The following is a 144,179-nucleotide window of genomic DNA, read 5'->3' as shown; positions in this document are numbered from 1 at the left end:
AACCTTCTCCGTTGTCCAGTACACCTCCAATTTTGGTGTCATCTGCAAACTTACTAACTGTACCTCTTATGCTCACATCCAAATCATTTATATAAATAATGAAAAATAGTGGACCCAGCACCGATCCTTGTGGCACTCTACTGGTCACAGGCCTCCAGTCTGAAAAACAACCCTCCACCACCACCCTCTGTCTTCTACCTTTGAGCCAGTTCTGTATCCAAATGGCTAATTCTTCCTGTATTCCATGAGATCTAACCTTGCTAATCAGTCTCCCATGGGGAACCTTGCTGAATGCCTTACTGAAGTCCATATAGATCACATCTACTGCTCTGTCCTCATCAATCCTTTTTGTTACTTCTTCAAAAAACTCAATCAAGTTTGTGAGACATGATTTCCCATGCACAAAGCCATGTTGACTATCTCGAATCAGTCCTTCCCTTTCCAACTACGTGTACATCCTGTCCCTCAGGATTCCCTCCAACAATTTGCCCACCACCAAGGTTAGGCTCACTGGTCTATAGTTTCCTGGCTTGTCCTTACCACCCTTCTTAAACAATGGCATCACGTTGCCAACCTCCAGTCTTCTGGCACCTCACCTGTGACTATTGATGATACAAATATCTCAGCAAGAGGCCCAGCAATCACTTCTCTAGCTTCCCACAAAGTTCTCGGGTACACCTGATCAGGTCCTGGGGATTTATCCACCTTTACCTGTTTCAAGACATCCAACTCTTCCTCCTCTGTAATCTGGACATTTTGCAACATGTCACCATCTATTTCCCTACAGTCTATATTTTCCAAATCCTTTTCCACAGTAAATACTGATGCAAAATACTCATTTAGTATCTCCCCCATTTTCTGTGGCTCCACACAAAGGCCGCCTTGCTGATCTTTGAGGGACCCTATTCTCTCCCTAGTTACCCTTTTGCCCTTAATGTATTTATAAAAACCCTTTGGATTCTCCTAAATTCTATTTGTCAAAGCTATCTCATGTCCCCTTGTTGCCCTCCTGATTTCCCTCTTAAGTATACTCCTACTTCCTTTATACTCTTCTGAGGATTCAAGCGATCTATCCTGTCTATACCTTACATATGCTTCCTTCTTTTTCTTAACCAAATCCTCAATTCCTTTGGTCATCCAGCATTTCCTATACCTATCAGCCTTTCCTTTCAACCTGACAGGAATATACTTTCTCTGGATTCTCGTTATCTCATTTCTGAAGGCTTCCCATTTTCCAGCCATTCCTTTACCTGCGAACATCTGCCCCCCAATCAGCTTTCGAAAGTTCTTGCCTAATACCATCAAAATTGGCCTTTCTCCAATTTAGAACTTCAACTTTTAGATCTGGTCTATCCTTTTCCATCACTATTTTAAATCTAATTGAATTATGGTCACTGGCCCCTAAGTGCTCCCTCACTGACACCTCAGTCACCTGCCCTGCCTTATTTCCCAAGAGTAGGTCAAGTTTTTCATCTTCTCTAGTAGGTAGATCCATATACTGAATCAGGAAATTGTCTTGTACGCACTTAAGAAATTCCTCTCGATGTAAAACTTTAACACTATGGCAGTCCCAGTCTATGTTTAGAAAGTTAAAATCCCCTACCATAACCACCCAATTATTCTTCCAGATAGCTGAGATCTCCTTATAAGTTTGTTTCTCAATTTCCCTATGACTATTAGGGGGTCTATGATACAATCCCAATAAGGTGATCATCCCTTTCTTATTTCTCAGTTCCACCCAAATAACTTTCCTGGATATATTTCCGGGAATATCCTCCCTCAGCACAGCTGTAATAGTATCCCTTATCAAAAATGCCATTTCCCCCTCCTCTCTTGCCTCCCTTTCTATCCTCCCCGTAGCATTTGTATCCTCAAACATTAAGCTGCCAGTTCTGCCCATCCCTGAGCCATGTTTCTGTAATTGCTATGATATTCCAGTTTTATGTTCCTAACCATGCCCTGAGTTCATCTGCCTTCCCTGTTAGGCCCCTAGCATTGAAATAAATGCTGTTTAATTTATTATCATACCTTGTCTCTGCCTGCCCTGACCATTTGACTCACTTCTGTTCTCAACTGTACCAATCTCAGATTGATCTCTTTCCTCACTATCTCCCTGGATCCCACCCCCACCCAACCTTACTAGTTTAAATCCTCCTGAGCAGAGGGTGGAGAGGATAGGTGGGAAGGAAGATGGACAGGTAAGACAGGTCATGAGGAAGGTGCTGAGTTGGAAGTTTGGAACTGAGATAAGGTGGAGGAGGGGAAAGAAGAAAACCAGTGAAATCCACCTTGATGCCATGGGGTTGAAGGGACACGAGGTGGAAGATGAGGTGCTCTTCCTCCAGGCGTCAGGTGATTCAGGAGTGGCGATGGAGGAGGCCCAGGACCTGCATGTCCTTGGTGGAGTGGGGGGGGAGTTGAAGTGTTTGGCCACAGGGCGATGGGATTGGTTGGTGCAGGTGACCCAAAGATGTTCTCTGAAGCGGGTGGGTTGTTGGGGGATGCGGACCTGATGAGACAGCCATGGAGGGAACAGTCTTTATGGAAAGTGGATAGGGGTGAGGAGGGAAATATATCTCTGGCAGTGGGGTCACTTTTTAGGTGGCGGAAATGGCGGAGGATGATGCAATGTATACGGAGGTTGGTGGGGTGGATGGTGAGGACTGGGGGGGTTCAGTCCTTATTGTGGTTGGAGGGGTGGGTTTGAGGGCGGAGGTGCAGGAAGTGGATGAGATGTGCTGGAGGGCATCATCAACCACATGGGAGGGGAAATTGCGGTCTTTAAAGAAGGAGGTCATCTGGTGTGATCTGTGGTGGAACTGGTCCTCCTAGGAGCAGATGCGGCAGAGGCAGAGGAATTGGGAATAAGAGATAGCATTTTTACAGGAGGCAGCATGGGGACAGGTGTAATCCAGGTAGCTGTGGAAGTCGGTGGGTTTATAGAAGATATCAATGTTGAGTCGGTCACAATTGATGGAGATGGAGACGTCCAGGAAGGGGAGGGAGATTGTTAGATTAGATTAGATTTACAGTGTGGAAACAGGCCCTTCGGCCCAACAAGTCCACACCGACCCGCCGAAGCGAAACCCACCCATACCCCTACATTTACCCCTTACCTAACACTACGGGCAATTTAGCATGGCCAATTCACCTGACCCGCACATCTTTGTGACTGTGGGAGGAAACCGGAGCACCCGGAGGAAACCCACGCTGACACGGGGAGAACGTGCAAACTCCACACAGTCAGTCGCCTGAGTCGGGAATTGAACCCGGGTCTTCAAGCGCTGTGAGGCAGCAGTGCTAACCACTGTGCCACCGTGCCGCCCACCAATGCCACCGTGCCGCCCACCAAAGATGTCTGAGATGGACTAGGTGAAGTCTGTGCTAGGTATAACTCCAACCAGTAGACTTTTCTCCCTGATTCCCCATTGTCTCCAGTGTTTTGAACATGAACTTGATCGACATGATGTCCTCTTGACAAAGCCATGCTGACTATCCTTGATTAATCCTGATCTCTCCAAGCAGAGATAAATCTGTCCTTCAGATTTTGTCCCAAAAGTTTCCTTACCGCTGATGTTAGACACAATACCCTATAGTACTTTGATTTATCACTAACACCCTTCTTAAATAATGAAACCATATTAGCTGTCTTCCAATACTTTGATACTTCTCTTATGCTCAGAAATGATTTGAAAGTTAATGTCAAGCCCTCTACAATCTCCTCCCTTGCATCCCACACTAAACTAGCATACATCTCATCTGGGCCTAGTGCTTTATTCAATCCTAAACCTGCTAAAGTTGCTAAAACCTCCTTCCTCTCAATGCTGATTTGTTTAAGTTTACCACATAGTCAACCTTTCTGATTTCTGTACCTATATCATTTTTCTCGATAGTACAGATACAGAGCAATAAGGTTTTTTAAAATTTCATTGAAATCTTAAATTGATTGTTACTTTGATCCCTATAGGTTAATTCCTTCCCTTGTTATCTTCTTGTCTCTAATGTACTCATAAAAAAGACTTTGTAGTATCTTTTATTTTATCCATTAGAATTTTCTCATGTTGCCTCTTTGTTCTTCTGTCTTTGCTTCCATACTTTCTGTATATCTGAGAGCAACTCCCATTATTAGTAGTGTGGCAAACTGCAACTTAAAAGTCCCAAAAATCCAAAGCTGCTTTTCAATCCAAGCCACCTGATGCCAGCTTGTCTCACAGAAGTATCAGATACAGTTCCTCCGAACCTTAGGTGATTAACCATGTGTAACCAATCAGGGAACACCACACATTTCTACTATTGACCTCCAAGTTATGAAAACGAAAACACCTCCTGCATACTCTGCAAACAGCAGTGTCCAAATTCACTTTTCCCAATTTATATTCAGAAAATATGTATAGTTTTTAGACTTAATTATCATTGGCTGTCTATTTGCCATATGAAAAAATTATTTAAATTAATTTAACAATTAGTCATCCTGAAAATCTGACACTTATTACACTTGAAGGACTAGCATGTCAAATTATACTAGACAATATGCTTTAGTTTAAAGAAGCACTATTTTTGCACTGTATCTATGAAGAAAGTTTTCTTTTGTGCACATCAACCCCATTCTGTCTTTGGTTGTCACTATAATTGTTACTTTTGAAAAAACCCTATCATTTGTCAGTACTGAATAATATTGAATCATTTTACCTTTGAATAAAACGGTGACGTTCAGGTGGATGATTGAACATGTTTAGAACAGGAAAATAGGTTGTGAATCATCTGACCTTTAATGTGAATTAACCACAGCAAAAGCTTCACATTATTAATGAAATGATTATTTGAATTACAATAAAATGTCAGAAAGAAATTTAACACTTTAATTCCAAAATAGAATTCAATTCAAAGATATTTAAAATAACAAAAGACAATGTACTTTCAAAAGTATTAAGTCTGTTGTGCTAAATTTTTTAAAATATTTATGTTATGGATGTAGGTTTGCTCGCTGAGCTGGAAGTTCAGATGTTTTGTCGCCCTACTAGGCAACATCTTCAGTAGGCCTCCAGACGAAGCACTGCTGATGATTCTTGCTTTCTATTTATATGTTTGGGTTTCTTTGGATTGGTGATGTCATTTCCTATGGTGATGTCATTTCCTGCGGTGACGTCACACCCTGTTCTTTTTCTCAGGGAGTGGTAGATGGGGTCTAACGCAATGTTTTTTTTGATAGAGTTCTGGTTGGAATGCCATGCTTCGAGGAATTCTCGTGAGTGTCTCTGTTTAGCTTGTCCTAGGATGGATGAATGTCCAAGTCAAAGTGGTGTCCTTCCTTATCTGTAATGAAAACAACAACAAACTGCCATTCCTAGATGTCACAGTAGAGCAAACAGCCAATGGGGAGCTTCAAACCAGGAAAACAACACATACAGACCAAATATTGAACTACAGAAGCAGTCATCCTAACATCCATAAACAAAGCTGCATCACAATATTATTACAACGAACCAACACACACTGCAGCATAGATGAACTACGCAGAGCAGAGGAAAATCACCTATACCATGTATTCAAAAACAGTGGGTACTTAATGAATACAGTCTGCCGATTTCTCAGCAACAGACCCAAACAAGCAGACAAAACTCGTTCACAAACATTAGCCACACTCTCCTACATCAAAGACATCTCAGAAATGACTGCCAGACTACTCAGACCCCTTGGCATCATGGTAGCCCACAAACCCACTAACACACTAAAACAGCAGCTTATGAACTTGAAAGACCCTATACAGACAACAAGCAAAACTGATGTCATTTACAAAATTCTGTGCAAGAACTATAACAAACACTACATTGGACAAACAGGCAGAAAACTAGCCACCAGGATACATGAACATCAACTAGCCACAAAATATCATGACCCACTCTCACTAGTGTCTCTATATACAGTTGAGAAAGGACACCACTTTTACTAGAACAACACATTCATCCTAGAATGAGCCAAACAGAGACATGCACGAGAATTCCAAGAAGCATGGCACTCCAACCAGAATTCTATCAACAAACACATTGACTTGGATCCCATTTACCATCCCCGAGAAATAGAACAGGAATTGACATCACCATAGGAAATGACATCACCAACCCAAGGAACCCTAAACACATAAATAAAAAGCAAGCCACACCACCAGTGCTTCACCAGAGGCTCATTGATGATGTTATCTAGTATGTGACGAAACATCTGAAAACGAACCTTCCAGCTCAGTGATCAAACTTACATCTAGAACCTCAACCTGAGCTACAAATCTTCTCAAACCTCACTAATTATGTACCTGCACGCCTAGGTCCCTCTGTTCTACAGCAACAACCAAGGCTCTACACTTGTTTGTTGTATGAAAACGCAATACCTCGTATTTATTCAGATTGAACTCTATCTGCAATTTTTCAGCCAATTGACCCATTTGATCAAGATCCTGTTGTAATCCTTGAAAACCTTCTTCACTGTCAACAATTCTGCCAATTTTGGTGTTATCTGCAAACTTACTAACCATGCCTTCAATATTCTCAACCAAATCATTTACATAAATGACAAATAAAAGAGGACTTAGAACCGATCCCTATTGAACACTGTTAGTCACAGGTCTCCAATCCGAAAAACAACCCTCCGCCATTACTCTCTGTCTCCTACCATTAAGCCAATTATATATCCAATTGGTAAGCTTACTTTGAATCCCATGTGACTTGACGTTAGTAATTAGCCTACCATGCAGAATATTGTCAAATGCGTGACCAAAATCTTAATAAATAACATCTACTGCTCTGATATCATCAATCTTTTTGGTAATTTTCTCAAAAACTCAATTCTCACACAAAACCATGCTGACTATCTTTAATCAGTTTAGCTTCTCTAAATGTCCATAAATCTTATCTTTAATAATCACCTCCAATAATTTGACCACAAGTCTATTGTTCACCTTCTCCTCACAACCTTTCTTAGATGAAGGTACAACATTAGTCACCCTCCAGTCATCAGGCACCTCACCCATAGTTGTAGATGATACAAATATTTCTGCAAGGGGTCTCGTAATTTCCTCTCTTACTTCCCACAATGTTCTGGGATACATTAGATCATATCAGAAGATGTATCCACCTTTATGTTCTCCAAGACCTCCCAAACTCCCTCTTCTGTAATCAAAATGTATTTCTCTGCATTCTTTAGACCCCATTTCTTTCTCCATAGTAAAAACTGGCATGAAATATTCTTTTATTAGTTCTCCCATTTGCTGGACTTCAACACAAAGATGACTTCCTTGATCCTTAAGCGGCCCTAATCTCTCTATGATTACCCTCTTGCTCTTACTGTGTATTTGTAGAGTAAGCAATTGGAAAAGCTAATAGAATATTCTCATTTTTGTGAAAGCTAATGAATGTGAAAATAGGGCAATTATGCTTCAATTATACACTGCACCGATGAGACTACATTTGCAATACGTTTTGCAGTATTGGCCTCCTTATTTAAGGAAGGATGTAAATGTATTGGACCCAATTCAGACATTCACTGAACTAATACCTGAAATGAGTAGGTTAGCTTTTGAGGAAAGCTTGAAAGTTCAACCTTTACAACTTGAAAGCTCGCATCATCTAGAGCTTACAAGACAAAGAGGTGATTTGATAGAAACTTGATAAGATCCTGAGGGGTTTTGATGGATGGATGTGGAGCAGATGTTTCTCCTTATGGCAGAATGTAGAACAAAGGGGTCACTGCTTACAATTAAGGGACCATCAAGTCAACATACATGAGGTGAGTTTTTTTGTTGTCCCAGAGGGTCAACAGAAGTAGAGCCTTTCAATATTTTTAAGGCGGAGATGGATCGATTCTTGTTAAGTAAGCAGTGAAAAGTTACTATGGATAGATGGTCAAGTGGATATGAGGATATGATCAGAGCAGCCATGGTCCTATTGAATGGCAGAGCTCACTCGAGAGACTGAATGGCCCGCTCCTGCTACTTGTTCATACATTATGAACTTTTACTTTTTAACCAAGATTGAGCCAACTTCTGCAGAGTACTTTGTGCGAGTATCTTTCCACATTGGGATGACATAGCTTGACTAATACCAGTAAGGAGAATTGGTCGCACCAAATAAACCCATCGTGTTGGCAATATAGGCCATTTACATCAAAAGATCACCAACAACACTGAACAAGTTTGACACAGTCCAAGACACCCAATCTATTCCCTTCAATGTGCTCTCCCTTTACCACCAACGCACAGAAGCCGAAATATGTTCCATTTACAGGATGTCTTGTAACCGCACACCAAGGCTCTAGATGTTCTTCAGAGCGATGTTGTCCAAGTAAGGCTATGCCCTTTTAAATGTCTAATATAGAAATAAGCTTTAAGTCAGTTTTGCTACTTAAGTTAATTAAACATTGATCCACATTAAATCTACAAAGAAATTTACTTCTTACATTAACAGAATCTGCTGATACCATGGTTGTACAGAATTAATTAACAGCCCCTTAATTCATTTGTGTTCATGATTCAAGCATACAATAGAATTTTTTAGCAATTATAGAATCACATACCAAAACAGCAGGAGTAAAGTTTTGTTCAATCAGAAAAACAGGCTGGTATGGACATCAGATGACCTCACCTTTACATTAACAATGCAGTATAAACACTTTTCTAATAGTAATCAGAGATGTGATATTTCTATTACTGCACAATATGGACCATTCCTGCCATCCCCTTCCATTTCAATCTTAAAGTTCTTTCCAAGCTGAAACCAATTCCATCACCTTCATGGAAATTTGATGTTCAGACATCTGATACAGTAGAGTATTTTCATGGTATAGTGCTTTCTGTACTGGACAGTCTTCTCTGATCCTTAATTGTTTGCCTCCAAAAGCAATTGTAAGAGACAAAACAACTGCAGATGCTGGAATCCAAGGTACACAAGCAGGAGGTTGGAAGAACCCAGCAAACCAGGCAGCATCTGGAGGTGGAAAAGTCAATGTTTCGGGTGTAACCCTTCTTCACGACTGGGGGTGGGTGTGGGGGGAGCTGCAGATAAAGGGGGAGGCGGGACAGGGTGGTGAAGCGGATATAGGTGAAGACAGTGTTATGGACTAGGCCAGACCACTCAAAACATTCTTAAGCAGGCAGCTCAGACCATAACTTTGCAATTTGTTTCAGTAAGTGTACAGTGAAAATTATCCAAATTAAGTTAGCGAGGTTGAATACCAGCTTTAAAACAGACAAAAAATTTATTCAAAATATTATCCAATGAAATGCAAAGAACAGAATAAAGAACTCCTACAAAACTCAATCTATCCAAACAAGACTTAAGTATGCTGTTCTTTCAGTATGCAAAGCCCCTTTAAAACACAGTACAAAAAAGAATCAGATGCTTACGGGTTGAAGTTAGAAGGGCAGAAGAGAGAGTTTCCACACAGCTCACTGCTGAACTCCCAACTAGTTCTGGACTGAATTAAAATGTTCAGCTAGAGAGCTGACCACTCCCATTTCATTCTCCAGGTCACTTCTAAAACATGACCACTTTGGCTTGAAGTTTCATCTGTTTACATATAAACAAAAGGCCTCTTAAAATCCTTTTCATCTCTGTACCAAACCAACCAGATTGGAACCCGGCCTGGTTTCTTACCCCTCTGAAAAATATCAAGGACAGAGTATCCTTGAGCCAAGGTATAGCTTTAAGAAAAAAAAGGACTCGCTTTGTGACAACAGGCAAAAGGTACGTCCTGGTTGGTCAATGGGATGAATCTGGTCAGTGGCTGGGAGGAGTGGAAGGGAGGGGGAGGGGCTGGGAAGTGAGTCAGGGGATGGGAAGGGAGGTTATTTGAAGTTGCAGAACTCAATGTTGAGCCCTCTGGACTGTAGGCCGTCCAGGCGGAAGGTGTGGGGTAGTTCCTCCAATTTCCAGTTTGGTTCGTTGTGGCAATGGAGGAGGCCAAGGATGGTCATGTAGGAAAGGGAGTGGGGAGAGCAGTGACTGGAAGATCAGGTCAGCCCCTGCGGGAGATGCTCAGCGAACCGTTCCCTAAGTTTATATTTGGTCTCCGCAGTGTATAGAAGACCGCATCGGGAGCACCGGATACAGTAAACTAGGTTGGAAGAGAGGCAGGTGAACCTCTGTCTCACCTGGAAGATCTATTTGGGGCCCTGGATTGAGGTGAGTGGGGTTGTGGACTGGCAGGTTTTGTATCCTTTCTACTTCCAAGGTTCAGGGGGTTGGTGGGGAGAGTGGCACAATGGTCAGCTAAAGGGATGACAAAACAGTTTGAAGCCTATGAACTGTACTCTTACTCTTGAGGAAGATGAGGACATTGAACAAGAGGAACATAACCTCCTGCTGCAGCATCGGGTGCAACAAACCAGACAGGATTTAATTGATGCAGGTTTCAATTAATGTGAACTGGATATAGTGATGTTCATTAACTGTAAATCTATTATGTTTGAAAAACAAGCAGTGCCTGTCTGTTCTCAGAAGCAAATGCAGCTTATCTTTGTTTTTTCATTCACTTATGCTAATGCTGTGCTTTAGAAGCGAACTTTTCAATCGTTTGAAGGTTTCCAGTATGTGATGCTCCCACATTGAAAAATGAAAAGATGTTAGGCTTCACTGGGTGTTTGGAAAGTGTAACATTCCTCTGGACCAGAGGTTTTCAACTGGTATGCTGTGGCAAGGTAAGGTATATGTTGTGAAACTCTTGGGAAGCTGTGCTGCTTCGCATAAACTTCTGATGCAGTGTGTGTATGGGCATTCAGCACCCAGCATGCACGGAACATGAAAAATCTGTTCATTATGCAGTACATTTACACATGCACAGACCTAAACATTTGATCTGAGCATGCACAATGATCAAGGATGAGAAGAAGAGGCACACAATTGTTGAGTAACTGTTGACAGTTGACAGGTCTGCCTGTCTGGACACCTTTTCACATTAGCATGGAGCTTATGGAGAATATTCTTGGAATCTTCATTTAGTTACGCAACTAATGTAAGTCCAGAATAGATTCTAAGAAGAAATGGGCAAGTTGTCATATGCATTATATTGCAATCCTACCGGTAAGACCTTAACCATGTAAATGCATCCAATTGTGATATTTATGAGCAATCAATTCAGCTGAGAAAAGCGGGTGTTCCATGGAATTGTTTGATTCATTGAAGTATGTCCTGATATTGTAAATGTTGGGAAGAACTTGGTTAGGCAGGGTTTAAGTTGGGATGGCACTCAGGATTGGAAATCTGTTGATTCTTGTTACTGCAGTTACAATGACTGTCAATCAGACAGGTGATGTACTTTTGTGAACTTAAAGAAATTCCTATTTTTCCCTCCAGGCCTGAACACACAGACTCTTGACACTCATTTCCATAAGCATCAGCTGTCCTCCATTACCTCATTGAAAAGACCATTCCTCAAATGTGAGACTATTGCAGAAATGTCTGGAGGATAGTCAACGTGAAGTGTGCGCCAAACAAGGTCAAATTCATCTAATCTGACATCTACACAGGAGAAGTGACTGGAAATAGCTCCGACTGCAAAGTGGTTTCTTATCTCTTTATCCTATGGTCACTAAGGTAAACTGTTGCCACCTTGGATGAGAATAGCTCATTTGGCACATATTGAATAGAGAATATGCCCATGTTCAATAGCAGAAGGGCTGAAGAACAGTGTTTGTGTATACTTATCAAAAAATATTTAGTAAATATGAATATGTGTTTTCAATACAACTCACATACTGGAAAGCATGCAGAGAGAGTTTTGTGGGTAATATGGAAAATAAAGAACATGAAAGCATGGAGTAAAAAGTGAGGTCTGCAGATGCTGGAGATCAGAGCTGAAAATGCGTTGCTGGTTAAAGCACAGCAGGTCAGGCAGCATCCAAGGAACAGGAAATTCAACGTTCCTTGGATGCTGCCTAACCTGCTGTGCTTTAACCAGCAACACATTTTCAACATGAAAGCATGGGAAGGGTTAAAGCATGAAGACCACTGGCAATCTGTGTTCTGTGGAAGGCAGGGTGGGAGAACCATAGTGGAACATTCTTACACCAATTAGCAGAGTAAGGTTAAAGCTGAAAGGTCACTGTGGTGTGATGAGATAACACAAGTAATAAAGCAAGTTTCTTTGTTAAATGTTATTATGACAGGATTGGGACCGTAAATATTTGGGACATGATATTAAAATATTTAATTAATAGTTAGTAGAGTCAGCTTGAGACAGGAGACTATTGCAATAGATGGAATAGTTAAATATTTATCATGATAGGTTAGTCTGCAATGGAAGACCACTGTAGCAGAGTTAGCAATAAATATCTAACTGTGACATTAGAATAACATTAAGTAGAATGTACAACTAAAGAGATAATGGGAACTAAGATCACTGGTTTATTGTGTAGCTAGAGTGAGATACTTTGATTAATATAGTTGGACATGCTGATAAGCTAACAGAAACATGATAAAAAAATATCAAAATCCACAGACCCTGAGGTTCGGGGCATTTAAGAATCTGCTTTCTCAGTGTCATGGTTTTTTATTTGCAAGTAAAAGATCTACTTCTTGAAGAACTCACTGTGTCTCCTGGTGGTTCACTATAGTTTCTCCACAACAAATTTGGCACTGCAAGCTGGGTTGTGCAGCGACCCACCTGGACAGAGGGCGGCAGTAACAGGGCGTTTCTTGGTCCACCAGGGGCACTCCCGAGACTTACAGAATAAGGGTACTTAACAAAAAAAGGTTAGCATTTTTGCTGTGAATTCGGACTATATTTTGTTGGTTTGGGATGGTCCTTGGGGACTCGGAGGTGTAGGAACCTGCTGGAGGGTCTCTTCAATCCAAGATCCAAAGGCGAGGGGCAAATTACTGCTGAAAGAGACGTGGAGAATTGGTCAAGAAAACTGCGCAGTGGGGTAAGAGGTGAGTAAGAATAGAAAGTAACAATTGTTGAGTAAAAATTCCAAGTGATGTATATAAGACCCTAGAGATAGATAGGGCAGAAATATAAGATCCTACAGATAGATAGGGCAGAATAAAGAAGGGGAAATTGTTTTATAAGACCCTATAGATAGATAGGGCAGAATAAATGAGGGGAAATTGTTTTACTGGAAGCGCTGATAGACCTGTTTAGAAAGCTGGCAGATTGAAAGTGGATGATTAGAAGTAAAATAGCAGAGAATAGTCACAGTGTTAGTATTACTAGACTGTTAAATATTTTAGATAAGGCCTGTAGGATAATAGGATTTTTGGAAATGAACAAAAGGTCTGTTTAAGTAGGCTCTGGCTGACATTTTTACCTAGCAATTGATTTACAGTGAGTTCTTGGCTGTTAGCAGAATGTTTGTGTGTGTACCTGTGTGTGAGAAAGCAGCTGTAGTTTGCAGAATGTTTCTGTGTGTGTGTGTTTGTGAGAGAGAGATATAGAGCGTTTATAGTTTAATCATTGTAATCTGATTTGTATGCATAATTGTTTGTGGTGATTAAATGTTTGTGTTTTGTTTCCCTGGAGCTCGAGATCCAGGGGCATTTTGATTTTATTTTGCACTGTAAAAATTTAAGATAGTTTGTTTTGAGAGAGAAATTTTTCAAAAACTTGTTAGTGATTAATGCATTTTGAAGGCGCAGTGTTAGATTGGTTTAGGTTGAATGAATGAGAATAGGTTGTTTTTACTAACTAGCTGCAATTGAGGATGTTTAGAAATTGATAGGTTGGTAAGGGACAATTACAAGTTATAAAGTTAGGAATTGCTTATACTATTGAACAAAGCACTACCGGACTTGAATGGTATGAGGAAGTGATTTATGAGAGCAAAGGTAATACATTAGTTGGACTGAAATATATTGTAGGATGGATAAAGGGACTGCAGTTGAGATACTGAGTAAGAAATTTCCAGTGGCAAGAAATTATATTGTAAACATTTCTGAGAAATGGGAAAAAAGAACTAAGGATTTATTGACTAAATGGCCAAAAGAAGGTACCTTTGATGTACATATGTGCAATGAGATGGAAGGATTAAATAACAACTATAAGCCAAAAGATAAATCTAAAAATAGAAACCAAAAAGGGATCAGGAGATGGAAATACTGAAACTTTTCAGGAAAGAGGGTGAGGAACTGAAGGAAGCTTGTCAGGCACCTGTGGTGACTAGGAAAGCTGCAAAAGTACAAGCTGAGCAGTTACAGGAAAGAGAAAAGCAGGAACCAGCACCCCCTCTCTGTATCCAGAGGTGGAGGAGTTGAATAGACCTCCTCCCTACTCGAATGAAGAGGCATTGAAGCAGTGTCCAGTAATAAAAGGAACAGTAGAAATAGAGGGACAGTTGGAATGGGATGGAAGTGCAGAAGACAAAAATGAACTGAGGGAAAAAAGAGAAAGAGAGAAAAGGGACAGGCAGGGGCAAATAGAAGCTATACAACGAGTGCAAGAAAAGCTGAAACATGAGATTAGTGTGCTGTGTGGGCTAAGGGAACAAAAAGCAATTGAGGAACGCTCATCGTGATACGAAAGAAGGGCTGAAGAGAAAAGCAGTGAAAGTGACGCAGAGCAAGCAGAAAGGGATGATGAGAGACAAGGAAAGAAAAAGGCCCAGTACCTAAAGAATGGGAGGAATGAGAAACAGAGCCCAAGGGGGATTTATTGAGAAGTAGTGTCAATAAAGGGAAAAAGGACCAACAGGGAAAGATGCTACCGGTCCTTATAAAAGAGAGGAGAAACCCCACAATACATTCCTTGGGGAACTCAGGATCTGGAAGGGCTGAAGAATGCGCTGCCCAGTTTACATGAGGGAATGGGAAAGTGGATCAGGGCTTTTGAAGATGAAACCACAGGGTGATTGCTGGCTATAGGGGACTTGAACACACTGCTGGTGAGGCTGGTAGGACTCCCAAAATTAAAGGCAATAATGGTCCGAGCCCTTTTGAAAAATGTGGCAGACAATTCAATGATTGATGGTGTCGAGTTTGACCGAGTGAGACAGAATGTATGGCAGGCCTTAAGAGACTGTTATCCACCCAAAATGGACCCCCAGGCTCTGAGAGGGGATCCACTGGGAGAAAGTGAAAACCCAGCTGCCTACTTGGAGAAACAGTTTAAAGAAGTGGAGGCTGGAAACAGAGCAAGACATAGAGACTAATCAGTTGCTGACCACACTGTTCCGAAATTTCATCATTGTGGCAATGCCCTCCCAAGTCAGGTCAAGACTGGAGGAGGTGGTGGGTCTGACATCATTGATGAGCCACCAGGAATTTAGAGATTGTGTAGCTCATGCAATTAAAAGGTTTTGAAAAGACAAAGAGAAACTGTCTGAACAGCAGGAGGAGCTGCAAAGGAAGCAGTCACAAATGCAGCTCGAAGAGCTTAAAAAGAAAGAAAAAGAGAAGGCTAAAAAGGTGTTGCTAGCAAGAACCGACACACTAATCAACACTGGCGTGAACCAAGAGCCGGCGCAAGGGGGGTCCTATCAGGTACGAGGTCAGGCAGCATCCAAGGAACAGGAGATTCGATGTTTCGGGCATAAGCCCTTCTGTTCGGGCTTATGCCCGAAACGTCGAAGAAGGGCTTATGCCCGAAACGTCGAATCTCCTGTTCCTTGGATGCTGCCTGACCTGCTGCGCTTTTCCAGCAACACATTTTTCAGCTCTGATCTCCAGCATCTGCAGTCCTCACTTTCTCTTAATTGCTAATAAGACAACAATGATTTGTGCAGTACCACTTAATGAGTCCAATTTTATTCAAAGCAGTATTTAAATTTCAGACAATTTAAAATTGTCTGAAATCTCAAACTCCGAAAATTATGTAGTCCCTTTTGGGACCTATATTGTTTGTATTGGGCACAAGAGAGGCTGAGCTTATTATCTTCTTTCTCTGGGTGAGACCAGTAGGTCTCAAAGGGGGGAATATGGAAAATAAAGAACATGAAAACATGGGAGGGGTTAAAGCATGAAGACCACTGGCAATCTGTGTTCTGTGAAAGGCAGGGTGGGATAACCATAGTAGAACATTCTTAAACCAATTAGCAAAGTAAGGTTAAGGCTGAAAGGTCACTATGGCGTGATGAGATAACACAAGTAATAAAGCAAATTTCTCTGTTAAGTGTTATGATGACAGGATTGGGACAGTTAATATTTGGGACATGGCATTAAAATATCTAATTAATAGTTAATAGAGTCAGCTTTAGATAGGAGACTATTGTAATAGATGGAATAGCTAAATATCTGTAATGATAGGTTAGTCTGCAATGGAAGACCATTGTAGCAGAGTTAGCAAGAAATATCTAACCGTGACATTAGAATAACAATGGGAACTAACATCACTGGTTTATTGTGTAGCTAGAGTGAGGTACTTTGATTAATATAGTTAGACATGCTGATAATCTAACAGAAACATGATAAAAAAAATATAAAAATCCACGGACCCTGAGGTTCGTGGGCATTCAAGAATCTGCTTTCTCAGTGTCACAATTTTTTGTCAAATAAAAGACCTACTTCATGAAGAACTCTCTGCGTCTCCTGGTGGTTCTGTATATTTTCTCCACAACAGTAGCTTGTACCCGGTTGACATTATCTTAGGCAGAAACCAAATTTGGAATATGTTGTGTAGCTTTTCTTCAAAAGATGGAGGAGAAAAGCTTAACCAGAATTCAAATTCTTAGAACTAGATTTTCGTCTTTGAGATAGGTGGTTGGAATTGGAAATCCAGCAGGTGTTTTTGACAGCTATTATGTACAAATTTTACATTTCTTAGATACCTACATGCCAGGGCTAATATTAAGTTAATGGCTTAGAACAGAGCAGCATGCTTCAAGTGATCCCTGACAAGATGGAGTAAGAAATCTTTATACCGTCAGGTCACATACTGTCATGCAGTGATGATTTTAAAGGTATACTGACATACTAACTGAGAGACATAATATAAACACCCAAGGAACCCTACAGCAGCGATAACATTTGGGGAATAAAGAAAAAACAAGAAAGTGTGAGAGAAACTCAGCAGGCTTCGACAGCACTTGCACACTTGTGAGCTCATTAGTGACAGAAGTACTCACCTTTAATGGGAGCTTCCACCATTTTACACCATTGGCATCATATTGAAAAACCAGCTGTGCACCGGGTGAAATGCTGCCAGCCATGAATAGCTTTCACAATTAACATGTTGGGAGGGAAACTGAAAAGAAAGGTTTATGAGGACACATTGATGGATGGATGATACTTTACTGGAGAAAGAAAATTGCATTCTTAAATGTACTGCACCTTACATCATTTTTGACTGATTGTCATAGTAACAGCAGTCACAAGACTGAAACCATACCAGCTATCTGATCTTAGCACATAACACATTAGAACTATGTCTAAAGAAATACTACTCTTTTCCCAATGCCTAGAATATAATTTATTTTTGTGTGTAGGAGCATCACACACTGTAAAGAGTTCAAACAGTTATTAACTTCTTTTAAGCAACAGGAAAAGAGAAGAAATAACACGTTTTTTAAAAAGGCTGCATTTGCTTCTGGAAACAAACAGGGACTTGTTGCTTTTTGAACAACAACAAATTTACAGTCACTGAATAGTCACTGCACCAGTTCATATTTATTGGAACCAGGTGCTGTGTGCTTTGTATTGCCCGATGCTGAAGGTGACATTCCTCCTGCTCAATGTCTTCATCTTCTTCCTCTGAAGACTGCTTTCATCAGAATAAGATTCTAGGTCAAAGGTTCATTTTAAGGTATTTTATGGCCCTCTTTTTGAACACCTCCATGTCTTATAGTAATGAGGATTATGCTAAACTGGCATTTGTTTGTGATTAAATGCTGCCTGCTCATATTACTATGGACCTGTTGTGTTTCTGATCTTCCCCACTGGAACCATGACAAATGAACACAGCTACAATAGGGTTATTGTGGAGGCTATACAGCATCCACTGGAGGTTGCTGCAATTCCTGGACTTGCTGATGCACTTGTTCCTCCTCAGTTTCTCTGCCCCATACTTGCAGCATGTCCAATAAGATGATAATCCCCTCCTGTAGAAACTCCAATGCACTACCACCTTCTAACCATATATGTTGAGTTTCCCCCTTCACAATTATTGTTCCCTCTGAATCCCAGCATGCTGTCTTCAGCCCAAAAATTGAATTCTCTAATTTGATAACCACAGTCCCTGTTAAACTGCCTTGACTTTGAATAAACATATATCATTGGTCTGACCATGGCCTACCCTTCATCTTGGAATGACAACTTTGACTGATAAGCGAACAAATCCCTGACAGATATCTTTGCAGATGCCAGACTGACTTAGAAAGAGCTGTGGATGCTGGAACTCTGAAACAAAAACAGAAAGTGACAAAGGGTCACCAGACTTGAAACATTAATTCTGTTTTTCTCCCTCTTCAGATACTGAGTTTCTCCAACAATTTCTGTTTTTGTGTTTTACTGACTTACCATTTATCCCTGAACAGGTTGCACTACCGTGGCCCAAGACCTGGACTGCAATGATATACTGGTATATTCAGTCAGGCACTTAATAACCCAAACAGCTGACTGACTATAACAAAACCTCTGGATAAAGATCAGATGATGCTCTTGACGGACTGTGGAGGGAGTGTCTGACTAGTGGCAATTCCCTCTGATTTCAGTATGGATTGCTCCTCTTAGAGTCCCAGATATTAGTTTGAAGCACATTCAATATATTGCCACCTAAGCTGCTGGCACATGGTGAACCTTCCTTTTGACTGGTCATTGCTGCCAAATGTAGCAGCTGCCTGGTTTTGTGTCTTACTGAAAGGCAAGAAAAAAACAGAAGTACTGTGATGTTGTAAGCTCTAAACAAGGCAACAATATATAAAGAGTAAAAAGTGAGGTCTGCAGATGCTGGAGATCACAGTTGAAAATGTGTTGCTGGTTAAAGCACAGCAGGTTAGGCAGCATCCAAGGAACAGGCTCTGGCCCGAAACGTCAAATTTCCTGTTCCTTGGATGCTGCCTAACCTGCTGTGCTTTAACCAGCAACACATTTTCAACAACAATATATAAAGAGGCAAGGTAGAGATGCTGTGAGCATCCAGGCAGGCCCAATATGTTTAAGCCCTAAGAGAACAAACTCAGAGCTCAGAGATGCATCCTGCTGTAATCCATGAGATTTGTTGCCCTTTCCTGTACACGAAATGACTTGGCAGCAACATTGCAATGAGAAGTGTTGGTGAGTTCCAAAGTGTGGTGTTGAAACATTGATGTTATGAGTGAGTCAGAAATGTAGTAGGGCCGTGCTTTTCCAATGCCCTCCTCTTTGGATGAAGGGTGCAGGCAGTCATGAGAAGTTGGGGACCACTGGCCAAGATGGAGATTTGGAGGAACAAGATGCAAGCTGGAGTCATCATGTATTCTCCCAGACTTTCATGTCAGGAATGGTCAGCTACTCTTTCTCTTTACTACCAGAAGAAATAGAAAAGTGCATATAAACAGCAGGATTAGGAATTAATTAGATTAGATTAGATTACTTACAGTCCACACTGACCCGCCAAAGTGCAACCCACCCAGACCCATTCCCCTATATTTACCTCTTCACCTAACACTACGAGCAATTTAGCATGGCCAATTCACCTAACCTGCACATTTTTGGACTGAGAGAGGAAACCGGAGCACCTGGAGGAAATCCATGCAGACACGAGGAGAATGAGCAAACACCACACAGTCAGTCACCTGAGGTGAGAATTAAACCCAGGTCTCTGGCACTGTGAGGCAGCAGTGCTAACCACTGAGCCACTGTGCCGCTCACAAATTAATGAGATGCTAATGCATACAATTGTACCTACTGCTGTTCACTAGCAAGATTCTTGTCTCGCTATTAAAGCCTTAGGCGTAAAGTTGGATTTCTTTTTTCAATGTCAAGTTTCTCATTTTCCCAGCGGACTCACCATTGCCCACATTGTCTATGGGTTTGGAAGGTTCTGCCCTCAGTAATTGCATGTAGTGCCACATTTGGATGGACAGTGATGTAAATGCTCATGGTTGTGTACATATCTTTGCTGGATTGGTAAGTTAAAGTATAATTTACCCTTTTATTTTTTTGATTAGATTACTTACAGTGTGGAAACAAGCCCTTCGGCCCAACAAGTCCACACCGACCCACCGAAGCGCAACCCACCCATACCCCTTACCTAACACTATGGGCAATTTAGCATGGCCAATTCACCTGACCCGCACATCTTTGGACTGTGGGAGGAAACCGGAGCACCCGGAGGAAACCCACGCAGACACGGGGAGAACGTGCAAACTCCACACAGTCAGTCACCTGAGGCGGGAATTGAACCCAGGTCCCTGGTGCTGTGAGGCAGCAGTGCTAACCACTGTGCCACCGTGCCGCCCACAAATTTAATTTGCATTGATTCTGCAACGTATTAATGTAAAAGCACAAATTGAGCAACCTTGATGGTAATTTCTTCATTTGGGGAGTTGTTTGGTAAATTGGGTTATTTTGATTTACAGGTTTGCCACAAGGATTCTAACAGCATGCAGCATAGTTTCACAGTTCAGCCGGAAATATGCATCTTGTCTCCTGCACTTGCATTTTTTGAAATTGTGATCTACCAACTGTATCATTCCTTAAACAAACTAGTTACATTTACTGAATGGTAGTAGCTCTTGGTATTGATGGAATTCTTGACAGAGCAGCTTGTGGACTACGGTGCTGCTTCTTATGGTCCTTCAATTTTGGGAAGAACCTGTACAATGTAAAAGGTGTAAGGCTTAACATGCAAAGCCTGACAATGGTTTACAAAAAAGGTAGAACCATCAAACATTTAGCATACCAAAGAAATGTAGTCCATATTGTGAGTGAGAAAGGAAGTCACTGTTTGGAAGATCATAATAAATCGAATATATTTTCTAATGCCAGGCCATGTTCTATCTCGATAGCTATGAGTAGGTATAGCCTACAAAGCAGAGTATGTTTATAAAGAATTATATTAAGTGTGCATCACAATCTGTGCCCTGACTGCCTGTGCCATGCTTCTCATATTAATATACCTGGGATTTATCCTACTAGTAGCCTTGCACTACAGATGCGATAACTTCTTTTTTATAAGATATTCCTGTTCACTAGTGAAAATATTCCAACTACTTTCTGTTGAATGAAGAACAATGTAAGGGGAAAAAAAGAATGTTCTGAGTATGATTTGCAACTTCTATGCCTCAGAGTATGGGAGACCCAGGAGACTGAGTTCATTCAATCATTCCATTCGCATTCAATCTTCCTTGTCGGTTGAATTTCTATGCTTGCAGCTTGAACCTGAAAGATTATGGATGGATGTCCATCAACACCAAACAGAATCACTGTCCTTTGTTTTTCTTATAACATTCCTTCAATACTGGTTACAAGGATCTTTGCTGCTGTATAAGGTAATGGTTCTGAAGGCGTTCATGATCATGTTACATTGGTTCCACCCATTCTACTGAGGGCATACACCATCTGTGGGAGGAGACAAAGAGTTCTACTCTGGTTTTCAGAGGGACCAACTGTATCTGCATCTGCTCCCTAAGGTTTTAGTAAGACAAACTTGATCAAATATCATTGTATTTATTGGTATCATTCAACAAACCTGGTTATCCAAGGATATAGTGTTAAGGGCTTGGATGAAAGGAATTTGTTAAGTGTGTAGAAGAAAGATTTCTGATTCAGAATGTGGATGTACCTACCAGAGAAACAAGGCAGGGCAGGTGACTGAGGTATCAGTGGGTGAACATTGTAGGGCCAGTGACCATAATCCTATTAATTTTAAAGTAGTGATGGAAAAGGATAGACCAGATCTAAATTGGAGGAAGGCCAATTTTGAAGGTATCAAGCAAGAACTTTCAAAAGTTGATTGGGGCGGATGTTCACAGGTAAAGGGATGGCTGGAAAATGGGAAGTTTTCATACACAAGATAATGAGAGTCCAGAGACTGTATGTTCCTGTTAGGTTAAAGGTCAAGGCTGGTGGGTGTAGGGAATGCTGGATGACTAAAGAAATTGAGGGTTTGGTTAAGAATTGAAAAGAAGCATATGCTAGAAATTGGGTGAATCCCTAGAAGAGTCTAAAGGCAGTAGGAGTATACTTAAGAGGGAAATCAGGTGAGTGAAAAGGGGACACGAGATAGTTTTGGCAAATAGGGTTAAGGAGAATCCAAAGTGATTCTACAAATACATTAAAGACAAAAGGATAACTAGGGAGAGGATAGGGACCCTTAAAGATCAGCAAGACCGCCTATGTAGGGAACCCCAGGAGATGGGGAAGATACTAAATGAGTATTTTGCATCAGTGTTCACTGTGAAGAAGGATATGAAACACAGAAAGCATGGGAAAATAAATAGCCACATCTTACATATGTCCATATTACAGAGGAAGAGGTGTTGGATGTCTTAAAATGCATAAGGATGAATAAATCCCTGGGACCTGTTCAGATGTACCCTAGAACTTTCTGGGAAGCTAGGGAAGTGATTGCTGGGCTCCTTGCTAAGATATTTGTATCATCGATAGCCACGGGTGAGCTGCCGAAAGACTGGAGGTCGGCTAACATAGTTCCATATTTAAGAAAGGTGGTAAGAAAAAGCCAGGTAACCATAGATCCCAAGGATGTTGCCAGGGCTGGAATGTTTGAGCTATAGGGAGAGGCTGAATAGACTGAGCTATTTCTCCTGCAGTGTTGGAGGCTGAGGGATGACTTTATAGAGATTTATAAAATTATGAGGGGTATGGATAGAATAAATAGACAAGGTATTTTCTCCAGGTTGGGGGAGTCCAAAACTAGAGGCATAGGTTTAAGGTGAGAGGGGACAGATTAAAAAGGGACTAAGGGAACAGCTCTTTCATGCAGACTATGGTGCTTGTATGGAATGAGCTGTCAGATAAACTGGTGGAATCTGGTACAATTACAACATTTAAAAGGCATCTGGATGAGTATACTGTATGCATAGAAAGAGTTTAGAGGAATGTGGGCCAAATTCTGGCAAATGGGACTAAATTTATTGAGGATATCTGGTCGGTATGGATGAGTTGGACCGAAGGGTCTGTTTCTATGCTGTAAACCTCTATGACTCTATGATTCCATAACAGAGTCTCTCTTGTTGATAGTCTATAGTCATGTATCTTCCACCAATAATCACTAGGTAAGCCCCCAAGACAAAGCAGAGAAAAATGAGGAATAGTGGCAGAGAGCTACTTCAAGCAACCCTTACTGAGAACAATATTCTGGCATAGGTAGTAAATTCCATCAGCAAAAGTGAGGACTACAGATGCTGGAGATCAGAGTCAAGAGTGTGGTGCTGGAAAAAAGCACAGCAGGTCAGGCAGCATCTGAAGGGCAGGAAACTCAACGTTTTGGGCAAAAGCCATTCATCAGTAATGGTGATGGGCAAGTTGTTGGAGGTAATCTTGAGGGACAGGATTTACATGTATTTGGAAAGGCGAGGACTGATTAGAGATAGTCAGTGTAGTTTTGTGCATGGGACATTGTGTTTCTCTAACTTGATTACGTTTTTAGGAGAAATAGCAAAGATGATTGATGAAGGCAGAGTGGAGGACGTGACCTATATGAACTTCTGTAAGGCATTTGACAAGGTTCCTCATGGTAGACTGATTAGTAAGATTAGATCATACAGAATTGGATACAGAAGTGGCTCAAAGGTGGAAGACAGAGAGGATGGTGGTAAAGAGATGCTTTTCAGACTGAGGCCTGTGACTGGCAGTGTGCCACAAGGTTTGGTACTGGGTTCAATTCTTTTCGTCATTTATATAAATGATTTGGATGTGAACATAGGAGGTAGGGTTAGTAAGTTTGCAAATGACACCAAATTGGAAGTATAGTGGACAGTGAAGAAGGTTACCTCAGAGTACAATAGGATCTTGAGAGATGGGCCAATGTGCCAAAGAGTGGCAGATGGAGTTTAATTTAGATAAATGTGAGGTGCTGCATTTTGGAAAAGCAAATCAGGGCAGGACTTATACACTTTATGGTAAGGTCCTGCAGAGTGTTGCTGAACAAAGAGACCTTGGAGTGCAGGTTCATAGTTCCTTGAAAGTGGAGTCGCAGGTAGATAGGATAGTGAAGCAGGCTTGCCTTTATTGGTCAGTGCATTGAGATTAGGAGTTGGGAGTCATGGTATGGCTGTATGTACATTGGTTAGGCCACTATTGGAGTACTGCATACAGTTCTGGTCACCCTCATATAAGAAGGATGTTGTTAAAGTTAAAAGGGTTCAGAAAAGATTGGCAAGGATGATACCAGGGCTGGAATGTTTGAGCCAAAGGGAGAGGCCGAATAGACTGGACCTATTTCCCTGGAGTGTTTGAGGCTGAGGGGTGACTTTATAGAGATTTATAAAATTGAAGGGCTGGATAGAATAAATAGACAAGGTCTTTTCTCCAGGTTGGGGGAGTCCAAAATTAGAGGGCATAGGTTTAAGGTGAGAGGGGACAGATTTAAAAGGGACCTAAGGGAACAGCTTTTTCATGTAGACTATGGTGCATGTATGGAATGAGCTGTCAGATAAACTGGTGGAGTCTGGTACAATTACAACATTTAAAAGGCATCTGGATGAGTATACTTATGCATAGAAAGGGTTTAGAGGAATATGGGCCCAATGCTGGCAAATGGAACTAGTTTTATTGAGGATATCTGGTTGGCATGGACGAGTTGGACCGAAGAGTCTGTTTCTGTGCTGTAAACATCTATGACTCTACGATTCCATAACAGAGCCTCTCTTGTTGATAGTCTATGGTTGTGTATCTTCCACTATTAATCACTAGGTAAGCCCCCAAGGCAAAGCAGAGAAAAATGAGGAATATTGGCAGAAAGCTACCTCAAACATCCCTTACTGAGAACAATATTCTAGTATAGGTAGTAAATTCCATAGGCAAAAGTGAGGACTGCAGATGCTAGAGATCAGAGTCAAGAGTGTGGTGCTGGGAAAAGGCACAGCAGGTCAGGCAGCATCCGAGGAGCAGGAAACTTGACGTTTTGGGCAAAAATCAGTAAATTCTAGATGCTGTTCTAAAGTCTGTTATTCTCTATTGTGGGACAATGCCAGCCAAATCTCCTTTAAAGGTGATGCAAGCCATTCATAGTCCTGATTATTTGTTCACATTTCCAGGAAGTCAATTGTGAAAGGGGAAAAGGTATACTGTGTAAAATTTGGGGAGGGCTGACCTTTTCCACTCAGTGTCCAACTGCAGGTATACTTCTAAATTACATCAAAGATCTCAGCTATGGCTTTGCCTTTCGTAAGTTCGCCGTTCAAATGACCTTGCAAGATACTCAAGATTTATCAGACTATTTGAAATAAGGAGAGCAGATGGAAAAAGCTGCCGGTAAGGCATATTGAAAGTTAAGTCACGTGAGGTGACTGGTCATGGTCTCAGGATGCAAGACACTGGGAATACTGCATCAATTTCTGAAAATGAAGCCAAATACATTGAAGGCCTGTATAAGCAAGCAAAGTACAAAGAAAAACCTCCTGGAACAGATCAAGTCTAAGATCACAGTCCATAACCCTAGACTATGACATGTGGTTTGCTAGCATAGGCCTTCTCCCCCTTGCAGATCTTATTCATTAACATTAGCACTATCTCAACAGAATTTTCACATGATTAAACCATTCTCACATGATTCATGGTCCCACCTTCAAAAGTCCCATGTGATACCTGAAGAATGCCCATGTAAATGAAATATCAAAGCAAAATCGAAAACCAAAACCCCAGGAAACAAACCCTGGCACCGATCTTTACGGTGGCAAAATTGGGGAAAACAAAATAATGATTCTATTAGTGTGCAACAAAAATGTTATACAAACTCTTGGAAATTTTTAAGTATTGTAATTCATTTACAGCTTAATTATTTTACAGAGATTTGTTAGACTTAAGATAATGAAAACCACTGACAGCCTCAGTTGAAGGTTTATTATATGTCACTAAAATGTCAATCTGATCTTTCAGAGACTGCTTCTGTCTTTTCAAAAAACTCTCAGAACTGAGATTGTTTTACTCTAATTACAGTCTGGTCACTGAAATAAGTTGCTTTAGACAGTGCTATCCATCATTTGATGAATAGTAAGTAAATTCCAGCAGTCAGGGTATTCTTAATTGAGTGCTGTGCTACGAGCACGTTTTAAATTCATGATCTTTTAGACATTTCTGACATCTCATCAATGTGTAAAGCAGATAAAATACAAAGCAGACGAAAGTCCTGACAGGAGGCCCCTAAAGACATATGTTTAGAAACTGGAAGCCGTCTTGTTTATAAAATGATACAATTTAGCTTCTGATATCTCCACAGTAGTTAGTATTATTTGTTCCTGAAGCATTCTGCTTTGACAAATATTGTAAATGATTTTGGAGCAAAGCTCTTGAGAGAGCTGAAATTTCTGTTGAATAATTTCCACTGAAACAGAGTAGCAGACCGCTAGCAATCAGACTAAAACAAAATCAGAAATAATAAATGTATACAAATATTTAAATAGATTGAACTGGTTTTGCTGAGATGGTATTCTCCATATAGTCATAGAGTCATATAGCACAGAAGTAGACCCTTTGGTCTAATTTATCCATGCTGACCTGATAACCTAAATAAATCTAGTCCCATTTGCTGGCATTTGGCCCATATCCCTGGAAACCGTTCCTAATCATGTACCCATTCAGATGTATTTTCATTGTACCAGCCTCCACCACTTAATTCGGGCAGCTCATTCCATCCACGCACCACCCTCTGTGTAAAAATGTCGCCCCTTGGGTGCCTTTTAAACCTTTCTCCTCTCACCTTAAACATAGGCCCTCTAGTTCTGGATTCCCTTACCCTTGGAAGAGTTCTTTACCATGTCCACGCTCCTCATGATTTTATAAACCTGAAGAAGGTCATCCCTCAGCCTCTGCGCTCCAGAGAAAATACCCCAGCCTATGTAGTCCCTCCCTAAAGCGCAAACCCTCCAAGCCTGGCAACATCCTTGTAAATCTTTTCTGAACCTCTTTAAGCTTGACAACATTGTTCTTATAGCAGGGAGACAAGAATTGAATGCAGTATTCTAAAAATGGCCTCACCAATGTCCAAAGAGCTGGAGTATGACTGTCCAACTCCTATACTCAATGCTCTAAACAATAAAGGCAAGTGTGCCTTCTTGACCACCTTGTCTACCTGCAACTCTAATTTCAAGGAACTGTGCATCTATACCCCTGGGTCCCTTTGTTCGGCAACACTTGTTGGGCCAAATGGCCTATTTCCACACTGTAGAGATTCTATGGCCACCAATCTGGGTATCATCTGCAAACTTACTAACCATACCTCCTATATTTACATCCAAATCATTTATGTAAGTGACGAAAAGGAGTGGAACCAGCAATGATCCTTGTGACACACCACTGGTGATACACCTTCACTACCATCTTCTGTTTCCTACCTTCAAGGCAATTTTGTATCCAGTTGGCTCGCTCCCCCTGGATTCTATGTGATCTAACTGGTCTACCATGTGGAATCTTGTCAAATGCCTTGCTGGAGTCTATACAGAGAACATCTATTGCTTGTCTTCATCAATTTTCTTATCCCTGACTCTGTGAGAAAGTATCCCTTCTGTTAAGTTTTTCACTTGTGCTCTGTAGATTTGTTCAAAGTTGGGACATTGCTAGAAATATAGTACCACGACCTGTCTGCATACTGTCTGAACTATTAAGATCACAATATGGGAGGGGGGATCATGAAATACGAACAACAGTTTTACTCAGTAGATTTGAAATGGGCATTATACCTTCCTGATTTATATTTAGGGAAACCTGACAACTTATTTGAGCAAAGCAGCTTAGTGGATTGATAAGGGGCAGAAGTCCTCCAACTTCCCATTAAAGGAGCTGATCATTGCTCCAGTCAGCTTTCCATTCCTGCTGCTGTCAATCCATTCCCCAAATTTGACAATATAGGCATCAATTCCTGTACTTGCAATCTCAACCCCCAACCTCCAACTCAAATTCTATCCCAATTCTGACCCAGGATCAGACTTCAGAATCATATCACCACACCCACTGCCCCCTCTAAACCCCCACCCTTGCCTGATCCTTAGTCCAATGTTGTCTCACTGCGCTAATTCTTGGACATTTCCATCCCAGGCCCATTTAACTGAGATGCACTGCTCTTCTACTGCTGATTTTCCATTGGATATTGTCAGCACACTATTGCACAATTCCAAATGAATTCCAAGGAGGTTCCACCGTGTGACCCTCTCTCTGTGTTGTCTCAGTTTACTCATCTCAACTCAGTCAAAGAAAGGAAAGTTGCTATTGAATCAGGAAGAAACTAACAAGGACTCTCACTCACTACTGTCATCTGATAACCCTAGCTGAACGTATATATGTGCAGTCAGCAAGATCTGTAATCTATAAAGACAAAAACTCATTACACCATCATTAGAGAACGACTGTACTCTGATGACATGCTGCAAGTTGCTCAAGCAGAAATTCATTTACAGATATTCATGTACTGTCACCTCTATGCCTGTAACTTGTCCTTACCAATTATAAACCTTAAGAAGACTGTGGTGACAAACACAGAGAATGCTGGAGAAACACATGAGGTCAGAAGTATTTGTGGACAGAAATAAGGTCAATGTTTTGAGTCTGATTTGACTCTTCTTCAGAACTATGGTCATAGGATCCCCTGATCATACTAATTGTTACCTTGGATCCATGATGAGTCCATCCTTTGATGCACACTTGACATATCGACAGAGAAAGGAGCTACCATCTTTAGCTGATTCATAAAGTAGGTGTGGAATAAATCAAGTTGGCCCTTAGGAAGAGACTGATACTTTATATTGTCTTACTCTATGGCTGTGAAATATGGACAACTGGTAACAATAATAAAAAGAAACTCTACAATTTCCTTTTGTCTAGATAGTCAAAAATTACTAGTTAAGCATGAAAACAGCCATGGGACACCAAAATGGATTGCTTGGACTGCAGCCCTGAGTTTATGAGCAGAAGAAAATCCCTGTTGTGTATGGGAGACAAAGTAATGGGCATGTTGGGCGGCACGGTGGCACAGTGGTTAGCACTGCTGCCTCACAGCGCCAGAGACCCGGGTTCAATTCCCGACTCAGGCGACTGACTGTGTGGAGTTTGCACATTCTCCGTGTCTGCGTGGGTTTCCTCCCGCAGGTCAGATGAACTAACCATGTTAAATTGCCCGTAGTGTTAGGTAAATGGGTAAATGTAGGGGTATGGGTGAGTTGCGCTTCGGCGGGTTGGTGTGGACTTATTGGGCCGAAGGGCCTGTTTCCACACTGTAAGTAATCTTTTACATGGTCACATAAAATTAAAGGCAACAGATCCACCAAATGCTGAATGGTCTCTTGTTGGATTTGGATCATGAATGCCCACTGTTAATGGTTTGTTTCTCAAAGTTAAGCATTTCCCTTCACCTTTATAAAGATCAGATGCTAATAGAATACTGAATCTCTATTTTATAGTCTGCATGCATTCACTATTATATAACATATGCAAGTTCAATTACAAGACATTAGAACATATGGTCATAAAACTTGACAAAAGAAGTTGGTTTTAAGGAGCGCATTAAAGGAAAAAAGAGGAATAAAGACTTGCAGACTAGAGAACACAAGCAGTTGAAGGCACAATTATCAAAGATGGAATATTTGAAAGCAGGGATGGGTAAGAGGAGAGACCGAGAACTCTGAGAAAATGGTAGGGCTCAAATAATTTATACAGAGAGGGTTGTCATTCAGTTGTGAAGTTACAACAATGCTTTACAATGATCAAGTGTGCTTTCATTTTCCATGTCAGCATTCCTGATGGAGAAAATAAATGGTTTGTAAATAATTCCTCATCACACTTTCAGCTTCAACTGTTTGCATAATATTTTAACACAAAGCCAGAGGCTAATCCAAATGCAGGGGAATTTAATGTAATTGTTGGTGGTAATGAATAATGGATGAGCACTACATGCCCAAAATAGATGTACATGAACTGTGTTCTCAAGTTTGAAATAAAGTGCATTCAGTAATGTAAAAGAGGTCACTGTATAACGGCTGACTGGAGACCTACATATATATAATTTATCCATCTGATGTGCTATAGTGCTTCAATATAAACTAAAGACAACCAAACTGGATAGAATCACTGTTTAAATTTGCACTTAGTGCTTTAATAAGTTTTCTTTCTCATTCTTAATTTAAGTTTCATCCACTTAAGTACAAGATTACTGCATTATTTTTATCCCACACAGAATTACATGAGGGACAGTGAACACCAGAAGACAATCAATGAACAAGTACGTATAAAGGAAGTTGTTTGGTTGTCCTTCCAGATGAGTTAACGGAGGAAGCACAGCAAGATTCCTTTGCAAAGATGCACTACTGCAGGCAGAATGTTTAATTTCAACTGTTTCAGTAAATTTAGTTGCAGGCTGGACAAAAGAAAAACTGAGAGAATCTCACCTCCCCACCATTTTAATCCCATCCTCCAGTAGCATTTCTTGACCTTTGTTTGTGTTCTGCTGCAAAGTTGGACTCATTGAAGTTTGGGATACTATTGTTGATCATCAGACATTGAAAACAACTGTCCAGCAGTCAGCAAGTAGATTAATGCACAGACTCAATTTTTACACCAGATCTTATTGAAAAACATAGATAAGGGGTTCTTAAGGCACAGTGATAGTACCCCTACCTTTGGAGGCCTGGGTACAAGTCCCACCTGCTTCAAAGGTGTGTGATAGCAACTCTGACCAGGGTGATTAGAAAATAAAAGAAATAGAAAAGCGTTTTTGGAGTCAGTGAGCTTGGACAGACTGGTTTGTGAATAGGAAGGGTTTGGAGGGATATGGGCCGGGTGCTGGCAGGTGGGACTAGATTAGGTTGGGATATCTGGTCGGCATGGATGGGTTGGACCGAAAGGTCTGTTTCCATGCTGTACATCTCTATGACTATGACTATAACACCATGAGTTCAATTCCTGCATTAGTTGAGGTTAGCATGAAGGACTCTCCTTCTCAAACTCTTCTCTTGACTGATGTGATGACTCTGAAGTTAAACTATCACAAGTCATATCTCCTTCTAATGACAGAGCAGTGCTATGGTCTGGTATGACTATGGTAACTTTGCCTTTCTGGACAAGATCCTGGCAAAACATGGTTTTGAAGCCCTTGTGGTGAACTGGTAGTGTGGCTCCTACCTCTGAGCCAAGAGGCCCAGTTTCAAGTCCCACATGCTCAAGAGGTGTCTAATAACATTGCTGAACAGGTTGATTAGAAAATATTTTAAGAAAGCACATTTACTCCAGTTTATATCTAGAATTTAAAAACAATAGTACAGTAACAAGCTTGCAAGATGTCAGACAAGGCACTAGACACTGACATGATAAACTTCAGTAATGATGACTCAGCACCAAATTTTACAATGTTTTTAACATTAGTGTTCAAATTCTAGATTTAATATTGGTTTATTAATTTTAAAAAGTCTGTGCAGAAGTAATCGATATAAAGGTAATAAATCATTTAAAGTATTTGATCATATATAGCTTCAAAAAGGTCTGATTAAATTCTGTGCTTTCAACCTTTTGTACATGTATACCAAAACCCCTCAGAGAATGAACCACCTCAAAGAATATAAATCTGTGATCGGTACATTCCTTACATTTCATTAATTAAAAGGCCAAAGAACAATCTCGATCAGGTTTGGCTGGATCAGAATTATTCAGTTTGCAAAATAACGTGTCATTACACACAAAGATACAAATTAAGCACAGAGGCTCTACCATTTGATAAAGTCATGGCTGATCTGATGGTGGTCTCAACTGGACTGTCTGCCTAACTCTGATACACTTTGACTCCCAAGTTAATCGCTGCCTTAAAAAAAACCTTGTTTCCACTGCTAACCACTGTTCCATAGACTCAAAACCCTTTTGGATGTGTATTTGTGCCATTTGAGGATTCTACTTAATGTGACAATACCTACTTTATCTCGTGTTCAATGAAAAAAGCTGATCTTAAACAGCATGGTACCAAAGAATAATATCCAACAGATGTTTATTGCAAATAGGTATTACATACAAGCATTACATTCGCACACATGTCAGTGTCTGAGCCAAGATTTATCTAATTGATTATAGTGTACTTATGTTCATACATGTACATACATGTCATGCTTCAAGTGCTTTCAAAGTAACATTGAGTATGAGACCTTTATTCCCTCAGGTCACATGCAATGAAACAGTGATGATGTCATGAGCATGTCTCTTCAATATATACTGTCATACTGACCTTGACACATATTATAACACTTCAAGACAAAAATCAATTCATCTAAAGACTCCATATTTGCAAACTGTGTTCCCTAGTTCTGGTCTCTTAGGAAAATATTCTTTCAGCATTATCCTCCAAGTCCTTTTAGATTTTATATATTAGAACATTCTTCTAAACTCATTTGGATACAGACCTGAACCTGTTCAACTTTTCCTCATAAGATAACCCTCCCATCTCAGGAATTAATCAAATGAACCTTCCCTACTCAGTTGCTTCCCATGCAAAAATGTCCTTTCTGAAATAAGGAGACCAAAACTGTATTCAGTACACTCAATGTGGTCCCGCCAATGTCTTGTGTAACCGTACCAAACATATCCCTACTTTTATGTGCCTTCCTCCAGCAATAGCATCCCATGGTGACACAGTGGTTAGCGCTGCTGCCTCACAGCGCCAGGGACCCAGTTTTGATTCCAACCTCGGCACGTGTCTGTGTGGAGTTTGCACATTCTCCCCATGTCTGAGTTGGTTTCCTCTGAGTGCTCTGGTTTCCTCCCACAATCAAAAGATATGCAGGTTAGGTGAATTGGCCATGCTAAATTGCCCATAGTTTTCAGGGATGTGTAGGTTAAGTGTATTAGTCAGGGCTAAAGATAGAATAATAGAGTAGGGTTTCTTTTTGGAGGGTCGGTGTGGACTTGTTGGTCCGAAGGGCCTGTTTCCACACTGTAAGGATTATTCTATGATTTGCGTCCCTACTTTATCATGGATTACATGCTGAAAGAGTCGCAAGAATTATAAGCAAACATCTTACATAATATCAAACAAGGTAATTCATTTTATAACAAACATGTACAGCAATTGAGGCTTCAAGAACATTTTTCTAGTGTATGGATGTTGCTGGGGTTGTGCTCCAATAGGAAAGCTATGAAGAACCTGCTGTAGGATATAAAATCCCATTGTACATTGCACAGATATATTTACAGGAAGAGAAAGGAAATAGAAACACTTGCTCAGTATTTCTGGCACTTTCTTTTTTCATATCAGAGGTATTTACTGGTGGGTTGCAAGATATATTGTCACGCAAATGTTTCATTTCTATAAGCTTCGAAAAGTTATTAATTTTTCTTATCTTCACAGATAAAGCTTGGGCATGCCACAATTGAAAGTACCAGTGTGTTGCGGAAAAGAAATATAATTCTGGGTTATTCATAGAGAGAATTTGCTTCTAACAAATAAAGAGAAAGGTTTTCGTCTGCTCATGTGAGTGTTTAACCGGGGTAAAGTGAGTTGACTGATAATGGGTTCAAATAAAAGGTTGTACCATTGATCTAAGCTGCACACCAGGGATGTAAATGATGAAAAATCAATAACTATGGGTCACACAAAGCAATGAATACCAACTGAATGGAACAGAATCTTATAAACTATCAATTTCCATTTTTGTTAATTTCCTGCACGTCCTGTTACTGGTGACTCAGCACCATGTTGCACCAACAGTGATACCACTCCTTTGTAAAATTGCCATTTAAATCCTAAATTTAATATTACATTGGAAATGGTACTCCTCAAGAAAAGAAGACCATGCAGAAGTGATAAATCAAATTGTTGTATATTTAATCATAGGTGCCCTTGGTTAGATCAGATTAAATCCTCTGCTTTCAACTCCTTCATCAAACTTGGGAAGCACCCTCAAGAAAATGAACTGTCTCAACGAAATTATTTCTTGATGAGTTCATGCATCAGTATTACATTTTATTAATTAAAAAGAAAACAAATCATTTTTAGGTTGGGGTGGATCATACAGCCATCTCTCACCTCACCGAATGAGTGCTTTAGGAGCGTTTCCACTCCAAATAAGAAACCATCAGAATTGTTTCATTTGCACAATAATTAATTATTATTTGTGAAGGGTATTTTTGATATGATCATCAAAACTTTACTACTTTCACAGTAAATTAGACACAATTGAAATTAATTTGCACATGGTGAATGAGGACAACTTTCTGCTAAATTCACTCAGTCATTTTCCGAATTCAACTAGAGCTTCTCTACACACAGAAACAAGAAGAGCTTTGCATACATCATAAATAAGCTGTCTAGTATAGTCTACCACCTGCAAATCATAGCCAGGATACCTAGTACTGCAAGTAACTGTAGACAAGATCCCTGGTTCTTCATTACATTATCAGCACGGCCCATATAGTTAAATACATATCGAAGACAATTCCTTTATTGCTAAGTACAAATTATAAACAAGATCTAGGGTGTTGAACACATGTTATAAACAGACTCATAATGCTCCATAACTGTGGCTACAGGATTTGCTGTGAATTTGGTCTACAACCACAAAATCAAAATTAAGAAGCCTGGTTTCAGATAGAGTCATAGAGATGTACAGCACAGAAACAGACCTTTCGGTCCAACTCATCCATGCCAACCAGATATCCCAACCCGATCTAGTCCCACCTGCTAGTACCCAGCCCATATCCCTCCAAACCCTTTCTATTTAGATACTCATTTAGGTGCCTTTTAAACATTGCAATCATACCAGCCTCCACCACTTCCTCTGGCAGCTCATTCCACACATGCACCACCCTTTGCATGAAAAGGTTGCCCCTTAGGTCTCTTTTCTATCTTTCCCCTCTCACCGTAAACCTATGCCCTCTAGTTCTGGACTCCCCGATCCCAGGGAAGAAACTTTGTCGATTTATGCTATCCATGCCTCTCATGATTTCATAAACTTCTGTAAGGTCACCCCTCAGCCTCCGACACTCCAGGGAAAACAGCCCTAACCTATTCAATCTCTTCATATAGCTCAAATCCTCCAACCCTGGCAACATCCTTGTAACTCTTTTCTGAATCCTTTCAATTTTCACAACATCCTTCTGATGGGAAGGACACCAGAAATGCACGCAATATTCCAACAGTGGCCTAACCAATGTACTACACAGCCACAACATGACCTCCCAACTCCTATACTCAATACTCTGACCAATAAAAAAAAGCACACCAAACATCTTCTTCACTATCTTATCTACCTGCAACTCCACTTTCAAGGAGCTATGAACCTGCACTCCAAGGTCTCTTTGTTCAGCAACACTCCCTAGGACCTTACCATTACGTGTATAAGTCCTGCTAAGATTTGCTTTCCCAAAATGCAGCACCTCGCATTTATCTAAATTAAATACCTGAAACCCACACTGCCCGTTTCTACCTCCTTTCCAAGATCCACAAGCCTGACCACCCCGGCCGACGCATTATCTCAGCATGCTCCTGCCCCACCGAATTCATCTCCGCCTACCTGAACGCTGTCCTATCCCCCCTCGCCCAGCAACTCCCCACATACGTTCAGGACACCACTCACACCCCCCACCTCCTCTAAGACTTCCATTTCCCCGGCCCCCAATGCCTCATCTTCACCATGGACATTCAATTCTTCTACACCTCCATCTGCCATGACCAGGGCCTCCAAGCCCTCCGTTTCTTCCTCTCCCAACGTCCTCACACAGTACCCTTCCACTGACACTCTCTTTCATTTGGCTGAACTGGTCCTCACCCTTAACAATTTCTCATTTGAATCCTCCCACTTCCTCCACATGAAAGGGGTAGCCAAAGGCACCTGCATGGGCCTCAGCTATGCCTGTCTCTTCATTAGCTACATAGAACAGCCTATCATCCGCAGTTACACCGGCACCACTCCCCACCTCTTCTCTGCAACATTGATGACTGCATCGGAGCCACCTTGTGCTCCTGCAAGGAGGTTGAGCAGTTCGTCAACTTCACCAACACATTCCACTCCAACCTTAAATTCACCTGGACCATCTCTGACACCTCTCTCCCCTTCCTGAACCTCTCCATCTCCATCAATGACGCCCGGCTCAACACTGACATTTTTTTACAAACCTACCGACTCCTACTGCTACCTGGATTACACCTCTTCCCACCTTACCTCCTGCAAAAATGGTATCCCATTTTCCCAATTCTTCTGTCTCTGCCGTATCTGCTCTCAGGAGGACCAGTTCCAACACAGAACACACCAGATGGCCTCCTTCTATAAAGACCCTAATTTCCCCTTCCACGTGGTTGAAGATGCCTCCAGCGCATCTCATCCACATCCTGTACCTCCTCCCTCAAAACCCACCCCTCTAACCGCAACAAGGACAGAACTCCCCGGTCCTCACCTTCCACCCCACCCAATCTCCTCATACACCTCATCCTCCGTCATATCTGCCACGTACAAATGGACCCCACCACCAGGGATATATTTCCATCCACACCTTTCCACAAAGACCATTCCCTTTGTAATAACCTGGTCAGGTCCACGCGCCCCTACCAACCCACCCTCCCCTCCTGGCAGCTTCCCCTGCCACCACAGGAATTGCAAAACCTGCGCCCACACCTCCTTTCTCACCTCCATCCAAGGCCCCTTCCACATCCATCAAAGTTTCACCTGCACTTCCACAAATGTCATTTATTGTATCCATTGTTCCCGATGCAGTCTCTTTTATATTGGGGAGACTGGACGCCTTCTCGCAGAGCGTTTTATGAAACATCTCCAGGACACCAACAATTAACCCCACCGCCCCGTGGCTGAACATTTCAACTCCCCCTCCCACTCTGCTAGGTCCTGGGCTTCCTCGATCGCCACTCCCTCACCGCCCGATGACTGGAGGAAGAATGCCTCACCTTCCGCCTTGGAACACTTCAATCCCAGGGTTTCAATGTGGACTTCACCAGTTTCCTCATTTCCCCTTCCCCCACCATACCCCAGTTCTTACCGTCGCTTCCGCCTCTGAGCTTACTTTCACAATCAGGATTCCCGCCCACCTTCTGAGGAACCCTTCGCCCACCTCCAACACACTGCATCCACCTGGACACCCCGCGCTGGCCTATTACCTGCCCTTGACCTCTTCATTTCCAACTGCCGCCAGGACATTAACCGCCTCAACCTGTCTACCCCCCTCCCCCACTCTAACCTCTCACCCTCACAACGCGCAGCCCTCCAATCCCTCTGCTCCAATCCCAACCTCACCATTAAGCCAGCAGATAAAGGGGGTGCAGTGGTAGTCTGGCGCACTGACCTCTGCACCGCTGAAGCTAAACGCCAACTCGAGGACACCTCTTCCTACCGCCCCCTCGATCATGACCCCACCTCCCCATCACCAAATCATCATCTCCCAGACCATACAGATCCTCATCACCTCAGGAGATCTCCCACCCACAGCTTCCAACCTCATAGTCCGGGAATCCAGCACTGCCCGGTTCTACCTCCTTCCCAAGATCCACAAGCCTGACCACCCTGGCTGACCCATTGTCTCAGCATGCTCCTGCTCCACTGAACTCCTCTCTACCTACCTTGACACTGTCCTATCCCCCCCTAGTCCAGGAACTCCCCACATACGCTCGAGACACTACCCACGCCCTCCACCTCCTCCAAGACTTCCGTTTCCCCGGCCTCATCTTCACCATGGATATCCAATCCCTCTACACCTCCATCCGCCATGACCAGGGCCTCCAAGCTCTCTGTTTCTTCCTCTCCAGATTTCCCCAACAGTACCCTTCCACTGACACACTCATTTGTTTGGCCGAACTGGTCCTCACCCTTAACAATTTCTCCTTTGAATCCTCCCACTTCCTCCAGACCAAAGGGGTAGCTATGGGCACACGTATGGGCCCCAGCAATGCCTGTCGCTTTGTTGGCTACGTAGAACAGTTGATCTTCCGTAATTACACCGGCACCACTCCCCACCTCTTCCTCCACTACATTGATGACTGCATTGGCGCCACCTCGTGGTCCCGTGAGGAGGTTGAGCAATTCATCAACCTCACCAACACATTCCACCCTGACCTTAAATTTACCTGGACCATCTCTGACACCTCCCTCCCCTTCCTGGACCTCTCCATCTCCATTAATGATGACCAACTTGACAACGACATTTTTTACAAACCCAACGACTCCCACAGCTACCTGGATTACACCTCTTCCCACCCTATCTCTTGCAAAAATGCCATCCCGTATTCCCAATTCCTGTGCCTCCGCCGTATCTGCTCCCAAGAGGACCAGTTCCGCCATAGAACACACCAGATGGCCTCCTTCTTTAGAGACCACAATTTCCCTTCCCACGTGGTTAAAGATGCCCTCCAACGCACCTCATCCACATCCCGCACCTCCGCCCTCAGACCACACCCTTCCAACCGTAACAAGGACAGAACGCCCCTGGTGCTCACCTTCCGCCCTACCAACTTTTGCATAAACCAAATCATCCACCGACATTTCCGCCACCTCCAAAAAGACCCCACCACCAGGGATATATTTCCCTCCCCACCCCTTTCCGCCTTCCGCAAAAACCGTTCCCTCCATGACTACCTGGTCAGGTCCACGCCCCCCTACGACCCAACCTCCCATCCTGGCACTTTCCCCTGCCACCACAGGAACTGTAAAACCTGTACCCATACCTCCTCCCTCACCTTTATCCAAGGCCATAAAGGAGCCTTCCACATCCATCAAAGGTTTACCTGCACATCCACTAATATCATTTATTGTATCCGTTGCTCCCGATGCGGTCTCCTCTACATTGGGGAGACTGGGCGCCTCCTAGCAGAGCACTTTAGGGAACATCTCTGGGACACCAGCACGAATCAACCACACCACCCCGTGGCCCAACATTTCAACTCCCCCTCCCACTTTGCCGAGGACATGGAGGTCCTGGGCCTCCTTCACCGCCGCTCCCTCACCACCAGAGGCCTGGAGGGAGAACGCCTCATCTTCCGCCTCGGAACACTTCAACCCCAGGGCATCAATGTGGACTTCAACAGCTTCCTCATTTCCCCTTCCCCCACCTCAGCCTAGTTTCAAACTTCCAGTTCAGCACTCTCCCCATAACTTGTTCGGACTTGTCCTACCTGCCTATCTTCTTTTCCACCTATCCACTCCACCCTCTTCTCCCTGACCTATCACCTTCATCCCCTCCCCCACTCACCCATTGTACTCTATGCTACTCTCTCACCACCCCACCCTCCTCTAGCTTAGCTCTCCATGCTTCCAGCTCACTGCCTTTATTCCTGATGAAGGGCTTTTGCCCGAAACGTTGATTTCGCTGCTCGTTGGATGCTGCCTGAACTGCTGTGCTCTTCCAGCACCACTGATCCAGAACCCAGTTCTTACCTGCCAGCTCAGCACCATCCTCATGGCCTGTCTTACCTGCCAATCTTCCGCCCCAGGCAAAAATAAGTACTGCAGATGCTGGAAACTAGAGCCTAGATTAGAGTGGTGCTGGAAAACGTCAATTTTCTTGCTCCTCGGATGCTGCCTGACCTGCTGTGCTTTTCCAGCACCACTCTAATCTAGAATCTTCCACTCCAGCCTCCTGTCCGAACTATCACCTTTATCCCCACCTCCATCTGTATTCTCTTAGCTACTTTCTCCCCAGCACCGCACCCCCTTCTCCCCCACCCCCATTTATCTCTCCACGTTGGAGGCTCCAGCCTCATTTCTGATGAAGGGCTCCTGCCCGAAACGTCAATTTTCCTGTTCCTTGGATGCTGCATGACTTGCTGTGCTTTTCCAGCACCACTCTAATCTTGACCATCTGCCACTTCTCAGCCCATTGGCCCATCTGATCAAGATAACGTTGTAATCTGAGGTAACCTTCTTCGCTATCCACTACACCTCCAGTTTTGGTGTCATCTGCAAACTTACTAACTATACCTCTTATGCTCATATCCAAAAGTAGTGGACCCAGCACTCCACTGGTCACAGGCCTCTAATCTGAAAAACAACGCTCCACCACCACCCTCTGTCTTCTATCTTTGAGCCAGTTCTGTATCCAAAAGTCTAGTTCTCCCTGTATTCCATGAAATCTAACCTTGCTAACCAGTCTCCCATGGGGAACCTTGTAGAACACCTTACTGAAGTCCATTTAGATCATGTCCACCGCTCTGCCCTTATCAATCCTTTTTGTTACTTCTTCAAAAATCTCTACCAAGTTTGTGAGACATGGCACAAAGTCATGTTGACTATCCTTCATCAGTCCTTGCCTTTCCAAATACATGTACATTCAGTCCTCAGGATTCCCTGCAACAACCTGCCCACCACCGATGTCAGGCTCACTGGTCTATAGTTCCCTGGCTTGTCCTTACCACCCTTCTTAAACAGTGGCACCATGTTAGCCAATCTCCAGTCTTCGAGCACCTCACCTATGACTATCGACGATACAAATATCTCAGCAAGGGGCCCAGCAATCACTTCCCTAGCTTCCCACAGAGTTCGAGGGTACACCTGATCAGGTCCTGGAGATTTATCCACTTCTGTGCATTTCAAGACATCCAGCACTTCCTCCTCTGTAATCTGGATATTTTTCAAGACGTCACCAGCTATTTGCCTACATTCTATACCTTCCATGTCCTTTTCCACAGTAAATACTGATACAAAATACATGTACTCATGACGGGCCAGATGGCCTTCTCCTGCACAACAACATGCCTGTTATACCATGTTTAGAGCAGAAGAGAGCCGAGGAGTGCGAACAGGAGAAAGCTTGAGTACATTAATCTATTCCAGTAAACCTCTTAGCTACTATGTAAATCTTGGACTGTCAGTGAAGATTTATATATATTAAGAGATTTAATGTAAAGGGAGACCTGTCACTGCTTGGTGCCGTTCATGCTCTCAGGATGCTCAAAAGCACTTTACCATCAATCAATTGCTGTTCGAAGTATAGTCACTGTTCTATTGTCATCAAATGTAGCAACCTATTTCACACAGCAAGATTCCACGAATGGCAGAGGGATGAATGATCAGCTTAATTGTTTCTAGCAAGATGGGTTCAGGCATAAGTACTAGGAAGGATACCAAGGACTTTCCTTTGTTCTTCATCAAATAATGCCATTGTACTTCTTATTTCCAACTGAAAGATCAAATATTACCATTATATAATGACAAGAACATAAGAACCAGGAGCAGGAGTAGACCACCTGGCCCTTCAATCCCACTCGTCATTCAATAAGATCATGGCTGATCATTTTGTGGGCTCAGGTCCATTTACCTGTCCTCTCTCCATAACTCTTATTTCTTTACAGTTCAAAAAACTATCTATCTTGGCTTTAAAATCATTCAATTAAGAAGCCTCAACGACTTCACTGGGCAGGAAATTCCAGATTCACAACCCTCTGGATAATGAAGTTTCTCCTCAACTCAGCCTGAAATGTACTCCCCCTAATTTGAGGCTATACCCTCTTGTTCTAGTTTCACCCACCAGTGGAAACATCCTCCCTGTTTCTATCTTACTTATTTCCTTCATGATCTTATATGTTTTTATAAGATTTCCCCTCTCATTCCTCAAAATTCCAATAAATATAATCCCAATCTATTCAGTCTCGCCTCATAAACCAACCCCCTCCACTCCAGACTCAACCTAGTGAACCTCCTGTGTACCGCCTCTAGTGCCAGTACATCCTTTCTCAAGTAAGGAGACCAAGACTGCACATAGTACTCCAGGTGTGGCCTCACCAGCACCCTGTTCAGCTGCAACATAACCTCTATGCTTTTAATCTCAATCCCTTTAACAACGAAGGACAAAATTCTATTTGCCTTCTCACTACCTGTTGTACCTGCAGACCAACCTTCTGTGATTCATGCACAAGGACACCCAGGTCCCTCTGCACAGCAAAATGCTGCAATTTTTTACCATTCAAATAATAGTCCTTTTTATTGTTATTCCTACCAAAATGGATGACTTATTTCATCTGTCATATTTCAGCATTTAATGTAAGGGTCAAAAATCTGGCCCTTGTGAGTAATAGCTGAAAATGTGTTGCTGGTTAAAGCACAGCAGGTCAGGCAGCATCCAAGGAACAGGAAATTCGACATTTCGGGCAAAAGCCCTTGTGAGTAATATGCAAGCAGTGAAGTGATAGCTAAAAAGAGGTTTGCAGTTTTCATCCTTTAAGAGATGTGCCCATTTTCACAGATATAGTGGAAAAACTTGAAACTTCACATAAGATTTTCCAAGTGGTTGAGCATTTGGAAGGTTTCAAATTTTATGGAGGTTGAGAGAAAGCTATCTCTACCTCATGGGAGAGAGAATTCAGCAGGTAAGTGAGCTGGTCTGTTCTTTCACAACTGATCATATCACTACCGTCAACACTGCCATGTATCATACCCCATCTAACAGTTAGAAGTGGCATGCAGCGTGCATGAGAAAGCGTGGTTGCTGCTGTGCTACATAACCCTACAATGTAGGTATTCTTTAATTTTCTAAATATTATTTTTGTGTAATTGGATAAAACAGAAATCTTTTAATGTCATTCATCTGAACATTAAGAAAGAAGAACCACAATCTGTCTGCCACTGAAACAGGAAGAAGTGATTTCAAGTATTGCGTACAGCTATGCATTTATGGTACAGCTAAATGGCTCTTAAGTTGATTAGCACTTTGATTTGATTATTCTCTGAGGAAAGATTGTGCAATGCAGCATATCCAGGAGAAAGCTGGATTCTGCATTTTTCAACATCAAACCTTTTACAGAAACAGTGACAAATGTCATGCATTTGTCCTTTAGTACTAAACTAATTGGCATTTTCAATGAAGGTTCACAAATCTGTAAGCAATTAGGATATTAGTCTTCCAGAGATTAAATTCGCAATATTTTACAAATCTAAACAATTATTGGTCAAAATGAATAACACTCTACACTGAAACACCCAATCTTATATTTCTTTAATATAGGGCATTGGTGAGACCATATCAGAGACAGTATCCAGTGTTAATCTCCTTATTTAAGGAAGGATATAAATGTGCTGGAAACTGCTTAGAGAAGGTTTATTACATTAATGCCTGGAATAGCTGATTTTCTTAGGAGAAAATGCTGGACAGGCTAGGCTTGTAATTGTGGAATTTAGAGGAAACTCAATTTGAACATACACAATCCTGAGGGATATTGACAGGGTACATGTGGAGAGGACATTTCCTCTTTTGGGTGAGTAGAGAACGAGGGTTACTATTTCAAAATGAAGGTTTCCTAATTGGGACAGAGATGAGGATAATATTTTCTTCACTGGGGGTCATGAGACTTTGGAATGGTGTTCCTTTAAAGGTGGTAGAAGCACAGTTTTCAAATATTCTTCTGGCAGAGATAGGAGTATGTTTGATAACCAATGAGTGAAAAGTTATCAGGAATGGGTGGGAATGTGGAGCAATTAGATCATCTATGATCTTATCAAATAGTGGGACAAGGCTTGTAAGGCTGAGGGATTAACTCCTATTCCTAATTTATGTGTTTTATCGGTTACATCATTATATTCATCAGCAAAATATCCCTAAAATTCCACACGTTTTCATTCATTTTGCTTCTAGAGCATTGGATTGGTTAGCTGCCAAATATGCACTCTGCCTTGAGTTTTAAAAGCTATAGGAACATTTGTGTGCAACTTCACCATTAGTAAGCTAATAGAATGTGGAAAATACATCTGGATAAGAAATCATTAAGTGGCCTTTCTTGATAGACTTTAATTGACAACATTCAAAGTAGGTTTCATGGGAACGAATGTTCTATTTAAATTTGTTAAGTGCTATCTCTTTTCCCTTTAGATACTGAGTTGAACTGACTACTTCTTTTTCAGGACGTTTTTGGGTACTAATGGAATATGATGGATAGAGTGAAAGACAGCTTCAAGCCAGGAGTGTATGAAACAGTACCAGAATTAGCACTCCTGGATACATCTTTCAATAATTTTGGATGCACTTGGATGAAATAGGAATATTTCAAATTACCATGATAAATTTCTCATACAGTTGAACCCACCAATACAAGTATAATTGTATATGTTGCTGAGATTATTTCCAACATGATATGTTTAAGTAATGTGCAATACTGATTGTTGAAATAATATTATCTTTCTTGGATCTCCTGTTACGATCCCAGTTGATATTATTATTGGACAAGTTGGATCCCAGATTGAAATATGGGTTGACCAGTGATGACACCAACTGGGATCATGACAATCGTCCAGGATTTAAATTTACTAGATTTAAAGGGGAAGCTGTGTCTTTCTTTTAAAAGTAACACGCACGTGGTAGTTGTTCTGGACATAAAACAGAAGTGCAAGTGTTTTTTTGGAAATAGAACACATAGCAGTGGATTATTTGAAATATTTGACTGAAGCTAAACTGAGAGAGGTAGTACGTCTATGGTCGTTTCACCAGCCCCGTGTTCTCCTGAAATGTGTAATAATCTTTATCATTAGTGACAACACTTGCAAGATTTGCATCATTCACAAAGCTTGAAATTACAGTTCCTATACCCAAATCCTGGTAATAACTTTACAACAAAAATGTTACAATAACACTCCCTGAGATATATCTTTTTTTTATTTAATTCGCTCATGGGATGTGCATGCCCCAGACAGGGCCAGTATTCATTGGCCATTGCTAATTGCCCTTGAAAAGGTGCAGATGAGTTGCCTTTTAAACCACTGCAATCTTTGGTGAAAGAACACCTGCAGTGCTGATGGGAAGGGGCTTCCAGCATTTTGACCCAGTGACAGTAAAGGAATAGCAATATATTGCTATAAGAGGAAGCAATGGCCTCGTGCTGGACTGTTAATCCAGCGACCCAGATAATGTTCTGGCATCTGGTTTCAAAATACTGCCAGTGGATGCTGGAATTTGAATTCAATAAAAATCTGGAATTAATTGTCTAATGATGACCATTGTTGATTTTCAGGAAAAACTCATCTGGTTCATTAACATCCTTTAGGGGAGGAAATCCTTACCTGGTCTGATCTATATGTGATTCCAGATCGACAGAAATATGGTTGACTCTTAACTTCCCTCTGGGCAATTAGGGATGGGCAATAATGCTGGCCTAGACAGCAATATTCTCATCCTGTGAATAAATAAAAATAAAGATAATATAGTTCCAAGTCAAGATGCTGTGTAGCTTGGAGTGGAACTTTCAGCTGGTGAGATTTATAAATTCATTCACAGCATGTGGTATCATTGGCTGACCCAGCATTTATTGCCAATCCATAAAGCCCTTGAACCATTGCAGTCCATTTGGTGTGGGAAGGACATTTTGGTCAGCATGGACCAGTTTGTGCCAGAGGGCTTGTCTCAATGCTCTAGGGCTCTATGACTCAGAGTGCCATATGGACTAGGGCAGGGGAGAAATTTCAGGATATTGACTCAGTAACACTGAAGGAAATGCAATATATACCCATGTCAGAATGGTTGAACAGGAACTTGTAGTTAATGATGTTCCCATGTATCTGCTGCTCATGTCTTTCTACATGGTAATGGTTGTGGAATCGGAAGTTGCTGTTGAAGGAGCCTGGTTGTGTTACTGCAGTGCATCTTGTAGATGGTACACACTACTGCCATTGTGTATGAGTAGTGAAGGGAATGAATGGTAAGGGTTCAAGATGCTGTATAGGGTTCTAATTAATGTAAAGTGTTGCTATGGTACAAATGTGTCTGGGGATGCACAGGGAGTGTCAAAATCCTGACAAACAGGGTGTTAAACAGCCAAGAACAAGGAGCAGGCAAATGTTATCCTAAAAAGGACATTGTTATCAATGAGGCTACACAAAATTTGAATGTAACCTCTTGTGTATTTGGTGGATCATATAAATATTTTAATCTATTGTACTCTGATACTATAAAGTAGTATCTTGAGTGTATTTGGAGCTGCACCCAACCAAGCAAGCGGTGAGGATTTTATCACATTCCTGACTTGTGTCTTGAAGATGGTGTACACACAGGGAGTTAGGAGGTCAGTTACCTGCCACAGAATTCCTCCTCTCTTACTTGCTTTTATAGTCACTGCATTTATATGATATGATTAGCCCAGTTCAATTTCTGCATACTCACTTCCAGCCAAAAAAACACCATTCACCATTATTTTTTGCTCTCTACCTCTTAGTCAACTTTGTATCCATGCTGCCTTGGTCCTTTTATTCCAATGGATTTAATTTTGCTATCTAATCTATTATGTGGTAATTTTTGAAAGTCAAGGTTACCACCCTCATCAACAATTTCCACTACTTTATCAACATTTCAATCAACTCACTCAAACACAATTTGCCTTTAACAAATCCACACTGGATTTCATTTTTAAGACTATACTTTTCCAATTGCCAATTCATCTTGGATTTTATCATTCTTCATTTAATAAAGAGAAGTGCGTGGTTAGCCTTAGTCCACAAAGGACCATTTACATCTCTTGCTATCACAAAAAGTCCTTATACAACTTGAGGGTAACTGCAATGAAAGTGTGGGTTACAGTAAAAAGGTAGGCCTCCATGAATATCACAGCCAATGTAGGGGGTGAGCAACATTAGTTTAATTCTGAACCACACTCAAGCCACCAGGCTAACTATTACATGTCCCACCCTTCAGTCTTCTGATAATATATGCCTAAATTAATAGGATTGGAACATTGTGGCCAGAATCTTTGGAAATGCAATCCCCCTACTTTCCTCAGCAATCCTGGATGTATCTCACTTAGACTGGTCGACTTTTCTAATCTGAGGAATGTCAGCCTTTTAAGTCAACCCTTTTTATCTATTTAGATCTTGTCTAATTTTGCTATTGTCTCCTTCACTGATACGGTGGTAGTATCCTTTTCTCCAGTATTATGAGGGCACTTTAAATGTTGACATTTTTTGTAGACTCAGGTCTAAACGATTGATTCATTTGGTGTGCAGAGAAGATGCCTCAACCTGTTTTATCTAACAGGTTAGGGCAAGGATAGTGGAACTTTTTTTTTCAAAAACACCTAACAGAAAACATATGGTTTAAGCAAACAGTCAAGCTTTTGGAATTGCTGTGATTTGCTGGAAGTTGCATGTCTTCAGTTATCTGCTTGGAAAAAATATGCCAAGATCTACTGCATTGTGTTGAATATTAATTGCAGTTGAGTTAGACATAGAACATAGAAAAGAACAGTACAGAACAGGCCCTTCGGCCCACAATGTTACGCCAAGAATTATTCCTAATCTAAAATAAAATAACCTAACCTACGCATCCCTCAATTCATTGCTGTCCATGTGCATCTCCAGCAGTCGCTTAAACGCCCCAAATGACTCTGCTTCCACCACCACTGCTGGCAACGCATTCCATGCATTCACAACTCTCTGCATAAGGAACATACCTCTGATGTCTCCTCTTCACTTTCCTCCTAATATCTTAAAACAATGACCCCACATGCCAGTCAGTCCTGCCCTGGGGAAAGGTCTCTGGCTATTGACTCTATCCAAGCCTATCATTACCCTATATACCTCGATCAGGTCACCTCTCTTCATTCTTCTCTCCAGGCAGAAAAATCCGAGCATAGTCAACCTCTCTTTGTAAGACAAGCCCTCCAGTCCAGACAGCATCCTGGTAAACCTTCTTTGCACCCTCTCCAAAGCCTCCGTATAATTTTTATATTAGAGCGACCAGAACTGGACATAATATTCCAAGTGTGGTCCCACCAGGGACTTGGAGAGCTGTAGCAAAACCTCGTGGCTCTGAAACTCAATCCCCCCTGTTAATGAATGCCAAAACACCATATGCTTTCTTAACAACCCTATCCACTTGGGTGGCAACTTTGAGGGATGCATACACTTCACACCCAGATTCCTCTGTTCCTCCACACTGCCAAGAATCCTGTCTTTAATCCTGTATTCAGCATTCATATTCAACCTTCCAAAATGCATCACTTTGCATTTATCCAGGTTGAACTCCATCTGCCATTTCCCAGCCCAGCTCTGCATCCTACCTATATCGCGCTGCAGGTTGCAATAACCCTCGATACTATCGATGGCACCTCCAACCCTTGTGTCATCGGCAAATTTATTAACCCACCCCTCAACCTCCTCATCCAAGTCATTTATAAAAACTACAAACAGCAGAGGCCCAAGAACAGAGCCCTGTGGGACACCACTCACCACTGACCTCCAGGCAGAATACTTTCCATCTACAACCACTCTCTGACTTCTTTCAGTCAACCAATTCTGAATCCAGACAGCCAAATCTCCCTGTATCCCACATGTGACTTTATGAATAAGCTTACTATGGAGAACTTATCAAATGCCTTGCTGAAATCCATTTACAATACATCCATTGCTCAACCTTCGTCGACCTGTCTTGTCACCTCCTCAATGAACTCAATAAGATTTGTGAGGCAGAACCTGCCCCTCACAAAGCCATGCTGACTGCCTTTAATCACGCTCTGCTTTTCCAAATAGTCAGAAATCCTATCCCTGTGTTCTTTCCAAAACCTTGCTGACCACAGATGTAAGACTGACTGGTCTGTAATTGCCAGGGATTTCCCAATTCCACTTCATGAAAAGAGGAACAACATTTGCCCCCTTCCAATCCTCTGGTATGACTCCAGTGGAGACTGAGGAAGCAAAGATCTTCACCAGTGACTTAGCAATCTCCTTACTCACTTCCCGGAGCAACCTAGGATAAATCTAGTCTAGTCCTGGGGACTTATCAATGTTAATGTTTGCCAAACTTTCCAGCACATCAACTTCATCAATCTTGACATGTTGAAGCCTGTTTCCCAGCTCCTCAAAGTTCTCATTCACAACAAGGTCCCTTTCTTTAGTGAAAACTGAAGCAAAAAAATTATTTAGAGCTTCCCCTATCTGTTCAAACTCCATGCACAAGTTCCATGTCTCACAGCTCCAGGGTCCCAGGTTCAATTCCAGCCTTGGGCAACTGTCTGTGTGGAGTTTGCACATTCTAAGTGTCTGTATGGGTTTTGTCTGGGTGCTCCGGTTCCCTCCCACAGTCCAAAGATGTGCAGGTCAGGTGAATTGGCCATGCTAAATTGCCCATAGTGTTACCATTAGTCAGAGGGAAATGGGTCTGGGTGGGTACTCTTCGGAAGGTCGGTGTGGACTGGTTGGGCCGAAGGGCCTGTTTCCACACTGTAGGGAATCTAATCATAGACAAGTTCCCTAGCCTATCCCTGACTGGCCCTACTTTCTCCCTGATCATGCTTTTATTGCTCACATGAGTAAAATGCCTTTGGGTTCTGTCTAATCCTTCCTGACAGACTTTTTCATGCCCCCTCCTGGCTCTCCTCAGTCATTTCTGAGCTCCTTTCTAGTAAGCCTGTAATTCTCTAAAGCTGTGCTTGATCCTTGCTTCCTCCATCTTACATAGGCTGCCTTCTTCCTTTTGACGAGAAGCTCCTCTGTTCTTGTCATCCAACAATCTTATTCCTTCTTGCCTGTCTCAGAGGAACAAATTTGTGCATCACTCATAACAATTGCTCCTTAAACTGTCTCCACATGTATGTTCTGCCCTTTCTGTGGAACAGTTGCTCCCAATCTGTACTTCCCAACTCCTGTATGATAGTGTCATCATGTCCTATTCCCCAATTAAACATCTTCCCTTGGTAAACTGTTCCTTTCCCTCTCCAAGACTATGGTAAATGTGAGGCAGTTGTGGTCACTGTCACCAAAGTGTTCTCCCACAAGATCTGACACCTGTCCTGGTCCATTGCTGAGCACCAAATCCAAAATGGCCTATCCCCTCGTTGGCCTGTCTACATACTGAGCAAGGACACCCTCCTGAACACACCTGACAAAAACGGCTCCACCCAAACCGTCTACACTTAGGAGGCTCCAGTCAATATTAGGAATGTTGAAGCCATCCATAACAACAATCCTGCTACAACTGTATTTTTCCAAAATCTGCCAGTCTATCAGTTCTTTGATGTCTCTACCGCTATTGGGGGTTTTCTACAGACTCCCCAATGAGGCGGCTGCTCCCTTGCTGTTCCTAACTTCCACCTATACTGACTCAGTAGACAAACCTTCCTCAACAACATTTCTGTAGCAGTGATGCACCCTCTGATTAGCAATGCTACATCCCCTCCTCTTCTCCCGTCACCCCCCTCCACTTTTTAAAACGTTCTAAACCCTGGAACATCGAGCAACCACTCCTGCCCCTGTGAAATTCATGTCTTCATTATGGCCACAACATCATAGTCCCAAGTACTGATCCATGCTCTAAGTTCATCACTCTTATTTCTGAGACTTCTTGCGTTAAAAGCAGACAGACTTTAACCTATCCTTTTGTTTCACCACGTGAAAACCCTTCCTGCTAGATTCACTACATCCTGTCACTGCCCCAACTACAACTATCCCCTTCTCATTTATGTAGCTCTTGTTCCCACACCCTGCCAGTTCAGGTACAGCCTTCTGAAAGAGAAGATTCACCCAGGTCTTCCTCTGCTTTTCTGAAAAAAATACCCTCCTGGATAATGTGATAACTGAAACACTCCTGAAAATCCACTTAAGGCGTTATTCGCAATGATTCTTTGAACGAACTGCATTTGAAGATTCCAATTACAGCTGTAGTGTTTAGTTACGCATTTATGTGCGCTAGGATGCAGATTGAATGCTCTCTCCGAAATATTTCATACCTTATTCTTCTTTCTTTCAAGAACAAATCATTATTGGGTGAAAGGTTATTTTCAAAGTGTATCTCTGCAGAGAAAATTCCTTTTCCATTATTTAGTGTATATGTTTGTAGGGAGTATTTAAAAGGATAAATATTTATACTTTCCTATTTCCAATTGTGTGTCAATCAGCTTTATATTGTTGCTGAATAAATCCTGTCCTGACAATAAAGAAATCAATAATTCTGTCATTTATCAAAGAAATCTAGCAACTGATTTTAAAAAAATCTAGCTTAATATAGGTTATGTACTTAATAGCCATATTGGTAACTTGTTAAAGCTTTTAAATTTTTGTTAGGTCCTGTGGAGTGTGGAACTGGAGAATAACAGGGTACTCTCCAATCTCAGTTGCCCAAATCTCCTGTCTGAATTTTCAAAAAAAATCATTAGCCCATTTTGGGAGCAGATTATCCTGTAGTTGAACCATGTCTTTCAAGTCCCAAATTGCTGTTTCATTTACCAATTTTTAATTCCAATCCACCTGGGCCAGTTCTGTTTCTAACGCACTGAGACTGACCCTCCTGCTGGGCACTTTTGTAAGCTAATTACGTTGTGCCCTTTTGCATATACATTTAAAGCTGATGAAATTGTGATCATCGTTCTCCAAATGTACTTCCATTAAAATGTGCTCCAATGGTTCCACTTCTTACTTCAGCATTTTTCAATTTAGAGATTTTAAAAACTTAAAAAAAACATTTACACTATTGGTTTCTGTGTGACCAATCTTGATATTGATGAATTCATCATCTTACGCAAAGAAGAAATTAACAATTGGTGTCGACCAGGTCTCTATTGATTCCAAGAGTTTTTTTCAACAAAGGAATTTTGGAAAATTTCAAGTAGTTCTTAAGTGAAAATGTTCCTCGATTAGAAATAGTTCCACATGTACTTGCAAAGCTTTAATTTTATATAAGTATTAGAAGCGAGAGGAAGAACCAATAAAACTTTCAATCAATTATTAAAGTGGAAAAAATCTAACAACAATACATCTGTTTCACTTTATTTGTGAGCTTGAATATTAAAAGGTATAGTGTTTTGTTTTTATCATACCATTTGAGACCCAGATATGGGAAATAAAATCATCATGATTCCTGGCAAAAGTCTAGCTCGGCATTCACATAAATATCTATCTACAAATAATGACAGACATACAGTATCAAGTCTTGTGAACATCCTCTAGAACATTTGATTGCGTGTTCAAACGGGTAATTTAAACTTTCATTGATAAGAATACTTTTCAGTCTGACTGAGGAGGGGCAAATTGGTTTTTCTCTTTTTAAACCATCCATTCGATGCAATAAGATTTTCATGTCTTTTTAGCGTACAGTTATTTCACATGAATTATTATGTCTCTCTGATCAAAATTAAGGACTGCAAAATTTCCTTGCATGAAATAAATAGGAATTTTGTTACTTACTAACCCCAAGAAAAATAATGACTCTGTAACCTATGCTTAGAGATATACAGCAAGGAAACAGACCCTTCGGTCCAACTTGTCCACACTGACCAGATATCCTAACCTAACCTAGCCAGCACTTGGCCCATATCCCTCTCAACTCTTCCTATTCATATACTCAGCCAAATGCCTTTTAAATGCTATAAATGTACCAGCCTCCACCACTTCCTCTGATAGTTCATTCCATGCGTGAAAAGGTTGCCATTTAGGTCCCTTTTGCACTTTTCCCATCTCGCCCTAAACCTATGCCTTCTATTTCTGGACTCTGTCACCTCAGGGAAAAGACCCTGTATATTTATCCTATCCATGCCCCTCATGATTTCATAAACCTCTATAAAATCACCCCTCAGCTTCTGACTCTTGGAAAACAGTCCCAGCCTATAAAAGTATAAAATGTGGTTGCTTAGGACAAAAGGAAAATCTTGCTGTTTAGAAAGTCCTTTGAGATATTGAGGTATGACATTTTAACCCGAGACCACAATTGTCTTATATTCTCATCAGTAGTGAAGTTTGTAGATATCCTTGAGTTCTGGATAGATGATGTTTCATTAATTTGCTTAATCATTTGATGCAGTTTAGAGACGCTGTGAGAGAGAGAGAGAGAGAGAGAAAACTGCTGTTATAAATCTATTATTCTTCTCTTCCTCTCTCTTTGCCTGAATGCGGCTTCCTGAAAACAGTTCTGTCTCTGGCTTTAGTATTTTCTTTTCTCAGGTAGGTAATCTGCAAGCAGCTTTAATTCTAAAAAGTGCAACTCCCCAAAAGTAGTAAATCAAACAAATCTGAATGACTTTTTCCAACCATATTCATATTTTAACTTTAATTTAGACTGGGTTGGGTTTATTAATGGTTTCATGAATTAGTTCAACCTGTGATTAGGTGAAGATGGTGGTAACTTAAGTCAGTATTTCTATTTTCTTAAAAAGAAAATTAGTCCATAAAGGGTTTAGGAATTAGAAATCAGATGATGGAATTCAAAAATTGATAGTCCATTTTTTAATCACTATCATAACAACACATTTAGAGTACTCAATGCAATTTTATTGACACACATTCAAAAAGATTGAAGCTATGAATAAAGTTCAGAGATAAGCAAAACTGATGGATAGGTAGGTTTTTTAATGTATTGAACTATGATTCTAAAATATAGAAAGTGAAAAGAAATTACGAACCCTGAAGGAGAAGAAGGGGAATAGATTCCAGCTAAAATTATTAACCTCTCCACAATAATCGTAATGGTATGACTGAGATGTGCCCCCTCATCTTGAAATCTCCCATTTGAGGGAAAAGACAACTACCACTAACTCGATCTATACCACTAATTATTTTATAAATTTCTATGAGGTCACCTCTCAATCTCCCATGCTCCAGTGAAAAACATCCCAGCCTATCCAGCCTTTCTTTAGAACTCAGACTTTCCATACCTGGCAACATTCTGGTAAATCTCTCCTAAACCCTCCCCAGCTTGATAATATCCTTCCTATAACTGGGTGACCAGAACTAGACACAGTATTCCAGAAGAGGCCTCACCAATGTCCTTTACAACCTCAACATGACTTCCTAATTCCTGTACTCAAAAGGACTGAGCAATGAAGGCAAGCGTGCCAAATGCATTTTTAACCACCCTGTCTATGTGGTACAAACTTCAAGAATTATGGACCAGCACGTCGAGGTCACTCCATTCTAAAACATAACCAAGGCCCAACCATTAATTGTATAAGCCCTAGCCTTGTTTGTTGCGCCAAAATACAACACCTTGCATTTATCCAGATTGAACTCCATCTGCCATCTTTCAGCCCATTGACCCATTTGATCCCTTTGCAATCTTAAAAAACCTTATTCACTGTCTACAATGCCACCAATTTTCACAAACTTAATAACCACGCCTTCTATATTCTCATCCAAAGCATTTACATAAATGACAAACAAAAGAGGACTCAGAACCGATCGCAGTGGAACACCAGACTCCAATCTGAAAACCAACCTTCCACTTTTACTCTGTCTCCTGCTATTAAGCCAATTATGTATCCAATTGGCAAACTCACCCTGAATCCCATGTGACCTAACTTTACTAATTAGTCTACCATGCGGAACCTTGTCAAAGGATTTATTAAAATCCAAGTAAAATGTCTACTGCACTGCCATGGTAGGGGTGTACTGTACCTACATAAAACAAAATGGCCGACAAACAAAGGCAGTCTGCCCTACCGTTAAAGCACAACATGGATGACAGGAGATAAACAAAATGAACAATCTGTTCCAGCCTTTAAGTAAAGATAACAATAGAACCTTTGAACTGAGCTTCTCCAAGGCCAGCGAATTAGGCTTTTTGTATACTATGCTGGACAATTTTGATAAGAGCATGCTTAATACAGACAAAAGACTGATCTCAGGCCCATTAATGAAAGAATAATTGTCTCAGTAAAAGGATGAACACCAGGTGCAAGATATGGCTGACTACCTCCCTAAGCAGCTACCAGAACTACAGCTAGACTTACTTTGTAGTCATAAGTTCTTATCAATAGTTCAGAATACTAAAAAAAAGGTTCTAGTTAAAGATTCTTCAAAGATTCATTGGGACTGTTTTCAACATAAAGATAGATGCATATAATCAAAGCTTAACAAAAGTGTTAAAGGAAAAATATTTTGACCTAGCTGTGAAGTTAATTAGCTTTAGGAAACAACTTCTTTTATGCCCTGAATAAAATACATTGTTCACAACCCATTAATCACAAACAGTAGAAGTAGCTGTATAATGTTACACTTTGTAACTGACTTTATAACAGAAATCAATAATTACAAATCTTATAGCAACTAGTTAAAACTGTCTTTTGTATTTTCACATATATATTTAGGACATTGGGAAATATAAGTAGAATAACTGAAATTGATTAAGGCAGCACATGGGACACAACGAATAACAGAATTCAAATTGTCCTTAGAGATAACCCTGCCTGAGACAGAACCGAAGGAGTATGGTTCATAACTTTGGAAAGCGAATGAATAGGATGCATAGAAAGATCCCAAGAGATTATAGCATCTGTTTAAACACCATGGGATCCTGGGGTTGTCCATAGGGATGCCCATCATTGGTTAGGTATCACTTCTGATTGGATATACAAAGAAAGAGGGAGGGACATAGTGATCAGGTTATGTATGATTATTAACAAAGTGTATTAAAAATACTGCCTTTTAATGTAAAATCAGAGAGCGTGCCACAGATTTTTCTTCAAATCTGATCAAAAGATTAAGGAAAAACTGCTTTCTCACATCGAGGCCAGATTCGGAGGAGATCTCTTGGCCTTCTCTCTGCATCAACCAGTTTCTGCTTGAATAAAAATCTTCCACTTGCCAGAGTTCTGCCTGCCTTCTGAGTCTTCAATCTCGATCAGGGAAAAGACTCCATTGCCATAGACAATAGTTTTGGGACCACCCTCAAAAAACTCAATCAAGTTTGTGAGACATGACTTTCCTCACATAAAACCGTGCTATCCCTAATCAATTTTTGCCAAAATGGCCAGAAATCTTATTTCTTATAATCAACTCCAACAATTTACGCACAACCAAAGTCAGGCTCATCGGTCTATAGTTCCCTGCTTTCTCCTTACAACCTTTTTTAAACAAAAGTACATTAGCCACCCTCAATTGTCAGGCACCTCACCCATAATTATGGATAATGCTATTATTTCTATAAGGGATCTCACAATTTCCTCCCCTACATCCCACGATATTCTGGAATACAATAGACCAGGTCTTGGAGAATTATCCCTTTTATATTCTTTTAGACCTCCCAAATCTACTCTTCAGTAACGTGAACTGCTTTTAAAACAAAGCTTATTTCTATGCATTCACTAGATTCCATTTCTTTCTCCACAGTAAAAACTGACATGAAATACTTAGTAGCTCTCCCATCTACTGGTTTTACACAAAGGTAACCTCTTTGATCTTTAAAAGGGCCTACCCTCTCTTTAGTTAGCCTCTTGCTCTTAATGTATTTGCAGAATATCTTTGGATTATCCTTAACCTTATCTGCATATGCTCTCATATCCCCTCTTTACCTTCCTGATTTCATCAAGAATGCCCCTACATTCTTTATATTAAGAGATTCAATTGAATCAAGTTTGCTATGACTAGAAACTCTATCTTTTCTCATTCATTATTCCTTAATCTTATCAGACATACATAACACATTAAGAGTGAAGGGTATGATTCCACTTAATGGAGAGTCACCATCCCGACCTCTCCCAATTTCCATTGACTCCAATTTTGCTATGGTACTTTGACGCCAGAAATGTTGCATTGATGTCAAGGGCAGTCACTCTCACCTCACGTTAAGCTCCTTTGTTCAGCCCAAAGCTGTAGTGAGACCAGGAGTTGAGTGAGTCTCAGAGAAGCAAAGCTGCATGTTAGTGAGCACATTATTACTATGTAAGTGTCATCTGATAGCACTATTGATGATATCACAATCCAACACTTTGCTGATCATTGAGAGTAGATTGAAGAGGCATTAATTAGCTGGGTTGGATTTGGCCATTTTTAAAAAATCTGTGAACAATGTTCTGTATTGTTGGGTAATGCCAGTGCTGTTGTTGTTGTAGTACAACAGCTTAGCTTGAGGAACAGCTGGTTCCTGAGACAGTTCTCCAGTACCATTCCTAAATTATCAGCATTGTTCTTACCAATATCTATGTCCATAGCTGTTTCTGGACATCATATGGAATGAATCAAATTGCCTGAAGACTGGCAGTGTTATGCTAGAACCTCAGGATGGGCTGAGACTAATCATTCATTCTGTACTTTGACTGAAGATTGTTGCAAATTGTTTAGCATTGTCCGTTGCACTGATGTGCTAGACCCTCCTATATCAATAGGTTGTTCAACTGTCCATTATACGCCAGGGTTTAGCTCTGATTCACCGGTTGTCGGATCACATGTCTATTGTATGATGCTTCCACCATCTAGCTTACCAGTAGTGACGCTTTGTAGCTTTCCCAAGTTGGAGCTACATTTACATAGATGCTTGCTGCTGCTCCTGGTGCTATATCCCATTCTCTTCAGTGAACCAGTGTTGATCCCTTGATCATCATGATGGCACAGAAAATGTATCAGATCATGAGGTTACAGTTTATGTTTGAAAACAATTCTGCTGCTGCTGAGGCTAATGGTACTTCATGGATTAAGTTGCTAATGCTAGTCAAATCTATCCCAGTTGGCAAGATGCTACTGCCACACAACGCATGCTTTGCAATTACTTGTAGTTCAAGACAGACTATTTTGGAAACAGCAAAAGATACAAGGCTTCTGAGAGACAGCATTGCAGTAGCATTAGCTTTGGATGCAAAAAGGATATTTTCTCATGTGGGTGAGTCAGCAGTAGAGGGCACTGTTATAAAATTAGGAATTGCCCATTAGGGCAGGTGAGCATTTCTTTGTGTTGTGCAACCTCGCCTCAGAGTCTGGTGGTGGCTGGATTGTTATTTTTTTTAAAGCAAAAGGTACATAGATTGCTGTTTGGCAAGGGAATTAAAAGTTAGAGAGTGGATAAGAAGAATGTGGAGTTCAAAACAAACAGATCAGTTACAATACAAACAACCAACCATGGACGCTGGAAATCTGAAACAAATAAATTGCTGGAGAAACTCAGAACTGAAGGGTCACATCACTTAAAACATTAACTGATTTCTCTCCATGGATGCTGCTTACCTGCTGAGCTTTTCCAAAAGATCAGCCATGGCATTACTGAATGACTGAACAGGCTCAAGGAGCAAGATGGCCTACTTTTGTTCCAATTTCCCAGATGGGAACCAGAACCATGCTGGAGTGTTGTTGGGATATTTTAATAAGCATAACCTCTAAGCTACAGTTGCATCCTGAATTGCAAGATTGGATAGATAGAAGCTCTTTTCTTTAGGTCCAGGGGTGACATTAGACCATATTTCCACTTAAAGGAGCATCTAAAGTTTCAAGAGGCACCAGGAACTCCAGTTGGGATTTCAGAAATATGGTGCTGACCTAGAAAGTGATCAGAATGTGGAATTTCATATTACATGGAGTACCATAGATGAAACAAATATATTTAAGGAGATTAAACAAAGATAAATGAATGGGCTATGCTAATAGGGTCAGTTAAATAGTGAGGAAGGTGGTTCATGGGAAGGCTAAGTATTGACAGAGGCCATATGTGCCAAACAACCTGTGTTGCAAACTCTATATGATGTACAATATTCTGTAGTAGCATAGTGTTTCAGATTTCTGGTCCAAACTTCAAGTGGTAAAGTGAAATCATACCTGGAATACGATTGGAACCCTTTTGAAAATAAATCTTAAGGTTTCTAGCAGTACTGTTTTCATTTAACAAATCAAAAAGCTTCATCAAAATGAATTCAAGAGGGGAAAATAGTAATTGTAAAATTGCAAATCAATTTGCTGTACAAAGAAAATAATTCACTTCCAAATTAAATATTGTATGCAGACAAAGTAGATTTGTTCCTGAGTGCTTGGTATTTTAAATTCTGAAGCTGCTATAAGTATAGGAAGATAATAGTTTATTGTTTTCTCAAATAATGCTCCAAGCTTAGAATTCTAGTATGGCACATCAGTGATATAACTTCAAAGGCCACAATTATGCAAATCTATCAAGTGAAGGGAATTAATCCGAATGACTAAAACTTAATAATAAATAATGATTGGACTGCCTAGGTTTATATTAAATATCAGCTTAGAAGCAAATAATGCAGAATTTAAAATTAAATCATTCATGGCAAAAAATTTAAATAAATCATTAATCTACAACTGTTTTAAGATATCAATTCCACGGTGTCTGTGGAATTTGGCTTTAAAACCAGACAGTTAATACTCCCTTAGCAAAAGTAGGTAATTATCCAATTCATTAATATCCTTCAAGTTAGTTTATGGAAGAGTACAACATACTCTTTTTTTTAATTCAAATGCCATATTGTCAGTGGAAGACTAATTCACTCGTTCTTAGCAATTCACTTGTACTTTTCATTAAGCTCAAGAAAATGCTGGCATCGTTACGCCAAATATTTAAAAAGTTAAACTTTAACTACATTTCATAATAAGCAAGCAATATATGATCTACGAACAGCAAACATTATGTAATTTAAAAGATAATGAGTCCATGAATTTTACTTAGTAATTTGGTTCCAGAGCTTGAACATACTCAGCATTTTCCTAAGGCCCAGGAGCATCGACGTTTCGGGCATAAGCCCTTCTTCAGGAGAAGATTCTCCTGCTCCTCGGATGCTGCCTGGCCTGCTGTGTTTTTCCAGCACCACATTTTTCAACTCTGGTCTCCAGCATCTGCAGTCCTCACTTTCTCCCACTTTCCTAAGGCCAGCTGGTTTGCTAACATGCTTCCAACAAAGTTATGGTAGCAGGATGAGATCAACCTCCAGGAAATACTAGACTATTTAATAACTTCCAGACAATAAATGGTTGGAGTCCTATGACAACTGCAAGTGAAGGCTTGAGCACAAGAAGACAGGTTCTGGGTATGAACAACTGGGCAATAGAAAGGGCTTCAACTTCAGTGAACAGCTCTTATAAACAGTGTGTGCAGATGCTTTTTCCAGGTTGCTAGTAGTTATGAAAGATCAGTTTTCCGTTCTGGGAATCACTGACAACTGGGAGACAGTTGGCAGCCCTTGGTAGCATCTACAAACAGAAAAAGAATATTTCAGGTATATTCCATCAGAAAATCAATATTTTCCTTTAAAGATTCTGCTCAATGATGAGTGTTTCACCCTTTACTGTTTTTGTTTCAAGATTTACAGACTCCGATTCTTTCTTTAAAAAAGAATCAACAGCATACTATTAGCCTTGCTTCTTGGGTCGCCTGTGCTACTGTGGACCCATTTGTTCCAGCTTAATACTAGTAAATTTAGATAGCTGACCAAGTATGTAAATATTTTTGAAATATCAATGAATCTTAATTTCCACTCAACAGGTACTTCAGCATCACAGCATGTATTATCCTGCCTTGTAAATTAATATATTTTCTGCAAAGACAACTGAATAGCAACCAGAAATAGGCCCCCAGAGAAATTACGCCCTTTTTCTCAAGCATCAAGGCAAACTGTTGCACCTATACCAAAAAGATTATAAAAAAGTTAAAAAGATGACTCTATGACTCTAATACACGTTCCTTTGGTTAATATTGCTTGATTAATATGACTTGGTTATTTTATGGATAAATGTGCTAAGCAACCTGCAAACTCTCCTGAACTAACTTTATCCCCTTAAAAATTGTCAACATATTGAGAAAAAGTGGAAATTTTCAATAAGAAACTAAGGATTTATGTTAAAATTATTATTGAGTACTATGAAGAAATAAAAACACAATATCATTGTAAGTTGTTTTAATTTATTGCAATTTGGATACAGAGCAAAAAGGAAATAGGTTATTTATACTAATACAGAATAATTTTCCTGATTAAAAAGAGTGGTCACTTCAAAACTAAAGTTTTACTGCATTTTAACAGCCATTTGTGATAAGAATTAAACAACTTTTTAAACAGAGAAATATTTGTTCTTTCAGTACAACAAAACATACACAAAGAAAACACAGCACAGAAACACAAATATATAAAACAAAACAGAAAATCTCATACAATACAAATGTTAACACCTGCTCAACAGGAAATCCACAGTATCCAAATTTGAATTCAAAAATGCACATTAGCATAATTACCAAAAGTAATTTTTAAAAAAACTCATACAGTATAAACTACCATGTTTGACAAAATTCAAAGCAACAGTCACCCTGTTGGGTTTTTATTTGATTAAATTTATTGAATGCACTGCTGAAAGAGTATAAAAGATGACTGCATTAAGCACACACTCATTTCTATGCTTTTACTTTGATTAAGTTCAGCTGCAGCTTTCTAAAAATGGCTGAACTATACAGGTCACCCATATGTCTCAGCATGTTAGTACACCAAAATTGAGCACTGATTTACCAACTGCTCTCTTGGATCAAGCAAGAGGCTATACTTACTATTAAATATTTAATCTGGTTTGTTTTAGTAAGGAAGATTAATTAAAAGGTATAACAGATCCATTCAAAGCTTAGCTGGATTCTTCTTGATCAGTGCCAGAAGGGTAGATTCACTTAACTTTAAAAGGACACCATTCTTTAAATGAAGGTGTATTTCAAGTATTGAGTCAAGTTAAATCATACAACTGGTTAGGGGCTGTGGAAGGGGTAAATTAGAGAGTGTGTTTGGCTGAAACACACTTGTTCTTTTTGTCCTTGAAGACTATTTCTTGGGTAGGTTGTTATTAACAGATGACATATCATTATGTCATGATGTGCTATTCAGACATATGCTAGATGGAAAGTTGAAGAACTAGGATAAACATCCCTTTGATTACCTTGGAAATTAATCAACTGTCAGATAACAAACTGCATTAATATTTTAACATTGAAAATTCATAGGAAGAATGGATTTTTAAAAAATTGCCCTAAAAGCAGTTTATTGAAATCTCTGGAAAATACCTATTAAAAATAACCATGCCTGTGCAGGTTGCATTCTGCAAAACTGCATACAGAAAAACATGCTCCAAAAAAAATGAATAGTGGGAAATTCACATTACGAGGCACCACGTGGAGAATGAAAAATATAGTATTTTTCAATCAAAAAAAAATTTTCATATCATTATGTAAAAAACACTCACATTATACCTGAAAAGGGTTAAAGAACAGACCAGGCATGGCGCAGAACACCTCTAACAAAATGCAGTTATGCAACTATTAAGAAACAAAATTTGAAGATGTATGAATTATTGCTATTTGCTGTCCTGGAGATACCTCGGATATCTTAAACAGGTCTCGCAGCAAATACTGCACAGACTTCTCTTTGGTGATTGTACTTTCACCATCACATCAACCTCAGCCCACCCATTATTCAATTGCACGTCCAATCTTTCTCTTTGCAAACTCCCACATCAAACTGGTAAATGACTGAAGCAATATTCAAAGTAAAATTGGTACATCAGCCATAATTACAAAAAAGGCTAAAGAGCTATAAATTTTGCTGCTCTCTGTTTATGGATCGCTGACAAGACCAGATACTTAGATCTCTCCTTAAAATTAATATCAAACTTCTGAAGGAAGAATACAAGTTATAAGTAGATATTGAGACATAACAGGAACACTTACAAGAGTACATAAATTTTAATGCTTTAACTATAAATCACATTTTTGAATTTTCTTCCAGAACTGTCATTCTTGGTAGCTGGACTGGCTTCAATGCAGACACTACATATATGTCTACAAAAGCAAGGCCTTCATTATTAACTGGACGCTGGAATTTTGTTCTTACAAGATGTGGGGACCTACGCAAAGAATATCTCAAAAAGGATGCTGCTTCCTACTATTTGTCAAATGTTGTATATGTACCTGAAGATGGACTCAATTAAAATCAATGGGAATCAAAGGATAAAGAATCAGGCAGGAAATTCATAGATTAACTGTAAAAATATTAAATGAAATTTGCATGATTATGGTATATTCATGCAGCTATTATGGTAGGATTGATATGGTTGTTAAAGTAAGCTAAGTGAAGATGCTTCTGGGTATATTTGAGTATTATTAGTTTCACAAAAATAATCTTGAATTGGTCCAAATATCTGTCACTTACTTCAAAAGCCACAGGACATTTCCAAGCACTCACCTAGAAATACATGCTTAAGCGATTTGCCATCTCTTTACTGCAGGGATGCAAAGGGCAGGAATGCTGTTCGGTCTTCTACTGAAATATTTTCAATATTCCAAGTTACCACAGTGCAAGGATGATAAAGTCTCAGTGGTTTACATCAATGATGTTGAACCATGAAATTTGTCTGAACCAAAATACCTTAAATTTCAGATTCTAATTGCATTTTCACCTTAATTTATATTCTGTGTGAGGGGGATTGGTCAGTATGAAGTTCCTACCTGTATTAAATATAAAGTGTCAGCAGTGAAAGGGGTTAAATTTTTAAAACGAATCTTAAATCAGACTTGCAAACTATCTGCTGTCGAAATAGTTACCAGATAAAGGCATACCCTAGATAAGTCTAAATTCCTTTATTGGGAGATGGCAATTCATCATTGGATACACTACTCATAATATAGCAAAGAAAGTCTTACTTTTAAAAGAAAAATGTAAACACGCTGCTCTGGTGAGCAGGTAGCCAACACTTTAAAACGAACAGTAATAGGAATCAGTAATTGCTTTTAAATCTGAATCAAGGGTTTTCTGAAATTTAGGTGATGGACTATGAATAGCAACAGGTATTTGTGAAAATTGATGTAACTGGATCCACTATCTATAAAAACTGCACCCATAGTGACTCAGGGCATGTAACGGAGTTGGATCCACAAGCTTTTTAATAATCTGTATGAGATAATAAAAAGCACAACTACATGGGAGACAGGAAGAGAGCAAAGAGGAAGACGATAGCAGATAAATCAAACTGAAGTCATGTGTGTTCCAGATTGAAATTTTTAGAAGTAAATAATCATCCCACTGGATGCAGCAAATTATGAAACGCTGTTTTTAAATCAAAGATAGGTAGGGTGGAGGGACAGGACTGGAAAGACAATTTCCTTTACTGGCACTCCATGCCCTGCTTACTTTCACAAAAATAATTGAAAATGACCAAACACTTTGATAAATTATACGTTTGCAAATCTTATGATGTCCTTAGTTCTTTAGTATTCTGCTAGCACATTGGTTAAATTCTAATCTAACTTGAAAATTTCTTTTAAACAACGTTTTGTTCAATATCATTTAGAAGTCAGCAAGCTCATTATAGCTAACAGTTGTAATTCATTAATAAATACTGACTGGTTCTACACAATTATTCTAGCATTTCATGTTTTAAAGAAATTAATGTTATTATTGAATCAGTGAACCTAGCTGTGCAGTTCAATACAAAGCTAGCCAATGTACTCATTGTACACTTTCTGGAGTAAAGCAACTTCTCTTGTTCAGGATACAAATAATAAACAGATGACTCAAAATATGAGCCTACAGTCAACATTTACACATTTGATTAGACAATTTAGTAACAAAGAATTTGAAAAGAACTTAATCCAATACAAATAGCTGCATACAGATATATTAGGGATTATAACAGTGAACAATGCTGATACTAGATTTATCCATGACTGCTTTAAGTATAAGGGAACCCACATTTCTACTCTGCAACTTTGTTCCCAACATTTTACCTAAAAAAAAATTGCAACAAAACCCATCTGTCATGGCAACAAACAAAGAATAACTTCATGCCATGGTCCTTCACCATTATTGATTTTCATAAATAACTATTCAGATACTGTTCTCCTGAAGCATATTTAAGATAGGCACAAGCATCTACTGGCTTTGCATTTTTAAGTACTGATGTGGCGCATAATGTAGTTCTATACACTGGACCCGTATACAAATACATCTTGAATAATTTGCCTCAAATAATTTGAACTTACATTTCACAAAGAAGGAAAAGATTATTCTTTACAAAAAAGATTGAATCACTTTTCCTTTATAAAACAGTTGCAACAACTTGGATTTGTTTTGGTGTTTTTATTTCCATCTTCTTTTAGTCAGGCTTGGAATCACGTGCTGAGCATGCCTTCATTACATTCCAACACATGCACGCATGGAGCAGTCAAATGGGCTAGCACCAATTACACAGGCAAGGTGCTGAAAAGTATATAGAACTGCATTCTTTTGCCTACTGCATCCACTGAATTGAAAACATTCAATTGTTACGTGTACACTGCTGTATTACAACAATGCAATTCAGCACATTGAGATCGTAACATTAATGCCCAAGTTCCCATGATCTGCAAAAAGATGAGCTATGGAGGTATCAAAGACTAAGCAATCACTATTCATGATTGCTGCTGCAACTCCATCATGGATAGACCTTGGTGTGGCCTCCCATGTGAGGCGTCTGCGGTTTCCATTCAGTTCCAATCTGTAGGCGAAGTTTTCAGCTTGCTTACGCGTGCCTATTAGAAGAACAATGGCAAAGAACTGTTGATGGCCTTCATACTTCTCTTGTTTCTCAAGCACCAGCATGAAGTGGTGACCAAAGCAGGACTGCATCATAACCCAATCCACCGCACCAGGAAGGTTGATATCAGTTGCCAGAAATACTATGTCCTCCCCTTGCAGAGTTGTAATGCTTTTGTGTGTATGCATGAGGTGAGGCATGACTGCTTCCAACGCTCCTTGCCACTTGCAGGATGCTCCTGGACAAGGGCACATGTATGGCCGAAACTCACACACCTCTTCATGTTCTGGCTTTTCTGTGTGGTGCAGCGACAAGAGACAGCCAGCTGAAGCATACTGTATTTGGGAAGGGGGATAGTGGTGGTGGGGGGGACAAAAGAAGGGAAGAAGGAGAAAAGAAGCAAAACCCAATTAGTGCAACAAAAATAATTAAAGATGCACTACAGAAAAACAAAGTCTACAATCTTCATATAAATGCTAGTATACTGGTCAAAAAGTCTTCAAGGAAATATATCTTAGTAAAGTCAAGTCTTCAACATTTTTAATTCAATTTCTCCCACATGGTTAACAGCGAGAGACTACCAAGTAGTCAAATTATGTAATCAGATGCAAACACTTTCTACATTCAAGTACTTTGGTAACAAAAAGCTGAAGGCACCCAAGTTTCTTGTTGCATTTTGAAGTTCCATTCATTGCCATGAATCTAATACATACAAGGGCGTAATTTTATGCCACTTCTTAGTTGTATCAGACAGTATAAATAGGGAAAATCTGAAAGAAAAAGCAGCTTCCAAAATTTTAAACAGTCAAAAATGTCCATGATAAAGAAGGCAAGAGGCATTAATAACCAAAGGCTTTACTAAATTCAAAACAGGAGGAGAAGTAAGATTTGCAGTCAATAACCTCATACCTACATTTGGTAGACCTTCATGCCTCCTTATTCACCGCTCATGTACAAATGAAAATCAAAAGTAGAACAATAGAATGGGGCCTTAAAAATGAAATTGACAGTTCAACTTACAATACAAACTGCCAATATCAGCTAAAATCAAAACAGAGAACTGAAAACGTATTCAATCTGGCAAACCGGTAACGCAGAGATACAAAGGGCCAGATTTCCCAAGAAGCGATAATCACATGCAGATTGTCACTCTGCTCTCTATTCTTTAGATAATGAAAGATCTCTGCATTGGAGATTCCTCTCAGGATTCCCTCAAAAATGCAGATTGTATTTTCATTCTGACAGATTGCTCACAGTGTAGAATAGTTGTTGAGGGAAGGCAATCCATGCCCTCTTTTTCACAGCAGTCAGTTGCCTTATACTATATCGAAGTTCCAACATCACACACAGCTGCGCTGACAGCTCTTACGAAAGGGCAAATACACAAGGTTAATGCGAGGCTAGGGTGCCAGTTGGATAAAGATGCCAAATATGTAGCAGTAGGGTATCAGAGAAGGTAGTGGCCAGGGGAAGTGATCGATTCTTCAGGGTAGGCATTGGTGGGTGACGGTGTTCGATTGAGGGTGAGGTTTTAGTTCAGGTGCTGGGTGATGCAAGACTTCTGAGAGATCTGTAGTTGGAGAAGTGGAAGCATGTACAGAATTCACATAGCAACAAGACACAAAGGTCTAAAAGGTAGAAGAGCATCAAATGCCTGGCAGCATCACCAATTGCAAGCTCCCCTCCAAGCATCATGTCACCCTGACTTGGAATCATATCTTCATTCCTTCACTATTGCAGACTCAAAAGATCTGAAGCTCGGCCTAATGTATATCTACTCCATACAGACTGTAGCAATACAAAAAGCTGACCTACCACCACCTTTAAGAGCATTTAAAGCTGGACAAATCTATTGGTCTCACATCTGAAGAACACATTTTTAAAACATACTGCAAAATATACTAACATCTGTAGTATATTTTGGTAGACATGTGCCAACCAGCGTGTAGCTCCCATATACCTAGACATACAACAGAAGTCAATTGTATTAAACATGAATTGCAGATGTTGTTTATTCTCCAACACTACTCCTACAGACTAGGGATCCAATTCAAATCTTGTTCAAAACTTGCATTCATGTGGGATCTTTCACAATATATGATCACTATTGAAAACATATGAAACATGGAAATTATACTTTGTACTATTTGACTGATATTGGTTCAGAGATAGATAAATATTGGCCAGTGCATATTGGTAGAGAGATGGGGAATATCCTTAGTCTTCATCTAAATAGTGTCTTCTTAATCCATCGAAGAAGGAAAAAGTTGTAATTGGTTGATTATGGAATTTCTGGTGTTCCAATTCAATAGGATTAATTTATTTAAGTCAAAACAGATTTATGCTATATTTAGCCATATTGATGGGTTTGTAAAATACATCTACTTGTATGCTTTAGATGGATCTTAATATGTAGGAAGATTGGGCTCATAATAGGCAAATTACATTCATCTTAAATGTGATACTATGGATCTGGGATGCAAATGCTCATTCTTTTCAGGATGGCAATTTATTTCAACTAAATAGGTTACAGAAGATCAAGGTCACAATTTTAAGTTGTGTAAGGCCTGATCTAGACTAAATATTAAAAGGCTTTTTTAGACGCAAACAGTGGATCTCTAATATTGGTTACAATATTTCACGATGAACAGTGATTCAGTGAATTCTTTCTAGGAAGGCCTGGATTTGTTCCAGTTTAAAAATCAGCATTAACAGAAATAAGAAGTTGTTATGAAGAATATAAATGGAGGAAACATCAAATATATCCTTTGGTCTGGTTAAAAATCTGTTGAGAGGTACAAGAGAAAATATTTTAATAATAAATTAGTATGCACAAAACTACCTACTTTACATTCTATATAAACTACCGTTAACAGTGTAGCTGTAAGTTAAGGTGTACACATGAAAATCACAATTCCAGACATCAATCTATATCTGTCTAATGGGGCAATTTAGTTCGTTGAATTATAATCTTACGAACAACTCTACTGAATGTTATTCTTCATCTTACATACTCCACATAAGCATAGCACGAAGCTTGGAAATGGAAAGCCTCTGCTTAGATGCTGTAATGTCAGCCTCATGGCCATACACCAAATGTTGGTGCTTTAGGCTGCAGCTATATCTAGATAGCAAACCTGAGTTTTGCTTCATATGTTTGCCTTGCATAAGACAGCAACTGGAATACATTTGGACTGGTGCTGAGAATTAATTCTAGAACACCTTCAGCCCTGTAAGTGGCGACAGTGCATTCAACCAGGTACTTGGTGAACCACTGCTTTATAATAACAATCTGATGCATATTTAAACCTGAGAAAAAGACAAAAGTACCAATTTCTAATAATACCTGCAGAAACGTCTGTTTTATTTCTGACTTAAGAGGGGCAGTTAAAACAATATGGCAACAATGTCTTGTTGCAAATGAAGCAGGACATTCAAGTTAAAACCTCAATTTTAAGACCATCCTTCAAAAGGTATACTATTAATAAAAAAGACCACTACTGAAGCTATTCATTACCATTTTGTATAATTGTTTGAATCAATAATTGTCAATGTGCCATATTATGTAATCTATTTGGAGGCTATCCTTGTAATTTTTCAAACACAAAATTCCAGATGCCTGAGAAGATTCAATTGCTAGCCGCATCACTTATAAGAATTAAGGACCTAAAAAGGGGTTGAACTACCTGTAGGGACATTTCTCAACTGGATTACTTTTGTGCACATTAGTCTTAAGAACAGAACCTATTATGTTGTCTTTCGAAGATTCGTTGGCTGGCACCAATTTAAGACCATCTAAACTGTTGAAAATACAGAAACCTAGACAAGTTGGCTTAGAGTAATCTAATCTTTCTTGGAGAAAATGTGAGTTTTGTCATAGTATGCTTGACAACATTGAAAAGTCAGCCTGAGATGAATGAAATGCTCACCATAACAAATCCAAATGTTGCCTCAGATCTTGTTTATTTTTAAGTATATAGTGCAAGAGTATTATATCGTATGTAGCTTCACCCACATACAACTTTTAGTCAACATGGCAGTTATACTTACTTCAACAACTTTCTAAATTGAAAACGGTAAAAAAAGAGTGCTGTTAAGAACAAATTGTTTTGATCAATTATGCTTAAATGAAGTGGTATATGAGATGATAATTTCCACATGCCACTCTTACTAATACAGCAAGGCAGCTATGACATTCCTGAGGCATAGCATGCAAGCCAATACTATTTTTGCTGAGATATTGAGATAATTTTTTTTGCTACCAGCTTCACACAAAAGCAACTCCACAAATCTTGCTACCTGCAAGAGGACAGAAACAACATATTCTCTATAACCAATATTTCGTCCCAAAGAACCATGCAAGAAGAAAATGGATTGTTTCAACCAAAGCAAACTTAGAAGGAAATATACTAACGAAGACAAATTGCTATGAGTATTTCATTCATAGTTTAAAAAAAAGGCTTCATGAAAATGTCACTAGAATTCTACAACAATTCTCCTGGCAATTCTAAATATAGCACATTATGTTGCCTGGAAAATTTTACTTTTTGAAGACTTACTTTGTTATAAAAATCACAACAGTTGCAATGGCTATATTATACTTAATGCAAAAGGAGAAAAAAAGTGTCTATTTTTCTTGTTTGCTTACTATCTGGTGTACTGGATTACATTAAAAATTCCCTAGAAATGTATTCCTAAGTGATTCTGCAAAATGAACAGGTCTCTGGAGGAAAAGCAATGCTTTTCAAAATTATGTTTACACGCAGTCTACCTGCCAGCTCTTTTCAACAAGCTGACTACATTAGTCTTATTCAGCCCCTGCTTCAACTGCATTAACCAGTGTTGCGAATACGTAGAGACAAAAATGAAGCTAGTGATTATATTAAATTCCCCTTTTTAAAAAGCTTGCCAACATAAGATTACTGCTCCACTATTTACTGTACACTGAAAAATGGTTAACTTGGCACCTCCCCCAAAGCAACTCAGTTGTGCACACAAGGTTAGCTTAGCAATATTTATTAGCTCGGTTGATTTCAGTTCTATTCCAGCTAAAAGACAGAACTACATCTCATTGCCTAAAAACAGTGGCACCAGTTTAACTAGAGTTCAATATTGTCATGAAACAAACAAAAAGCACACTGATTTAGTTGCTCGTTTGCCAACAACTTACCATATGCTTGTGCTCCGGATGCACTCTACATACGTGTCGTGCCGAGGACGACAGCAATCGTTTTGTTTTGTTGAATTGACATTGCAAATGCATAAGATCCAGCACAAGATTAAAACATTGAGCAAAGCAAAACATCACAACCATCTAATTTCATAAAGCTTAAAGAAAAGAAAAGCTATCTCAATTCACAACTTAAAGTAAAAAAAATTCACATTTATTTTCCTGATATCATCCTTGTACTTTTGCTTTCTCACCCTGTAGTTAAAGTAGAGGTTGGAATATATCTGCAGCAGTAAAGCAATCAATCGGGAGTACAATATGATGCAGTCATGTGATCATACCTTCACGAGAAAAGCCATCTAATTAGACCTCCCATCTTAAATGCGATATTCAGAATACCCTGGAGAATTCACTGTTGAATCTTGACTTCTGGGACCGAGCACACAAGTGAACCAGTTCCAATTCACGTGAATCTTTACAGATATGTCATCACCGTTACAAAAGGACTAAGGTCACAGATAACTTTCAATGGCTAGAAAAACTGAATTGCCTTTCATCTACAAAATGCAAGATGTCAAGCATATGCAATATAACTTGGTTAAAGCTATTATTTTAATGAGAGTTAACCTAAAGGCAAAATTTATTTACTATGATAAAGACAATTAAAAAAGCCCAACTGAATCTGTACTCAAAGGTTCTTTGGATTAAAAAAGCAGCTTAACAATGTAGATACATGCTGATCAGTGAACATTTACAACATAGTGCACACAGCATTTTAACGGCATACAACATCCAAATGAATAGGGCTAATTGAAATACGTTTTAGAATATAATGAAAGTTCAGTGTACCAAAAGTAAATACAATCACAAGAGATTATCACTCAAATCATTTCAAAATGCTTACATGGGCACAAACACACATATACAATGAAGGACAGCATATGCTTAATTAGGGGTTATTAGGGATTTCATGGAGCATGACTGGTGTTGCTGCCTCTGGGTCAGAAGGTCTAGGTTCCAGTCCCACCCGAGGATATGATGACCACTGAGACGTGTCACATACCTGAGAATGTGGCTTAATTCTCCTTTACATAAGGGATAGGAAGTTTGGGAAAGATAAAAAAAAACACCTTTACTCTTGCTCAAGTAACTAAATCAAAAGCACCCATGATATACTTGTATATCAAAACTTATGAGGTGCTGCATTATTACTCAATTTTAGTCTTACCTTTAAGAGGAGAAAATGCTTCTTTTACTTGAAATTAATGGCTAAAGATTTAAATATAAAACAAATGAAAGCGATCCCAAAGCTTTAAAAACAGGTTTCCACTGGAAAATGCAATTGTGACTTTTAGCTAAGCAAACAAAAACAAAAAGCAAGAAAATTGTTTATTATGAGACAAAATTGTCCGCTTACTCTCCCGATTGAGTAATGCAGTTCAATGTTCAATTTTTGCATTATCACTGCTCCCTAATTGTCACTACTCCAGGGATTAAGGAAATCTCAAGAGTGAAATAAAAGTAGCAATTCAGGATTGGCAAAAGAAACATATAAAAGACATAACTGTCCATTACAAAAGACAACTTCTAAGCTTACAAAATAAAATTCTGACTCTATAGTATATCTATTGCTTTTTTTTAATTCAAGTGAAAGTGAGAGTGTGAAAGTGTTGCTGCCAAGGAGAATTAGAACCACCACAAATTGTTCACTGAAAAAGGTAATGGTGCTGAATTTCTTGGATGAAGCCATCTTTTTATAGTGAGGAAAGCAGATAACTTACTACATTCTGAAACAGCCGCATCACATTAGCAACCGATGTCCAAAACAAAGATTTTTGAGGTCTTCTTTCAATCAGGAATTAGCCTGCAACACTCTCCAAATCAAAAGGCAAGGAGACTAGGACCCGTGGACACGGCCTTAGAATTAGAGGGGGTAAATTCAGAACAGAAATGCGGAGATATTTCTTCAGCCAGAGTGTGGTGGGCCTGTGGAATTCATTGCCGCAGAGTGCAGTGGAGGCCAGGATGCTAAATGTCTTCAAGGCAGAGATCGATAAATTCTTGATGTCACAAGGAATTAAGGGCTACGGGGAGAATGCGGGCAAGTGGAGGTGAAATGCCATTCAGCCATGATTGAATGGTGGAATGGGCCGAATGGCCTTACTTCCACTCCTATGTCTTATGGTCTTATAAAGGGGGGAAAAAAAACCTGTTTCCAATGCTATCTTCCCAAATGTCTTTATATATAAATGGGCTGGACATCTACTTGAACATAGCAGTAGCCTAATAAAATATTGGCCCTGGTATATATTTTATTCTTCCTCGAAAATAAAGTACTTTCTTTATTCTCCTGTACCTTAAAATGGTGCCAGATTGTGGTAACAGAACACTTATCACTGTATCCATGTTTGACAATAACTCATTCATTCATGGCTGAATCAGCAACTGGGGGTCAGATCACAAATCTACAGCAGGAAAATGGAGAATCAGCAAAGACTTAAAGATAAAAGGTACTGCGGACAAAAGCCATTCCAAATTGGGATACTTAGTAGTTGGATTTGAACTTCATATTAATTAGAATTTGATGAAAATTCTTGGCAGAATTTTTTTTGCCTTCAGGGACAATACTGAGTGAGGATATTTCACGTCTAACTAAACAGCATCAGGAAGAAAAAAGAACAGCCCAGTGGTTCAGTCATTGGCATTGCTGCCTCACAACACCAGGGAGCAGGGTTTGATTGCAACATTGGGTGACTGTACAAGCTCTACATATTCTCCCGATATCTGCATGGGCTTCCTCTACGTGCTCCAGTTTCCTCTCAGTCCAAAGATGTGCAGATTAGGTGCATTGGCCATAGGAATTGTAGGGTTACAGGGCTAGGTTAAGAGTTGGTTCTGGGTGGGATATTCTTCAGAGAGTCAGTGTGGACACAAGGGTCTGAGTGGCCTACTTCTGTACTGCAGGGATTTTATGATTGAAAGCCAACAGATAACACGGGGGAAGGAAGAGAATTGTACAAATTGTCCCATCTGTCAAAAACCTTTATAGTTTGTCACTTGTCAGATACTCATGATAGTGCGTGTGTGAAAGAAGGATCAAATTCTCTCAGTAATCAGCTTGAAAACTGGCTTGATTACAATAAAGTATTTTCACAGAGACAGTCAACACAAAAGATGCAACAAAAAGGAATCGAGGGAGGACCACTGCCAACTGCAGTTGATAAGGTGATGGTTAGCTACTTCCTTAAACTGTCATTAAATATTTTCAGGATTTCTATTAAGTAGCACTGAAGGAATAGCAATGTAGTTCCAAACCAGGACTGTGAAATCGTTGGTGGCCCTGTTGCCATGAATCTGCTGCCCTTGTTCTTCCAGGTAGTAGAGACTGCATGTTCTGAAGGTACTGGCTAGGAAACCTTAGAGTTATTGCAGTAAATCTTGTAGATCGTACACACTGTTGCCATTGTGTGTTGGAGGTGGAGGGAGCGAATGGGAAGTCAACGAAGTGGACTGCTTTGCCTTGGATAATGTCAGGATCCTGAATTTTGTTAAGAGCTGCATTCTCATATCTGGGGAAGAGTATTCAGTGACACACTGATGGTGAACAGGTTGTGTGGAGTCTGGAGGGAAGTTACTTGTAACAGAGTTTGACATGCTTTTGTAGTCACACTATTTCCATACTTCGAGCTTGGTTTTCAGTCAATCGTAACCCGCAGGTTTTGATAGTGGAGGAGGCCATTGATGAAGCAGCTGAAGATGGCTGGGCTTACAACATCACCCTGATGAACTTGTGCAGTGCAGTGAAGTGAAGACCTGAGACTGAGATGACTGACCTCCAACAACGACTACAAAAATGAAGAGCTCTTTCCCTCACTTCTAAGCTACTTAAACTGCTAGGCATGCAAATAGTTCTGTGTTGTAGCTTCAGTAGGTTGGCATCTCATTTTTATGCATGCCTGGTTCGACTTCTGCATGCTGACTTTGGCCCGAGTTCAATATATTCTTGGTGCTGGACATTGAAGACCGTCTCCACCACCATCTCATTACTTAGTGTTTGTGTTGCATTAAGCTACTCATTTAGCAGCTGGAGACAGTTGGTGGTAAAACCTACCCAACCGGAGGATTTCTTGCATTGTTGGCTGTGATGATTGGTCTGGAACAACTACAACCATCTTCATCTATTTGTTAGTTTAAATCTTCCTTTGCCTCAGGTATAACTAACTGGTGGAGACTTGCCCAATTGCCACAGATTCCAATTTTACGCAGGTTCCTTGATTCTATCAATTGCTGGCTTGATTGCAAGACTATTCACACTTACCTTTCTTCTGGAATTTAAGTAACAATGAGACTTTGATGATAATGATGCCAGCAGAATCTGAGCTGAGCATTAGTTAGTAATTAACTGGTGAGTAAATGTCACTTGACAGGTCTGTCAACAACTTCTCACCAATTTGTCTGATGATTGAAAGTAGGAATTAGTTAAATTGGATTTGCTTCCCCTTTTGTGAACAGGATATACCTGGACAATACTCCACTTTCTCTTGTAGATATCAGTAATGTAGTTGTATTGCTTGGCTAAAGGCTCAACTCTTTCTGCAGTACAAACCTTCAGCACTAAAGCTGGGATTCTGCTGAAGTTCAAAACTTATCTGTATGAGCCACTTCTCGATTTCAAGTAAAGTGAACTAAATTGATTTAATATTGGTTTCTGTGATAATGATACTGAGAACCTTGGGACGTGACAGAAACACATCATTCATTTTGTACTCCAGGCTAAAGGTATTTGCAGCTTTATCTTGGGCTGGGCTGTCATTGCAAATGGGAATGTTGATGGAGCTTCCTCCACTTATGTTTAATTAGATTAGATTCCTTACAGTATGGAAACAGGCCCTTCGGCCTGACCAGTCCACACCAACCCTCCGAAGAGTAACCCGCCCACACTAGTAACATCATTGGTGAGCCTCCGGTGACGCACTCGTGTTAGTGACCTGCTTTCTATTTATGTTTAGGTTTCCCTGGGTAGGTGATGTCATTTCCTGTTCTTTTTCTCAGAAGGTGGTAAATGGAATCCAAATCAACATGTTTGTTGATAGAGTTCCGGTTGGAATGCCATGCTTCTCGGAATTCTCATTTGTGTCTCGTGAGGAAGGACACTACTTCAACTGGGATAACACATCCATCGTGGACAAGCCAAAAAGAGACACGCACGAATTCCTAGACACATGGCATTCCAACCAGAACTGTCAACAAATACATTAACTTAGAGCACATTTATCACCCCCAACAGAAAAAGAACAGGAAATGACATCACCAACCAAAGGAAACCTAAACACACAAATAGAAAGTGGGTCACTAACAACAGTGCTTCACCGGGGGCTCACTGATGATGTTACTTACTGTGGTAATGAAATGTCTGAAAAAGAACCTTCCAGATCAGCGAGCAAGCTTACATCCAGAACCTCAATCTGAGCTACACATCTTCTCAAACATACTAATTTAAATTTTGCTGAAAGCAGGAAGACATGCTTCTGACTTCACATATCATCTGCCTTGGAATAAAGATAAAGAAAAGGCTGAACACCTGTGCATTAATTGGTAAACTATGCCTAATATGCATTTTGGAAGAAATTAGCTTTAACAAAATCAATGTTAAAAAAAAAATTTGAAAAGTCTTCTCATCAGCAACCACCAGCATAGTTTGGAATTAAATATATACATATTAGATTAGTTTAGCACCGAAAAGCGAACAGGATGTGACTTCCTAAAGTGCAGAGGTTGATTGGAATCCTGTTAACTCAAGATATACAAATAGTTCAAAAATGCTATTAATGCAAGCACTAACTCAAGGGAAAGAAGGGCAATGTTTTGGAAATGTTAAGAGGTTTAAAAAAAATTCTACTTGGGAAAGAGATCAGTGGCAGAATTTTAGAGGAGGAGGATCTGTGGAAATAGTAAGTAAATATAGGGGGTGATGATTAAAAACGAAGTGGTGTTAAAATAACAGCATTTCTGCCCATGATGGTTATCATAATTACATCTACCACCCATCAGGAATGAATGGTTAACTCTCAGTAATGTCAGGGCAAAAATCTATTTTAAAAAAACTATGCTGTACTTAGTCTCGCTGGTAAGCTGTTTTTCAGGCATGCTCTGTAAACACCATTGTTAATCGAATAATTTTTGGAAAATATGGTTACAAAGTGCTATTCAGATTCCTTTTATATTTTATTTCATGATGACAGTTTTATGCCTCAGTGATAGTCAACCCACTAGATCAGTTACTCTCACACTATAGAACTACCACTTTTTTAAAAAAAATGTAGATTAGATTATGTAGTAGAATTGTGAATGCTGTCAACCACTATGCATCGCAGGCTTCTCTCTCCATTAGAATATTCTGTTAGTAATGTACAGCTCTGGCATAGAAATAATCTCCACTGCCACTGTATTAAAGACATTTAGAGTTAAGTTTACAATAAACCATAGTAAGGAAGACAGACTGTTCTGAAATTATTTTGAACATTAGTATCACCTTTCCCTATGGCAAATATGATAGATTATAATTTCCATTAACTTATAAATTTTGCATTGCACATCTTCTGAAAGCCTTTTAACTTTAATTTATCAACAGCAGGTCATATGCATTACTACTCTGCTGACGTGAGGAAAGAAGAACTAGCTGTTACAATGTTTTACTGCCTACAACTATGCTTTTATACCACTCATGCAACAGTACAGACTATTAAATAAATTTACTACTCTGTGTTGTCACATTCATAATTTATTCAATTGTGGGAATTTGGAGTACTCGTCCAGACTGTACTCAGTTCACAGGCTAAGCGGATGCTCTGAAAATAGACTTTTCAAATAATATTAACCCTTGGTCTAAATTTGACACTTTTAAGATGGAATTGGTGAACGATAAATTGAAGAAGATAAATCCTTAAACAATTGGAGCTTATGTCTGGTCACTGGTAACAAAACTGGGACTATATTTCTTCCTGAAGCATTACAAATATGGATTTTAAAATCCATGTTACTTTTATTTAAGCTATTTTTCTAATTAACCTGTTCAGAGACATTTTACATCTCTCTGAAGCAAGTGGAACTTCAACTTGGGCACTTATAGACCAGAAATCCAAGTTATATGGAAACATTGAAGAAACATTCAAGATCGGCTGCAAGTTGGGCAAATACACCAAGATAAAGCTGTTGCAACAGCAAAAAAAATCCAAAATATACTTCTCAAATCATTAAGTTAACTGAGCTGACAACCATGGAAAATAGGACTGATGACTTTACTATTTTATAAAACTACCCAGCCATTACAGGGCAAACATTAAGTGCATTCACCAGAATTGATAATAGAAAACTACTTTTATGCAAATGGGTAGGAATCCAAATTGCAGACTTCAATTCATCTTGCTGAAGTATTAGGAAACACATTCTGACAATTTAATATGCAAGATTCAAAGTGGGACCGAAGAAGCCAGCTACAGTTAAACATAATTTGAACGCAAAATGCTGCAGAAGTTCAGCATGTCAGACTGTGAAGAAAGAAGGGTAACATTTCAAGTCATAGGTTGTTCAACAGAACTAAAGTACAAGCTGTTTAGTTCCAACCAACATAATACAGAGAAAAAAAAATTGCAATGGAGCTGTTATTTCTGTTTTGAGGCCAACAATGATTGTGAACCTGTCCATAAACATAACCTTTACAAATTCCAGGTAAACCCAAATCTGTTTCTCTCATTGCTTTTACTATCTATCTGAGTGCAATACCAGAGTGCATCCTTCAAAAACTGAGTATAATATTTCAAGCAAATAAATGGAATATCAACATGATCGAACTAAACGATGCAGTAAGTTTGACATGCTGAATAGCTTATTCCCATGTTCCAAGAGCCCCCATTTATCCGTATAATGCATGCCAGAACTGTGTACTTGAATTGTATATTTATGACCTTCCCTCTCATCTAGTCTGCACAATCAACATAGCAACTATGCCAGAAAGTTTGAAGCTAGGAGCATCTAATTTTTCCAGTGTCATATTTGGTATGTTTGAATAATGTTTCTACTGAAGGGATCTGGGGAAAATAAATCTATTATTGGTGCAATATTAAATGTACAGTGTAGTCAGGCAAATATTTTAATGTTGGAAAATAAAACTGGGACAACAGTCAAAGTTGCTAATGATCTAGCTTTGATATAGCTTCCTAGAAACTGTAAGCAATTTTTAATCTAGCCCTCACCAAAAACACATCAAATGATGAATTGGAAAGCCTTTGATCCTTTCACAACTGTGAACAGAGATACAAGATCAAGATCTAGACAAGCTAGCAAAGAGGATCAGATGTAGCAATTGAGGCTTTCTTCCTCAAAAGGAAAGGCTGGGAGGACTGTAGCAGTGATTTAGGAGTTTCTGTGGATTGGGAATTTGGGCTTAAGAACTCCTAGGAAGGAATGGCTACCATGCTATGTAGCTTGGATTGAATACTAACACCTACTGAGGTCTCTTTGCAAACTGGCAATAGCATAATTAGAGTCAAGGAATCAAATGCTCAAAGGCTGGTGTGGGTGGAATGGGTTTCAGTTTGTGGGGAACTGGCACCAATACTGTGACAGAAAAGAGCTATTCAGGTGCTTCACCTGAACTATGCTAGGACCAGTATCCTGTCAAATCAAATACCTTGGGCAATAAAGAGGACTTCAATACAATTCTGTGGGGCAGCTATTTAGATAACTATACCCAGTGTGGGATGGCAAGTGACAGAGCACACAAACATAGAAAAACAGCAGTAAATAGGGTCAAAAGGCAAAATTAATGGCTCTTTACTTGAATGCATGCATTATTAGAAACAAGTGAATTAATGGCACCATAAGGTATGACATGTGGTTACAAAAAAATCAAAACTGGGAACAAAATATTCAGGACACTTTTGAAAAGGGCAGACAGGGAAGAAAGGGCGGTGGGGTAGCATTGTTGGTATGGGATGGAATAAAGTACAACGGCAAGAAAGGATTTTGGAACAGAAAAAGCAGAATTCACATGGTACTAGGTAAAGAATAAAAAAGACAAGGAAGATACAAGTAGGTGTAAGTCTATTGGTCTAACAGTAGCTATACAATGGGACAACAAAAGAAATCATGAGGGCACATAACAGATGCAGTACATTAATCATGACATGGGAAGCCATTAAGAAAAAGTCAGTGTATATGGAACAGTTTCCTGGAACAAAATGCTGTGAATCCAGAAGTAGGAATAAATGAGAAGCAAGAAAATAGCAGAAACTATTTTGTATCCGAACTCTTGGTAAAAGACACAAATGGCTTCACCAGAATTGTGGGTGATGAGGAACAGAAGGGACAGAACAATTTAAAAGCATCATGGTCACTGGAGAAAAAGTACTAAGGAAATTATCTGATGCCCTGCTTCCTTGATCTTTAAAAGAAGAGCCTACAGATATGGTAGATACATTGGTTGTCTTCTTCCAAAATTCCTGAGAATCTGAAAAGATTAATTGGATTGAAACAAGTGTACTAAGTTAAATAGGGACAACAAAATAAATAGGGTAAGGCTCAAAGTGGACTGAGAAAAGGCATGTAGCAGCTCATGATTCATGGCTCAGCAAAAATATTCTCCAGTGAGGTAAAAGGATTTTAGGAAGGCGATAATCCAACCACAATTAATCTAGGAAGATAAGGATAGCATCAACTGATAGAGAAAAAACTCCATGCAACAGAGATTAGTGGTAAGGCAGAAGATTGGGATAGTTTTAAAAATCATTAAAAGATGACTAGATAAAAGGGAAAAAATAAACTTTGAGGGTAAACTTGCAAGTAATAGCATATCAGGCAGCAAGAGCTTTTTAAAAAATATATTAAAAAAGGAAGAGAAGCCAAAATAAACATAGGTCTGTTAGAAATGAGGCTGAGTAATAAAATGGGTAACAAGGAAATGGTAGAGGAATAAATATTTTCCTTCAGTCCTTATAATAGAAAACACTAAATAATCGAGGGGCAAGAGATGGAAAGGACATAAATAGTAAATATCACTCAAGAAAAGTTTCTCAATGGAACTGAAGACCAAAGGTTCCCTTGGCCTACTGGGATGCATCCTAGGTTATTAAAGGAAGTAGTTTGAGAGATAGTGGATGTATGAGTCGTAATCTTTCAAGAATCCTTAGATTCTGGAAACGTTTCAGCTGATTGGAAAGCTGCCAATGTAACACCTTTATTGAAAAGGGTAGGAGACAAAAATATGTACCTGAAGACCAGTGAACTTAACATTGGGAAAACGTTAAGAGTCTATTATACAGCATATAATAGTACAGCATTCAGAAATGTATAATACAATCAAATACAATCAGCACAGCTTCATGAGGGGTAAGTCATGCCTGACAAGTTTACTGGAACCTTTTGAAGTAGCATGGGCATGATAGGGAAGTGATGTAATACATTTGGATTTCCAGAAGGCATGTGATCAAGTGCCACACATTAGGCTCCTGAATAAAATAAGAGCATACGATGCTGGAGACAACCTATTAGCATTGGTAGAGGACTGGTTATCTGAAAGATGAGATTTAATATGAGGGGAGATATTTTCAAGATGTTGACCTGTAATTATTTGACTGCCACAGGACGTAGTGTAGGGACAATTATTTACAATATATATTCATCATTTAGATGAGGAAAGTGAATGCACAGTAGCCAATGTTGAAGATGACAAAATAGGTGGTGATGATACAAAGAATCTACATAGGGATACTGATAGTTTGCTCACATGCTGAACCTACATATTTAAGAGAATGGTGAGGAGAAATTTCTTCTGAAGAGTGTGAACCTGTGGAATTCTTCATTATTGAGGGCTGTCAAAGCTGGACTCTTTCCTATTCATTAGCTATTTTCTATACATGTTAACATAGCATCCCACAACATGATGAGCTCTTTTCTCATGTAGCATCCTTTTATATGGTACCATACTATTTGCCTTTTGGAACTCCAAATACACCATTTACTGATTCCCTTTACACACCCTGCTTGTTACACGTTGAAACAACTTCACTAAATTGGTCAAATAATATTTCCCTTTCATAAAACCATACAGAATCTGCTTGGCTGCATCAGATTTTCTCAAGTGCTCTGCTACTACTTCCTTATAAATGGGGGGGTGGGGGGGTGGGTCCGTAGTTTTTCCCAATCACAGAATTAGGCTTTGGCCTACCATTTCCTGCTTTCTTAGTACTTTTCTCCAGTGACCATGATGGTTTTAAATTGTTCTGTCCCTTCTGTTCCTCATCACTCACAATTCTGGTGAAGCCATTTGTGTCTTTTACCAAGAGTTCGGATACAAAATAGTTTCTGCCATTTTCTTGCTTCTCATTTATTCCTACTTCATCCTGGACCAATGATCACCACTCATGTCATTTTTATAATGTGGAGGTATCAGTGTTGGACTGGGGTAGACAAAGTCAGAAGTCACATGGCACCAGATTATAGTCCAACAGGGTTTATCTGAAATCAAGTTTTTGGAACACTGCTCCTTAGTCATTTTTTGTGATTATGGCAGAGAGACAATTAATCAGATCATAGGTCATCTTGTAATTTAGCTGTTGACACTTAACTCACACCAAACTGACAATTTTGATCACTTGAAAAGACTGGTTATTCAGCCTGTCCACACTCCACTCACACCATCTTTTGACACTCAACTACCTAGAATTATCTGGCAATGGTCTCTCTGCCTGTGTGCTTCCGTCTACTTCACCCGAGGAAGGAAAAGCATTCCAAAAGCTTAGTGATTTCAAAAATAGCCTGTTAGACAATAACCTGGTCTCATGTGACCTTCTTCTTGTAATGTTTTGCTTTCTCAAATGGAATGCATCCTAAAATTTGAGGTATGAAATGTATACTTGATTGCCTGTCATTTATTCTTTATTCTTACCTTTTAACCTATTTTCTCAGTCAACTGGAGCCTAAAATCTTCTCGCTCTTTTAACTATCTGGAAGGTCAAGAAACAAATTTCGGATTATGTGATCTGTTATTTAAAGGGGACACTTTCAACGATGTTAATTAATCCCATCACAGTATACATTACCAGCTCTAAAATAACATTTTCCTGGTTAGCTCCAACATATTCTTTTAAGAAACTGCCCTAAATACAGTGTTCATTCTCATCTCTACTTTTGTCTTCCACAATCATTGCAGTAACTTTCTGCCAATCCTCAATTATTTATTAACTTATACTGGTTTCTAAAGTGCAGCCTATTATTTACTCTTCTCAGTGACTTTGCTCCCTTGCTATTTCTCATCTCCATGTAAACCGATTTTACATCTGGAACTTCCAAGCCAAGTCTCACTTCTTACTACCAGACTGACCTCACCTTTAATTAACAGTATTCTCTACCTCCTTTCACTTTCTTCCTACCCTTCAGAAATATCAATGCCTTTGAATTTGCATTGTCAGCAATGATCACCTTTGAGTTGCTTTTATGGTGCTACCATTTTTGGTACAAATTGTGTCCATTCAGATAAAGTGTCTCAAATTCTGTGATTTTACTACTTTTCCTCTTGTGGTACTTTTTTTTTCTGGGGCACTCCTGTTTATTCACTGTTCTTCCCTGTCAGAGGTTCTGAAAAGGAGTAAAACTAGACTCAAAACATTAACTCCCCTCCACAGATGCTGCCACACCTGCTGAGTTTCTCCAGCATTTTCTGTGTTCGTGTTTTTCTCATCCTTCCAGTGACCAAAACAACAGTTTAGAAGTCCACAAAAAAAGGGACTTATTTTATTCACAGACTGATTAGATACAAGTGTCTTAAGATCAAGGTTTCATTTTGAATAAATTAATTAAAATACAACAGCATTCTAATTGTTTCCATAGATCCTACATTCCAGATACAAAATTAGTTTGTTGAATATTTGGTAAAAGGCAGTGTCCTTATGCTATAACCTATCCACTTCAGAAATTCAAAATCCAAAAAAGTTTTGAGCAAATTCACGCACTCTCTGCCTTGCCACTTGACTGTTTAGGGCATTGCAACAAATAGAGAAGTTAGGAGGCCACCCAATCTTTGGACGTGGTTCGAAAGTGAAAAATGTACAGAAAAATGCAGCACAAGGTTAGAAATACAAACAGGTATCTATTTTATAATGTCTCTCTCTCATGTTTTCTCCCTTTGGTTCTGAGTGCAAACACGGAAGGAGGACACAAAGCAATTTTTATTATGCTTCAGGATAGTTTATCCCTGTCTTATGCTTCAGGTAAATAAATATAACTATGATGATGTTTTCTAGTTCACACCAATGTTTAAGATGTTTCCTGGTTCACACACACATATAGTCAGAATAATCCAGAACACTTGTGACAATATCAGCAAAAGTGACCACTACAGAGTCATTGTGGAAACAAAGTCCCACTTTCATACTGAGGATACCTTCTGTGTTCCATGACACTACCACCCAGCTAAAAATTGGCCAGATTTCAAACAGATCTAATATTCTGAAACCAGATATTTATGAGGTGCTGTGGGCAATCAGCAGCAGAACTATATTCAACCACAATCTGCGATCTCAGGGCCCAAAATATCCCACTCTCTACAGTTAACATCAAGTGAAGAGATGTTAACTGTAGAGAGTGGTTCAAAGAACAGTGTCTGAAGCAATGTGAACAGCAGAAATAAGCACATCTAAAATTAAGGTTTCAACCTAGTGAAGCTAAACATAGGACTACTTACATGCCAAACAGCATAACCAGCAGGTGATACAGTGGAGCAACTATCAATCAGATCAAAGATTGCGTTTCTACCACATCCAGTTCGGAATGGTAGCTGACAATAACTGAGGTATTTTAGGTATTTTAGAGCAGAGTCTGATTAGAACAAGTCAACATGGATTTAGTAAGGGGAGGTCATGCCTGACAAACCTGTTGGAATTTTTTGAAGAGGTAACAAGTAGATTAGACCAGGGAAACCCAGTGGATGTGGTCTATCTAGACTTTCAAAAGGCCTTTGATAAGGTGCCACACGGGAGGCTGCTGAGCAAGGTGAGGGCCCATGGTGTTCGAGGTGAGCTGCTGGGATGGATTGAGGATTGGCTGTCTAACAGAAGGCAGAGAGTTGGAATAAAAGGTTCTTTTTCAGAATGGCAGCCGGTGACGAGCGGTGTCCTGCAGGGTTCGGTGTTAGGGCCACAGCTATTCGCATTATATATTAATGATTTGGATGAGGGGACTGGGGGCATTCTAGTGAAGTTTGCCGATGATACGAAGTTAGGTGGACAGGCAGGTAGTACTGAGGAAGTGGGGAGGCTACAGAAGGATCTAGACAGGTTGGAAGAGAGGTCCAGGAAATGGCTGATGGAATTTAACGTGAGCAAGTGCGAGGTCTTGCACTTTGGCAAAAAGAATAAAAGCATAGACTACTTTCTAAATGGTGAGAAAATTAGTAAAGCCAAAGCACAAAGGGATCTGGGAGTGCTAATCGAGGATTCTCTAAAGGTAAACATGCAGGTTGAGTCCGTGATTAAGAAAGCGAATGCAATGTTGTCTCTTATCTCAAGAGGGTTGGAATATAAAAGCAGAGATGTGCTACTGAGACTCTATAAAGCTCTGGTTAGGCCCCATTTGGAGTACTGTGTCCAGTTTTGGTCCCCACACCTCAGGAAGGACATACTGGCACTGGAACGTGTCCAGCGGAGATTCACGCGGATGATCCCTGGAATGGCAGGTCTAACATATGAGGAACAGCTGAGGATACTGGGATTGTATTCGTTGGAGTTTAGAAGATTGAGGGGAGACTTAATAGAGACGTACAAGATAATACATGGCTTGGAAAAGGTGGACGCTAGGAAATGGTTTCCGTTAGGTGAGGAGACTAGGACCAGTGGACACAGCCTTAGAATTAGAGGGGGTCAATTCAGAACAGAAATGCGGAGACATTTCTTCAGCCAGAGGGTGGTGGGCCTGTGGAATTCATTGCCACGGAGCGCAGTGGAGGCCGGGACGCTAAATGTCTTCAAGGCCGAGATTGATAATTCCTCGAGACAACAAGAATCTAAGGGCTACGGGGAGAACGCTGGTAAGTGGAGTTGAAATGCCAATCAGCCATGATTGATTGGCGGAGTGGACTCGATGGGCCAAATGGCCTCACTTCCACTCCTATGTCTTATGGTCTTACAGGTGTTGGAGGCAATTTCCTCGAATTCCAGAAACAGCAATTTCTGTTTTATATGCTGTTGCATTATTTTGGAATTTTGGAGAAAAAAGTCAAAACAACAGCACCGTTAAAAGGAAGAGGATCAGACAAAGGAAGCACAATATGAGATCAGTGCAGGAGAAAGACAGAGAAAGAAACCCACTCTGCTGACTGACACAGCAGTGAACCTGCACAGTTACTGCCTTTGCTGTTTGAATTCATGTATTGCTGGACATCGCAGTGTATCTGAGAAAATTAACAGTGAAATTCACAACTAATCTTGGAGGAACCTGTTTGGGAGAGGTCATAGCACAGAAACAGATAGGAGAATATTTCTAAGTGTGGCCTTACAGTAGGTCTGCAGCAGTGAGTAGAGTAGGTTCTTTCTTGATTATATATTGAGATATGTCTCTTGATTAAACTTAAAAATATAAGCTCAGTATTAAGTTAGTCTGGAGCAGTGTTTTGTAGAGGAATAAGACAGTGCTATTTTCTGGGTCTGCAGATTGGAAGAAGCAAAAACGGCCTCTAGGAGAGTGATACGTTCTTCTTGACAGATGTGGGAGTTTAGGGAGGGTTTACGGGTTACTGAGGATTATATCTGCAATGAATGCTGTTGATTGAGAATCCTATCAGATCGAATGAAGCAGCTCGAGAGATAGTTAGAAGCAATGAGGAATTTACATGAGCAAGGGGATGTGATGGATGGCAGTTATAGGAAGGGAGGGAAGCTGCAGATACTGTCACATAGATGGGTTAACTTCAGGAAAGGTAAGGTAGGCAAATAGTGGAGTATTCTGTGACTATCCCCATTTCAAGCAAGTGTGCTGTTTTGGAAAATATAGGAAGTGATGGATTCTTAGGGGAATGTAGCACGAACAACCAAGCTTCTGGTATTGAGACTGGATCTAATGCAATGAGGGTTATGTTGGGTTCTAAAAGATCAATTGTGTTCGGGGACTCTCTAGTCCGAGGTACAGACAGATGTTTCTGTGACCAGCAGTGAAAAATCAGAATGGTGTGTTGATTCCCTGGTGCCAGGATCAAGGTTGTCTCAGAGAGGGTGCAGAATGTTCTCAAGGGGGAAGAGTGACCAGCAGTTGGTCATTGTACACATTGGAATCATTGACATAGGAAGGGAAAAGGATGAGGTTCTGAAGGGAGAATATAGAGAGTTAGGCCAGAATTTAAAAAGGAGATACTGGAGAGTATAATATCTGGATTACTCTCAGTGCTACAAGCTAGTGAGGTTAGGAATAGGAGGATAGAGCAGATGAATGTGTGGCTGAAGAGCTGGTGTACGGGAGAAAGATTCACATGTTTGGATAGTTGGAATCTCTTCTGGGCTAGAAGTGGCCTGGATCAGGAGGACGAATTGCACATGAATTGGAAGGGGATATACTGGCAGGGAGATTTGCTTGAGCTGCTCGGGACGATTTAAATGAGTAAGGTGGTGGGGGAATAGGACCCAGGGAGATAGTGATGCAAGAGATCTTTCTGAGACTGGTACAGTTGAGAACAGAAGCGAGTCAAACAGTCAGGGCAGGCAGGAACAAAGCAGAGATCAAGACAGGACTGATAAATTAAACTGCATTTATTTCAATGCAAGAGGCCTAACAGGGAAGGCAGTTGAACTCAGGGCATGCTTAGAAATATGGGACTGGGATATCACAATTACAGAAACGTGGCTCAGGGATGGACAGGACTAGCAGCTTAATGTTCTAGGATACAAATGCTACAGGAAGGACAGAAAGAAGGCAAAAGAGGGGAGAGGGAGTGGTGTTTTTGATAAATGATAGCATTACAGCTATACTGAGGAAGGATATTCCCGGAAATACATCGAGGGAAGTTATTTGGGTGGAATTGAGAAATAAGGGATGATAACCTTATTGGGATTGTATTATAGACCCACTAATGGTCAGAGGGAAATTGAGAAACAAAATGTGAGGAGATCTTAGTTATCTGTAAGAATAATAGGGTGATTATGGTAGGGGATTTTAACTTTCCAAACATAGACTAGGACTGCCATAGTGTTAAGGATTTAGATGGAGAGGAATTTGTTAAGTGCATACAAGGCAATTTTCTGATTCAGTATATGGATGGACCTACTAGAGAAGGTGCAAAACTTGACCTACTCCTGGGAAATACGACAGGTCAAGTGACTGGGGTGTCAGTGGGGGAGCACTTGGGGCTAGAGACCTTAATTCTATTAGTTTTAAAATAATGATGGAAAGGATAGACCAGATCTAAAGGCTGAAGCTCTAAATTGGAGAAAGACCAATTTTGACAGTAGTAGGCAAGAACTTTCAACAGCTGATTGGGGCAGATGTTCACAGGTAAAGGGATGGCTGGAAAACGGGAAGCCTTTTGAAATGAGATAACAAGAATCCAGAGTATATTCCTAATGGGGTGGAGGGAAAGGCTAGTAGGTATAGGGAATGCTGGAAGACTAAAGAAATTGAAGTTGAAAATGTGTCTTGAAATGCATTAAAGTGAATACATCCCTTGGACCTGATCAGGTGAACCTGAGAACTTTGTGGGAAGCTAGGGATGAATGCTAGGCCCCTTGCTGAGATATTTGTATCATCGACAGTGACAAGTGAGGTGCCAGAAGACCGGAGGTTGGCTAACCTGGTGCCACTGTTTAAGAAGGGTGGTAAGGACAAGCCAGGGAACTATAAACCAGTGAGTCTGACGTCGATGGTGGGCAAATTGTTGAAGGGAATCCTGAGGGATAGGGTGTACATGTATCTGGAAAGGTAAGGACTGATTAGGGATAATCAACATGGCTTTGTGTATGGGAAATCATCTCTCACTAACGTGATAGTGTTTTTTGAAGAAGTAACAAGAGTTTTGATGAGGGGAGAGCGATATGGACTTCAGTAAGGTGTTCGACAAGTTTCCCCATGGGAGACTGGTGATCTCAAGGTTAGATCTCATGGAATTCAGGAAGAAATAGCCACTTGGATACAGAACTGGCTCAAAGGTAGAAGACAGAGGGTGGTGGTGGAGGATTGTTTTTCAGACTGGAGGCCTGTGACCAGTAGAATGCCACAAGGATCGGTGCTGGGTCCAATACTTTTCATCATTTATATAAATGATCTGGATGTGAGCATAAGAGGTACAGTTAGTAAGTGCACAGATAACACCAAACTTGGAGATGTAATGGACAGCGAAGAAAGTTACCTCAGATTACAACGGGATCATGATCAGATGGGCCAATGGGCTGAGAAGTGGCAGTTGATGGTTAATTTAGATAAATGCGAGGTGCTGCATTTTGGGAAAGCAAGTTTTAGCATGACTTATATACTTAATGGTAAGGTCCTAGGGACCTTGGAGTGCAGGTCCATAACTCCTTGAAAGTGGAGTCGCAGGTAGATAGGATAGTGAAGGTGGCGTTTGGTATGTTTTCCGTTTTGATCAGAGTATTGGGAGGTCATGTTGCGGCTGTACAGGGCATTAATTAGGCCACTGTTGGAATATTGCGTGCAGTTCTGGTCTCCTTTCTATCGGAAAGATGTTGTGAAACTTGAAAGGGTTCAGTAAAGATTTACAAGGATGTTGCCAGGATTGGGAGGTTTAAGCTATAGGGAGAGGTTGAATAGGCTGCGGATGTTTTCCCTGGAGCATCGTAGGCCGAGGGGTGACCTTATAGAGGTTTACCAAATCATGAGGGGCATGGATAGGATAAATAGACAAAGTCTCTTCCCTGGGCTGGGGGAGTCCAGAACTAGAGGGCATAGGTTTAGGGTGAGGGGGGAAAGATATAAAAAAGAGACCTGAGGGACAACATTTTCATGCAGAGGGTGGTACATGTATGGAATGAGCTGCTAGAGGAAGTGGTGGAGGCTAGTATAATTGCAACATTTAAAAGGCATCTGAATGGGTATATGAATAGGAAAGGTTTGGAGGGATATGGGCCAAGCGCTGGCAGGTGGCACTAGACAGGGTTGGGATATCCCATCTGCATAGACAAGTTGGACCGAAAGGTCTGTTTCTGTGCTGTACATCTCTGTGACTCTCACTCACTGGAGGAGGCAGTTATTTATTCTCAATGATGGGGGAAACCCAGGCCTATCCTGTCCACAAAGAGCAGGCTATTTCCGACCCCTCGGTCTAATCTCAGCATCATCACAAAGTGATGGAAAAGGTAATCACAATGGAGTCAGAGATGTACAGCATGGAAACAGACCCTTCGGTCCAACCCATCCATGCTGACCAGATATCCCAACCCAATCTAGTCCCACCTGCCAGCACCTGGCCCATATCCCTCCAAACCCTTCCTATTCATATACCCATCCGAGTAAAGCACCACTTACTAAGTGGTGACGTGCTCACTGATATTTAGCTTAGGTCAACTCCTGACCTTATTACAGCATTGGTGTAAACATGGACAAAAGACCTGAACTCCAGAGGGGAAGCAAGAATGATTGCCCTTGACATCTAGTTGCATTTGACCAAGTATGATACCAAAGAGTCTCTGCAGAACTAGTCAATAGGAATCTGGAGAAAAACTCACCATGTTTGATTACACCTTGCACATGGGAAGATGGTTGTGGGCGTTGAATATCAATCATCTTAGCTTCAGGACATCACTACAAGACTCTGTTAGGATCGTGTCCAGGTTTGTTTCAACCACTTCATCAATGGCCTTCTTTCCAATATCAGCTTAAAAGTGGAAATGTTTGATGATTTCACAATACTTAGCACCATGTGATTCCTCAGATACTGAAGCAGTCCATGTCTATACAGAAATGTCTGGACAGTATTCAAGCTTGCACTGATCAGCGGTACGTAACATTCACATCACAAAAGGACCAGGCAATGATTATCTCAGAGATTCTGGATCAGTGGTGCTGGAAGAGCACAGCAGTTCAGGCAGCATCCAACGAGCAGCAAAATCGACGTTTCGGGCAAAAGCCCTTCATCAGGAATAAAGGCAGTGAGCTGGAAGCATGGAGAGAGAAGCTAGAGGAAGGTGGGGGGTTGGGAGAGAGTAGCATAGAGTACAATGGGTGAGTGGGGGAGGAGATGAAGGTGATAGGTCAAGGAGGAGAGGGTGGAGTGGACAGGTGGAAAAGGAGATGGGCAGGTAGGACAAGTCCAGACAAGTCATGGGGACAGTGCTGAACTGGAAGTTTGAAACTAGGATGAGGTGGGAGAAGGGGAAATGAGGAAACTGTTGAAGTCCACATTGACGCAAGTCCACAGTGTTCCAAGGCGGAAGATGAGGCGTTCTTCCTCCAGGTGTCTGGTGGTGAGGGAGCGGCAGTGAAGGAGGCCCAGGACCTCCATGTCCTCGGCAGAGTGGGAGGGGGAATTGAAATGTTGGGCCACAGGGCGGTGTGGTTGATTGGTGCGGGTGTCTCGGAGACGTTCCCTAAAGCGCTCTGCTGGGAGGCGCCCAGTCTCTCCAATGTAGAGGAGACCGCATCGGGAGCAACGGATACAATAAATGATATTAGTGGACGTGCAGGTAAAACTTTGATGGATGTGGAAGGCTCCTTTAGGGCCTTAGATAGAGGTGAGGGAGGAGGTGTGAGCACAGGTTCTACAGTTCCTGCGGTGGCAGGGGAAAGTGCCAGGTTGGGTCGTCGGGGGCGTGGACCTGACCAGGTAGTCACGGAGGGAACGTTCTTTGCGGAAGGCGGAAAGGGGTGGGGAGGGAAATATATCCCTGGTGGTGAGGTCTTTTTGGAGGTGGCGGAAATGTCGGCAGATGATTTAGTTTATGCGAAGGTTGGTAGGGTGGAAGGTGAGCACCAGGAGCGTTCTGTCCTTGTTACGGTTGGAGGGGTGTGGTCTGAGGGCGGAGGTGCAGGATGTGAACGAGATGCGTTGGAGGGCATCTTTAACCACGTGGGAAGGGAAATTGTGGTCTCTAAAGAAGGAGGCCATCTGGTGTGTTCTATGGTGGAACTGGTCCGCCTGGGAGCAGATATGACGGAGGTGGAGGAATTGGGAATATGGGATGGCATTTTTGCAAGAGATAGGGTGGGAAGAGGTGTAATCCAGGTAGCTGTGGGAGTCGGTGGGTTTGTAAAAAATGCCAGTGTCAAGTCGGTCGTCATTAATGGAGATGGAGAGGTCCAGGAAGGGGAGGGAGGTGTCAGAGATGGTGCAGGTAAATTTAAGGTCAGGGTGGAATGTGTTGGTGAAGTTGATGAGTTGCTCAACCTCCTCGGGGGAGCACGAGGTGGCGCCAATGCAGTCAATGTAGCGGAGGAAGAGGTGGGGAGTGTTGCCGGTGTAATTACGGAAGATCAACTGTTCTACGTAGCCAGAGACAGACATAGCTGGGGCCCATACATGTGCCCATGGCCATCCCTTTGGTCTGGAGGAAGTGGGAGGATTCAAAGGAGAAATTGTTAAGGGTGAGGACCAGTTCGGCCAAACGAATGAGTGTGTCAGTGGAAGGGTACTGTTGGGGATGTCTGGAGAGGAAAAAACAGAGGGCTTGGAGGCCCTGGTCATGGCGGATGGAGGTGTAGAGGGATTGGATATCCATGGTGAAGATGAGGCGTTGGGGGCCTGGGAAACGGAAGTCTTGGAGGAGGTGGAGGGCGTGGGTAGTGTCTCGAACGTAAGTGGGGAGTTCCTGGACTAGGGGGGGATAGGACAGTGTCGAGGTAGGTGGAGATGAGTTCAGTGGGGCAGTAACATGCTGAGACAATGGGTCGGCCAGGGTAGTCAGGCTTGTGGATCTTGGGAAGGAGGTAGAACCGGGCAGTGCGGGGTTCCCGGACTATGAAGTTGGAAGCGGTGGGTGGGAGATCTCCTGAGGTGATGAGGTTCTATATGGTCTGGGAGATGATGGTTTGGTGATGAGGGGTGGGACATGGTCGAGGAGGCAGTAGGAAGAGGTGTCCTCGAGTTGGCGTTTAGCTTCAGCGGTGTAGAGGTCAGTGCGCCAGACTACCACTGCACCCCCTTTATCTGCTGGCTTAATGGTGAGGTTGGGATTGAGCAGAAGGATTGGAGGGCTGTGCGTTGTGAAGGTGAGAGGTTAGAGTGGGGAAGGGGGTAGACAGGTTGAGGTGGTTAATGTCCCAGTGGCAGCTGGAAATGAAGAGGTCGAGGGCAGGTAATAGGCCAGCGTGGGGTGTCCAGGTGGATGCAGTGTGTCGGAGGTGGGCGAAGGGGTCCTCGGAAGGTGGGCGGGAGTCCTGATTGTGAAAGTAAGCTCGGAGGCGGAGGCGACGGAAGAATTGTTCGACGTCACGGCGTGTATTAATTTCATTGATGCGTGGACGGAGGGGGATGAAGGTGAGTCCTTTGCTGAGGACTGATTGTTCGTCCTCAGTGAGGGGGAGGTCTGGAGGGATGGTGAAATCCAACGAGCGGTGAAATCCAACGAGCAGCGAAATCGACGTTTCGGGCAAAAGCCCTTCATCAGGAATAAAGGCAGTGAGCTGGAAGCATGGAGAGATAAGCTAGAGCAGAGAGAGTCTAGCCATCACTCCTTGACATTCAAGAGTAATACCATCACTGAATCCCCTACTAACAACATCCTGGAGGTTACCATTAATCAGAAACCGAATTTGGCTAGCTGTATAAACATCATGGCTACAAACGAAGGTCAGAGACTCGGAATCCTGCAGTGACTCCCAAAAGGCTATCATCATCTTAAGGAACGAGTCAGGACAAGGGGATGAATGCAAATCTAGCAACACTTGAGAAGACTGACACCATCCAGGCCAAAGAAGCTTATGTAACTATATCCACAACCACAAACATTCCCTCACCAGCAATGCAGCAGTGGATATGTGCACAATGATCTACAGAAATTCACCAAAGGTTCTTCGACAGAACCTTCCAAATCCATGCTCACTATCTTCTCGAAGAAAGAGGGAAACAAATACACAGGATCAACAAATAGCAGCATCTGCATGTTCTCTTCCTAGCCACACACAAACATGACTTGAACTACGTCACCATTCCTTCACACTGCAACTGGGTCAAAGTCCTGGTACTCCATCCCTAATTGTGGGCAGCAGCAGTACCAAGGCAACGGATCACCACCACCATCTAAAGAGCAATTTGGGATGAGCAATAATTGGTATCCCACTTAGCAAAGCCCACATCCCATGAATGAATGAAAAAACAGCATTCTTGACTGATGAGGTTGTGGTGTACTATAATAAGTAACTCAAACTTACATAATACCAATCAATTCATGACTGCAACAGTGACCATTGGACTCTACACAACATATCACAAAACCTACTTAAACAGAATTCCCCTCCTCGAGGTCTCTAGGGAATATGAAACATGGAAGTGTGGGATTGCAGAATAATGCTGAAGATCAACATCATATCATACAAAGCCTCAGGATTTACTGTGGCTCAGGGGCATGGTAGGGACTCTAGCCCTGCACAAGAGCCCCAACTAATCAGCACTGAAACTGTAAATTCAGGTCACTTATGTGCAGGGCAGGTGGAGCCCCACTAGCCAGAAAAGGGAGAAAAGAAAATTGCCAAATGGAACAGTAGTTAATTATTTCAAGGCAACCAAGCCAACATGTCTAAACATTTCTGTGGCACAATTATAATGAAACTTATTTTCAATACAAAAAGAAAATACTGCAACTTCAGCTTTTACCCTCTCTGCAGCCAAAATAAATAAAGCGAACTAGTTGGGAATGGGGTGGAAGAAAGAAATGCTCCAGATGTGGTTTTCTTTGCTCACTTTCATAACTAGCTTCAGCTGCTGCAAACTAAAATGCAAGTTAGTCAGATATTTATCTTAGTACCCACTTTTCTGTTCAACATTTTGAGTATGTTCAACTGTATTTTGTTTTCCTTCCACAAACTGCTAGATCAAGCATCATCCATTTTGAAAATCTGCCCAAAGAACTACATTTAAAACTGCATAAAACTAATCCCAATCTACAAGGCAACAAAATAACGAAACCGAAATAGTACTGCCACAAGAGAAATCAGACAAGTCCTCAATAAAATGATCAGACCTAAGATTCCACAAATGTGTACCTGACAACATTACTAAAATAAAGAAGCTTTGACATCTCACAACTGATCAAGTTTGCTAAATAACATGTCAGAGTTGTAGAATCCAGATTGTGGAAGCAAGCCAAGGCTGTACAGGACACTGGTTAGGCCACTGTTGGAATATTGCGTGCAATTCTGGTCTCCTTCCTATCGGAAAGATGTTGTGAAACTTGAAAGGGTTCAGAAAAGATTTACAAGCATATTGCCAGGGTTGGAGGATCTGAGCTACAGGGAGATGCTGAACAGGCTGGCTGTTTTCCCTGGAGTGTCAGAGGCTGAGGAGTGACCTTATACAGGTTTACAAAATTATGAGGGGCATGGATAGGATAAATAGACAAAGTCTTTTCCCTGGGGTCGGGGAGTCCAGAACTAGAGGGCATAGGTTTAGGGTGACAGGGGAAAGATATAAAAGAGACCTAAGGGGCAACGTTTTCACGCAGAGGGTGGTACATGTATGGAATGAGCTGCCAGAGGATGTGGTGGAGGCTGGTACAATTGCAACATTTAAGAGGCATTTGGATGGGTATATGAATAGAAAGGGTTTGGAGGGATATTGGCCAAGTGCTGGCAGGTGGGACTAGATTGGGTTGGAACATCTGGTCGGCATGGACGGGTTGGACCGAAGGGTCTGTTTCCATGCTGTACATCTCTATGACTCTATTTGGTCCATCAAGTCCACATCAACCCTCCCGAGAGCATCCCATCCCCTACACAATCTCTGTCACCCTGCATTTCCCATGCTAATCCACTAAGCCTACACATCCTTGACATTACAGACACACAGACAGTTACCCGAGACAGAACCTTGGTCCTTCATACTGTGAAGCAGCAGTGCTCAACACTATGTTGCCCTATTCTATCCAAATGGTAATTAGATTAAAATGTAAGAAAAGATAGGTAAGTTTGATGAAATACCAGTGGATATAAAGAACTATAGCAATCATGTATACTCTGGCAATTTGAGTAAGAGAAAGTACTATTAAGTGACCTTTTTTCACTGCTCAACAAAGCAGTGAATTCAGAAGTCTCAATTACTTAGCTCTGCATGCAAAAAGAGATACCAAGTAATTATGTTCAGTCTTCTGTGATGCAATTCACAGATCATACCACAGCTTTGGTCAGAAATGGAATTTAATAAATCACAGTTGATCTCAGACAACTGCATTTGGCTGGTTTATGAGCATTCTTACAATGAATTGCACAGAATAAGGTGAGAGTATCTACTCAAAATATTACCAAAGAATAAATTGGATAACTTGCAGCATCTGCAAAAATTAAACAATGAAATCATGAACTGCTGTTCAGGTTGTCTACTTCCCTTAAAAGGTTTGTTGATCATTAAAGAGTTGAAGACCTGTGTCCTTCAATCAGTGCCGTGAAATCCCTAAACACTTCTTTATCTGTAGTACCATGCATTTCATTTTGTAAAGTTACTTTCAATTATTTGTTACAATGGAAACAAATCCATTTTTACCATTAAATTTCATGAAAACTGAAGTTTATAGTATTGTTTTAATTTTGATCCATTTGAATTCACAGCCTTGAAGGTCGAGAAAAGGTAGCTCTTAAGCTCTCACTGCTCCATTAGAACATAAATCCTTATCATACAGCCAACTGTTTAGATCAGAAATTTGAAATTTCGGCAAACTAATGCAAACATTCACTTAAACCTTGCACAGTGCAGGATTCAAATGGTACATCCAAGAGATACACAAAAAAAATTGTTGTACACAAGTTCAAATAACTGTAGTTAGCATTATTTAAATCTGCTCACTCCTTTGGTTTCCTCTTCTACCTCCCACCCTGTTACATTAAAACATTGTGTTCTTCACACAATTTAATCTGTTGCTATCTTTATTCGTTCTTCATAGAATTTTACTCATTATATCCTTCAATCTTCCCTTGCTCATTTGAGATTAAACCTTTTAGGTTAAAAACTTTAAGAAACTTTGCTTAAAAACCATACTTAAAGCCAAATTCAACTTTTCAAAAACCAGGAAGGCTACACTGTGCAAATCTGACCAGACCACTAGAACTCATTCACACCCCTACTCCTGCTAAATAAGAAAAGAAAAGCACCCAGTATTGATTTGACTCACAAGCCATACCATATGGTCTGTTGAGTTTCCCAGCCTATTACAGGAATAAAAGTATGATCAACAACCCAGCTATACCTCAGTTAAAACCGACCTTCTCGGGTCTGCTGTTTTGCGTGACATTTTCTAAAATTATACATTCACAGTTGAAATCATTGATGAAATTGTTATTTATTGTCCATTCTTAAGCCTATTAATATCTTAGGCTAGAGATATAAAGTACTATTGTTGCCAATAAGTTTTTAAAAAATTTAACCTACTTTTTCCAATCAACCTGTTCAGAGATGTCCTTACACACGTTTGAAGTAGCTGGGTCTTAAACACAGGCCTCCTGATCCAGGAATAGGTGTAGAACCATGCAGCACATGAAAATCTTAATATGGACATTTAGCATAGGGAGCTGAATGACAGCATCTTCAAACATGTAAAGCTGTTCAAAGTTCATTTTAGCATATATTTTGTATATGTGGCAACTGGCCAATGGCATATTTACAACCTGATTATGTTTTGTGCTTTGCTTTAATGCACTCAACTGGTTACAGAAGCTATAAAGATAACAAAACACGAATACTAATATCAACTTGGAAATAGCAAAAACATTTTACAGCAATACTGAAACCTTGCATATTATTTTAAAACAGACAAGCCTAAACAATGGGAAATGATGCAGGCAAAACTTTAAGCAACTATCCAAATTATTTATACTAAAAATCCTGAAGAATGTTTGCGTTGCATGCATCTATATTTGTTACATTACAAACTATTAAGCCAACTACATTGCAGTTACTACTTAGCTGTTCAGGAATAAATGATGTTGTGAGTTAGCTTGCAAGAAAACTACCAAAACTATAAAAACCAAGCTTTTTGCCATTAATACTCCTTCTCAAATTTAACATTCTACTTATTAGTACAAACGCATAAGAAAGTGATATTCTGTTCCAATTTTCCCAGTCAAGGTTTCTCTTATGTTCCAAATTGGTATCCGGAGTATACATGAAAGCATAAGTGATAGAAAACATGGAGAGAACAGAGAGAAAGCATTCATATCACATTTCAAGTTCTGCTGCAAAATATTTTCTAACAAGACAGTCATTTGTAATTCTACCCCATTAATGCAAACCTGCCTTTCTTTGGTATCAGCATTGTCCAAACAGCCGACGTTAAAGCAGCATGTAAATTAATGCCCAGGAGTTATTTTTTCATTAGATCTGGCCAAGGAAAGAATGTTGAACAAACCATCAACAATGGCCTCTCATCTGGTTATAAGAAGTGTGACACTACTGAAAATGCAGCACTCCTTCAGCTCTAGTCACATCAATCCAAATTATGTTCTTAGCCCTATATATGTGGCTTGAACCTGCAACCTCTGACTTAATCAGGAGTGCTTCCAATGAGCAAGACTGAATGCTCATATGCACATAAACGTTCCTGCAATTTCCGCAGCCAGATAAATAGCCAGGTTTGCTAAACACACTTTGGGAACCATTATGAAGGCGGTGACTAAGCGTCAGAACCAATTAGCTAGTCAACAGGTGAAACACAAAATTCAAAACTTCAAAGACATTATTTCTCAAAAGGTAGCAGCAGGGAAAAAAATGGCAACATTTTAAACGGTGTAGAAAAACACAATACAGCCTTGGTGCACATATATAGGGAACATTTAGCAATAAAGAGATATTATAAAGCGGCCAAGTGGAATTTTGTATCTGGAATTACAGAATAAAAATAACACGGAGTTATGTTTTAATTGCGCATAATCTTAAGCTATTGTTGTGTCAAGGCTGGATAACTGATTATAGAATGATTGCGAAGAGGAGAATTTGCTAGTTGCTTGGAAGAGAGAATAAAATGACTTTTGTTTATTGATGGCACAGGGATAATAATGCAGGATTTTGGATGCTTCCCATCATTCTTTGAATATAGGCTTTCAAAAAAATTCAGCAAGATAAATTTTTGCCTGTTGTTGCCCTGAGACAGAAGTGGGACATCTTTACTGCTTGCCTCAACTAACCCTGAAATAATTTCCACATCCTTACTTTAGGAAGTTTCTTCTACATTATTCTAAATTTCTTACATGCAATTCTTATTAGTCTATTATTTTTGATCCAACCCTTGACAATGATTTAAAACAGCCCATCCTTTCAAAGTTATAAAGCATTTCTCTTGTATAACCTCATGATGGCAATTGTCCCAATGAAAAAGACCTAATTTTTAATTATTTCTTCATATTTGTAATTTGTTATATTGGGCAGCATCGTAGGGGATGTTTTCTTAAGCGCAAATACTTTCCAGAAGTGTGGAGTCCAATAAACAATCTCTAAGAAGAGATTTTAAGTTTAAAATATGTTAATCAGTCGATGCAAGGAGCACAACGGCAAAATATTATTGCAAAATATGAATCTTCAATCAACTTTTACTTTGGAATTTAGAAAAAATTTCCTGAGACATTTTCAGAAAGCATGTTGAATGATGTGGATGGTGCTGCCACACAGTGGCTACACTGTCCAATTACATGCTGAAACTGTCCATGGGAGATGGTCAATCATAAATCTGTATTTATAGTGTGATTGTCTTGCACACAGTCCTCATGCCAAGGGTCTGTAGTGCGGTAGAAGTATTCTTGTCTTTAAATCACAAGATTCAGGTTCAAGCCCACATGCCTTGAATATGTCTGAGCAGGCTGATTACAATAATGTAAGTACATCCATTAAGGCACAGTCCACTCCAGCCAAAGGCTTCCATCCATTCCATTATTAACATAATGTCAAAGCAACAAACTAGTGAATACTCAATTTTGTTTCAGATTTTTAAATTAGAAAAGATTTTCTAATAGATGGCATTTATCGCATGTACAATTGAATTGTCATTAAGAGTGGGACATATATTCACCTAAAACCTGCACCTCTGACTCTTGCTGTTTCTCTTAACGTGCAAATGTTCTGCCTCACTACATTGGGTGTACAGGCAGATACTAACAGGCACAAGGAAAATCAACACCAGACAGCTCACTAAGTCAGCGCTGAATATAGTGACAAGAAAGAAAGGTAACAACTAGTTCACTCATTTGAATGTTATTTGTAAATCTACACTTTTTTGATGTTTGGAATACTACCTCCTGAGAGAACTGAAATATTGCCCTTCAGGCAAATTTTTAGGAATTCCTAATGTTGTTAAGAGGTTGATCATAAACACACAAGTACTAAGTTTTTCTGACTGCTGTTTCTCCTTCCCTGCCATTGGAACAAGAATAATATGCCTGAAAAAGGATTTTTGGATAAGTAATTTCACAACTATATATAAAGGTCACATCTCATTGACATAGTAGGATCATCCGGTATACAATACGGACTAATTGGCACAAATAATCCATTTCTCTACTACAAATTGTAGACTATTCCCCCAGTACTTCTATTAAAACCACTATCCTGTGGTTGCACTTTGAGGTGAAAGTTTCTACTATTCAGAACAGAGGTATTTAAATATAATTCTATCACCGAAATTTGAACTCTTCTTTCATACACTCAGGAATGCATTAACTTACAGGGTCATCTCCAATGGTAAGACAGCTGCTGAGGCAATACATGCATCATTTATGGCTTTACAAGTATCAGGCTCACCACAAAAGAAATTCTCACAGGTGTTTCCAATCACAACTAGATTACATGAACGATCGCTGTCAAAGTTCTGCTCAGAACTGTTAATGTTTAAAGAAGAAATCTGAACATCCAATAACTAACCAACAGAACCATGTTTCATTGCTTTTAAACTAATTGTTTAATTCTTGAAATAAAAAGGAAAACCAATAATTCAACAATTTAGCTTATAAGGACTTTTGCTATCATCTCTTTTAAACATTTTACTTTCATCTGTGTGCATCTATAAACTGAAAAAGTTGCCATATCTTCCAAAATTTTTAAGGTTCATTCAATTTTATGGGAAGTAAGCCATGAGCCTTCACAAATTAGTTTCATACTCCAGCCAGTCTCTCAGATAAGATTCCATAGGGCCCTTCCATTGGCGTTTAGCTACACAACCATTAATCTCTTCTTTATCAACCTAATGACTGTGAATCCTCAGATCCTGGGTGCCAGCAGATATTTGGCTGTCTTCCCATGGCTGCCAAGCTAAGTCTATTCTGCTAAAGTTCTACAAGGACAACTATAAATATGCTCCATTACAGCAAATTAGAACAGACTTGCAGCTACCTTTTCCTTGCTAATCTCAAATGGATCTGCTTGCTTCCATCTGAAAATAGAGATAAATGATACTAATATTTGTGTCCTAATCACTATTGATTTGGCGACATGATACACTAATTCAATCAGAAATGGATATTAATTTTATCTTCAACACATTTGATTCTTAGTTAAAAATCACAACACCAGGTTATAGTCCAACAGGTTCAACTGAAAGCACACTAGCTTTCGGAGCAACGCTCCTTCATCAGGTCACCTGGTGTTGTGTGATTTTTAACTTTGTACACCACAGTCCAACATCGACATCTCCAAATCATGACATTTGATTCTGTTACCCAGATGATTAATTTGTATTTGTAATGGAGTTTACAATTGCTAGCTTTTAGCTTTCTTTGCAGAAACAACAATATAGACACTCCAGCTCTACCCAGTGGTGTGGAAAGGAAGCATCTCAATTTTCAAAGCAACTTCTTATGATCAACTCTGGCCTTGGAAATACAGGGGAACCTCGATTATCCGAAAAACGGACTATCCAAAGGAAATCTCGAGGTCCCGACAGAAACATTAGAGCAAAGATGTGTTTCCAACAGTGATCACATCTTTTGTTTAAAGTGATTAAACAGGCACTATCTCTAACTGACTGACTGCCCGCCCTCTCTCTCCCCCGACACTTTCCCTGGAGTTCTACAGAGGGGTGTACCCTAACACCTCCCCCCTCCCGCTTCCCAGGAATAATCTCTCCAACACTGTCTTGCGCAGGGCAAACGTGGAACCTGTCTAAAATTTGCAGTAAAAAAGTTAAAGAAGTTGTGTGGGGGCTGTGGCGGTGTCGGCACGCTATTTACCCGACAGAGGCAGGTGCAGCAGCAGCAGTCTTATTGTTGGTGTGCAGTCCGGGTGCCCCGGAGTGGGGCCGAAGGGTGGCTCTGTTGGGGGTGGGGGAATCGCACACTTTGTGCTGGGGGCGGGGGTTGGATCGGATTGGGCACCAGGGATGGGGGGTGGGGTCACGCACACTGTGTGCTGCTGCAGTCTCCTGAACGTGGAGCAGGCTTTAAAAACTCCAAGCCCCAGAGGAAAAGGCATTTAATTGATTTTCCGAATAATCGATTATCCGAACGAAATACTGCTCGCCCATCACGTTCGGATAATTTCCACTGTTTATACCAATTTGCTTTTCACTATAATGAATTCCAAGCTTGTCTGAATAGCCTTTACCTCAGGATCACTTACTAGTTTCTTAACTGAATAACCTCATTTCACCGACAGTCAAAATTTGAAGTGCTAAAATTAAACATTATGTTCTTAAATCAAATGAATGAACCAAATATTCAAAGCACCTTTAAGAAACAGTTGGTAGTGTACATAGGTCAGGTTTTCCAATTTCGCATCAGGTTCTATGAATATTTGTGGAAGTACAAATGGCAAAAATACACTTGCTGCTGAACATGCTTGTCACTGAGGAAAATTACAGCTCTAGATGGCAAAGCAAGAAATCTGTAGACTTTCTAAAGGCACAGTTTTATCATCATTATTCAATGGCATTGAAACATAAGGACAAGTTTGGGAAACAAATTCATATAAATTTTTTTTATATTGCTTAAAAAAAAGCACACTTTTTTAAATGTAACAGTACAGGATTGCTTCTGGTTACTGCAGTATGAAACAAGACAATGCGAATTAAAACAAAGATAATCGTACAGCCCACTTTTTATTAACTGGCACCTATGGGTGTGGCAGTTGACCAAATATTGTAGATAGTCAAGACGTACATATGACTCCAGTAAACCCTGACCAAGCGAAGCTTCATGACATCAACATCCTTCAAAAGATCTATATAAAAAAAATCAATACTCCCAATTACCAAACAAAAACACGCAGTAAGTAATAGAAACGTAATATGGGGTTACATACATTTACACTTTATTTACAGCGTAAATACTCGGACAACACAGTAAATCACAGTATTTCAAGTTTTCTTTTGCCAGTTGATCAAGAGTACTGTTTGATAAAGTGTTAGTTAAAACAAAGTTTGCTGTATAAACCTATAGGAATTTCCACAATTGCCCATGAGACATGAATCCCAACACATCATGCTATTCAAATCAAGACAGGTTTAGTTGAATTAATTACTTGAAGACACTTTGAACAGCCTTACATCATATGTTCTCAAGCACCAAGTACCCATTCACAAATTCATTGGAAATGTTATCAATAATTACAACTTAAAATCAAAAAACGAAGCATATCCTTTAAAAACTGGCTGGTTTTGTTTAACAACCAGAAATCTGAGAAAAAATTAATGAGATGAGCAAAGGGGAGAGAGTTATAAAATTATCACTGGCATAATGATGCTCTTTCTCAGATGACTGTTTTCCAAGTCTGCTTCTTTTCATCATAAAGGCACTTTGTGGATAGGTGGAAAAAAAAGAACAACTCCAAAAGTATTTACATTATTCTCAAATGACAAATTTAACGGTTGTCTTAGAAAAAATTCAAAACTTACAAACCACTCGAAATAAAAGAAAACAATCACTACTTAACTCATTTTAGAATACTTTGATTTTAACATATCGTCTAGAAATGTGGTATTCCTTTACAATAACTTTAGCAGCTTTTCAAATGTATATTTGATCCAATCAACTCTAGAACAATGCTTGCCAAAATATTTTTGCATAATCCAGCCCGTGCTAACATAAAAAGTGTAACACATTCTTCACATCAACTGAGACAGTCAATGCCAGGTGGCTACTCGACCATTAAATATCTTAATTAAATGCAAGTCACTCCTACCCATGCACATTGCTGTATACAATAGCTTCTACTTGAATCATGAGAAGGAATCTGGCCTGTTTCTGTTCTCAAGCTCAAGAATGTTGTAGTTAGTTACAGCAGCATTCCTAAAAATCAGTTGACTCAAAACTGGGCATCAAATTGGAAATTTTCCTGGCCTGCGATACTCAGTTTTACAACAGTGGCTTCATAGTTATATTTGTATCATGAACAACTCCTAAAAAAGCAGAAATAAATATCATTGTAATTTGTTAATGACACATTCATAGCAAAACTCACGGTATGGTGGAATGATAAGAGCATCAGATCACAATGTTATTAACATGCTCAATCTAGATATTCCCTTTGCAATCACAAAATAAAACTGCAAATGAAGAAAACACATCGTGTGGATAATGATCACTCAGCAGCACAGAACTTGAGTAGTGTTGAAAAGAGACATCATAAAAACACTTTTCATCTTTCGCTTATCAGACCAGATTCAGGAATATTAAATTTGAAAGGGAACAGCAACTTATAATGAAAGGAAAACAGAAATTGCTGGAACAACTCAGCAAGTTTGGCAGCATCTGTGGAGAAAGAAAAACAGTTAAATGCTAACTTTGTTTCTCTCTCCACAGCTGCTGCCAGATCTGCTGGGTTGTTCCAAAAATTTCTGTTTTTGTTTCAGATTTCAAGCAGCCACACGTTTTTTCTTTATTAGCAGTTTATACTGCACGAGTAAGGTGGTGCTTTGAGTGAGATGCTAAACCAAGGTTTCAGCTGCTTGTAAACCTTTATAGATTTCAAGGTATATGTGAAAGCAACTCAGGAAGTTCTCCTCCACCTCCTAAGCAACATATATCCACCAAGTAGTAGCAAAATTAGACTGATCATCTATCTTTGCAGTTTTGTATGTCTATGCTGTGCACAAACTTGGGTACCAAGCTGTCTGTTCCCTACGCAAATAGTAATCACCAACTCTGAAATCCTGAGGGTTTAAATAAAAAACCCGGATTGTTGTGCTTATTGCTCAAACTAACTTCTGATAATTAGCAATGGTCAAGCATACAAGTTAATGACTTCAAGAAAAACAGATCTGAATCTAAATTCTGAATTATTAAAAAGGTCAATCTCTATACAGAGATCCTGTTAGCTTGTTAATTTTCTACACAATTTTTAATCAACTTGTGGAAATATAAATTTCCAAGTCCACCTTTAAAATGAAAACACCCAACAGAAATTCAACAAATTGAATTATACTGTCCAACTACTGACGGTGCCATTAACACCTCAGCGTCGCTTCTCCATCACTTGCATTCTCAAAATATCGACTCAAGCTTCAATCTGAATTTCAAATAAACAGTGGCCACAAACTGTACTGAATTGCTAGTGATGTGTTTTATTCTATTATTTTCAATACTCTTCCATAGGATTTGATTATCTAAGACTGTTTAACCGTATGGCTACATACCTATTTTGTGAACCCTTAAAAATGCTTGCTCTGACCCAGCTTGTACCCTTACAATTTTAATACTTAACTTGAACTGTTTCACAGATTGATTTTTTTTCTTCAGGACTTCTATTAATTGCTAAACTTTGATAGGTTAACAGCTGATAATAGCCCATGGCCTGACCTCAACATAGCTCTAAGGATGATGGACTATAAAGTCAGTGAGAATTATACTTTCATTTGGCACAAAAGTACACCATAAAAGCAGAAAGGAGATGAAGAAACAAACAGAAAAAAAAATCCAAAGAGGAATCTCAGGGACCTTCATGTCAAACATAAGATGGTCAAGCAGTTTCTGTGCATGTGGAATGATTTTTTTGGGGGGGGGGCGGGGTCATAAATGAAACAAAAATCAACAGATGAACAAAGGCAAGTTTTTGTGCAACAAAGTACTTGAATACCTATGCTACACCCAGCGAAATGTTAAGATAAGAATATGGTGACCTAGAAGTCTGAATAAGCAGTCTAGTTAGAAACCACCACCTCAGAAAAATAACACTTGCTTTATGAAAGACAAAGAGAAAGATGATCCTGCGTTTGAGAAAGAGAAAATGACTGCTGTGTTAATAACCAAACAGGATGCTTGAAAGATCTCCTGTCTGTCTAAAACAGAAGAATGGATTGGACTCTTAGAGAATTTAACAACAGGGAGATGCCAAGTTGGGCACAGCTGGAGTAGATGGGACTTAGTGGATAATTCTCCAGCCTCTGGGCCAGAAGGTCCTGAAGAACATGGTTGTTGATACAAGCAGGTCAGTATGTACCAATGCCAGCCCCCAGTTCAGATAAAAGAAAAGATTAATGGCAGGAAAGGGCATCCAGCTGTGAAATTATGTGCCAAATACAAAAAACAATGGCACGAAGGAATGATCAACAAACAAATGGGATTTGCGAGATACATTTTGACTGCATTAGTTAATGCAAAATAACTGCTCTTTACTTCAGTGTATTAGCTGCATGTTATGTTTGGTCTATGTCGATTCACAGTTCATTACAATGAGGCTTTGAAAGTGTGAAATTCTGTCCATCAGTCCTTTCTGTCTGCTGCTGGGAAAATACACCTTTTTATGACAAAAAGTTATTACTGTCCACAGGGATCACAGCAGCAGCCAAAGTCAAAAAAGTTAGACAAATAAAATTGAAATACTGGCAGTGCTGAAAATCTGAAATAAAAACGAAGTATGGAGAAGTTCGGCAAATTTGGTAACATCTTTGGACCAAGAACAGTTGCCAATGAGTCCGATATGAATTTTTATTGTAACTGAAAGAAGTTAGAAAATTATAGCGATTCTCTGATGCTGAATGATGTGCCAGAAAAGGACTTGATTTTTTTTGCTCGATATTCCCACCTCAATGAATTTCAGATACAACATGACGCGGAACTTTTCTTTCACTGCCAATACCTCCATGTCCATTTCTTTGGGCAGGAGTCCTCTCTCCATTCCTTTCTCACCCATCTTCATTACTCCCCTCTCCACCTGGACTCCTGCTTTCAAGCCTTTGAGTTGCACTTTATGTTTTCAAGAACTGCCAATGTTACACTAACTGCCTTAATTTTTGTGGTCACCTCACATATTAGATTCCCTACAGTGTGGAAACAGGCCCTTCAGCCCAAATGTCCACACCGACCCATTTCCCTTTGACTAATGCACCTAATGTTATAGGCAATTTAACATGGCCAATTCACCTGATCTACACATCTTTGGACTGTGGGAGGAAACCGGAGCACCCAGAGGAAACCCAAGCAGACACAGAGAGAATACGCAAACTCCACACAGACAGTCGCCCAAGGCTGGAATCAAACCTGGGACCCTGGTGCTGTGAGGAAGCAGTGCTAACCACTGAGCCACCGTGCTCTCTCTCTCTGAGCTGCTGCACATTCTCTTGGGTCTAACCGTGACTTTGTTATCAAACCTTGGTCCAGACTGTTGTTGTCTGGTATGTTGACCATTACCTTACAGGTAATTCTCAAATACTGTACTTCCTCTGATCTTCCCTGCATCCTCAGCCCACCTCAGAACACCAAATGGTTATTTCTAGGACTGTCACTGACCCCAATTCCCACCTCATATTCCCCCAACATCTCACAGCTCTTGACTACCTCCATCGCAAAATCCAAACACATCATTTCAATCTGTTCTGGCCCCACGTGAACTTATTTCTCCCAAACTGGATTGAAATTTCAAGCCCCACCATGTCCCTAGTCCCATCCAGTCTCTTTCCATTTACATTTGTAATTCTTCTGACACTTTACATGGGTTAAATCCATCTTCCTCCTCTCATCCAGATTTGGAATGTTCATTAATTTTGCTTCCAATTTCCATCTTTCTCACCTTCACCTGGTCCATCTCCAACTCTTCCCTTCCTTGACATCATTGTTTCCATTTCGGGAGATTGCCTATCCACTAATATGCACCACAAACTCACCAACTCCTACTGTTACATTGACTACTTACTCACAAGCTATTTCTGGCAAGGATTCCATTCCATTTACTCAGTTTCCCCATCTTTCAATGGGGTATCTGTGGCATGCTGCAAATGTGTTGCTGGTCAAAGCACAGCAGGCCAGGCAGCATCTCAGGAATAGAGAATTCGACGTTTCGAGCATAAGCCCTTCATCAGGAATGAAGGGCTTATGCTCGAAACGTTGAATTCTCTATTCCTGAGATGCTGCCTGGCCTGCTGTGCTTTGACCAGCAACACATTTGCAGCTGTGATCTCCAGCATCTGCAGACCTCATTTTTTACTATCTGTGGCATGTTCTCATCTTTATTCAAGTGTGAATAACCCCTCAGCATGGTCAACAGGACACTCCACCATGTTTGACATCTCTCACGCTGCTCCCTCACCTCTCCCAAAATAATAGGCTTTCATGTCATTTTCCAGTCCACAGTTTCTGCATTCAGAAGTTCATCTTCCACCATTTCTGCCACCTCCAACCAAATAAAAATGAATCTTTGCCTTCCCTTCACTGTCAGCATCCTGCAGGAATCATTCCCTCCAATGACACCACTCTTCCATCACTCCTAACACCCCCTAATAGCCGCATGCTATCTGCCGATGCAATTGCAGAAGTTACAACATCTGCCCATTCATGTCTTCACCATCCAAGACCCAAAATACACCTTCCAAGTGAAGCAGCTTTTTACTTGTACTTCTTTCAATCTAGTGTACTGCATTTGCTACTGTATTTGTGTTTTCTTTCTGCAGGCAATAACCCGACTTTCTAGTTGCTTATCATTTCAATAACCACCTTGGTCATATGCTAACATTTCCATTCTTGGCTAGCTATAGCATTCCAACAAAGCTCAATATTGGTTCGAGGCACAACAACTCATTTTCCACCAAGGCATTTTACAGCCTCAATAACTCAAAATTAAGAGTTGCACACCTTCAGAGTGTAACCTCTACTCCAATTCTGTTACATCTTTTCTTTCACCCCCACCACCCCATGTCTTGTTGATTTTCACTCTCATCACGGTGGACCTATTTTCTCCTTTTCATAGTTAACACTACTCTACATACCTATCACTCCTTTACCATTGTCACCTCTGTCATTGTTATTTTGAGCACGATCACCATCTGTCACATTTGTTCTTTTTTTCCCTCTGTCACTAGTATAAAAAAAGTTTCCAACTCCTTCCAGTTCTAAGAAGTCCCATCCTGGACTCGAAATGTTAACTTTGCTTCTCCCTCCACAGATGTTCCCAGATCTGCAGTTTCATCAGCACGCTCTGTTGAGGAAAAGCCAAGGTAACAATACCAAAACCTGAATTGAGGTTGGAATTAAAATGATGCAAAATTAGACACTAATCGCATCATTAAGAATTGGGTAATTATGGGGAAAATCAGTTGAACAACAGAGTCAAGAAAATTGTGACGATCAAAAATGCATCCAAATAACATGGTCAAATGCAAATTGCAGACTAACAGAAGCAATGGTTCCACTACATATTTTCTCCTAAGAGCAATCCCACGTCCCAGCGCTCTATCCAATTTTGCATTTCAATTTCAAAAATATTATCTATTTTCCTCACAAATTATGTTATAGACTCTAACTTCACCATTTTTAAGTACAAAGCAATTTAGGCTGTAACAACTTTCTGCATAAGATGTCTCATGTGTTGTCTCCCCCATCACAATGAAGACATTAAAGCGATTGCCACAAACTACATCCCCATAGCATTGATTTTTTTTTAATAACAAAGTACCTAAAATTGTATGCTTTACTCTAACAAATGTTCAACATTTGTATACCCAGTACATACTTTTTCATAATTTGCACATCCCGGAGCCTCCAATTTATAAAATCTAACATTTGTTGACCTTTAAAATGATTTTATCTACTTACACGCTCACAGACATAGCTCCTAAGTCTCTGTATTAATCATATCCTTCAGTTTTGCTGTTGAGTGCACGCTCCCATCCTTTGTTCTTCCACAAAATGCAATACCACACGTGCTCACATTAAATTGCCATTTGTCATCCTTAAAAGTCCTCCTCTATTTATCTAAACTCCTTAATTACACATTAGTAAACTTTTAAAAACCACACTCTCTAAGCTCAAATCACTTGCACAGATCAAGAACAAGCATAGATTCAGCTGACTTCCATAGTACACTACTTCCAACTCTCATAACCATGTAATATCCAAATACTATAAACCAACTTTTGATCCATGCTGCTTTATTTCCTCATATATAGGACTGAACTTTTTGCAGAGTCTTGACACATTAACAAATGTCTTCTGAACATCCATTTACACTAAAACCATAACTGTGTTTATTTTAAACCAAACAACTCAATAAAAATCTCAACATGAGCAAATCTATATTGTTTTCCATTACATTTTAAATATTCATTAACTTTATCTTGAATATAGATTCTAAAAAATTACCCCAATTTCATATCACAATTTGCATATCCAATAAAAAAATCCAACCAACGCCCACATGACTTTCAAACTCTATGCCAACAGGATATTTAAGTTTATCCATCTTTTGTTCTGTTGATTACTTCCATTTTATAAAAAACGTTGTCTCTAACAATTGTCCCATATACTGCTCAAAGACTTCTCATTTCTACTGTCAGTTATAAAAACAAACACAAAATGTTTAATATACTTTCATTCTTCACAAATAAATCTCTTTCATCTTTCACTTTTTCTGTTCTCTATTTTGGACATGTTTATTGAAGTTCTCATCAGACTGTCATTTTGAAGCTCTCATATTAGCATTATCTGCAAGAACTGAATATTTTCTTATCTCACGTTTTTCATCCACATTATACTTTGTATATTTCTTATGATTATTTGTTTGCCATAAGTTGATCACATTGCTGTTTGTATCACTACTTATCTACAAAACTCAATTCTTGAATATTGTCAATTTTCACTTCACTGGAATACTCACAGAACCCAAGAGTACAAAAGAGGCCTTTTTAGCCCATGGAGTCTGTATCGTCAAAAATACACTACTACCAACACTAATCCCATGATCTTGAATATGATGGCACTTCGGGTATTCAGCCAAATAAATTTCAAAAGTTGAGGTTACATGACTCCCAGACAGTATATTCCAGAATCTCACCACTCTCTGGGTGCATATGTTTTCCTCAAATTCCGTCTGAAGCTCCAGGCTTTCAATTTAAAATTATGAATTCCTTGTTGTTGACCAGTCTTATAGAGTGGTGTTCAGAACTGCAGACATACTGCAGCTCTAGCCTAATCAAATTTCTGTACAGCTCCAATATCACCTTGTTCCTAAAACGTATGCCTCGATTGATAAAGGCTAGTGCCCCAATGGCGTCTTAACTACCATATTAACCTATGGACAATACCAAATTGTCTGAATTTCCTAGTAGTCTGCTACTGAGTACTCGTTGTTTTATTCTTTTTTCCAAAGTGCATCACCTCACGTTTATCACGTTAAAATTCCATCTGGCAATGATCTGCCCAATCTGTTTTTATCTTTCTGCAACCTAACACCTTCTTCTTCATTGTCAATCACCTAGCCAATTTGTGCGTCATCTGCAAGCTTACATATCATTCCCCCCACCCAACATTTTTATCTACATCATTTATCAATACCACAAATAATAAGAGACCCAGCACTGATCTGTGTGGTACGCCACTGCACAATGGGCTTCAGTCACACAAACAGAATTCTACCACCACGCTGTCCCATGCCACTGAGCCAATTTTGGATCCAATTTGATAAGTCATCTTTGACTCCCCATAAACTATTACCTTCTTTATCAGCTTCCCACATGAGACCTTGTCAAAGGCCTTGCTGAAACCACAAACTATTATTTTACATTCTATCCATTTATTGGTGTCCTAATTTTGTTTACCAACTTTCTTATTGAGTTAATTTGGGCCACATTCCTTTTTCAGTCAAGAGAGCTCAGTTTTTTACTTAGCAACCTTTTTTTCTGAAATTGTTCTCCTACAATCATCAGTTATTCTCCCTACTTTGGTCCCTTGAAAAGAAATCAAGTGAACTTGAAACATACTGAGCTAAGCAGAAACCAAAAGCCATTTGGGAAAGTATTCTCCAATTGCTTGTCATTATTCCGGTCTCTCTTAGGATAGATTAAAATCATCCACTGTTGTCCATTTATTCTTTGATCTCCCTAAACTATTTGCAGTTTGCCCTCATCTTCACTTTGGTGTTTTTTTAATGCTACTAAGATGTAAAATGTATACTCCTATGCTTAACTCTATTCATAAGCAGATTTCATCCTTCACACTTTCCTTACTTTCTAGTACACGCATAGCATTCTTTAATAACAATCCAATCTCAACCTCTATTTCCAGTACTATTAGAGCAAACAATACTCAGTTCACATACAATGAGACTATACTTGGAAAATGTCATTCTTGCAAGATGTTTTGCAGAGCAAGGGAAAGAGTTATAGTCATAGAGATGTACAGCATGGAAACAGACCCTTCAGTCCAACCCATCCATGCCGACCAGAAATCCCAACCTAATCTAGTCCCACCTGCCAGCACCCGGCCCATATCCCTCCAAACCCTTCCTATTCATATACCCATCCAAATGCCTCTTAAATGTTGCAATTGTACCAGCCTCAACCACTTCCTCTGGCAGCTCATTCCATACACCTACCAACCTCAGCATGAAAAAGTTGCCCCTTAGGTCTCTTTTATATCTTTCCCCTCTCATCTAAACCTATGCCCTCTAGTTCTGGACTCCCTGACCCCAGGGAATAGATTTGATCTATTTATCCTATCCATGCCCCTCATAATTTTATAAGCCTCCATAAGGTCACCCCCTCAGCCTCCAACGCTCCAGGGAAAACAGCCCCAGCCTGTTCAACCTCTCCCTATAACTCAAATCCTTCTACCCTGGCAACATCCCTGTAAATCTTTTCTGAACCCTTTTAAGTTTCACAATATCTTTCCGATAGGACGGAGACCAGAACTGCGCGCAATATTGCAACAGTGGCCTGACCAATGTCCTGTACAGCTGCAACATGACCTCCCACCTCCTGTACTCAATGCTCTGACCAATAAAAGGAAAGCATACCAAACGTCTTCTTCACTATCCTATCTATCTGCGACTCCACTTTCAAGGAGCTATGAACCTGCACTCCAAGGTCTCTTTGTTCAGCAACACACCCTTGGACCTTACCATTACGTGTATAAGTCTAAGATTCACTTTCCCAAAATGCAGCACCTCACATTTATCTGAATTAAACTCCATCCGACTGATTAAGGAAAGTTGGGAAGCCAAGTCAAACAAAATGAGAAAACTTGCTCCATGTGATGCAAAGACACTGATGCAGATCAACAAGTCAACTCAATTCCTGGGAGACACAACAGTCTGGGTTGGGAACACTAGTTGAAAATTTAGATCAGCAAGACATGAGTAACAAATTAATAATAAGAGCAAAAGACATAAATCAAGAAATGAACAGTGGAATCAGGATGAGTGGGACAAAAGTAACAATAACAATAACCATCCAAATCACAAGTTGCGACAAAGGTTTACACATTGATAATAATAAATTTAGTGCAGTTGCAATATCCTAATAAAGTCACAACACCTATGAAATCACTTTGTAAAAATCCAGCTGCAGGTTAATTCTGGGACAGTCATTAGATCCAAGACAGTCAATATAACTGATTAAATATAATTAACTCTAAACTCTCAATACATTAAAGTTGCAACTTAAGCACTACATATAAAGTTGTTAAGTATTCACAGCTGGCTAGAAAGTACAGCATAAAAATATTTAGGGGTATTAGCAAGTGATAGGATCCTCCAAAGACACACCTGATGCAAGGCAGCGTGCAGTGCCTAAGTTTAACACAACTCGATTTGAAAGTTGCCGGATGTTTCTCTAGGCTTTCATGGACTCACCTTACATGGGAAAGGGATAGTGGAAGCCACTTTCTCCATGGCCAAGTTTCTGATGCTGGGGGTGAGAGGGCCCCTGCAAGTCGGGCAGCAGGAAAGTTTCTGCCGGCACTGGTTACATACCAGGTGTCCGGCCTGGCACTGCAGGATGGGCGGCAACACATAATCAAAACACACCGGGCACTCGAAGAGGGAAGTGAGTTCGGGCTGAGGCGGGCTGGATCCTCCCACTGCCGCCGCCGCTGCCGCCGCCGCTGCTGCAGCCGCCACCGCCGCTGCTGCTATGGCTGGATTGCCGCTCCCTCCTCCACCACCACCTCCTCCTCCTCCTCCTCCTCCAGCACTACTACCGCCACCTCCTCCTCCCGATCCTGATCCTGCTCCAGCCGCTGCCGCCGCCACAGCCGCCGCCGCCGTGTGTTTGCCCGCTTTCCCGCCGCCGGCTGACGATGGTCGGCTCATGGCTAACGACACTCCAACCGACAATGCATTCAAGGGAGCGGCGAGATCGAATCACTCCCAAAAGACACAAGAACAAATCCGACACAAGAATCCCCTTCCTTAAACAGCGCTGCAGGTCGCACAGCCTCGTCCTTTCCTTGTTATTAACGCCATTATTATTATTTCTGAAAGCAGCGTCCCATCTCACGGTCGTGCGTCAACATGGCGACGGCGCCTCACCGTGCAACCGAAACCGGAGGGGGCGGGGCTCGGCCCCCCTCTGTTACTGCAACCAATCAGAATCGCTCTCGCTGAACAACAGTGTCTCTGAGTGGCTCGGAACGGCGAAGGGGTGGGCGGCGACGCTTGGAATGGCCCGCCGCGCACAGCCCTCTGGGGGTTGTAGTTCACGAGGAGCAACCTCGCTTTTCATTGGTTCCGGGGACCGAGATGAAAGGACTCCAACTCCCAGAGTGCATGATGTAAGCGCCGCGGCCGCCCCACGTTTCGACATTGTTGTCATGTGCGATTCTTTGACCCTTTTCTCATTGAAGTGACAGTTGAGGGACTTTGTGGTGCAGTGTAGTGTCCCCTGTTCTAAGTCCCACCTGCTCCAGAGGTGTGACAGAATAACTCTAAACAAGTCATGTGTAATATCCATTACTTGAAGTGACGGATGATTAGGTGTTGCTGAATTTTAAGATAACAGATCTTTTGTTGTATGACGATTATAGTATAAAATAATGTAATGATTAAAACTTAAAGCTGATTTATTTTGCTAATAGTGTTTAAAATGTCAAAGGATCCTATTATTGTAGTCAATAAACTCAACTTGTAGACAAAACGTATATGTGAATGTCAGTCATTGGCACAGTTTCAGTCATTTTTCTATTGCTAATATTTTCTGTTACCTTTTTTTCCCAACAGTATTGGAGTTTATCCGTGCAAATAATCAGTAATTTGGGGTAAGACTGCAATTTGTTAATCAGATCTGTGTGTACTCTTGCCTCTGATTGTGTATGAACATGAGAGTCAAAGACTATTTTTAAATGAGTTAATGGTTTTTGAGATTAGATCGCTATTTCAGAAATAAGACATTACCAATTAACTGCTTAAACTGCAGTCTTAAAAAAAATCTTCAAAGGAATTTTCTGGCTTATGTCTGGAGAGAATCTTCATGTTTATTTAATTTGAAATGGTCTGAAGCTGTGTTGTATAAGACGAATGTTGTCCAATGTTTGGCTTTGTTGGAACATTCTGAGAAATCTTGTCAGTTGGAATAAAGGTGCGATGAGTTTTACTAATCCTTTTTAAAGAACGCTACACTGGAATTGCTGGCATTGATTGACAGACTCAGTAACCTCTTCTCTAATACATCTCCTATATTTTCAACTGTTATAAAGTAATACAGGAGTTCCGTTTATTTGTGCATGACACCAGCATTTTGAAATTTTCAATGTGTTTTTATATCCTCCTTGGCCTCTCTAGCCCTACCAACCTTCAAGATTGTTTCTTCAGTGCTGCCACCATGTTTTCAGCTGTCAAAGTGTTGAACTCTGTAATTGCCTCCCAATATTTCTTTGCATCTCTACCTGTGTGCTCACTTTTAAGAAGCTTCAAATTACCTTCTTTACCTGATTTCATATATTTCCACTTGGTTCAATACTAATGGGCGGCACAGTGGCACAGTGATTAGCACTGCTGCCTCACAGCGCCAGAGACCCGGGTTCAAGTCCTGACTCAGGCGACTGACTGTGTGAAGTTTGCACGTTCTCCCTGTGTCTGCGTGGGTTTCCTCCAGGTTTCCTCCCACAGTCCAAAAATGTGCGGGTGAGGTGAATTTGCCATTGCCCGTAGGGTTAGGTAAGGGGTAAACTTGGGGTACGGGTGGGTTGCGCTTCCACGGGGCGGTGTAAACTTGTTGGGCCGAAGGACCTGTTTCCACACTGTAAGCATAGTGGAATGTTTTATTAAGTTAAAAAGCAGTGTATAAATACCACAGCAACAGCAACTTGTAGATATTCTCCTAATATCACACTAAGGCTGCTTGCTGTGTCTTTTCTGCTGAAATGGATTTGAATAAAGGGAGCCCTGAGATCCCACAGCACTGGGGATTGGGCTATTGAATCAGATCATCTTCGCTATAAGAACTTGTTAGAAAAGACTCCCCCTCTGGCTGATATGCTGCTATGTATTAATCATTTCAACCAAAATAGTGACTGAAGTTAACAATAATGATATTGAGATTGACATTGATCCATCTCATAGCTCCAGTCAATTTCAAATTCATTATTTCTACTGTAGATCAAGCAGCAGAGACATTGAAGAAATTGCTTCACAGTCTCAGGCTGCTACTCTATTGGGACACAACTGGTGGTTTCGATGACTACTTTTGATGTACTGCTTTGACACTTGGAGAAAAGATGGATCTTGATCTTTCTACTGTTTATTAACACAGAGTCCCAAGGGATTCAACTCCAGGAACCAGTCTTCATATTGAGCATCTTGGCCTCAGCAACAATTATTTCAATTCAGTCACAGAAAATATTTACTTTTTTTTGGAATATACCCTTCAATATCTACATTAACACTTGGTTTCACGTACCTGTCTCAGCAGTTGGTTATTAATACTGATTTAATTACATCTACCTCTGACCTCAAATCCAGTGTTACACAATATTATTCTGTACTTTCCAGGCAATGTAAAGCATTCGTTCCTTAATCTAGCATTTCTTTATTTGCTTGCATGATTTGTGTCACTGGCTGAGCTGATGAAGGGCTTATGCCCAAAATGTGGATTCTCCTGTTCCTTGATTGCTGCCTGACCTGCTGTGCTTTTCCAGCACCATACTTTTCGACTCAACATTTATTGCTCATTCCTAATTGCCATGGATAAGGTGATGATGAGCTACCTTCTTGAACTGTTGCAGACCTTAGGGTGTAAGAACGCCTACAGTGCTGTTAGGGAAGGAGTTCCAGGATTTTTACCCAGTGAAACTGAATAGTGATATAGTTCAAGATGGTGTGTGGCTTGGAGGGGAAATCGAAGGCTGTGGTGTTCTTATGTATCTGCTGCCATTGTCCTTCCAGGTGGTAGGAGTCATGGGTTTGGAAGATACTGTTGAAAGAGATTGGGTGAGTTGATGCAGTGTGTCTTCCAAACACTGCTCCCAGTGGCAGATATGATGACAGTCAAACAGCCTGCTTTGTTCTGGGTGGTATCAAGCTGCTTGGGTGTTGAACTCATCAGGACCAGTGGTCAGTACTTTATCATATTCCTGCCTTGTATCTTGAGGATGATGGACAAGTTTCAAGAGTCAGAAGGTGAATTACTCACTACAGAATTCCCAGCCTCTGACTTCTTGTAGCCACAATATTAATATTCTGGTCAATGGTAATTTTAAGGATGTTGACACTGGAGAACTCAGTGGTAATAATGCCATCAAATGTCAATGGGTAATGGTTAGATTCTGTCTTATTGGAGATGACAATTAGCTGGCAGTTGTGTGACATAAATATTATTTGCCACTTATCAGTTCTATGTAGATCGTGTCCAGGTTTGCTGAAGTTGAGCACCCCCTTATCAGGAAATTATCCACGTTGTCCTTAACATTTTCAGCCTCTGCTTTTGCCACATTTTTGAGGAAGGAACTTCCAAAACTCTGAGAGCAAAGGAACCACCTCATCTCTGTGTCAAATAGGAAACCTTTTTAGTTTTAAACAATGACTCCTAATTCTAGATTCTTCCACAGCAGGAAACATCCTCTCCCCATCTACCCTATCAGGACCACATAGGATCTTATATGTTCCAATGAGGTCACTTCTTGCTCTTCTAAACTCCAACAGAAACAAGCTTAGCCTGTCTAAACTTTCCTCATAAAGTAACCCATCTATTACTGGTATTAGTCTAGAGAACTTTATTTGAATGCTTCTGATGCATTTACATTCTTCCTCGAGTAAGACCACCAGCACTGTAAACAGTACTCCATATGTAGTCTCGCCAAAGTCCTGTAAAACTGAAGCATAACTTTCCTAATTTTGTATTCAGTTCCTCCCACAATGAATGATAATATTCCATTGGCTTTCCTTATTAATTGCTGTATCTGCATACTAAACTTATGCAATTCACACACTAGGACACCTAGATCTTTCTGCCTCTCATAGCTCTGCAATCTCTCACCATTCCTTTTTATTCCTGCAAAACGTACAATTTCACAATTTCTCATGTTATACTCCCATTTGACAGATTTTTTACACACTCACAACTTATATGCCTTGTTTTACCCTTCTTACATTCACCACAATTTCTCCTACCAATTTTTTGTCATCAACAAATTTTAGCAATTTTCATCCAAGTCATTCATATAAACTAAAAAAATGTTGCAGCCCTAGCACCGATCCCTGTGACACACCACTCATTATATCTAGCCAACTGAAAAAGACTCGTTGTGCCTTCTCTGTTTCTTGTCAGCCAGCCAAGCTTTTATCCATGGCAATATGTATTCCATTGCTTCAAATATTCCTAAGGCAAGGACCCCTGAGCGTTATGATTCCAAACAGTGTTATAATCCCAGCTGTTGTTATTACTGGTCAAATCAGACCACAGACTGAAATCTGGCATGATGGAACTATATTTATTTGTTTTTATTTAACAAAGTTTTTTTTAATGAAATACCAACATACAATGCTGCAGATTTGGTTTTAACAATAAAACAGAAGTTTATGATACAAAAGAGAAACTAAAATGCAATAAACCAAGTTATTTACTGTATACACAACACAATTTAAAAGATTTCAAAACTTACAGCAAAAATACAATCCCATCTACTCAATCACCATCACTTTACAATCCTCATGCCAGAGAAAGTTCATTTCTCCATCACATCTATAATTCACAGTCTTGAGAGTTTGCTTTGCTTCTTCCTTGATTAATCACACAACTGAGCTTAGAAGTTCTCATTTTCAACTTTGAATAACGCCTTCATGGTTCTAACCAAGCATTTATCTTCTAGAAGTCTCAAACTAAAATGCTTACAGTAAAACTACCTTCCCTTACTGTGTCTCCTAAATTACTGGTAGGTTAATCATTAAACACCCATACACACAGATCAAAATTCACAAGCCACTAAGCAAAATCAAACTCTAAAATACATGATATTATAATATATATAAATCACAGATCTTAAATCACAACAGAATAACCTCAAATGTTAATGCTCTGGGAAAGGAAGGCTGAACTGGTTACCTTTATTACTTAAGTCCCTCTTTTGGTTGGTCACAACAAAGTTAACTTAAACAGGATTTCTTCCCTCATGAGTTCCTCTTCCCAATTTAAATAATTTATGCTTTGCTACTAAATTTAAGAAAATATAATAAAATGTGGCACACATACATAAATTAAAAATGTAAATTGAATGGAAAGGTAATAATTAAAGAGATTTGCAAATCAGTTTCTGATTTCCATTAAAAGTAGATGGTGAAACATTGAGGTTAGTAAGTTGGACAATCCTGGTCATGCTGACCTTGGTAATGAAGCAGCTGATTTCAGGATTCTTGGATTTGCAAGTTAGCTGACAGGTTTTTGTCTTTTCTCATTTTCATGTGATGTTACTGGCATCCAGCATTCAAAGCATGAGAGAATCTCATCTACAGCAGCACAGGAGTATCTAATGTCTGACCTTCACATCACACTAGCTCATTAATATACACTGACCAAGAGTTGCAGCTAGTGTTTAACCCTTTTAATTCTATATCCCTGGAAGAATAGTCCACTACTGTTCACCCTGCTGACACAAGATTGTGCAGTGATGCACAGGTAGAATCATATCATCAAGTTCGCTGATGACACGACTATAGTGGGTCTCATCAGGAGGAACGAGGAGTTAGCATGGAGAGAGGAGGTGCAGTGGTTAACAGACTGGTACAGAGCTAACAACCAACCCTCTTTGAATGTAGATAAAATGAAAGAGATAGGGAGGGCACAGAGAAACCACTCTCTGCTGTATTTTGATGGCTTCCCTGTAGAAAACAGGAAGAGCACCAAATTGCTCGGCATCCACCTGGTGGAGAAACTCACCTGTACCCTCAACATCAGCTCCCTAGCCAAGAAAGCCCAGCAGCCTCTCTACTTTCTGCATAAACTAAGGAAAGCACACCTCCCAACACATTCTACAGAGGGATCATTGAGAGTACCCTGAGCTGCTGCATCACTGCCTCATTCGGGAATTGCACTGTCTTGGATCATAAGACCCTCCAATGGATAGAGAGGACAGCTGAGAAGATCATCGGGGTTTCTCTCCCATCCATTGCAGACATTTACACTACACACTGCATCTGAAAAGCTAAGAGCATTGTAAAAGACCCCACATACCCCTCACTCAAACTCTTCTCCCTCCTGCCATCTGGCAAACGATACTGGAGCCATTTGATCTCTCATGGCCAGACTGTACATCAGTTTCTACCCCCAAACTATCAGGCTCCTTAACACAGCATGGTCCATCTGAAATTCTTTACAAGACTTCAAATTGCTGCTAGAACAATGTCTATTAATTATCATTCTTTTATTAGACTCTAATTTGTGAGTTTTGCACTTCTTATGCTTGTTATACAGCCCTTTGTATGATCATGTAATTTGTGCTGTCCATGTAACACCTTGGTCCTGGAGAAATGCTGTCTAGTTTTTTACTGTATCAGTTGTATATGATAGAAATAACAAATAAAATCTATTCTCTCTCTTTTTCTCAATAACATAGAAACATGTCTCTAGTCCGGGACCTATGACACAATAATAGATGAAGTCCACCAGGATTCAGTAACTTGTCATCCCACAGCTCAAACAGATTGCTCAGTGCAGCTTTCCTGGTGATTGTAATTTTCTTGAGTTCCACCCTGCCTTTCATTTCCTGGCGTAAAACTATTTCTATGATGTTACTTATATCCTCTCTAATGGAGACCATTACAAAATATTATTCAATTAATTTACATCTTGTTATTTTCTATTCCCCAGTTGGACTGAATGCTTCCTCCTTTGATTCTTTATTTAAAAAAATTCTAGAAGCTCTTACTATCTGTTTTTATATCTCTAACTAGCTTTCGGTCATACTATATTTTTTTCTTCCTTATTAACCTTTTGATCATTCTTTACTGTCCTTGATATTCTGATCAATTCTTGGCTGGTCAATATCTTTGCAAAATTAGATGATTTTTCTTTAAGTTTGATACATCTTTAGCTTTTTTAGATAACCATGGATAGTGGGTCTGCTCCTAGGAAGTTTTCTTTCTCATTTGCGTGTATCTATTGTGTATATTCTAAAATAGCCCCTGAAACATCCACCATTAGAATCCAATGACCCATCCCTTAGTCTAATATCCTCATCCTCAATGACAGAAGTGGCCAGCGCATCAGTGTAAGGATAAAGCTGAAGCATTTGCAACAATCTTCAGCCAGAAGTGCTGAGTCGATGATCCATCTCAGCCTCCTCCAGAGGTCCTCAACATTACAGATACCAATCTTCAGCCAATTTGATTCACTCCATGTGACATAAAGAAACGGTTGGTGACACTGGATAAAAGTTCATGGGTAGCATTAGAGTAAATGGAAAGTTGGCCAGATGTTAGGAAACAGGAAGTATGCATAAATATGTTCTTGTTTGATTGGCAGGATGTGACAAGTGAAGTCCTGCAGAGATTTGTGCTGGAACCATTTTACAACTTACATCAATAACTTAGGGAGGCTTTCTAAATTCACAGATGACACCAAGATAGGTAGGCTAATGTGTAATGAAGTGTTTATCAAGAAGTTGTGGATCGATATAGATAAGTTAAGTGAATGCAAATAAAAAAACTGGTATAAGATGGGAAGCAGTGAAGTTATTCATTTGGCAGGGAGAATAAAAAAACAGTGTATTACATAAACAGAGAACGACTACCGAATTCTTAGGTGCAGGGGGATTCAGGTATTTTACTGCATGAGTCACAAAATGTTTGTATTCAGGTCCGGCATATAATCAAGAACTCAAGAGAAGTGCTATCCTTTATTATGAGAGGAATTGAACAAAAATGTAATGATGTTATACTTCCGTTATACAGAGTATTCATGAGACCACATTTTGAATACTGTGGGCAGTTTTGGTCTCCTTATTGAAGGAAGATTGTAAATACATCGGAGCTTGTTTAAGGGAGATTTACTGGATTGAGACCTAGAATGAGCAGGTTGTTTAATGAGGATAGGTTGGGCAGGCTGAGCTTGATTCCCTGAAGTTTACAAGAATGCGGCCTGACTTGATTAAAGTATGTAAGTTGCTGAATAACCTTCACAAAATGGATGTGAAACAAATGTTTCCTGTTGTAGATGAGTCCAAAACAAAAGGGTATGATTTAAAATTAGGGATCATTCTTTAAGGATAGAGAGGGGACAATTTCTTTTCTCTCAGCACGTTTGAAACTTTGGAACCTTTGCCTCAGAAAGCAATAGAGGCAAGATGATTGAATATTTTTAAGCCAGAGGTGGGTAGATTCTTGTTAGACAGTGGAATCAGTTGGGGTAGATTGACACACTACACAATCAGCCCCAATCTTATTGAAAGGTACAGCAGGCTTGTGGGATTGAATGGTCTACTTCTGCTCCTATTTGTGTTTGGATTTATCATTAATTCCATCATGTTGCATACGACCAGGTCTAGTTTAACCTTGTCTTCAGTTGGCTCCGGAATGATCTGTTCTGGACAATTTCACAAAAACACTGATCTTGACCATCTTTGTCCAACCAATTTTCCAGTCTATATATGTCGATTTAAATCACCAGCAATTACCTTGTTACCTTTCTGACAAGCTCCCATTATTTCTTCCATTATACTTTTACCTACTGTTTGGTTACTGTAATGACCATCTCTGCTATCTCCCACTTTTTCTAACTCTGCTACAGCACTCATCTCTCACTAGGACTCAGGATCTGCCACTCTCATATTGCATGCAAATTCTTCCATTAATCACTCTCATCACCTCCAACTCACCAGTCTACTAACTCTGTATGTCCTTTAGCTTCCTAATTTCCCACTAGCAACACTTTACTACCTTTCTCCCACTTGCACCAACACTAACAGTTGTGCCAGTCATTTTCATCTCACTCAGACCCTCTCTTTGTCTCATTCCAGGAGAATAGTGGGCGGCACGGTGGCACAGTGGTTAGCACTGCTGCCTCACAGCGCCTGAGACCCGGGTTCAATTCCCGACTCAGGCGACTGACTGTGTGGAGTTTGCACGTTCTCCCCGTGTCTGCGTGGGTTTCCTCCGGGTGCTCCGGTTTCCTCCCACAGTCCAAAGATGTGTGGGTCAGGTGAATTGGCCATGCTAAATTGCCCGTAGTGTTAGGTAAGGGGTAAACATAGGGGTATGGGTGGGTTTCGCTTTGGCGGGTCGGCGTGGACTTGTTGGGCCGAAGGGCCTGTTTCCACACTGTAAGTCTAATCTAATCTAATCAAAACACCCCACAAGTGGTTATAGAGAGTCAAGATGGTGGTGGGGTGCCTGACATTTGTCTCCATAACCTCTGTAATAGAAAAGCCTTATCTAGTTGGAGAGGACTATGACTACTCATGGTGATGCCTCCATGTCCCACCAACAACATAAGATCCTTTATCAAGAACTGGACTTCTCTTCCATTACTGCTGCTGTGAATATATTTTTAAAATGCACAGACTTCTACTCCTATTTCACAATTCATTCCCTCTCCTGTCTTCTGCAGGCAGCAGCAACATCCATAACACCTCTCCACTGAACAGACCAGACCTCTGCATCATCTCCTGCATAAGCTCTGATGAAGAAGCCACAGATTCCTCAGGGGAAGCAGCAGCAAGGCTGCCTCCTGCACCCTCCACCAGCTCAGGTGCTAATGCCTTGGTGATGGATTAGAGTCTGGAGCACATTCTGATGAGCACATCACATTTCTGCAGCTGGTTGAGGAAGAAATTTGCAAGTTCACTGGCATCCAGACAACTGCTAGGCATGAGTCACTTGCTTAGGAGAGGACACTATGATGTTGACCATTAATAATTTCCGCCAGTAGAGAAATGGACTCAGAAATGATGGACAGGTTTGTCTGAGGTACGTGGGAAACTGAATTGAAGGTTGGTGGAGTCTACCAAACACTGTACTGTACTGCCTCCAATCCGTGAGGATTTAGCTGCATCCTTGAACAGATTGGTGGTTGTCAATGGGAGCTTAAAAATGTGTTGCTGGAAAAGCGCAGCAGATCAGGCAGCATCAAAGGAGCAGGAGAATCGACATTTCGGGCATAAGCCAAAACGCCGATTCTCCTGCTCCTTTGATGCTGCCTGACCTGCTGCGATTTTCCAGAAACACATTTTTAAGCTCTGATCTCTAACATTTGCAGCCCTCACTTTCTCCTGGTTGTCAATGGGACCCAAGTCCAGCACACTCTGTCTGCAGGATACACTCACAGACTTGCACTCCATCACTCTAACCATTAGTACTCAGCTGCAATGGGAAAGTGACAAGGGGACTGGATGATGTCAGAGACACCTAGTCAGAGGAGGAATCACATCCAGACCCTCCCCTAAGTTTTTTTCTCAGAACATTCCAGATGTGGCTGCTCCTACCACTTCAACCCTGTGGGATTTCAAGTTAAAAAGGGTGAACCTGCCTCTGGGCAGGACACACTCCAGACATCTGGGCTCCTTAGCCACAAATGACCCCAGTCAATATTACAGTGGTGCTGGAGAATCACAGCAGATCAGGCCACATCCAAGAAGCAGGAAAAATCGATGTTTTGGGCAAATGCCCTGCCCGAAATGTCAATTTAATTCCTGCTCCTCGGATGCTGCCTGACCTGCTGTGCTTTTCTAGCGTCACTTTAATCTTGACTCTTATCTCCAGCATCTGCAGTACCTATTTCCGCCACAAATTACCTCGAGGTCACCCACCCAAGTTCCAAAGGCCAACGGGCTCCATTCTAAGACACACACTCTCTACAAAAGCTGTGAACATCAGGACTGCACTTAGATGTGATGGGAGCAAAACAGAAAGATAAAACTCTCTGAGGGCAAATAGTTGGCATGAATGAAATGTCACTGTAAAAACCTAATCACATTTGTAAATATATGTTCCCTTTTTATCATCAGCTCTATGAGCTGCTGTCACGTTTGCTTCAGTTATTAAGAATGAAGGACTGGTCATGCTTTGTGCCACACCCCACTGAACTATAGCTTTCCTTTCCAAAGCACCTAAAATAATATGCAACTTTGACATGATTGAACAATGGAGCATCAGATGTTAGAACCTTAAGTTTTTATTAAACAACGGGAAAAACATAAAGATCGAATCATTAAACTGCATTTGCAGTTAGGATTATACAATGAACGCTTGTGTCAGCAGCATCAAAACATTTACAGTCAGTGAAAGGTGACTTTATACAACTCAGTGTCATTGAATAAGGTTCTTTGCGAAGTCCTGCCTGTATTTGTTTAGTTGTTGTGTTTCGAAGGTGCTGTTCCATTTGAAGAACAACCTCATTTTCTTTCTCAGTAGATTTCTGCAGCTCCTACAAATCCTCATCATCCAGCACATAACTTCACTGTGCACTTTGGATGCCTGGAGCAAGGAATTCAAGAATTAAGTAGTGTCCTTAGCAACAAACTACCATGATCTAACTAGCCTCTAGATGTAAAGGGACCATCCCATGGTCCTTGTTGGCCTCAGTGGAAGAAGGTGATGCATTATTAACACATGATGCTCTGACCTCCACATTTAGACAGAGTATAGCACCACTGCCCCTTTCTCATCTGTACAACATTCCATTGATGAGTGACTATGCACCTGCATTTTCTCTGCATCACGAGGTACCAAGGGCTGGAAATTTCACATTAGGAGGCTATTCCACATCCACTGGGGGTTGATTCTGGTCCTATGCGTCCAAATATGTATTCCTCATCCATTCCTGGAGATACTCATGGCAAAGCAGCCAAAGGGACAATAGCAGCTTTTGTGCCTGGATTCACTGGGACAATTCAAATGAGTCTTATGGGCAATATCTGAATGAAAGCAGCTCCTCAGTAATGTGATGACTCAGCAAATGGTGTTTAAACAGCTTCTTCCAAATGTTGGATCATGAAGGTCTCCGACAAGGAGATAAAGGAGTCTGTACATGGAGCTTGCTCCTTGTTGATCTTACTCAGATGATTGCTGCACAGCCTTCTGGCACAGATACAGTAGGAGATTATTTGTGTGGCAGCAATGATGAGAGCCTCTGCCCTCAGCCCAGCCCCTACATTACTGAAAAAAAAGTTAGCATTGCATGGAGAATAATGGTGTGGATATTTTATAAAGTGAGCAGCTCCTGCACCATGGAAAGTGATTCTGACCTCTACAAATAAATTTAACACTCGTCTGATATTACTTGTGTTTCACAGGTATTAGTGGGACTAATTTGTAATGTTGAACGATAAGATGAAATTTGCTTTGGTCAGGAAATTTAGTTGACATAGTAAGTTAATGCATGAGGTCTACATACAGAATGATTTGATAATAGATATCTTTCACACATGTTGTATAAGTGTCTGTATGGTGTGAATACCATTGAAGGGCCTGGCAAAGCACACATGTAGAGCCCAGATAAAGACAATCCAGTCTGTGTGTTGTTACAGTCATTTTCCATTTTGATTGCACACTTGCAATTTGCAGAAGAATAGGAGGCAACACAGATAGCACTTTGTGTATTCAAGCTCAGCCTCTTAATCTAAATGACCCCTTAAACCATTCTGTTTTGCTCTCCCTGTCAACCCTATTGGTTTTGATCTTCCCCATGTTCCCACCTAACTTTTATAGAACTACCCAACTCGCCACTTTAACCCGTGAGCCCTAGGCAAACAGTTTAGTCATGCCAAACATAATTATATATTGTCCCCCCTCAATCAAAGCCAGAGGTCATGGTAGCCGTAGGTGAAATCCCCTCTTGCAGTACCCTTTGCACTCCCATGGTCTATCATCTCCCACCATCCTGTTGCGTTGTCCCCTTTCATGATTGTAATCCCTTTGCCTTCTAGCATGCTATCCCCAGTCTCCACCATCGACTTCCCCATCACCCCACCACAGCACTAACCCATGATAACTCCCTTCCCCGTGTCCTTCATTTTGCAAATGTGAACCTTTAAAAAGGGCAATGTGAAGCAAAACAGTTTTTGGCAATAATAGCAGATGAGTGTTTAACCTGTTTGCTTGGCACTCCTCTGTATACAAATTCAATAGGTGATGCTAATCACAAATCTTATTTTATGCAATCATGACTACTTATTTAAAGTAATTGCAACACCTTCAAAGAGAAATTATCTTTGTAAGGTGGAATTATAGGGTAGGCTTCAAATACAAAGAAGTGAACCAAAGTGTAAAAAATAGGAAAACTTTCTCAGTGTCACATCGAACAAGTGGTAGAAAGTCTCATGCCTTCAACTCCTCTGATTTTCAAATTGCCTGAAGTGTCAACAGCATTTCAGTTTACTTCTTGGAAGTTGTAACCATGTCCCATTGCACATTTCAGATCCTCACCTTCGGGTATCATAAAAAAAAATTGACTATAAACCTTATCAGCAGTTAGCTTCACTGGCTTTAGTGAAGATTCAAAGTTGTTGACTGAGGTTTGCTAGTTTTCTCAGCATTCATTTGTAACTAAAACAAATTGAAGATATCATGTCCTATAATACTTGCAATATATATAGTCACATCATATGTGAAGAGATTTGTTACAGTATTGTGAACATATAATAATTACAGATAAAATTGGCAACAAATTGAGTAACCTTTTGTACAAAAATAATGTTAGTCACGTGACCATACTAATGTATTTAACTAAAGCTTAAAGCTGCACACTAAAAATAGTAAGCCATGTTCCTCAGCTATGTAAAATATTAGCATGTGATAAAATAAATAAATATTTAATTTTCTGATCGCTTACACACATCCATCAATTTAACATGAAACTTTTTAAACAAGGAGTTTTTAAATAGCAATTAATAAAGGTATAGCAAAAATGCATTGGGGCAAATAAATGTTTACTAAATGTAGAGTTGATTCTTCCTGGCTTAATGAGTAATCCAGTAAATGTTAGTATAATATGAAGAACCTTGAGAGCAGAACAGGTCTCCATTCATACAGCGTTGCCCTTAGGACCAGCACAAAACCTCTGGCTTCTTTCAAAATCACATTAAGAGAGACTAAGTACCCTACAACTTACTGCCAGGTGCAGTATGTTATTTCCTTTATAACATTAATGCATTTCCTGTGCAATTACTGGTGGAAACTTTTGGCAGGTAACCTTTTTTTAAGAGGAGAGGTATGTGAAAGTAGAAGGTTTCCAAGTTTGAAACATGAATGGTATTGACTGGTAAAAATTTTCCAGACTTTTCAAAAAGTGACAGAAGCTTTGTACTGTGGACACATTTAAAGGCTGACACTTTTATACTCAAGAATTTTAATGTAATGGTAATAATTATATTATTGTTTACATTTAAATAAAACAGTGTCAAGTCAAGCAAAGAGTAATGAAAATTTCTGTCATTAACATTTCATTTGACACTGAATATAGACAATGCTATAAAATAACTACAGAATGACAGTTTCTGGAGTCTGTTCCAAGCGAGTGATTGAGTTCCAATCTGGTGATTGAGACGATATTAATCTTGCATTATGCTGCATCTTAATTCTCAACTTGTTGCAGCTTTTGTCACATAATTCATGTTGTATTAAAAAAAAAGTAATGTAATTTCAATGGAAACAAAAGATTTGATTTGAGCAACAACTTATTTAAAGTTACATGATTTCTTGGTTTTCTGACTTAGGTCTGGATTTTTCCTGAGACAACATAAGTTGGAATCCCTTTAAAATGGCTGGCTGTATCAATTCTGGGATTCCTGACCCCATTCTGCAAATTTCCAATTTTCAGAAGTGCCTTTCAAGGCTGTCATCTGGTTCAGATCACAAATTCCTGGCTGAGAGCCCTGACATCTATTGCCCTGTTTGAGCACCTGATCCCCTGCTTGATTGGCCACTTGATTCAGCTTTTAATTGCACAATATTTGTTTACACAAAATTAAGAAGTTTGAAATGGTTGCAGCTTCAGCTTACTTTAAAAAGGTCTGGATGTTTGATACTTTTGCTGTGTTGTAGTGAATAGGAGATATTCAATGTATTAGAAAGTTGTTAATGATTTACATTTTTAAAAAAAATGTTTTCACAGACCCTGCTGCCATGACTGCATCCATTGCTTCTATACAGCATGTGATGGGGGAATGAGCATGGAGGTGACATGGCCTTGCTGAGAAATATCAGAGACTATAATGATTTGGTAGGAAGTGGTATTGTGCAAGGCTGAGGTGATGTGAGAGCTTGAGGGCCTTTCTGTTTTTATTGTAATTCAATCGAAGTGCCATATATCTGAGGTGGGCCTACTAAACAGGCCCCCTCTGGTCTCAGCCGCACCTGAAGCTGTCTTTAAATATTTTCCAAGGTCAGTTGTCTTGATTGTCATCACTTTCCCACAATAAAAACCCCATTCCTGATGCAATTTTTTCCAGGGTAGGTGGGCTGTTTTTCAAATCCATCTACCCATGTCCAGGATGAAAATCCAGTTCTTGCTTTCTAGGTTGATAGTGAACTAACATGAAAGTGTTGTTCAAACTTCAGGTGGTTTCTGTCAGACTGAAGATTGTATTTGGATAAATGTTAGTTTTGTCACCTAAAGAAAGAGACAGTCAAGATAACGAATAAAAAGTCTTGGGAGCCAAAGTACCCTGGTCAATCCAGCAGAATCCTTCAGGATCGTAATTGGAATCTGGAAGAACAACAACTTGCATTCATGTAGTTCCTTTAACACAGTAAAACACCCCAAGAAGCTTCACATCAGTATTAGTAATCAAAATTTAAGACTGAGCCACATCAAAAAGCTTTAGAAAAATTAAAATCAACTTGCTAATTAACCATTGTTGGGAAGAAGGATTCAAAGCAACAATACAAGCTTCTTCCTGGGAGAGAGGAGATAACATTACTTGACAACCTCCTGTCTTGTGACAAAAGGGCAATTAAGACTGCCTGCAGGAGGGATGCCCTGAAGTAAAGGATAGGCTGTTTTAAAAGACAGCTAACACTGAATTTAACAAGGAACAGGTGATCTACTTCTAATAAGGTGGCAAGCTTCAGATTTGAGGACTCCAAAAGAGTAGCCAATGTTGGGGACGAAAGAATCTAAAGAAACATCAATAATGTCACACCACAAATTTGAAAGAGAAAAATGTATGAAGCTCAACACTAGAACAATTTAGCAGCAGAACTTCAAAGAACAACACTGTACAAGGAATGGACCCTAGACACTCCTAGAGACAGGGACTATTGCTGAAATCAAAAGCTAAATTCCACTATTAATCATGGAGTAATCAAGTTGAGTTGTGAAGCTTAACTTGATTATTTGATGGGTCTTATTTTGATTGCTACATGCAATAAAGTTTAAATCATTGTTTCAGTACTTGATTATCTGTGAGATTTCTTAATAAATAGCTAAATTAAAGGTAACCTGTGGTGATTTACCCACAACAACTTAAGCAATTGAAAGTGAACTAAGGTCGTAGACTTCCAAATGACAATAGGAGCAATTTGTGATTTTGTTTACATTTTAACTTAATATAAGTTACCTGTACTCACTCTTTCAGTATACAGACCTTCTGCTTTATTTCTGTGGTCAATGAATTCTGTACAATTTGTATTTTTTTGTGTTAATTTTCTGTCATAAATTAACAATGGACGTATAGCAAAGCATCGGTACTTTCTATGCCAATACTGACACTGTGGCAAAAATCATGTCAAAAAATCATCAGGAGACATTTGTAAAGTTGACGTTATTCCTGTGCAGCAGGACCTTGAAAGCAACCTGTGAGAGTTGCCAATACTTGATAATGGAAAGGAATTACATCTTTGCTCTAAGGATACATACGAAAGATGTGCAAAAGGAACCATGACAGAGTGAAATCAAGTCACATGGATTGGAAGTTTTCTTTGGGTTTTTGTGATGCAGTGTTAATGTCCCACCTACTGCAGAGGTATGTAATAAGATCTCTGAACAGATTGATTAGAAAATTTATGTAAATACACATATGTAAAGGAGGCCAAATGGAACATATCAGCTTGTGCATGTGGTCTGTCTTCAATAGTCATGTTGCAATAAAGTATCAGGATTCCCAATGCCCTTGCAACTGTAGTTGCATGAGAAAGGCAACAAAAATATAGGGGTACACAACATTAAAAAAGTTCTTTCTTAGCATTGTCTGTATACTGCTTTTTTCAAAAACAAATCTGTTATTCACTTACAAGGAATTACATCTCAAATTACTATTGACATCTTTCAAAGAGATTATCAGGTGAAGGAAACCAAATCTCAAGAGAGTCTCAATCATTGCCATTCCTCCCCAAAATCATACATACATTAAACACTGATTGTACAAAGACAATGTCCCGTGCAAAGTATGATTTCACAGCTTTAAGCCCATGTATATAGACAGATAGATTAAGCATTGAATAGTTTAAAAAGTCTGAACTTTTGTTCAGAGTAGTCTGCCAAACCAATTCTCTTTTTGCAACTCTAGAAAAGCTACGTTTCCAGCCCCAGAGTTTAACTATGTTGGATCAGTGTCAGGTCCCTCACTGCGGTTAACATATTTATAAATAGAAAATCAAATGTCACAGGAGAGGGCTTTGCCTTCAAACCTCTAACTCCACAATGGACTCATTTATAAAAAGCTAAGATTTTGGAACTTGCTCAAAAGTTAATAATGTTTTTAATCAGCAGTAAGCCTCCGTAGTAAGCAATTTGTTGCTGCCTAGCAAGAATCTTGTTTTGATACCTAGAACTTACTTAAAAGATGCAGCAAGTTACTCTTCAATATTGAGATAGGCCATTCTGGACATTTCATGTGTTACGGACACGTTTCGCACAACAACCCATATTGTCCAGATCCCAGTATGATCATGTCCAAGGTTTCAGTTTTGCGCCTGCATCAGTGAATTCCAGACTGAGCCTGGGGCAAACAATGATGCCCTATCCTTCATGTTTAATCCTGCGCCACTAACCCTGCATCTCCAATGCCACTTGAGCCTTTCGCCACATTCATTCATCCCCGAAATATATCAGTTAATGGCCAAAGTTTACCCAGCTAATCAGAATGAGAATAACCCAATCCCTGGATAGGTGTTTCCACAACATCCCAAATTATGCATCTATTATCCCCAGACTGGTTGCACATGACCTGTAAGACTGACCATTACCTCATCCTTTAAAGGAATTGATCCCTGTACTCTGACAGGAGAAAACACCTGGCTGATCATGGCCAAACCTCTGAACTGGAATCAGACATGCCCCTTGGCCAACTCTAGCACCAATTCCTCACTGACTATAGTTCACCTTCATCCCATTAATGAGTATTCCTCTTTGACTTTGAGACATAGCCATTTGCTTAAAGCACATCCTATATGTTTGTGTGTGAGCTGCTGGCATATGTTGCCATAGTACAGCAATATGTACCACATTTGAATGTTCAGTGGTCTGAACAATGACAAACTGCCTGCCTCTCCCTCTGCACTAAAATGCAATGCAAGCCACAGAGACTCTCGGCCTATAACTTATGACTGAAGCCTATGCTCTAATAAACAATGCAAGGCAGACAGACTGACAGACAAAGGCTGGAAGAGTACAGTACCAATGTAATACACAGGGAAATAGTGGTGAACATAGAGTTGTATGAAGGCCCAGAGAAACATGCGGTAAGCTGTGGAATTAGGTGACTTCCCTGACTCTCATCCAAGGAATGGAACCAACTAGTTTCTCAGGAAAGGAGAGGAGAATTGGAAACTGCATAGAAATGAGGCAATGAAAATAACATGAGCTAATAATAAGATGCAAATGATGGAAATACTGTACTCTTCACTCATTAGTGAGATTCAGAACTCACTGTTAAGAAGAAAATCAGATTTTTGTTAGAAGTCAAGAAATTTACATTTTCAAAAATTAAAAAATCATTTTGCGCCATATTTCTCCAACTTTCTTGCCATTGCACTCTTCAGTCAAAGCAGCAGAAAGTTCTGCCATAGTGCCTGACAACATGGAGTTGGTGAGCTCCTAAGTTGTACATTGCAGTAGCACATTATCTATCAACTTCAGTTAAATTAGATGCCTTCTGACTGGCCACACACACTCATGCTAAAAGTCTCTTATGGTCTTAATGTTAGATTTGTGACTATCAGATTCTTGGTGTCCTTTAGGCAAAATGCCAGAAAAAATTTCCAGGATTGTTTCAGGTACAAGATATCATAGACCACAGCAATGCTGAAATATGTATATTCTGTGTGTACACTAACTGGACTTGGTTCCCCTTTTCTATAATGGAAAAGGATGAGTTCCTCACAGTCAAATATGATTAAACATGACCACATCCATTCATTCTTTCAGTATCATAAGCTGATAATGTTTACAGAGGATGATTCTCTAACCAGATTAGTTTTGAGGGACTGAATATCCAATCAAAGTAGGGGTCATGGACTTGGCCCAAAGATCACACATCACTGATGCCACTAGTAACTCAAGTGACAGTGCCATCAGATTAGAATGTTCCTTTAAAATATTACAACAGAGATTGAGCCTATTTGAATAGTCTGTCTTTTCAGAAACTTGTGAGAGAATGCTGTTTGAAATTTGCAGATTTCAAGTGAAAATGATAAGCTATATCTGCCTACAAAATGATTTATCACAAGATATGTCAGAAATCATATTATTAAAAGTGATTTCACCTGAAGAATGAAGGATATGATGAACTGTACCTTTCTCTTTTTGCTGTCATGATATTTCTTATATAGGTTATATTCTGTGAAATGAACAAAATTATGTCATGTCTTAAATTTTTGTGAATGTTATTTGACTGTCTGACTTTGTACTGTTGCTTTGATCGGAGACTTCAGAATATCAGACTGCTGTCAGACAAATTAGAATGCACTGCACAACTTTAATCTACTCATACTAATCTTTATCCATCTTCTCAAACAGGAATGCTTCAATGAGGTCAGCATCAGTAAGGAGAGGTCACCGTGTCTCAAGTTCCTGCCCTATACTGTGATCCAGATTCCAAGCCAACCCCAGATTTTAGGTCTACTCTGGGTTCCAGTCCTACAAATCCCAGACCCACAGATCCCAGCCCCAACTTTTGGTCGAGTCCTGTAAATCCCAGCACCATCCCCTGAGCTCCAGTCTGGTGGATTCTAGCTCCAAACAGTGTTCCAGTCCTACCAGGTTCTAGCTACTCCTGCTCTGGGTTCCAGTCTTATTCCAGATTCCAATTTTAGTCTGGATTCTGGTCTTGATCTGAGTTCCTGTCTTTCTAGATGTCAGAAATTAATGTTATGCTGAGTACATATAAACTCAGCTTGTTATAGGCAAAGGAACACATTGGTTCTGTATGCTTCATACTGGATACCTCTCAAGGTTTCATTGTCATAGAAACAAAGCTTGTGAAATAATTAGTCATGAATAGACAAGGCTTCTTGCAATATGGGAGAGAAACTGGTAGATACTTAAAACAAACAATCATAATGCAAGTTGAATTAGCCTTTTCATTTAACCTTGCATAATTAAGTTGTATGCATCGTTGCAGTAGGTAAAATCAAATATTTTAAACCAAAGCCAGAGAAACCTGGATTGATTCAGAGAGGCAATTCAAACAAATAGGAATCTTCATTCAAATTGTAAAGCAATGAACATTAAAAATTGTTATGGACAGGACCAGATTATAATAAACTGAGGCTGTAAAGTATGTCAAGCTTAAGAGGCCCCATGGCATTACCAAAAGCACATTATTCGAACAGGTAAGACGGTGAAAATAAAAATACCAAAGTTCTATAAACATATATTTATAAATAGGTGAAGGCTCAATGAAAAATAATCACATAACTAAAACATATGTCTTACATTAAGTCTAATTGTTATTATGAAATCCATTCAAATGGAAAAGTTTTATGATTTCTTAATTAGCATGTATGAAAACTTTTAATCTACAGACAGGAGGCATTACACAATATTTACTAAAGGAAGTAGCAATATAACATGCATCAAATTTAACACATTTTCTTTTGTGATATTTTGAAGCAAAGCCATTGATAGTGTCCTCAAATTAACAGTTTGCTGCAATTTATTTTTGAAGCTTTTCATCTGCAAAAATTACCTTTCTCCTGAGCAGGTTTTACCATTAGATGCAGAAGCAGCAGCAATGTTGCTTCTACATTGGAGTCTTACCTTGAATGTTGTCTTGATGCAGGTTATTATGGCTTAAATGTTCTTTATCTGAATAATGTTCCTTGATAGGAGCTTGGGGATGCTTTATTTCTCGAGTGAGATTAACATCGACAACGTCAGGATGTTTTGCATCAGACAATTTACACCTTCAAACAGCTGTTTTTTGAAACATCAGTATCAACCAAAAACATTTTTGCCAATGATTTCTCTTTTCTTCACGTTGGTTTCAAAATCATCCATCATTGGAATGAAAGATTTCACTCAAAATTTGTCTCTTGGACAAAGACTTCATCAGCATTCGTTGTATTACTATCACTGACTTTTTTTTCTCACTTTTTCTCCTTTTTATTCACACTATAGTGGTGTACATCAGGCAGGTGTGATTTGAGTTCAATTTTATCTAAATTTTCTTGAGTTTCAAGAAGTGAGAGTGTGATGAGTTCTGAAGAAGGGTCACTGGACTGTTTTCTCTCCAGAGATGCTGTCTGACCTACTAAATTATTCTGTAAATTTCTGTTTTTGTTTCATATTTTCATCATCCGCAGTTCTTTGTTGTTTTAGTATGATGTATACATCTTTGCATATATACCGGGCATTGCTGATTTTGGAGAATTGGTCTAATAAATGATATCAAAGTTCTAACATGACCATAAGCTTGAATTCCTGCATTTTCTTTCCCAGCATGTCAGCACCTCCCCTTATATCACTTTTACCACCATCGTCAACATGGAAATGATTAAGACTGTCAACTGAACAATTGAACAATAACCCTCAGCTATTACTGAATTAGCTTTCGCATATGCTTCCCATTTACTGTCAGAGAGATATTTTGGTATGGTAAATCAAGAACAAAAAATGATTTGAATACTGTCTGGCATTTTGCTTGAAGAGGAGAACAGATATATTTGTTTCACAACAATAAAAAAAATGCATCTCAGCAGTAAGCATATGCAGTACATTCAATAAGATTTAATGAATGACCAGCATATGGACATCCATAGCATACTTGTTTTCTCAAACAGTTTTTGATGCTTCTACTTTATATTCCTGTCATGTTACCTACATTATTAGAAGACTGTCTTCTGCACTTCCTGATGTCAGCTTTGCAATCATTTCCCGAATAATCCTCACCATGTTGGAAAATTAAAAGTTTTCAACGGGGAGCCCATCATCATGTGACACATTTCTTATACCAGCAATTAGTGATGAATGTGTGAAAGGTCTCATGCAGAGACAACAAAATAATTGAAGTATCCTGCTCTTTTTAAATCATCTAAAATAGATTCTTCCACTTCTTCAGCTCTCATCATATTTTCATTCAGATAAGTGTGGAGGCTTGTGGATCATTGCGACTGTAATGTCTTATATGGTTGGTGGGAAATATTTCAAACTTTGCAATGAGTTTGATCAAGACATGAAATTTCTGTTTGGGACAAGTTAAACTTTTCATTGTTTTCCTGAAAAACATTCCATTTTGTGAATAACTTTCCCCAGACCCTTCATGCTGTCCCCAGCCATGCTGGAATTAGGCTAGTGTGTACTCAATTGCATTAATGCATTCAAATACATACCACCAATACTCTGGCTCTTTTTTCATTTGTTCCTCCAGGCATGAATCCAAGATTAATCCATATTGCCTCATCGACTATGTAGATAAAGCTTTTCTGTGAACCTCAAAGTTCTCAAAATTTTGATTTTCCAATAGACTTTTGCCAATTATAAAACAATCACAAGTCAATTCTATTGATGCTGGTGAAAAGAGTTGAATTGATGGAGAGTATATTAGACACTCACATTATCTTTTGTTGAATTAATTCCTTTGACTGATAACTTATTTGGGTTTTAAATGACTGCATGGACTTCTAAAATGGGCTAAAATTAGCATTTTGAGAGATCTTTCTGTATCCAGAATGAAATATCATCTCCCGTCAAGACACTCCAGAGACCAAAATCATTGGGCTTTAAGTTTCTGTTTACTTCACCTGGGATTTCAGGGTGTGCGATGTTCTCAATCTATTTTGTTTATAAGTAAAGTCAAAGTAAAAAATTCAATATATACATTTCAATCATGCAATATATATTTATCTGTTGTAGAATAATGGAAGTGGTTTTCACACTTTAATTTCTGGAAAATAAATACTTTTAAAAGCAAAATATTTTAAAATTCAAAAAATATTTTTATATGTATTGTTGTCTTGAAAAAGTTATATAAAGCACTTCTGTTTAGTGTTTGAGGCATCAAAATGGATCATGTGACTGTCAGATGTCTAGTCAAAGAGATAGCAGTGTGGAGTTGTTTTTGACCCAGGCTTTGGGCTGCATTTCATGTATATGAGATGCAGGAGCCTCCAGGCCTGAGTACTGCATTTCTTGAATGGAGGCCGGGAGTAAACCAAAGCTTTCTGATTATCTTTGATATCCAAGCAGGATACTATTGAGAGAACAACCATGTAACCGCTTGAGTATATTTTTGTTGTATCATGAAAAAATGTTTGTTTTTTTCCTTACCTTCTTTATTTTTCAACTGATTATGTAAATTTGAAATGTAGTCCTTTCTCATAATTGATGTGATGCCCTAAGCTATAGCTGACTGGGTTTATGTAGAAATCCAGCACTGGCTGGGGACAGCATGAATAGTCTAGGGAAAGTTGTTAATAAAATGGAATTAATCTGTAAAACCGCAGGCACAGGATTTATTCTGTTAAATTAAGCAAAGGGCGAAAATTTTCTATTAAACCATAAAAGTCAGAAGATTAAAAATAGGAAAAATAGGAAACATCAATTTTGTCTGTAAAAGTGTGAGGAAACACCACAGAAAGCACTACAGGGAAGCAACATTATGATACTACATTGTTGAAAGTATTTAAAATTGTTAAGTAAAGCAGCGTTGCTATAGATTTCATTTAAAAGCTTTTGAGGGCAGTACAAGGCAGCAACATTTTATTGCAGCATTAAAGTAATGGGAGTATGAAAATACTTTGAATGGCAGACATCTGAAATAAATGCTAAATATTGGAGAAACTCAGTGGCTCCAGCAGCATCTGTAGAGACAGAATCATTGTGGACATTTTGAGTCCAATATGACTCTTCTTTGGAACAGAAGTGGAATAATGATGAGTTTTATACTGTAGAGGAAAGTTCGAAGCTTTAATTAGATTAGATTACTTACAGTGTGGAAACAGGCCCTTCGGCCCATCAGGTCCACACCGACCCGGCGAAGCGCAACCCACCCAGACCCATTCCCCTACATTTACCTCTTCACCGTACACTACGGGCAATTTAGCGTGGCCAATCCACCTAACCTGCACATTTTTGGATTGTGGGAGGAAACCGGAGCACCCGGAGGAAACCCATGCAAGTCACGGGAAGAATGTGCAAACTCCACACAGAGTCGCCTGAGGTGGGAACTGTGAAGGATTATAAATCACAGGTGTCACCGGACAAAAGGCAAAGCATCTGGTAATAGCTGTATGTCCAAAATCGATGTTAATAACAGAATAATTCAAAAACTTCATAATTATAACAATTTTCTGACTAAGAATAAATCACTGTGATGGCTTGAATATAGAATCAAATGATATGCTCAGAGGATGGAAGTAGTGAATTATAAACTAATGTTTTCTATTTATTCATTCAATTCACCTGATGTTTATCTAGGTTTGTGTATAATTTCAAATATTATCAAATAATATTTCCTGAGCCTTTACTTTCTGGACATTATGTGATTTGAGAGTTCACAGAGGGGACACTGAAGCTCGGCACCTCGTTTCTGTCAATAATGATATGCTGATGGAAAGAAACCATGAACCAAGAGAAGATAAATGTCATCGTGTTGAATATGTTAATTTTGGAAATCAAGTTTCTGATTGCATTTTGAATTGCTGTGCTGTTTTTTGCTTTGTTACATTTAACATGCCTTTTTCACATTAACAGCAATTTTGGGAGGCAACTTTAGAGAGCTGCTGGGTGACTATCAAGGCTGGTTAAGGTTTGTGATACTGCTCTGTGTAGCTGTCAGGATAAATTTAATCCAATATTTCATGGTGACAAGGAATCATTCACCCATGTTAGACTGCTGTTTTACAGCTAACTAGATCTCATGCCATCAACAAGAATCTGGCTTCTTATCTGTTCCCTCTATCTCAATCAACCCTGTATATGTTATGATGATGAAAGACCTTAAACAAAATTAGAACAAATAGATTTTGATATTTTACGGAATTGCAATATAAAGAGCTTAATGTTCAGCCGCTGGCAAAAATTTCCTGGAGGACTTTTCAACGCCTATGGCAGGATAGAGTGTGAGTCAGAACCTTGTACTGTGTGGGAAATAGTCATGCATTGTAAGTTGTCTGAGAGCAGCCAATTAATGAGCAGAAGATGGGCTTCCTGTTAAATTAAGGAGGGTGGGCACACTCCCATGACCATGTGTTCCTCTGCAAAAATGGCCTGAGGCAGTTGCAACAGAGGACCAGCAGGCACACCCACAATTATTGCTTCCACTTGCCTCAAATCCCAGCCCCAGTGGGACTTAAAAAATCAAGCCCCAGTTCTTTGCACAAAAGTATTGACAGATATGGATATTGGACAATTGTTTGCCATGAATATTGTGATGTTTTGAACAGATTTAACAGGAAAGAAAGAAACAATTTATACAGCGCCTTTAACATAGTAAAATGTACATTTCTAAGATGATTTTAAAACAAAACATGACAAGGTCAGATGACAAAACTGAAAATGTGTTGCTGGAAAAGCGCAGCAGGTCAGGCAGCATCCAAAGAGCAGGAGAATCAAAGTTTCGGGCATGAGCCCTTCTTCAGGAATGAGGAAAGTGTGTCCAACAGGCTAAGATAAAAGGTAGGGAGGAGGGACTTGGGGGAGGGGCGTTGGAAATGCAATAGGTGGAAGGTCAAGGTGAGGGTGATAGGCCGGAGTGGGGGAGGGGGGGAGGGGGTGGTGCGGAGAGGTCAGGAAGATGATTGCAGGTTAGGAAGGCGGTGTTGAGTTTGAGGAATTTGACTGAGACAAGGTGAGGGGGAGGGGAAATGAGGAAACTGGAAAAATCTAGATTCATCCCTTGTGGTTGGAGGGTTCCTAGGCAGAAGATGAGGTGCTCTTCCTCCAGCCGTCGTGTTGCTATGGTCTAGCAATGGAGGAGTCCAAGGACCTGCATGTCCTTGGCGGAGTGGGAGGGGGAGTTAAAGTGTTGAACCACGGGGTGGTTGGGTTGGTTGATCGGGGTGTCCCAGAGGTGTTCCCTGAAACGTTCCGCAGGAGGCGGCCTATCTCCCCAATATAGAGGAGGCCACATCGGGTGCAGCGGATGCAGTAAATGATGTGTGTGGAGGTGCAGGTGCATTTGTGGCGGATATGAAAGGATCCCTTGGGGCCTTGGAGGGAAGTAAGGGGGGAGGTGTGGGCGCAAGTTTTGCATTTCTTGTGGTTGCAGGGGAAGGTGCCGGGAGTGGAGGTTGGGTTGGTGGGGGGTGCGGACCTGATGAGGGAGTCACGGAAGGAGTGGTCTTTTCGGAACACTGAAAGGGGAGGGGAGGGAAATATATCCCTGGTGGTGGGGTCCATTTGGAGGTGGATGACAAAAAGCTTGTTCAAAGTGTTTGGTCTTAAAGAATAAGGGTGAGGTTGAGAATTTAAAAGAGGTAGAGTCATAGAGTCATAGAGTCATAGAGATGTACGGAAACAGACCCCTTGGTCCAACTCGTCTATGTCAACCAGGTATCTCAACTTAATCTAACCCCATTTGCCAGCACTTGGCCCATATCCCTCCAGACCCTTCCTATTCATATACCTATTTAAATGCTTTTTAAATGTTGCAATTGTACTAGCCTCCATCACCTCTTCTGGCAGTTCCTTCCATGCACGCAACACCCTCTCCATGAAAAGTTTGCCCCTTAGGTCTCTTATATATTTTTCCCCTCTCACTCTAAATCTACGCCCTCTAGTTCCAGACTGTCCCACCCCAGGGAATAGACTTTGTCTATTTATCCACCTTTATGCATTTCAAGACATTCAGCACTTCCTTCCCTGTAATATGGACATTTTTCAAGATGTCACCATCTATTTCCCTACATTCTATATCTTCCATGTCCTTCAAAATACTTGTTTAGCATCTCCTCCATCTCCTGTGGCTCCAAGCAAAGACAGCCTTGCTGATCTTTGAGGGGCTCTATTCTCTCCCTAGTTACCCTTTTGTCCTTAATGTATTTGTAAAAATCCTTTAGATTCTCCTTAATTCTATCTGACAAAGCTATCTCATGTCCCTTTATTGCCCTCCTGATTTCCCTCTTAAGTATACTCTTACTGCCTTTATACGCTTCGAAGGATTCACTCGATCTATCCTGTCTATATCTGACTCATGCTTCCTTCTTTTTCTTAACCAAACCCTCAATTTCTTTAGTCATCCTACATTCCCTATACCTACCAGCTTTCCTTTCACCCTAACAGAAATATACTGTCTCTGGACTCTCATTATCTCATTTCTGAAGGGTTCCAGCCATCCCTTTACTTGTGAACATCAGCTTTTGAAACTGCTTGCCTAATACCGTCAAAATGAGCCTTTCTCCAGCTTAGAACTTCAGTTGTTAAATCTGTTCTACCTTTTTCCATCACTATTTTAAAACAAATAGAATTATGGTCTAAAGTGCTCCTCCACTGACACCTCAGTCACCTGCCCTGCCTTATTTCCCAAGAGTAGGTCAAGTTTTGTACCTTCTCCAGTAGATACATCCACATACAGACTTAGAAAGTTTTCTTGTACACTCTTAACACATTTCCCTCCATCTAAACCCTTAACACTATGGCAGTCCCAGTCTATGTTTGGAAAATTAAAATTCCCTACCATAACCATCCTATTTTTCTTACAGATAACTGAAATCTCCTGACAAATTTGTTTCTCAGTTTCCTGATGACTATTCCTGGGGTCTATAATACAATCCCAATAAGGTGATCATCCCTTTCTTATTTCTCAGTTCCATCCAAGTAACGTCCATGGATTAAGTTCCAGGAATATCCTCCCTCAGTACAACTGTAATACAATCCCTTATCAAAAACACCACTCCTCCTCCCCTCTTGCCTCCCTTTCTATCCTTCCTGTAGCATTTGTATCCTGGAACATTAAGCTGCCAGTCCTGTCCATCCATGAGCCATGTTTTTGTAATTGCTATATCACAGTCCCATGTTCCTAACCATGCCCCGAGTTCACCTGCCTTCCCTGTTATTCCTCTTGCATTGAAATAAATGCAGTTTAATTTATCAGTCCTATCTCGATCACTGTTTTGTTCCTGCCTACCCAGACTGTTTGACTCACTTCTTTTCTCAACTGTACCAGTCTTGGATTGATCTCTTTCCTCAGTATCTTAACACAATCGATCGCTTGGAACTCAATGTACCCCTCATTATATTAGCACCTGTCTTGATACCAGAAACTTAGCTGTTTTGTGCTACATTCCCCTGAAAGTCCATCACACCCTACATTTTCCAAAACAGCATATTTGTTTGAAATAGGGATAGCCATAAAAACTCCTGTACAACCTGCCTACCTCTCCTACCTTTCTTGGAGTTAACTCCTCTACCTGAACGTATCTGTGGCATCTCTCCCCTTTTATAACTGCCGTCCGTCACACCTCCTAGATCTCGTAAATTCCTCATTGCCTCTAACTGTCAGTCCAACCGATCCATTCAATCTGACAAGATTATCAATCAATGACATTTATTGCACATATAATGCTCAGTAAACCAGAAACTCTCTCGAAACTCCCACATCCAACAAGCAGAGCATATCTCTCTACTAAAGGCCATCTTGCTCCTTCCAATCTACAAGAAAATCTTCCAAAAAATAGCACTGTCTTCTTGTTATACAAAACACTGCTCCAGTGTAACTTAATATTTTGGTTTATATTTTTAAAATTTAATCAAGAGACAGATCCCATTAAAAACATATAATCAAGAAAGAATCCACTCTATTCACTATTGTAGACTTACAGCAAGGCTATACTTAAAAGTATCCATTTACCTGATTCTGTGCTGTGACCTCTCCCAAATAGGTTCCTCCCGGATCAGTTGTAAATTTCTATGTTTGTTAAGTTTTCCTAGACAAACTCCAATGTCCAGCAATACATGAATTCAAACAGCAAAGACAATAACTGCACAGATTCACTGCTGTCTCAGTTAGCAGTATAGGTTTCTTCTCTCTCTCTCTCTCTTATAGACCATGTGCTCACTGCCTTTGTCTGTCTTTCTCCCTTTTAAAAGTGCCATCATTTTAACTTTTTTTCTCTCCAAAGTTTCAAAAGAATGCAGCAGCATATAAAGCAGTAATTGCTGTTCCTAGAATTCGAGGAAATCACCTCCAACACCTAAAATGTCTCAAAAAAGAAGCAGCTCTCCACCTTGGATTACACAGAGTTAGAAACCTTGTCATGGAAGGAATTGCCACCAATAATGGAGCAATTAAAATCAGCAATGGTCAAGGGATCAGAATTAGACTACCATAGGTAAAGTCATGAAGAAGAGGTTGCAGTGATGAAAGAGAGTGAGGACATGGAGGGATTTGAAAAAAAAAAGCATTTTATTATCTAAATGTTGCTTGACTGGAAGCTAATGAACAAGCATTGGGGGTGACTGGTGAATAGGACATAGATTGCTTCTGGAGTGGAAAAGATCAAGGTTGGCATTCCTATCCATGGCCAATTCAGGGCATCATCCTGCTGATGCAAGTGGCAGGGGGTAAGCCCATGTCCTATGGACGTATTGTCATAATTTCCCTGGCATCTTGTGGCAAGGTTGCAAAGTCCCTCCTGTTCATAGACTCTTTTCCCAATGCCACCACATGGGACCTTGTCTCCAGAGCAGACCTTTTCACCAG

The 144,179-nt window shown here is 40.1% G+C and overlaps 1 protein-coding gene and 1 long non-coding RNA gene across 2 annotated transcripts; one reads left to right on the top strand and one right to left on the bottom strand.

The window, feature by feature from the left end:
* Positions 1 to 60,640: 60,640 nt before the first annotated feature.
* Positions 60,641 to 114,204, bottom strand: siah2l (seven in absentia homolog 2 (Drosophila)-like). The gene is made up of 2 exons (XM_060832711.1): positions 113,530 to 114,204; positions 60,641 to 65,529 (listed from the first exon to the last, which is right to left on the bottom strand). The coding sequence occupies exons 1-2, from the start codon at positions 113,986 to 113,988 to the stop codon at positions 64,978 to 64,980; spliced, it is 1,011 nt and encodes a 336-aa protein (XP_060688694.1). The 5' UTR covers positions 113,989 to 114,204; the 3' UTR covers positions 60,641 to 64,977.
* Positions 114,205 to 114,316: 112 nt separating this feature from the next.
* LOC132820505 (uncharacterized) lies at positions 114,317 to 123,796 on the top strand. Its single transcript, XR_009645199.1, has 3 exons — positions 114,317 to 114,651; positions 114,895 to 114,932; positions 123,710 to 123,796. It is a non-coding gene; the product is annotated as an uncharacterized LOC132820505 (long non-coding RNA).
* The last annotated feature ends 20,383 nt before the right edge of the window (positions 123,797 to 144,179 follow it).

Source organism: Hemiscyllium ocellatum, chromosome 11, assembly GCF_020745735.1.
Source record: "Hemiscyllium ocellatum isolate sHemOce1 chromosome 11, sHemOce1.pat.X.cur, whole genome shotgun sequence".
NCBI classification, from domain to species: domain Eukaryota; kingdom Metazoa; phylum Chordata; class Chondrichthyes; order Orectolobiformes; family Hemiscylliidae; genus Hemiscyllium; species Hemiscyllium ocellatum.
This window is presented reverse-complemented; position numbering and strand designations above follow the sequence as displayed.

What these genes read in the sequence shown, in the direction of transcription:
- siah2l (XM_060832711.1), bottom strand. Translation starts at nt 113,988, where the DNA reads ATGAGCCGACCATCGTCAGCCGGCGGCGGGAAAGCGGGCAAACACACG. An exon ending in CTATCCCTTTCCCATGTAAG is followed by an intron (nt 65,530 to 113,529) that starts GTGAGTCCATGA and finishes TCCCAAATACAG; the next exon opens with TATGCTTCAGCTGGCTGTCT.